The sequence below is a fragment of the Oryza brachyantha genome, chromosome 1, assembly GCF_000231095.2.
Source record: "Oryza brachyantha chromosome 1, ObraRS2, whole genome shotgun sequence".
Taxonomy (NCBI): Eukaryota; Viridiplantae; Streptophyta; class Magnoliopsida; order Poales; family Poaceae; genus Oryza; species Oryza brachyantha.
Genome location: NC_023163.2, coordinates 26,084,440 through 26,201,150, shown reverse-complemented (window position 1 = coordinate 26,201,150; position 116,711 = coordinate 26,084,440). Strand labels below are relative to the sequence as shown.

At 40.1% G+C, this 116,711-nt stretch overlaps 9 protein-coding genes, 1 non-coding gene and 2 pseudogenes across 15 annotated transcripts in view; 7 read left to right on the top strand and 5 right to left on the bottom strand.

The window, feature by feature from the left end:
- LOC121055556 (serine, glycine, tyrosine and glutamine-rich protein-like) overlaps positions 1 to 608 on the bottom strand; it is a 1,284-nt gene extending 676 nt beyond the window's left edge. Inside the window, exon 1 of the mRNA XM_040528296.1 lies at positions 1 to 608. This exon is cut by the window's left edge and continues 676 nt beyond it. Within this exon, the coding sequence (XP_040384230.1) occupies positions 1 to 230 (230 nt within the window). The 5' untranslated portion in view covers positions 231 to 608.
- Positions 609 to 15,535: 14,927 nt separating this feature from the next.
- LOC102718407 (calcium-dependent protein kinase 2) lies at positions 15,536 to 18,434 on the bottom strand. Of its 2 annotated transcripts, XM_006644812.3 has the most exons (8): positions 17,617 to 18,427; positions 17,381 to 17,524; positions 17,122 to 17,274; positions 16,875 to 16,990; positions 16,611 to 16,778; positions 16,405 to 16,532; positions 16,209 to 16,308; positions 15,538 to 16,124 (listed from the first exon to the last, which is right to left on the bottom strand). In XM_006644812.3, the coding sequence occupies exons 1-8, from the start codon at positions 18,269 to 18,271 to the stop codon at positions 16,032 to 16,034; spliced, it is 1,557 nt and encodes a 518-aa protein (XP_006644875.1). In that variant the 5' UTR covers positions 18,272 to 18,427; the 3' UTR covers positions 15,538 to 16,031. The 2 variants fall into 2 exon arrangements, with proteins under 2 accessions (XP_040381001.1, XP_006644875.1); XM_040525067.1 differs by having other exon boundaries at positions 15,536 to 16,124; positions 16,405 to 16,778; positions 17,617 to 18,434.
- Positions 18,435 to 30,259: 11,825 nt separating this feature from the next.
- LOC102718125 (transcription factor TGAL1) lies at positions 30,260 to 36,060 on the top strand. Of its 2 annotated transcripts, none has more exons than XM_040521723.1 (11): positions 30,260 to 30,837; positions 31,816 to 31,919; positions 32,143 to 32,216; positions 32,323 to 32,526; positions 32,601 to 32,675; positions 32,758 to 32,817; positions 33,132 to 33,209; positions 33,299 to 33,350; positions 33,651 to 33,922; positions 34,494 to 34,742; positions 35,594 to 36,060. In XM_040521723.1, the coding sequence occupies exons 1-11, from the start codon at positions 30,740 to 30,742 to the stop codon at positions 35,738 to 35,740; spliced, it is 1,413 nt and encodes a 470-aa protein (XP_040377657.1). In that variant the 5' UTR covers positions 30,260 to 30,739; the 3' UTR covers positions 35,741 to 36,060. The 2 variants fall into 2 exon arrangements, with proteins under 2 accessions (XP_040377657.1, XP_040377641.1); XM_040521707.1 differs by having other exon boundaries at positions 32,598 to 32,675.
- A 377-nt stretch (positions 36,061 to 36,437) lies between these two features.
- On the bottom strand, positions 36,438 to 40,788 carry LOC102717673 (dihydropyrimidinase). The gene is made up of 13 exons (XM_015832844.2): positions 40,702 to 40,788; positions 40,427 to 40,591; positions 39,697 to 39,751; positions 39,335 to 39,604; positions 38,871 to 39,082; positions 38,576 to 38,696; positions 38,188 to 38,275; positions 38,040 to 38,118; positions 37,750 to 37,837; positions 37,575 to 37,615; positions 37,391 to 37,443; positions 37,138 to 37,294; positions 36,438 to 37,057 (listed from the first exon to the last, which is right to left on the bottom strand). Exons 1-13 carry the CDS (start codon positions 40,786 to 40,788, stop codon positions 36,866 to 36,868), a joined length of 1,608 nt encoding a protein of 535 aa, XP_015688330.1. The 3' UTR covers positions 36,438 to 36,865.
- Positions 40,789 to 43,231: 2,443 nt separating this feature from the next.
- LOC102717399 lies at positions 43,232 to 46,679 on the top strand (annotated as a pseudogene).
- A 27,632-nt stretch (positions 46,680 to 74,311) lies between these two features.
- LOC121053352 lies at positions 74,312 to 74,435 on the top strand. The gene has a single exon (XR_005811035.1). It is a non-coding gene; the product is annotated as a U6atac minor spliceosomal RNA (small nuclear RNA).
- A 1,371-nt stretch (positions 74,436 to 75,806) lies between these two features.
- On the bottom strand, positions 75,807 to 77,391 carry LOC121055713 (annotated as a pseudogene). Its single transcript, XR_005812702.1, has 2 exons — positions 77,364 to 77,391; positions 75,807 to 77,039 (listed from the first exon to the last, which is right to left on the bottom strand). The product of XR_005812702.1 is annotated as a protein MIZU-KUSSEI 1-like (transcript).
- Positions 77,392 to 83,043: 5,652 nt separating this feature from the next.
- On the top strand, positions 83,044 to 87,030 carry LOC102717120 (F-box protein At2g26850-like). Of its 2 annotated transcripts, XM_040527663.1 has the most exons (6): positions 83,044 to 83,224; positions 83,300 to 84,508; positions 84,739 to 84,821; positions 85,151 to 85,329; positions 85,517 to 85,591; positions 86,377 to 87,030. In XM_040527663.1, exons 2-6 carry the CDS (start codon positions 83,777 to 83,779, stop codon positions 86,562 to 86,564), a joined length of 1,257 nt encoding a protein of 418 aa, XP_040383597.1. In that variant the 5' UTR covers positions 83,044 to 83,224; positions 83,300 to 83,776; the 3' UTR covers positions 86,565 to 87,030. The 2 variants fall into 2 exon arrangements, with proteins under 2 accessions (XP_040383597.1, XP_040383599.1); XM_040527665.1 differs by having other exon boundaries at positions 83,044 to 84,508; positions 84,742 to 84,821.
- A 3,605-nt stretch (positions 87,031 to 90,635) lies between these two features.
- Positions 90,636 to 94,581, top strand: LOC102717847 (rhomboid-like protein 20). Its single transcript, XM_006644810.3, has 8 exons — positions 90,636 to 90,835; positions 90,982 to 91,082; positions 91,461 to 91,601; positions 91,697 to 91,763; positions 92,723 to 92,874; positions 92,964 to 93,065; positions 93,450 to 93,575; positions 94,242 to 94,581. Exons 1-8 carry the CDS (start codon positions 90,811 to 90,813, stop codon positions 94,395 to 94,397), a joined length of 870 nt encoding a protein of 289 aa, XP_006644873.1. The 5' UTR covers positions 90,636 to 90,810; the 3' UTR covers positions 94,398 to 94,581.
- An 836-nt stretch (positions 94,582 to 95,417) lies between these two features.
- Positions 95,418 to 98,938, bottom strand: LOC102717568 (tubulin beta-4 chain). The gene is made up of 4 exons (XM_006644809.1): positions 98,858 to 98,938; positions 97,647 to 98,047; positions 96,691 to 96,960; positions 95,418 to 96,335 (listed from the first exon to the last, which is right to left on the bottom strand). Exons 2-4 carry the CDS (start codon positions 98,038 to 98,040, stop codon positions 95,653 to 95,655), a joined length of 1,347 nt encoding a protein of 448 aa, XP_006644872.1. The 5' UTR covers positions 98,041 to 98,047; positions 98,858 to 98,938; the 3' UTR covers positions 95,418 to 95,652.
- A 1,425-nt stretch (positions 98,939 to 100,363) lies between these two features.
- Positions 100,364 to 102,958, top strand: LOC102717295 (DNA-directed RNA polymerases II and IV subunit 5A). Its single transcript, XM_006644808.3, has 4 exons — positions 100,364 to 100,686; positions 101,397 to 101,576; positions 101,722 to 101,835; positions 102,600 to 102,958. Exons 1-4 carry the CDS (start codon positions 100,474 to 100,476, stop codon positions 102,723 to 102,725), a joined length of 633 nt encoding a protein of 210 aa, XP_006644871.1. The 5' UTR covers positions 100,364 to 100,473; the 3' UTR covers positions 102,726 to 102,958.
- A 4,594-nt stretch (positions 102,959 to 107,552) lies between these two features.
- On the top strand, positions 107,553 to 114,029 carry LOC102717018 (stomatal closure-related actin-binding protein 1-like). 2 transcript variants are annotated; one of them, XM_015843714.2, is made up of 13 exons: positions 107,553 to 107,910; positions 108,574 to 108,871; positions 109,281 to 109,409; positions 109,805 to 109,897; positions 110,142 to 110,282; positions 110,416 to 110,484; positions 110,801 to 110,884; positions 110,978 to 111,146; positions 111,332 to 111,448; positions 112,115 to 112,173; positions 112,443 to 112,577; positions 113,261 to 113,410; positions 113,597 to 114,029. In XM_015843714.2, the coding sequence occupies exons 1-13, from the start codon at positions 107,897 to 107,899 to the stop codon at positions 113,639 to 113,641; spliced, it is 1,503 nt and encodes a 500-aa protein (XP_015699200.1). In that variant the 5' UTR covers positions 107,553 to 107,896; the 3' UTR covers positions 113,642 to 114,029. The 2 variants fall into 2 exon arrangements, with proteins under 2 accessions (XP_015699200.1, XP_015699201.1); XM_015843715.2 differs by having other exon boundaries at positions 107,555 to 107,910; positions 108,570 to 108,871.
- Positions 114,030 to 116,711: the final 2,682 nt, after the last annotated feature.

Genomic DNA, 116,711 nt, shown 5'->3' with positions numbered 1-116,711 from the left:
GCGTTCCGGCCGGTGAGCTCCTGCACGAGGGCGCGGAACCCCGCGGCGCTGGTCTTCACCCTCATCGGGTTGGAGATGTACACCACCTTGATCGGCTTCTTCCCCGCCGCCGCCGCCGCTGCCCTCCCGCCTCCCCCCTTACCCCCACCCCCACCCCCCTTCCCCGACCCCGCACCGCCACCCCGCGTAGCAATGCCCCTGGACCCCTGCTGCCTCTGCTGGCGATCCATCACCCCCACCCCCTCCCCTCCTCCTCTACCACCAACGATCCGCCTCCCTCGAGCAGCAGCGCTCCAACAAGTGAGCAGCAGCAACGCAACGGCGGCAATCCGGAGGAGAGGGAGAGCGAGGGCTTCCGCTCCTACCCCCCGGCCTGGCCATGTAAGGACAAACCCACCCCCCAGGCCCCAGCAGCGCGCGGGGATCTTTCGCGAGCTCGGTGGTGGCTGTGGCTGTGGCTGTGGCCGATGCGCGCGAGCCGTCGTGGAGCAGTAACAACAACTCAGGGAGGGGAGCGAGCCACCTCACGGCACGGATGGATATGGCGTATCGGTGGGGGAGAAGAACGAGCGAAAGGAAGGGGGAGGAGGGGGGGAGGTGTCAGGAAGCGGGCTCCACCTCCACGGACGGTGGTGGTCCAGCTCCGATTGCATTAAACGCGCCAGAGGCGAGGGGAAGGAGAGGAGGGGAGGGGGGCCTACGTCACCGGTGGGTCCCGCCATGACGTCCCTAGGCGGAATTCTTTCTCACCGCCCGCCTCTATTTGCCCGCCTGCTCGTACGCCGCCGACGCCTGGGCCCCATCGACTCGACCCACGGACGGTGGGTGCTACCCGCGCTATATCCACGTGGATGGGGCGGGGCAAGTGTAGGCTTTGCGGGTGACCCACGGGGCTCGTGTGCTTTAAAATATGTCACGTCATCTCACTTTTGAGGGTGGGATTTTCTTTTTAAATACGGCTCGTTCTATTATTAGGAGACTTTCTTTTTACTCGCTCAATTCTGCAATATAAAAAATAACCAATTTTTCCTTATATGGCATAGGCCATGTTCGTTTGTGTGTGAGGTGAGTTAATTTACCCGTATGAAAACATAGTAATAAATTAGTATATAATTAATTAATTATTAATTATTAAAAAATAAAATAGATTAATATAATTTTTTGAAACAACTTTCATATAAAAATTTTTGTAAAGAATACACCGTTTAGCCGTTCGGGAAGCGTGCACACGGAAAACAAGGGAATAAGTTACCTTAGGGGTGAACGAACACGGCCGTATACATTACCTGGCATATTTTTCATCATCAAAATATCCAACCACATTATATGCATGCATCAATGCATCTAGTTAATCGAAAATGTAGTTATAATATTTTTTTGGTTCTTAGGTAAGTGGTGTTCGTGTTTTATATTATGGAACGGAGAAAGTATTTTGGTTTAATAAACCTTTCAATTCTTAGTTTTTTTCCTCAATAGAGCCTTAAATATTATCTAGCTTTTATTACGCATATTTAAGCATCACAAACAAAAGCGTAACATTACTTATTTTATTTTATGTTTCTATACTACCGGTTATATCACCGCAACACATATGATGGATGACTTTAGCTGTTCTTTGTATAGTTGTACAACTCAATTTTTTAAGCATGTATTTTCCTTTTACTTTTCTTAGATAATTTTTTAACAATATTTAATTTTACTCTTTTTTAATAACATGCTGTAATGCACACAAAATTAGCTGGTGTTCGTAAAAAATCGGGTTCAACATTTCCGTTGAATAGATCAGTTAATCTCGCTGTCTGTCGGGAGAGGCTGTGTTTCTAATCGGGCCTGTGAGAGGTGAAAACCGAAGGAGCTTCATGTGGGAGCGCGCGAAAAGTCTTCCTTTTTTTTTCTATTGAGATTTTTGGATGTGCTATTTTATTATCATTGAGAGTTAGTAAGTGTTAGTTATGGATTGCAAAGAGAAAAGTAGTCAATACCAAAAATATGATTGTAAATAAAAAAGAGATAATTTTAAGAATAAATTGTTGGGTAACCGTTAGCCGAATTAATTAACTACTGTAACTTATTACTTTCTAGCCTTGTCTAAATTTACCAGTTAATAAATATATATAACTATATGTGTCTAGATTTATTAATATCCATATGAATCTGGACAATACTAAGAAGTCTTATATCGTAAAACGGAGTGAGTAATTTTTTCAACTATATATAATTTTAATATTTGTAATAATATGCTGTAACGGGCCGGCGGCACGACGTGCACGAAAAGATCTGTATACAAGAAATTTTATACATATATATTTTTTTATAATTTATGTTTGCAAGTATAAGGTTCTATCCTTATACTATAAATTTTTATGTATAGAAAATTTATACATATAAACAAATTTGTAGCATATAAATTATCTAGTAGAAAAAATATCTACATAAAAATACCATCTTAAAATTTATATATATATAATTTATATATACAGTATATATAATATTTATAAATATAAAATTTATATATATATATATATATATATATATATATGAAGTGTTCGTATTGGCTAACAGACGGACCCACGTTCGTCTGTTAGCCTCTCCAGGAAGAGATCCTCCAGGAACCAACTGTTGTGGAGTTATTTTCTGGGTCCCGGGTAAGTTGTCTGTGGAGTAGAGAAATGGAATAACGGATTTAGGTAAGTTGACTCACGGTAAACTGATGTTTTTGGGCCGACAAGCATGCTAAATTGGTAGATTATAGCAATCATTAAAGTACTACTTTTTGAATTAGTGGAGTACTTTAGTTAGTACACCTGTAATCTGCACGTTAGTAAGATGTTAGGCTAATCCCGGAATTAGTATATCTTAGTTAACCCTCACTTAAAAATTATCATGCTTAATAGCCAAATTTATATTAAATTTGGAGTTGATTTTGGGATTTCTTATCATAGTTATTTTCTTGTCTTTACTTTTATATAGTTAGGACCATGTATATAAAGTTTATTCGTAAATTATTTTTTTATAAATATGTTATTTAATATTTTTTTTCTGAAAAGGCTAAACAATGAGGGTCGACGTATAGACGAATGTGCGGGTTTTGGATTAGTGGGTCACCTTGTTTATTACACTTGGAATCTTTCACATGTAGCAAGATGTTTAGGGTTGTTATTGGCGTCATTGATATGTTCATATTTGTCATATATGTAAAAAATAAATAAAATATGATGACTGAGTTACCAAATTAATGCTATGAATCTTAAAACTGCCACATATATAATTCTATAAATATGGTCATTCAATCGTCCTTAAAAATGATTTATTTATCATCTATGTTTATGCATAATGTATATCTCTTTTTTCAGCAGACATGTCCTCGGCTCAACTTGCTTCGAACATGTTCCGATAGATATTATGATGATAGAATAAAAAAGGCATTAATGCACAGGTTAGATCAGATTATAGTCCTTGCAGAGCTTTGGCAAACTTCAATATTATAATTGCCCACTTTGACTAATTGTTCTCTTTAGTGTACTCCTCTAATATAACCAGAATTTTAGTGTGACTATAGCGTATACTATGCGTTATGTTTATTTCATTCATCAAGCACTAGAATAAATCCTCGGATCTGGATCAGTGCTGCACTGTAGAGGATCTCAATTGCAAATCATCTCCTCTATGACAGCTCATTTGCAATGAACCAAGCAAAGCTGCGTTGCTATAGATGAGGAGAGATACGACGGATTGTATTGACGATCGTTACAAATATGTATATGCATCACATGATGTCACTCATATATGACGGTTCTATATAGGATCCGTTACAAATCATCACCAATGACTTGCCCTTTCTTTGGGACTACTCTATGCTAGAAATCATTACAGATGATTTGCCTCTTCATTGACCATGGCTTGTAATGGTTTGGCCAACCATTACATATGGGAGTTTGGAGCTGTCACTAATAGGAGGTTCTGTGCAAGTGAAGAGTTGGTTTGGTTTTGGGGGAAAATAAAGAGTCGCATTTAGATCCATAAGGATTAATTTCTACGAGTGTCATTTGTTCTGCAAATGGAGTATAAGAAAACAAAAGAACATTTTCTTTACAAGTTGTTGAGAGAATATGTAGCAAAATTTCTCTCCACTTTATTCAATACCAATATAATTATTATCTTCTTTATCTATTCTCCGTATATTTCTTTCTTTCTTTCTTTCACAAACTCTAATGTAATGTTTACTCATAAATAAATTTATTTTGAGACAAGCTAGAATGAGCAAAAATAATCTTAATGTATTTGTATTTTTTAGGACAGATGTAGTAAATACTTAGGATTCAAACGGATAAATTGTCCTAGTTAGCCATCTAAAATAGTGAAAATGTTAATCTTTCTCATCCATACAATGTGCCACATCATCGGGATACCAAGGATCGTTCGATGCAGCAAAAGATTGAGTATCTTTCGTTAAATCTCCACTTATATGTGGATTAGGGATTATGAATTTTTGTCACTCCTATGATCATAAAGATCATATTTCTATATATTATCTTTAAAAAAAATCCTTGGCAAGACTTAGTGAAGAATTACTCAATGTGTTTAAACCCTTCGAGTGGAAGCCTCGTGAATCTACATAATTCATGCGTTCAAGGAAGAAGAGGGTGAAAAATGATGAGAAATAAGTACACAATACTACAGAACCCCTCAACTATGATGGGCTACTTGGGACGGACTGTAATGCTTTGTCATAAATAGGCCTGACTTTGTCAGATCATAAAGGGTTCGTTGTAGATGAGGCCGAGCGGCTTACTCATCACAGGTGAGATCTTACCTATGACAGATTGTTCTCATCGATCGCTTGATATAGTTAAGACTAGGCCATCTCTGACAAGCTCACAAGCATGGCTTGTCACATATATCACGCTATTTGTGATGTGTGTAGTGGTTGACCTGTCACATGTGACTATGTGAGATCACATGCTTACGTGGGTCATAACTACCACCTGTCATAAGTAATGTTACGTCTAACATGTTTTAGTTATAACTCATCACAGATAATGTTTATCTCTAATGAGTTTCAGTTATGACCCATCATGAGTGAGTGAAATTTTAAATTTTAAAATGGTCTCAGATGGAGACAAAATTTTTAGATCTCGATAGTATATAAATATTTATAACTAGTAGTATTTTTATTTGAGATCATTTACAACACGGAATATGCATTACAAGTGATGAGATCTACTTTTTAAAAATAAAATTATGAATTTTTCAAATAACCTTCGATGGAGATATGCCCTATATTAAAGTTCTAGAACTCAAGTGGATCTACAACTTTATAATTGTCAATATTTTCATTTGAGATAGTTTACAACACTAAATATACATTATAATATTGATATCTATTTTAAAAAATGACTTTTGAATTTTTTAACGTTTCAGATGGAGCAATGCCCCATATCAAAATTGTAGAGATTGATGAGATCTACAACTTAATAATTAATCATCTTATCATTTGAATTCATATGGAATGTCAAATAGTTGGTACATGTTTCAAATAAGAATAGTCAAATAAATAGCAACAGGTATGTGAGTCAACATATGGTGATAGGTGAGATGGTTAAGAGTGTGTTGTCTTGAATTAGAATGTATTGAGTTTGAACCCATGTTGTCGCATATATTTCAATTCAACTAAAAAAATCATGGATTTGAGACACCTACATGGTGACCGTGGTTACTAAAATTCAACATATTGTTTCGATTATTTTTATGCATTTAAAATTTTAAAAACATAAAAATGTTACCAATGATAAACCTATGATGGGTTTTGGTTGTGGTACGTCAAAGCTAAGTCTTATCTCTGATGGGCCTTCACATGTCGTTGGTAAGTTAGAGCTATTAATGACCACTTATCTCTGACGATGACCTAACCCATCACACATGAGGAGTTGGACCTATTATAGGAGGCTTGTCCTGCTTAGTGGCACATCTTGTACTCCTACTCCTAGTCATCTTATATGTGGATGCTAAGTTAGATTATTTGTTTCCTCCATTGCGCTTCCCATCCCCTTCCCCGCAGCGACGGTCCACCCCTCCTCAATATCGGCACATCCTTACCCGTCGAATGTAGTCTAAATTGAGTAACAAAGTTGGCAAGTAGCTATAGTTGTTGCATTCACTAATCACACTATCACATCCATATTGTAGTACATCAGCTATTTTCTCGGAGCGAGTACAATAAGATGATATACTCAGGTTATAAAAATTAACACTACATCATATCTGTGCTTATGTTGAGGAGAAAAAAACATGCTACAGATTTAGAGTTTGTTGCAGTATCGTCTCCAACAAATTGCGTGAAATTAATGATGTGATAAGCTAACTATAGTACGAATTAACTATTTTATTTGCTACAGATGATATGTTAATTTTTAGAACCAATAGTTGGCTACGATATTAACGTTGCTCCTGTTAACATCGTGAAACGTCGACCGTAGTACTAACTATGTTGGTGCCCGTTTTAAAGCCAGCCAGACTTCATTTAAGTATATTGCTAATCTGTGTTGACATGATCAGCTCCTCTCGTCACTAACGCTGAAAGGTCCTGATCATCATATTGGATGCACCTTCCAAAGATAAGCTTTATTTTTACACTATTCAATGAAAAACTTGACGAATGGGTAAAACTCTTGTGCGTATGAAAGGACAGAAGGCTCATTCCGAATAAATCAGCAATTGATATTTTTTTTTCAAGTTTCAAATGAATCAATCTTGATGTACACTGTTATATTTGGCTGCAGATTGAAGCTTTTATGCACGCTTTTATCCCCTGCTGGAATTTTACAGTTCCATGTAGTACCCGCTGCTTGCAGAATGAGATGCTGAAACTGGTGATGCATAGTGGCATAGTTGATATCATCTACATTGTGAAAATTTGTGAGCATGGTTTAAGTGTATCATTGCTTCGCTTATACTCCCTCCACTCCATAATATGTAGGATAAGACACAACCATCACTAACCCAAAGACCAACAAAGAGTTATAGCTCCCTTCTCGTTTGGATTATCTAGATGTATGTATGCATGCATGTAACGTGGTTAGATATTTTGATTATAAAAAGTATGCTAGTTAATGCATAATTATATGCACGTCTTATTATGGGAGAAAGAAAAAAATGGTTATTCCTTATATCATGAAATGGATGGAGTAATAAGCACAAGTGAAACAACATATATATTAACAATTAAAAATAATAATTTATGGGTAAAACTTTTACATATATGTCCTAATCATTATAAAAGCAAATACTACAAAAATAAGTTATAATAAAAAAAAATCCAAATCAACTTTAAAACTAAGATACTATAAACTTCAAATTTTGATATATGCTTATGTGAAGTTGACAAAACAACGAGTCCCTGCCTACTTATTTGAACCGAGAGCTGCAAATTCTACGTTGCACCGGTTCTGCCTCACTATTACTATAGTATGCGTTAGTACTTTAATTAGGACAGTTTGCCAGCTGAAACCAAACGACTTATTTGTTAATGAAAATTTATGAATAAAACTTATATATAGAGAGAGTTAGTGATCTAAAAGTCAAGTCTAAAAAATAAACTATAGTAAAAAAAACCCTACAAAATCAACTCCAAATTCAAGAGTAAACATTTAAATTTTGGGTTATAAGCAAAAGTGAAAAGATGGGGTGGAAGTCTTATGATCGTTCTCTAGAGGGTACGGCACTATGGCTGCTTGATTTCCTGAGTTACAACATTTTGCAGGTTAATCTTCAATCATTGTAATTTTGCTGTTTGGTTTTTACAAGCGAAATATTAATGTAACTATTTCAACAGGCCATGTTGAAAAAATGTTTAGAACAGTAAGTAGTAATACAAACTTTGCACAAATTTCATTCGGCAATACAATATGAATGCATCTGAAATTACGTCAATATACCTTCATGCAGAGTTGCAGACTGTTATTCCCACCATTTTATAATATAAGGCATAACTATTTTTCCTATGTTAATATAAGATGTGCATGCAAGCATAAATTTGATTTATTTTAAAATTTTCATATACATGCACCTAAATAATTTAAACGAGGATATAGTTATAACTCTTTTATGGTCTATGGTCTTTGTGTTAATGATTGTTGTGATTTATATTATAGGAGGAGGAAGTACGAAGAAAGAAAACAATGTGTTGCTGAGTAATGGTAATGTTCAACCTTCACTTGGGGTTATTCACATTAAATTACATTCAGCTATTAGTAGTCTAAATAATGGCACCCGGACATCAAACTGCTATGGCATGAAGGTTGCCTGGCACAATAGAGGTTCACCGCTAAGTGGCTACAATCTGTGGACTTTATTCCCTTGTGTAAAGCAGGAACAGGAAAGCTAAAACAGAAAAAAAAAAAAAAAAAGCATGCAACACCTTCTCCAAGTTATGGGGATAACAATGCACTCAGACACTCACTACAGAAAAGCAACTTATTAAAAATTCATTAAGAGCAAGTTTAATAGTATAGCCAACTGCTCACTGTAAATCGTTTATAGTCAACTTAATAGCCAGTATATACAATAGTCACCTATAAACATATACTACACAATTAATATCTGGTTTCATCTATCATATACACATGTGTCTTGAAGTCTGTACTGCAGCTGGCTACAAATCTATAACCCGCTGTTTTTCTCTCCCCTCTCTTATCTTCAGTCCTCTTAAAATGTGTTTATAGCTGGTTTATAGTCTATTATTGTCTATGCTCTAAATAGGACAAACCCTGGGCCATTGTGTTGGAGTAGCTATTGGCATGTGTTTTTTTAAGAAAAAGGCCTAAGCCCAGCTTTTTCATTGAAGATTGAAAATAGGTTTGGAGGACCGGGATCAGACCGGATTACAATACAGAACAAAACAGAGAGAAGACTCACTTCTGCTCACAGAACTGCAGACAGCAGCTAACACATGACAGCTACTGGACCAAAAGACACCAGAAAAGAAAACAGCTACTAAAGCACACCTAAATAATTTTTCTTAAAAATATCACATCGTATCTTTAAATACCTAAATAAACTATTAAACATAGATAAAATCAAAAACTAATTGCATAGTTAAGGAAAAAATCGTGAAACAAATTTTTTGAGCCTAATTAGTGCATGATTAATTATAAGTGCTACAGTAAACCAACATGTGCTGATGACGGATTAATTAGGCTCAAAAGATCCGTCTCGCGGTTTCCAGGCGAGCCATGAAATTCGTTTTTTCATTTGTGCTCAAAAACTCCTTTCGACATTCATTCAAACGTTCGATGTGATCATAATTTTTTTTATTTTTGCAAACTAAACACACCGTAAGATGCCAGCAAAAACATAAGCCAATCCCTGCTCTATGATCGCGAAGCATTCTGCTAACTTGTTGCATTGCCTTAATCCATCGGTCCATTACTTCAGCCTCTCCCACCTTCAACTATTGGCATGTGTGGACCACATATTTCAAGGTGAACGAGAGATGTTACTAAAATTAGATCATATTTATTCGATTTCTACGTATTCCTACATTATTTTTAATGCTCAATATATATATTATTAGTGGCACAACAACCATGAAAATTTATTACATGTCACGTTGTGGTACCTTTAACGATTAAAAATTTATAACTTTTAAAATCTACATTTAGTTCCACCCTAAACAAATCTTAAACTAGTTTACAAACCACAATATATATTAACTTCCATTAAAATCTCTCCCATCATATATACCTCTATCTACCCTCTCACTTTCAACTACACATCATTTAATAAATAAATTATCGTTACAGATATTTTTTCTTTAGATTTAGGCCTTGTTTAGTTACCAAAATTTTTTTTCAAAAACATCACATCAAATTTTTAGACACCTAAATAAAACGTTAAACATAGATGAATCAAAAAACTAATTACACAGTTATGGAAGAAATCTTGAGACGAATCTTTTGAGCCTAATTAGCCCATGATTAGCCATAAGTGCTACAGTAACCAACATGTGCAAATGATGAATTAATTAGGCTCAAAAGATTCGTCTTGCGGTTTCTAGACTAGCCGTAAAATTCGTTTTTTCATTCGTGTCCGAAAACCCCTTCTAACGTCCGGTCAAATATTTAACGTGGCACTTTTCCCAAAAATTTTCTCAATCTAAACGCACCTTATTACTGGTTGTCTGAAAACTGAAACAATGGATCTTTTGCCTAGCTTTACTCTGTGCCGTTCCGTGGTAAAGCCTCCCGGGAGCCAGAAGGGTGTATCCACAAGATCACACACATGCCCGGTTCAGTTGCCAAAAATTCTTCGGAGAGAGATCCCATCGGTGGATTATATATTTAAAATATTAAACATATTCTGGTTTTAAAATAAATTTTAGATTTCACTTAGAAACCGTGGAACGAATTTTGAGTCTAATTAATCCGTTTGTTAGCCTATACTGGTTACCGTAGCACTTATGACTAATCATGTATGACTCAAAAGTTTTGTTTCATAATTTTCTCTATAACTATGTAATTAGTTTTAATTTTTTATTTAGGTTTCCAATAATTTAATGTGATGTTTCTATAAATATTTTTAAACTAAACATGGCCTTAAATGGAAAAGCTGCAAACGAACCGAAACCAGTAGTAGCAGCGAAACATGGCAACACAGCAGAGGGTGGGCATACCTCATCCGTGGGTCCCACCGTGACGTGATTTATCCTACAAAAGGAGAACAAATATAGGAGCAGCAAAATTCCTTTTTTCACCGCCCGCCCGCGCCTGCACGGCCGCGCGTCCGCCTGAGGCCACCGACGCCCGGGCCCCACCCGGCGACGCGCCGGCCAATCGCAGCGCTGGTGGCGCTCTCCCCCGGTAAAAAACACACACCTGAGGAGTGGCGAGTGCGAGGAGTGAGGGGAAAAAGAAAATTGTTGCTGTGTCAGGACCCACGTGCAGTGGCCCCACGCCTCGTAACAAGTGAGACAAACTGTGGGGCCCTGTATTTACACTTATTTTTGCTAAAAAGTATGGACCACACTTTCTTAAGGTCAGCAATGGACGGCTCTAGAGCTCGAACAATATTTATACAATTTCTCTGAACATTATTATTTTTTACGAGCGTTTTCTGTACACACTGGGTACCATTATTGATGGTACGAAAGGCCACAAAAGGTTATCACCTACCTTCCCTCTTTACGAGAAAAAGAAAGAGAAGATGGTTTATCGCTGGAGCTGAGCTGTCCGGATTATTCTAAAAGTTACATGATGTTATCGTTATTCTTGATGTTATTTTTGAAACTTAGATAATTAAGAATACGTATAAATATTAAAGATGTGGATTTTGATATAACGATTTTGATAGGATGGCTATAGATAACTTGGAATATGTGGTTTGTTGGTTCTCGCTGATATACAAAATTAGTAAAACGCACACCATTACATATTATATGCTAACATTATACTATCTGATTTATTATTTTTAGTCTTACTTATATGTAGCATACTATTATCATTAAAAATATATAATACACCCAAAAATTTAATTTCAAAGGGGTATAAAGTGACCAAATCTATTTCACATTGAGTATTTAGTTCGGAAAGGTGTTTCTCAAAGTGAATACATATGATATATACTTTCAATGGAGCTAGAAAGTAGCATTCTCTCCTGTCAACGTCCAAGTGGGCATGTGTAGCTATCGCCGATGTACACCTTATTATTACATGGAGAATACTCTGGTTATACCGTACTTATAACCGCATGTCCTATGTATAGCCATTAGCCATGGTCTCGTGTATATATGATTGTTCCTTTTTAACTATTATACTTCCCACATAGTCGGCTAAAAGTCAAATACTTCATCCGTATCAAAAAGATTCATTTCAAGCCTATCATGTACTCTCTCTATTTCATAACGTAAGATGTTTGATTTTTTTGGTTGCAATATTTGATCATTTGTCTTATTCAAAAAATTATGGAAATATTGTTTATTTTGCTTGTGACTTATTTTATTATCAAAAGAACTTTAAGCACGACTTATCATTTTATATTTGTACTAAATTTTTAAATAAAACGAGTGGTTAAACGTTGCAACAAAAAAATCAAACATCTTACGTTATGAAACGAAGGTAGTATAAATCAATATAAAGTCACCAGGAATAAAATATCTTTTAATTTTTAATATCTCAATATATTTATCCACTATTTTTTGAATTTAGTGTATTTGTTCATCAATTTACCAAACTCCAATGAAATAGTTGCTTAAAAATAATTTTTTGAAACGAATAATTAAAACTAAAAATAATGTTTTTGGGTAACGGAGATAATACTACTAGTCATTTTGATATGGTTGGGACTTGGGAGAAAAGTTCGTACGTTTGGTATAACTGTAATGCCTTTTGTTATATCCCTGCACGGACATAGAGAAAAAATTGAAGGGAGAAAAGTCTTCCTGCTGACTAGCATGGAATTTCCAATTGAAAGCTAGGTGAAAGGTTAATTTAGGAAATGACATGTGGTATTAGTGAGTGGCAGAGAATGCAGCGATGACTGTTTTGATGGAGAAAATTTTTAGAAAAGTATCACGTTAAATGTTTGACCTGATGTCGGAAAGTGTTTTCGGACACGAATGAAAAAACGAATTTCATGGCTAGCCTAGAAACCGCGAGACGAATCTTTTGAGCCTAATTAATCCGTCATTAGCACATGTTGGTTACTGTAGCATTTATGGTTAATCATAGAATAATTAGGCTCAAAAGATTCATCTCAAGATTTCTTTCGTAACTGTGTAATTAGTTTTTTGGTTCATCTATATTTAATGCTTTATTTAGGTGTCCAAAGATTCGATGTGATGTTTTGGAAAAAAAAAATTTGAGAACTAATCAAGGCCTTACTGTCGCTGTACCAAGATGACCCTGACAAGTTAATAGGTTCCATGTTTCGCGTAACAACGGCTTATAAACTAAAATTTAAATTTTAGAACTTAATTTTAGATTTGATTTTCTGGGTTTTTTCATCATAGTTTGTTTTACATATTTTGTTTCTGAGTCGCTATGGACACGTATATAAAAGTTTTACCTGTAAATTATTTTTCGTTTAAAAAACACATTTTCGCTTATTTCTTAAAAAAACGAAACGATGGGAGCAAATGAAGCCATCATAGCCTATGCTGTGGGTAATGATTTATAAATAATTTTTTATGTTGGTAGTTAGCAATTTAAGATTATGAAAAATAAACTACGATAAATAAAATTTCAAACAATCAACTCTAAAATTTAAATCTGTGTAACGACTTACGAGTTGAAAGTAAATAATCACAAAAAATATAATGATAGGAGTAGCCGAGTTGGTGTCGTCGTACAGATAAGTCGATTCCAATAAAGTTGATGGAATAGGGATGGATGAATGTGTCGTAGTTTCCATGGGCTATGTCGATGCGACTAATGAAGGATCTCTTGGCCGTTCGCAGCTCTCGACATTGACTTGAGCAGCACCTGAGGGCAGAGAGATTGCTCATACTAGACACTCATAATGTTAATCTTCGCACTATAAGATATCGTGTTAAGAAATTATCTTTTATAATATAATTTTTATATTTTATTATCATATAGCTCACTTGTCTCTCTCATGTGCAGTCTTGTTTTATGTGAAGACACTGAGTTTTAATCTAAAACCAGTTTCTTCATTTCTGTATCTCTATTCAATAAATAACCCGCTACATCAATAAAATATTTAGACATAATAATAAATATAAAAACTATCTTTGCTTCTGCATTGAGAGTGCCCTTATAATCGACCTACCATGGTCAGGTCTTAGCTTACATGCCGGACTATCCTATGACTGCTTCATGTCTAATTACGATCACCGTTCATAGGAGAAACTCTATGGTTATCATGGTAACTGTGATTTCTACAGAACCAAACCAGGTAAAATCATAGAAAAACCGAGATAATCGTGCTCCACCGGCTAGCAGGTTCAGAGGTCTCCATATTAAGATAAACCCTTATTACATTACTTGTCAAGAAAATATCAATCGAAATATGAGATAAAACCGGACAGGGAAAGAAAAGAACAATTAGAAATAAAGAAAACTAATAAAGATTCCATGCGTAATAAAGTTTAGAAAAATCTAAATATCGGATAATTTTAGAATTAAATTTGCTGCATAATTGATATTGAGGGGATAGTCCATTTATAAATTCAATTTGGACACATCTACAATTATGGTTAGAAAGAATTAGATTAGAAATGCAATTTTAGAATTAAAAATAAAGATAAATAATAAAATAGTCCATGTGTAAATACAATTTAGATATATCCAAATCTTAGATTAAAAAAGTTAAAATAATTTTGTGAAACCAAGAGTGTTTTGGATTAATTGTGATGGAAAATTGGCAAGTGTAAGAGAAGCATGTGTATTGGACTAATGAGGGTTAGGTCGTGAAATCTGTGCCCGCAAAATGATGGTTCGGATTGTTTGTGTGTAGGTGCTTGGGGTCAATCTTAGTCAACGACAGACCGGGATCAAACTCAGGGAGAGTTGTGTTCTAGCACGGTCGAAGGTGTTGGGTGACAAGGTGAGACACAGGCGCGTACGCAATGGACATGTATCATGCGGAAGTGCTGGAATTTGCGAAGGAAAATCGAAGAAGAGAAGGCAAGCGCGCGCACGAGAAATCGCGTACTCACGGGAGCGACATCGCTGGCATGCGGGCCCAACGAGGAAGGAAGACGTGCGCGCGTGAGTTGCATCAAGCTGGAGCACGGGATCCACCAGGACACATGGCGGATGGGGATTGGACTACCTTGGAGTGTGGCCAAGGAAGCCAGATCTTCTGTGGAGAAGACTGATGGGTGTGATTCTATGTGACCTCTTGATGTGGCCTAATCTAGAGCGTTTGATCTAGATTAAACGGTTGTGAGAACTTAGAGTAGCCGCCAAGTTTTAGGGGTATTTTGGTCTTTTTCCAATGGAGGGTTAGCCCTATAAATAAAGGTGCAATGGTTGCTTGATTTGGCAACTTTTTGATGGAAATGAAAATGTTTTGAGGGTGGTTTGTTACTCTAGTTTGTTTTGACTAGATAAGCTTGTGAACCAAGCTTCTTTGTAAACTTCGTTTCATGAAATAAAATTTGAAGTTTACTTGTGAAATAAAATTTTATTTACCGTATTTAAATTTTACGCTTTCCGCATTAAATTCCTTTCGATATTTCCTGCTCTGTTTTATTTTTGATATCTCCATTCCTATCCTCTTATTTTCACGGAGATATCTTTTTTGAAGTTCGAATTGAAATTTGTTCTTTTCGAGGATAATTAAACTATAGCTATATTCACCCCACTCTATAGCCTAATCCGATCTCACAAATTTAGGTTAAAAATTGGAAAAAAAAGAAGAGAAATAATTTATTTATGAATACAATTTTTTGAATTGTAAATTAAATATTATTAAAAAAAGAGTTTATGTACGAGTATAATTTAGGATACAGGTAAATAGGGTTTCATGTAAAAAGTAAACAAATATCTAGATAAAAACAATTAAACAATTAAAAAGTAATTATTATCTAGATAGGAGACCTATATTGATACGATGTTAACCGTACAGCATGCGTGGGCCACCATACTAGTTTTAGAAATAAACGAGACGAAAAAAAGTAGTGCCCAACTAGCGTGCGTGATCCTTTTTCCGAACATTTAGATTTTGCAATATCACATATGCTAATCTCTCATCTTACATCTAAGCATTCGCAGATAATCATTTGTCGCCGTCGTACACCAAGAGGCCGCTGACAAATCGAGTAAGAAGTGTGTATACCAACACTTCTGACACGAGTCTGGGTCAACACAAAAAAAAAAGCATCACACCCATTGTGTTCCCCCATCCGATTAATTCACCATTTGAGGTGCATGTAAATACATGCCATGGAAGTGCATTTCTCTGGATCGAGTGTTGCAACCTGCTGTGACAGATGGTTTAATTTTCGATGCCAAAACTGATCGGATCGAGCTACTCGCTGAGCATGTCGTCAAGCTGATCCTCCCCTCTCTCTCCTATAGCACAACGTCGCGTCGCTTCTTGGGGTTGGGCTCCGGGTTTCCCTTCCGCATCATAGCCACGAACTCGTTGTAGTCTATCTTTCCATCCTGCAAGTAAAATTCCAGCAAGTTTGTTAGCCCTGCATCGATTTCTGAAAGGGTTTGTAGCAGAGAAAAGTTCTGTGATTTTACGTTATCGGCATCGACTTCTGATATGATGTCTTTTATGTCTCTGCCATCGAGAAGGCCTTTCTCCCTCAGCGCTTGCTCGAGCTCTTCCTTTGAAATGCAGCTGCAAAGGTAAATACTTGCACAGATCAGAAACCAAGAAATTTGCTGTGTAGAGTAGTAGTTTTTTGCATCAGGTTTTTGGAGGATTCTCGGTTACCCGCTATTGTCCTTGTCAAAGTACTGAAACGCAGTGTAGAGATGCTCTTCTCTGTCCATTCTGTTCATGTGCATCGTCGCGGTGATGAACTCGTCGTAATCGATTATTCCATTCCCATCTGCATCGGCCTGAATTTGCAGCAAATATGCAGTAAGCATTACGCCACAAATTCCATACAAGAGGCCAAACCCCAAGTGCACACTTACAGCCTCCATTAGCTGCTGCACTTCAGCCTCCGTGAGCTTGGTCCCTTGCTTAGACAGCCCTCGGCGCAGCTCATCCACGGTAATGGTGCCGCTGTTGTCAGAGTCCATGCTCTTGAACATCTCCTTGAGCCCTCTGATCTCTTCCTCCGATAGGCATCCAGCAATGACCTTTTTTTTTCATGGATCGATTCAGTGAGAAACATGGTGCATTGTTCATAAACCAAAGGTGTGGTTGTTTGAATTGAAGTTAGAAATAATACAGACCCTGAGCGCTGCTTTCTTGAATTGGTTCATTGCCCTGAACTGCTTGAGCCTGCTCATGACAGCGTTATCAAGCGGCGTGTCAGGTGCTTCTCCATCTTCCTTGATCCACGGGTGATCTAACAACCAAAAAAAAGATAGCATCTTTGGTTTAAAATCGCAAACAATATGGCCAAATGCATAAGCCAATTGTTCCATACAAAATGAAATTACGCGAACTGCATGAGACGAGAAAGATCGAGGCACATACTGAGGACTTCGTAGGCAGAAATTCTCTTCTTGGGGTCGGAGATGAGCATCTTCCTGACAAGGTCCTTGGCACTAGCTGAAATGCGTGGCCATGGGTCACTGGTGAAGTCAACCTGCCCCCTCAGGATGGAATTGAAGATGCCATGCTCCGATTCTGCAACATCAGATCAAATTTATTTTTGTTTTCTCGCGGTCATCGTCGCCATTAATGTGGCAACGCGGGAGCTGAGACGGTGGAGGAAGATGATCGATCGACTTGCCAGCCCAGAAGGGAGGAACTCCGCAGAGGAGGATGTAGAGGATGACGCCGATGCTCCAGATGTCCGCCTCGGGGCCATAGCTCCGCTTCAGGACCTCCGGCGCGATGTAGTAGGCGCTGCCGACGATGTCCTTGAAAACCTCTCCTGCAACAATGGCGGCATGCAGGAGCAGTGAGTTTGCGGTTGGGTGATGATGATGCCATGGTTGTCGCTGTTCGTGTGGCGAGAGGAGTTGCCTTGCTTGAAGAAGACGGAGAGGCCGAAGTCGGTGGCCTTGAGCGGGGCGTCCTCGTCCTTGCTGAGGAGGAGGAAGTTCTCGGGCTTGAGGTCGCGGTGGATGACGCCGAGGGAGTGGCAGGTGTGGATGATCTCGACGATGGTGCGGAGCAGCGACGCGGCGGCGCGCTCGGTGTAGTGGCCCTTGGCGATGATCCTGTCGAAGAGCTCGCCGCCGGCGCAGAGCTCCATGACGAGGTGGACGGACTGCTTGTCCTCGTAGGCGCCTTTGAGCTCGACGATGTTGGGCTGGCCGGCGAGGTGGTACATGATCTGCACCTCGCGGCGCACGTCCTCGACGTCCTCCTTGGTGGACAGCTTCCGCTTGGCGATGGTCTTGCACGCGAACTTCTGCCCCGTGGCCTTGTGCGTGCACAGGGAGGTGACGCCGAACTGGCCCCGGCCGAGCTCCTTCCCGACGGTGTAGATGCTCCGCACGTCCTCCATGGGCCGGCCGAGCACGGGGCCGATGGGCGCCGGCGGCTTGTTCTGCGCCGGCGCCGAGGACGGCGACGCGCCGGCCTTCATGGACGCGCCCGTCCGGAGGGTCGAGGGGTCCGAGGAGGCGCCAAAGGCGGGCTCCGCATCCCTAGAGCCTGGACAGCAGTTGCCCATGGCGACGGCGACGGCGGCGGCGGCCTGGGGCCGGGCACGCGGCGCGGCCGGGGTTGCGGCAGCCTGCGGCGTCTGTGTGGTGGGGGGATGCGGAGCCGTAAGGGGTGGGAGGCGAGGCGGCCGAGGAGTTGTATAGGGAGGTGGATTCGTCTCGTCGGGTGGTGTACGGCCTCCAGCTTCGAGGAGCCATGGCTGCCCGCCCATGGCTCCATGGGGGTGGGGATGGGTTGGGAGGAAATGGCGGGAACCGAAGGTCTTCTCGCGTCTTCTTGCTCGTTTCTTTTTAGTGCTATTGTTTTTTTTATTTGACCTTATGCCGTTTTTTCGGTTTTGGAATTGCCTTTTTCATCGTGTTTGTTTTGGTATGAGCTATTCTGAGGTTGGCTTGTGGTAGGAGTAGCAACTAGATAAAAAGACATGAGTAAATTATGGCCAATCATTTTTTGTGAATAAAACTTTAGTCCTTCAATCAGTAGAGTGATTGCTTGACTTCTTCAGAGAAAAAACTGAACTTTATATTTCGGCCTCGAGAGATGAGAATGAATATGGAATCACATTCATGTCTTTGGTATTTTAATAAGTTATTTATTCTGTTTCAAAATATATATATTTATATTTTTAACATTATTTACAGTACTATTTATCACATCAACCACTTGTTATTCAAGAGTCTTTCTATTTTATCCCACCTACCCCTCCACCCACACCAATTCCTTATTTATTAAAGAGCATTATAGCATTTTATTCTCAATCTTAATATTTGCTTAACACCTAGAGATGCTTATATTTTGAGACAAATATAATAATAGATACAATATTTTCTTTTTTTTTGAATTTATTAGTTCAGAACAAGCTGTCAAATTTTTACCACGTAAATTGATTCCAGTTACAAGCAATTAAGAAACGAAGGTGGTGTGGTTACATAATAAATGAGAAGAAAAACCGAGGGGCCAAGAAAGAAGGTTAAAAACAAATGCAAAACAAGCATGGGACATCGATGGGGAGTGCAACAAGGGTTTTGGTGGGCCTTGTTGGTTGCCCATAGGCCTTCAAGCCGAAGCAGGAGGCGCACAGCCCACACCAGCGTATGGGCTGTGAAAACCAAGGAGCATTTGTATCTCTACTACTCATGGGCTCAAAGCAGCAGCTACTAGCGTACTTCGGTCGAACCATGATTATGGGCCTTACGGCTTAACTACTAAGGCCTATTCGGTTTGGAGGAATTAAACTGTCTTCTGTAAAATTCATGTGATCCTAAGAAGCCCTAAACCAAAGATATTCACAATGCAATTACTATATTAGTTTTCACATAATTAAATAAGTTGCCACATAGAATAGAAGATGACGTGACAGATGAGTAAATGGAAAAAGAAAAATAAACCATGTCTTACATGAAATAATTTTTTTGGGCGTAATACCCTATACATAATGAGAAAAGTAATATTAAATTGTATCTAAATTAGTAGTGTTATTATAGTTTCCGGATGAAACGAGTGATGAAAAAATCATGAGTAGTGTGCATAGAAATGGTCTAAGGCCCTGGCAAAAATTTTTGGCAGGAATGTAATATCGGACGTTTAATTGGATGTCGGAAGAAGTTTTCAGACACGAATGAAAAACAAATTTCACAGCTCGCCTGAAAACCGCGAGACGAATCTTTTGAGCCTAATTAAATCAACATTAGCATATATTGATTAGGGTAGCACTTATGGCTAATCATGGACTAATTAGTCTCAAAAAATTCGTCTCACGATTTCTCGCATGACTGTGCAATTAGTTTTTCGATTTATCTATGTTTAATACTTTATTTAAATGTTCAAAGATTTAATGTGATCTTTTTAACTAAACCACGCCTAACTAAACACGGTCCTTAATTAACAGCAGTGACAGGAACGGAACGAGCCAGCGAGGCCGAAGGGTGCCCCACTGCCCATTGTAGGCCTAGGCATAGGCATAGAAAGATCAAGATCGAGAGACCGAGATCTGAATTTTTCGGTCTCGTATTTTTTTAAGACCGATCGGGCTCGAATTTTAAAAGACCAAATTTTCTCTACAGACCGAAGACCGAGACCGAGACCAAGCCAAAAGGCCGAACGTCCAGGCCCAGCCCCATGCTTGGATCGTACTACTACTATCATTCCGGCCTAATCTTTCTTTCAATTTTCTTATTTTTTGATGAGGATTCCGGCGTAATCTAGTCGAGCAAGCGCGGCAGCAGAGGCGGCGGGGTGGGAGAAAAGGCCCGGCACGCTTACCAAGGCCCAGATCGCATCGCACGTGCGGACGCCCGCACGCGCGGTTGGGCACGGGCACGCCTGCGGCCAGCAACAGCAAACGTCCCCGTTTTGGGGCTCTCTCACGTACTCCCACGAGCACGTTGTATATTTATATGCTATGCATCAGTGTGTATTAGTTGTTGTAGCTATAATGATGAAAAAACAAAAGTGTGGGTAGTAAGTTGGACTCCACCATCACTAACTTGAGAGAGATAAAGGAGAGAAAACATTTGTTTATTCCTTATAACTAGGTAGTAAGCATATTAACTGGTATTAGCTACTTACTACTCTCACAGTACATACAATCTGATAGTAGTACTATTTTATTTTTTACTACCTACCTTATATCCACGTCGTGGATGTCCTTAGACGACGACACGATCTTTTAAGAAAACCACTATTTTCTTTCATCATATATATATATATATATATATATATATATATATATATATATATATATATATATATATATATATATATATATATATCCTACTACCAGATGTAGCTACTCCCTGCACGTCTATGATGAAAAATATTTTTATAACTGTTTCTGCTCATATCCAACAGAAAGTATAGACACTATTAAATCTTATGTGAATGATACAACTATCTTTATAGAGTTTGTACTTGGAAGAGATAAGAAATATGTATAGAGGTGTTTCTGCACCTTAAATGTGAAGGAAGTAGTTACACCTGATAGTAGGATAGAGATTTTCTATATATATATATATATATATACATATATTATACATACTTTGGTTACAATAAATTTTTATATTTATGTGCATATCACATAACTAAATACATTAAAAACTATTTATTGTTGAAGTTATACTACGACTGTTTCAAAATATTAAAATCTAGTATATCCAATACTATAAATCTATAAATTTAAATTTAGATATAGATCTATTCAAATTCATAATACTTCGTGACATTTCACTAGTTAGTAAGAGGTTGATGAGATGCGTACTGTGAGCTACTGTACCGATGTATCGATTACTCCTGTATTCCTGTGACATGCAAAGCCCTGTTACTGCGATCGATCGTGTTTTTACCTGCACTGCGTGTCAGCGAAGGCAGCACGGCCTTTAATTTTGAGTTCTCTTGCTCGATTGTGCCATGCATGGACGAAGCAACAATTCGTTCGCAGAACACGCCAGGGTTCAGTTCGGTTTTACTGCCAGCCAGGTGTGTGCCAAATCTTGTTATGGATTTCAGCAAATGGACCGAGCACATGCCATGATCTTGAGGTTTTAGTTTCTAAATTTTTTTTCCAAAAACATCACATCGAATTTTTTGACACTTAAATAAAGCATTAAACAAAGATAAACCAAAAAACTAATTGCACAGTTATGTAAGAAATCTTGAGACAAATCTTTTGAGCCTAATTAGTCCATGATTAGCCATAAGTGCTACAGTAACCAACATGTGCTAATGACGGATTAATTAGTCTCAAAAGATTCATCTCGCGGTTTCTAGGCTAGCCGTGAAATTCATTTTTTCATTCGTGTCCAAAAAACCATTCTGACATCCGGTCAAACATTTGACGTGACGCTTCTCTATAAAATTGTCTCAATCTAAACACTACCTGAGTTTCCTGCCCCCGACGAGACATGACATGATAAAAAAAACCACACAAGTACTATCAATGCCAAAAATAACAAGGAGCAAACATTTGATACGAAACGGTGGCTTCAAAAAAGGCAAATCCCCTGTTGCAGTTTGATTGCCAAAATAACACGGGCCAATTTTCTGTATGCGCCTGTAATTTTTTCTGATCCTTTCTACGTCTCTGAGATTTGCTCGATCTCTTATATAGCCCTAAGTTATTATTTGAATCCCTTACATACCCATTCCGTTAGTTGATCGTTAGTTTGACCGTTAATTATTGTAGAAATGACTTTGTGTCCTCGGTATATTGCTAAAAGCTAGAAATGTTTGATGTGTAAATTATTTGGGTTGTGAATAACAATAAGAGATAAATTACCAAAATTTTTTAAAAAAATAAAACATAATTTCATTAACAATTTAAAAATATTTATTTGAAACAAATCAAGCCTCCCATCAAATTTGAAAATTACTTTTCAACGAATATGCAGCGAAAAAAGTTTCATTTTAAAAAAACAAAGGAGACAATTATTTCATCCCAAACTAAAAAACATATTTAAAATTAATGTGTGGATTTAACCATATTTTTAAAAAATATTTTCTAAAAAATAAGTTATATTTTTTAAGTTTAGCATTAACTGATTATGTCCTTTTATTTTTTATAAGTTATTCTTTGCAGATGAAAATGTATAAGTAGGTAGCACATATGTATAGGAGGGGTAATATAGTCATTTTAAAAATATTTAACGGTCAACTAATGATCAACTAACGAAAATGGTATAGAGAGAATCAAAATAAAATCTCAAGGATATACAAGAGATGAGGTAACATTCAAGGGTACATAAGGGATTGAGAAAAGTTTTAGGGATATGTAAGGAATTTTTCCAAATAACATTTGAAATGGATGGGTTTCAGATAAAACCGCAACCGTTTATGCATTACTCACGTCTATATTCATACTCATTATCTGGGTAACATATGGGTAAACAATAATTACCCATTGAAATTTGGGCATACAGATAGTGTTACTCATTTTATCCATTTTATTCATACATATTTAGTATATGTATAAATTGAGAACTAAAATTTTGAAACCCATATTCACACTATAAAAATTTATTAAATCTGACTAAAATTTATTGGGATGATTAATTACATATAAGAGAAACTTTGATCCATTTCCATGTACGTGGCATATATATATTTTCATTTCTAGCTTTTAGCAATATACCGAGGACACAAAGTCATTTCTACAATAATTAACGGTGTAGCTACTTCCTTCATGTCTAAAGTGCAGAAATATTTTCATAACTGTTTCTGCTCCTATCCAACAGAAAGTACAGGCACTGTTAAATCTCATATGAATGATACAACTATATGTATAGAGTTTCTATTTTCTAACTGTTAGAGAAGAAAAAAATATGTATAAAAGTGTTTCTACACCTTAGACGTGAAGGGAGTAGCTATATATACCCATTAGGTTACACATACCGATTTAATATAGGTATGATAGTTAAAAATAGGTACGTATAAAATCTGTACCAATATTGGTTACCAATATCCTCACCAGTGATACGTTTAATTTCGGAGCCGCCACCATCAGTAGGGCTGCAGCGGCGGGGAGACCTTGGTACATACGGCTTCCGTTCCAAAATAAACGAATATTTAATTTTTTGGATAGAATTTTTGACTCTTCGTTTTATTTGAAATTTTTTTTATAATTAATATTTTTATTGCTACTACATGATAAAACATAGTACTTCACGTGTGAATAATTTTTTTTATTTTTTAATAAATTTTTTAAATAAAACAGATGGTAACCCATACATTCTTTTTTTTTTGGACGGAACAGTACCTGGGATGCTCCTGCTCTTGGGCAGAATCTCAAAGATAGTGCGATAGCGGCAGCTGTCACAAGCCAAAGCACGCAGCATCGCCGGATGCAATAGAAACAAGCAGGAAAGGATAGAGGGATAAGTACTTGGAGAAAGTAAGAAGAAAACAAGCCAATCTTTTTTATCTGCCTGGATCGATGCATCCTCTCGAGAAAAAAGACCGGGTCGACACCTCAAACTTCAAAGCGACGTCTTACCACTTCCCCAACCATTCGTGCGTGCAACAGGAGAACGCCAGCATCTGATCTGATGCAGCAGTGATCTCTTCTCCTCCACGTAGAGAACGACAACTCCAACATGGAAAATCACCAAAGTTTCAGAGAAAAAACTATGGCATTGCAAGCTTAGTCTGCGTTCCAAGGAGCGTGTGAGCTGAGCTACTCGGTAGCAAGCGAAAATGGGACGATCCATTAGCATATTATTAAATTAAGTATTAAAGAAATAACATATTAAGTATTAAATATTTTAGAACTAAAAATAGATTAATATATATTTTTAAGAAACTCCTTGTAAAGAACTTCCATGTCAAAGAACATGTCCAAGGTAAACGATGAAAAATAGCCGACGGTCCAAAACAACAATCCTTAAGGATTAGGGCACGAGCAATATATAAAGATGATATGGTCTATATAGGTGAGACTTACTATAGGTGGTATTAGTTATAACAAACTTTATCATACTTATGGATAGAATAAGAAATAAAATTGGTCCCAAATGAGAATAGAATATAGGAGCATTTATTTCTATGGGTAACCCATATGACTATAAACTACTTTAGTCATTGATGTTATAATAACCACCCCGTAATATATAAAGATAACTTATATAGAGTATTTATTGTATAATAACTACTTTAGTATATTGTGGATGTCCTTATGCCTTATTTTGTTTTGAGGAAAAACTAAGGTTTCAATACCTAAGAATTAATTTATATGAGAATTATTTGGTTGGTAGTAATGAAGTATATAAAACTTAAAGTAAGAGTATTTTTTACAATTATAAAGAGAAAGCATAGGAATTTTTTCATCTATTCAAATCCCTTCAAAAATTTCTATAGAGTGATATATGCATGTATTAATGTTTTCCATTTTTCCCAGTATTTTCCAAAATTCCTCCCATCCGAAACACGGCGATGGACGGACGGCCCACATGAACCCAGTCACGTTCCGAGATGGGGCCCACCGCCCGCGTGACGGTCATTTGGGCCCCACGGAATCTCATGATCGTGCCGCCAGATTGGACGGTCAGGATGGCCTCTATCGATAGCAGCCGGCATGCTTGCTTCGGTCGCACAGATGATCCTCTCTGAGACTGACACTCCTTTCCTGAGTCATCACCAGCTGGAGAAAACAAAGAGAGACAGACAGCACGAGCTCGAAAAGCTGGAGCTCTAGTTGGGAAAAAAAGTTTTAGAGCCTTTTGAAATAAACTTTTGAAAAAATTTCGTTGCAGTGGTGGTGTACTAGTACTGGTTGTTTATAGCAGATAATTAAAATGAAAATAAACCGAGGGTTCGTTTACTTCCCAAATTATTTTTAAAAAAATATCATATTGATTTTTAACACCTAAATATAGCATTAAATATAAATTTGAAAAAACAAATTACATAGTTAAGAAGAAATCGTAAGACAATCTTAAACATAGGTACTTTATAATTAACCATAAATACTACGGTAATCTATATTTGTTAATGATGAATTAACTAGGTTTAAAAGATTCGTTTTATAGTTTATAGATGAGTTATAAAATTTATTTTTTCATTCATCTTAAAATTACTTTTACGTCAAGCTTGACACTCCAGTATTTGGCCGTGACGGGAAAGCACGAGTATTATTAAGGATCGATAGAAAAACTGAAAATTGGCGGTGCTCCCGAGGAGGTTAGTTGAAGAGATAACGAGGGATTTAACAACTCCTCGGAAATGGTGTAGCGGGTGGTTGAGAATAATCAAAGCCAGGTGAAGAAAATTGAATCCAATGCTCCTGATCGTTTGTGCTGCAAACCTGCATCTCACTCGGCCTTGTTAGAGCAAAGCTAATGGTTGCGCGGATTACCGGTGAAATGGAGTTGCCACGTCATATTGAGTCAGCACTAAAACAGCCCGGTATAATGAGCAACATGCAAAGTAAGCATTTAGTAGATTATTTAATTAATTACCACCCGTTTGAGCACTCCAGTAAACACACACGCTCCTCGGGTAGGCTGCTTGTGGCAGCAACGAGTCGGCGACAAAATACTCGCCAACACCTCTCTCTCCTCCCTTCTCTCTTCCAGACTTTTATGACATGGACATCTATTTAGCCTGCTGACTAGGATCTATTATACTTGCTCTTATTGCAGCGCATTTGTAGCACATGCTACTCGCTGGAACGTAAGCAATTTTTGTTTTAATTTTTTAGTAAAATATAAATATTTTTGATATTATTTATAATATTGCTTGTCACATGAATCATTTTACATTGAATTTGTTACATTTTAGTCTAGTCTATCCTCCCACCTCCACTGGTTGCTTATTTATTAGAAGATGTTATAGTTATATTAGTCTATTAAACGACATACATATATTTATATGTTGGGATTAATACGGTACTATGCTACTCAACCTGTCCGAAAATAATGACTTATTTTGGGGAAAATACTAAAGGAATTTTAGAGGACTATATTTCTAGAAAAAGAACTATTAGGTGACCCTTTAAAACAAATGAATGGATTTTATATTTCTTTGAAATTCATACAAATTAGCTCAGCTCGTTGAAATTTAAGAGAAAAACTGGCACGGGGTTTTACCTCGTGGTTTCGTTTCTTTAACACGAAGTTACTGTTTTTTCTTGCACCATCCAAATAATAGTTTTGAAACATTCATATGTTTTAATTCAGAGTAAATTACGTTCACGGTACATGAACTTGCGAGGTAGGCATAAATAGATATAATAACTTGTAAATTGCTCACTTCAATACAATAACTTGGTTAGTTGATGTGAACCAAACCAAAATGATCCACACAAGCAAAATTACTCTAAATTAGTGCACACTAATGACATAGCATCATACACACACGACTGTGATTTGGAGATCTTATTTCGAATTCAAATAAAAAGAGAAATTAGATGTGCAAGAGTTTAATTTTCATGTCCAGGATAGAGAATTTATTTCATTTCTTCGGATAAATAATCTCTATATAACTCGTCTAATATGTTATAATTTTTATCCATATAATTAACTCCTAAAAAATATTTTAATTTTCATGCTCATGTTCAGACACTCTATATTATTGAAAGTGTATTTTTATGACTGGGCTTTTCTAATCTATATCTTGAAAACATAATTAATTGTTTTCTTTAGTTGGTCTATATCTCGAAAATACCATACTGTTAATAATAATAATACAATGTCAGTATAAATTTTTGATGTGTAACCATAATTACATATCATTATCTATTATATTAGATCAATTTTGCTTGTGTTGATTGTTTTGACTCAAGTTTGCATAAATTAGCTAAGTTATTGTATCGGAATAAACAATTTGCAAGTTATTGTATCTATTTGCACCCACCATACCGTGAATACAACTTACTCTTTAATTCAGGTAGAAATTCAATGGGCATGGAAATCTATTCGTGTTTTCATATTTTCACAATCGTGTATTTCAAATGAACTTGAAATCAATTCCTAGTATTCCAATGCAACAGAGTGGGGAGAAAGAAAGATCAAAATATTTCTTATTCCTACTAATACTAGTACTAAAACGATCACATTTATGGTTGGAGCAAACTTATTATACTACTCCATTCCAGTGCATAACGTATCGAACAAAAACTTTGATGTTTGATAGTATCTCTTAGAGAAAATTACAGTACAATACTACTATACCACCATACTGTAGTTAGTATTCTGCTGTAGTCGACAGCGCAAGAACGACACTGTGGTATTCTACTGGACTGTACAGTAGCGTCTGATATTTTGTATATGGGCCTGTATATCTGCTTTGAATACAGGAGAGTATATTGACGATGCAAATATTGATGTGTTTTGTTTGAGTACAGGAGAGCAGGGGTGTGATTGTTTATTTTTTTTATAAAAAAACCAAATGACATATTTATAAACGAAAAATAATTTAATAACAAAAACATTCTTATATATATAGATGTGTGTTTTTGGCGATATAAAAGCATATGCTAAAAAATAAAAAAATATCAAAATCAACTTAAACTGAAAATTCAAATTTTGTCTTACAAGAATAAGCAAATACGAACAAAAAATTAGGATGTAGGAGAGTAGAGTACAAGTCATAGCGCGCGCATATATATATATATATATATATATATATATATATATATATATATATATATATATATATATATATATATATATATATATATATAAAACCCTCATATCTACACAAAACGACAAACCTACGTTGGTATATGATTTATTGGTAAAACTTATATTTATATTTATATGTTAGTGATTTGTAAGTAAAATAATGAAAAATAAATCACGATAAAGAACAACGAGATCAACTTCTAAATTAACTTTAAAAATTCAAACTTTCACTATGGCTTATATATATGCTGAAGGGCAAAGGATGGAAATACTTTTTGTAGAAGTAGCAAGGTAAACATGTTTTTATTTTATTTCATGAATCACCATCGCCTCAAGTGAGATAATCCAAAGCAAGTTACCTGGATAATTATGTACAGGTAACTATACGGATGCGGTCCTTTTTATTACATAAACTCGTTGTACAAATTTTGTCAAAATCTCCATGCGTACGTGTTTGATGTCAAACTTTTAAGACTTAAAAAAATCAATGTGTGTGTATATATATGACTAATACACAAAGCTTTGAGTGATACGTAATAAACAGTGCATGACGCACCACATCCAAACTAAGCCTTACACCACCCACCAACAGAGCCACCACTACACCTTTACACGTTTCAGTTAAATTTTAACTTTTGAATTACTTGTGATATATTGAATGCATTAAATCATGTAGATATACTCGTTTCAGAAATTATAGTTTCCTAGGGTTTCAAAGGTTTTATAAAGAAACTAGTGATCAAAGTTACATTTAAATGACCATGGCAATATCTAAAAACAACATAATCTTGAAATCGACCGACACATTTTTTTCCGTAGCATTTGATTTGTAACCTAATATATTTGAATTTGTATTGGGAAGAAGCAAGGTGGAATGTGGGCTGCATGATTGCACCCACCACAAAACTTAAATTCCGTTGCCCATGATTATTATGACATGCGTATATGCTTCCAATATGATTTTAGTTAAGACCAGATCTCAGAGAGTTATCATTGTTCTATGGGTGTGTTATCATTGATTATTTGGTTGGGTTAGAGTGTGTTTGGTAAGTGGTCAAGATGAGATGAGATATGACCGTTTATATTTTTAGATACAGTGATCTAGTTTTATATTTAGTTGGAGGGATGAGATAATCAAATTTTTTGTTTGATTGGATGGATGAGATCATCAAATTTTTTGTTTGATTGGATGGATGCGATGAGCATATTACTAATAAATAATAATGTAAATTTAATCATCATAGATTTTATTGTAATTAGTACAAATAAACAACAAAATATATCTATGACCACTAATTAACACTAATTTAAACTAGTTAACCAATTAAGGACAAAATAGGCTAACTATCACTAAATAATCACTAATGATCAATATTAATAAATATGGATGAGCTTTTACGATCAATTTGACCGGATATACTTGTCCAATATTTTCATGGAATATTCTCTATCCAGCTTTGCCCACGAATCAAACGCATTAAAAACTAGACGACCATCTCATCTAGGATGTCCAGCCAACTAAGCACACTCTTAAGTTCTTTTAAGCAAAAAAATATAATTAGTGTATGTTTAATTAAACATTAATTATTACTTTGATCTTATAGAAAAACTTAAAAAAAGAACATAGCTTTTTGGCACATCAACGGCATGCAAATATATATGTGTATATTATTTCATTTAACTGAAAGTATATTTGAATTCATACTCGTTCAGAAAGTATATTTGAATTTATACTCGTTCAGAAACTAGTGACGTGCCTCACAGTAGCCCACGGCGGGTGAGGTGGCAGAGGATGGCTCCTCCCGCCTAGAGATTGGTATGGTCCAAACGTCACTCCTCCTCCTCCTCCTCCTCCTCCTCCTCCTGCTAATGGTGTTCGCAAAACCAAGAAATCATTATAAAATGTCCGGATTTCGAGGCACTGCTGCACAGCCAAGCTCAAGCCCAAGCCTTCCTCTCCTCCTCCTGCTGCTGCTGCTGGCTGCTCCTGCTAGTGAGGTGGTGGACTCCTTCCCCACTTCACCGTCTCCTCTTGTGTTGTGTCCGCTTCTCTCTCCCCCTTCGCCATCGGCGTCCTCCTCAACCCACCACCTCTCACAGCCTCATCATATTACGGGCGAACTGTGCAAAGATCCTATCTTTTTTTGTTTTCTGCAGCTTATTATCCTTTCGCGTTCTTGGTTTGCTACTGCTGCTGCCGCCGCCGCCGATTGGGGGGTGTTGCTGCGGCGGCGGCGCGTGCCTATCTTGCACAGAAGAGAATTAGTCCTTGCTTCTTGTTGAGCGAGTTGGTTGGTTGGCTGGCTGGCGGCATGAGGTGTGGGGAGTGAGTGCCATGGTGCGCGTTGATTGCTGTTGGTGAAATGGATAGCAGGCTAGGAGGAGCGGCGGCGGGGGCGGCGGCGGCGTCGGACGCGCGCGGCGGGATGTCAGCCGGCCTCGCGGCTCCTCACCACGCCATGTATGTGTAACCACACCGCCGCCGCCGCCTCCATTTCTTGGCGGTCGTTTCTTCTCCCATTTACCTTGCTCATTTTCTGCATGCTCTGTGCTGTCTTACTTGTCTTGCTTTTTTTTTTTGTTCTTCTTCTGAAAATGATCCCTGATTGCTGATTAGTTTGCTAATTGATCATGGACTCATGATACCACTGTGCACCGCATGGATCACGGATGATTGCCCATTCTGCTTTCCAGGGGGAAAAAGTTGACCGCTTTTCAGCTGATTAGCTCTTGTCGATGTGAGAGTAGAGACCTTTAGCTCAAGTGTTGTGATGATTAGAGAGTGGAGTAGCTTTACTACTCATAGTATAGGTTATTGGTTGCTGCTGTTCTGTTCTTGTTCTTATTATGCTTTTGGAGTGCATGGACTTAAGTAGCCATGCGGCCCATCACTGATCACTGGACCACCTATGTATATGTCCTGAACCGGGACGCTGGATAATCATCACTGGTGGTAGGCCCCAGAGCTCCAAAAGGTGAAAACAGGATATGCTAATTGGGCTTGATCATGCATAGTTGGGTTAAGGTTAACTCATAGTGAAGCATGGACCAATGATTATGTATGACACATTGTGGTGGGAAATGAACTTTCGCTGAACTATGCCGGATTTCTGTCGTAGTCTTCAAATTCTTAATCAACACATGCTGAAGAAACTATTTATGTATTGCTATGCGGCCTGAACAAAATTTGAGCCCTTGACTGTTACTACATACAAGTGGTTCCCTTTGATGGTTTGTCATGCACAAGCAAGTTTGCAACCAATGCAACTGAATGGTGTGGTGGTGTTCTTGTAGGAGAAGAAGTTGTAGGTTGCATATTGACTGTTGTTGAATGGACATCATGTGATGCTCATAGGGTGTACTTGACATGCAAATTTTGATTGCTGTGTAGACAATCTATTTTCTGTTCTGTATCTGATTGGCGTACAAAATTTTGCAGCCACACAAACGTGAACAACATGCAGCATACTCAAGTTACTGACTTTGGGGCGCTTGCTCAGTCTGCTGGATTCCGAATTGAAGATCTTGCCAATCTTAGTACAAGTATGTTGGCAATCAAATATGTGATACTCTTTTTTTTTACATATGCAGTTTTTTGTTGGTTTATGAATTTCAACTATGTGCCGTTTCTACTTTTCTACTATGGAGTTTCTACACAGTCCACACAGCTACAATGCCATACCATTAATGTCAACAAAAAATTGCCTAGACCTTTTTTGTTGACTGCCGTGGCTTGAACACTTATGCTTATTTTTCCTATTTTCAGATAGTTTGTTCAATCTGAAGTCAAATGCTCATACCATTATCAACGACCCCCTCCAATTTGGAAATTATGGAAAGGTAGGAAGGCTATGAATGGATAATTTATTGTGACAGATCTAATGGCCATTTATCAAGTGATTCTACCAACACCAGGAATTCATGCAGTTTCCCCTCCTGGTTGCAGTCTATTCCTCCGTCTAATATAACTACAACAGCAGCAGTAACAGTAGTTGACCCTCAGACACTGGTCCCAGAAATGGGAGCACAGCTGAATTTGGCAACTATAAGAACTGGTAATGTTGAGAATTGGGGAGAATCGACTATGGCTGATACAAGTCCAAGAACTGATACATCAACAGATCCAGACACTGATGAGAGGAATCAGATGGTAATAAGATACCTATCTTTTTGACCTTACTATTTAAAAATGATGACATGATTTACTGGCTACATGCTTAGCAGTTTGAACAAGGACAGCTAGCTGCCCCCACAGCTTCTGATTCTAGTGACAGGTCAAAGGATAAACTAGATCACAAGGTATGCTTATCACCACATAGTATGCTTTCCTGTCTTCATACATGCAATCCACCGTTACAAGTAAAGGTTTATTTCTAAACAGACACTTCGCCGCCTTGCCCAAAATCGTGAAGCAGCTAGAAAAAGCCGTTTAAGAAAGAAGGTGTGTTTGTATGATCTTGAAATGCTGTATCTGATATTGTTCTTGAAATTGAACTTCTACCAGATTACATATATATTTGCTTTCATCATGTCCAGTCTAACAAGCAACTTTCTTTAAGTGGCGCGTTACAGATTACTTTTACCTGAAGTTCCATTGGTAGCCAACATATTTATTTTCCATGAAAAGTTTGTCCTATACCACAATAATATTCGCAATCGTAGATTAGGTTAGCATTTTTTGGTCATGGTTTTAACCCTTTTTATCTGTTTATGTTCTTTTCCGCTTTGCATGGTTTCATCATTTATTTTCTGCAGGCATATATTCAAAACCTTGAGACTAGCAGATTAAAACTTACTCAGTTAGAGCAAGAGCTTCAGCGGGCTCGTCAACAGGTAGAAGCTTAGTATTTTTATTGCAGGATTTATCACAAGTTTCAAGAGATAAACATGTACTCGGTTTAATTGTCCAATGTGTGCTTCAGGGTATTTTTATATCGACAACGGGAGATCAGTCCCACTCAGTGAGTGGAAATGGTAATAGTATACTCCTATGACTTTTCTGTTTTTCAAAAATTGTTAGTGACTATAAGCAATGCTGTTCGTTGTGTTTTGCCATGTTTTCTCTGTTTCAAAAATTGTTAGTGACTATAAGCAATGCTGTCCGTTGTGTTTTGCCATGTTCCTTCTAATCGTCATCATGTTCCTTCTAATCGTCATTTTTCATGGGTATTATTAGGGATGAAGGAGACGGCCAAGTATGGCTACCTATCATAATACAGCTTATATTGCTAAATGCCTTTCTATGGTAGTTAACTGATGTTTGCTAATCTGTAGGAGCTTTGGCATTTGATATGGAGTATGCACGGTGGTTGGAGGAGCATAACAAGCATATAAATGAGTTAAGGGCTGCAGTTAATTCACATGCTAGTGACAATGATCTTCGGAGTATAGTTGATAATATTATGGCACACTATGATGAAATTTTCAAGCTCAAGGGTGTGGCAGCCAAAGCAGACGTTTTTCATGTGCTGTCGGGAATGTGGAAGACCCCTGCTGAGAGGTGCTTCATGTGGCTAGGTGGCTTTAGATCATCTGAGCTTCTTAAGGTAAGAATCTACCATTATTTTTGACGAAAAAAATAACATGATTATATTGCAGCATAATTTAATCCTTGATCTATCAGCTCTTTCTTGTTTACTCAGAGATTCCCACTTAATGGAAGTTTTTCTTAATTTGGAAGCATCACCCAGCGGTGAAATGCCAACCTGAATATACATTATTTCAGATCCATTATTTTGCTTAGGATCTGTTTGGAATATGATTTTTTTCCTTTCAATTTATGTGTGAAATAAACTGTTTCTTGTGAAATTTGTTAAGCTCTAAACAGGTCCTTTGTGTCTTTGTGACAAAAGTTCTTATGACTGCAGATTATTCAAACAAGTCAGTTCACCCTGAGGCCCCATAGGCCGATATACATGATTAAAGAAATGCCTTGATGACTTTTGACTGACTTGAAAGCTAGAAAAGCTCATGGCCTATATTTCTAATTAGATATCATACTTTAAAAAAAAATTCTACTGTGGAATTCACCAATCTAGTTATCCCTATCAACACAGCTCATAAGGAAGTCAAGATGACTTACATCTAGTTCTTTTTATACCAACATTTCTGCTGCAGTTATTGGCAGGACAATTAGAGCCTCTTACAGAACAGCAGCTTGCTGGCATAGCCAACCTGCAACAATCCTCCCAACAAGCTGAGGATGCTCTTTCTCAAGGGATGGAAGCGCTACAACAGTCGCTTGCAGAGACCCTAGCATCTGGATCTCTGGGCCCTGCAGGATCCTCTGGTAATGTTGCAAACTACATGGGACAAATGGCAATGGCTATGGGAAAACTTGGCACCCTAGAAAACTTCCTACGGCAGGTAACTTGTATTTGCTTAGCTTCTCTTTAACATGGTTTGTTTATTGAATATTGTTCAAGTTGGTTCTGTGCAATCTATTTAGCCTATGGTGTACTTAGACAATTAACTTGGAGAATCAACTTTGGGAGCAGCATGGTTTGTGTTACTCTGAAACGGAATGCCTACATCACCTTTGCACTTAATAGACTGTTGTAGTTGGTGCTAATATATACTCTCTCCTTCCTTAAATGTTTGACGCCGTTGACTTTTTTATATACGTTTGACTATTCATCTTATTCAAAAAATTTACATAATTATTAATTATTTTTATATCATTTTATTTATTGTTAAATATACTTTTATGCATATATATAGCTTTACATATTTGACAAAATTTTTTTAATAAGACGAATAATCAAACATTTATAAAAAAGTCAATGACGTAAAACATTTAGGGACGAAGATAGTACTACTTCGAAAGAAGCAAATGGTGGGGGTGAGTGGTGAATCTGCCACCATCCTACTCCCTAAATATTTTGAAGAAAGAAACAAGACAATTTGGGGGCCAAAGGGTCCAATTTTCGTTGAAACGTATATGTGAAATTAAGAGATGAGATATGAAGAAAATGATAGCAAAAATGGATTAATGACAATATTTGACATCAATACTCTTATTTTTCAAATTTCGTTGCAATGCATGGGCAGTATGCGTAAATAATAAACCCCTAAAGAAAGCTAGACATATTTCTGTGTTGACTAATACAGAAGGGAAACTAACATTAAAGGGGAATACCAAGAAAATAGATGGAGATGTGCATGCTTCTTGTGCAACTTGCAACTTTTGGTTAACTTTAACGTTGCCTTATCTGCAGGCTGATAATCTGCGGCTTCAAACTCTTCAGCAAATGCAACGCATATTAACCACTCGCCAGTCAGCAAGAGCTCTACTTGCCATAAGCGACTACTTCTCCCGGCTTCGTGCTCTGAGTTCTCTTTGGCTTGCCCGTCCAAGGGAATGAATTGGATTGATTCATAAGTAGGATATTGTTAGGTAATGTATCTCTAATGTTATATCAGATAGGAACTGAGGTATTCCCTACTTCCTAGATTCTTCAAAAATCAAAATGTTCATGTATTGGCGACAGACTGGGATCACTATCCTTTCATGTATGTCTTCAAGTGAATGTTCAATGCATATTGTAGTTTGTATATGACATCATATTATGAGTTGTTGGGCAAATTTGTATAACATTTTTTTTGGTTGAAAAGAGCTGGGTATGTAAATAGTTGCAGAATAATTTTAGAGCTTATCCAGTGATTATATTGGAGGGTACAACTTGGGAAAAAATGCAACCTGAGTGGTCAGAGGAAACGGATAAGCCGCGTTCCTCTTCCTGGGAATGTTGTCCCGTTCCTGGAACGCGGGACAATTCTTGTCCCCATTTCATAGACATTTTACAAATAGAAATGCTACCGTTGGAATGTACTCAGACCTGCATTTATGTGTATCAGATACCGTTTTGAAATGGTATACAGTTTTGTAGTCCCCCTCTTCCATAAAAGGTTTTCGTCCCCATCTCACGAAAACCTTTAGCAAACATACAACGTTTCTTGACCCCGTCAACCTAGAACGTTACCACCAACTTTTTCAAACATAACATATTAGTATGTAAGCATTGCATACATATTAAGTTAAGAACGTAATTGACACAACAATTTTGAGCCATACCAAAATTTATTATGAGCACATCCAGAACTTATATCTCACCATTTCAGAAGAAAGATAACGCTTTACATTCCCTACACCGATTGAGAAGCTACACTTATTTTCTGCTGTAAAAATATGATTTCAATCACGTCAAAAAAAAGTCGAAACAACCCTGTAAATCTTTGGTTCAGAAATGTGTTTAACTGCTTCCTATGGTTTGTCAAAAGGGAAAACTAAAAAAACAAGTTCTTTGTATCAGGTAATTTTACATTAATACCTATCAGAATTGCTACGAATAACGCGATCTGTATACACAAACACAAGGAGGTTACGCATGGAGTAGACGTCGTTCACCTTGAAGAAACTAGTTCGGTAGTTCGTCAACCGGATGGAATTGTGTTACCTTCCGGCAACGCATCAGCATAGTGCATCATCGTTACGCAGCAGCCTTGCCACGCTGTACAGGGGCACGAAGGGAAGCTCTGTAGGCAGCATCCGACTTCTCAATGCCATCAAAAAGGTAGCTGTAAGGCGGTGTCCTGACGTATCTTCCTGAACCGGGAACAACGTTCAGAATGCCATCCTCCCATACAACTCGTCCCCTTGAGATGGTGACTTCTACCATTCCCTACACCGATTCAGAACAGAAAAAACATGAGTTGAATTCAAGCTTTTTCGAATGCAGTTTGCTATTAATGAGGGACCAACCTTTCCTTTCCTGCCCTCGTACACATTTGTGTTGGACCTTGAATGGTGTGTGTGGGCACCCATGACAAAGCTCTTTTGGGGATTCAGGATGATGATATCAGCATCAGATCCTTCCAGAATTGCTCCTTTCCGAGGATATATGTTGAAAATCTTGGCACTGAAAAGATTTCAGTAATTTGATCATTACACTTTGTTGAATAGTGGGGAGCTTGTTATTGCAAATAAAAAAAAAGCTACTGAATTTCTTCAATACCATTCTGTGCTCGTCACTCTCACATAGTCACTGACAGAAATCTGCCCAGTCTCCTGCAAACATTTTAAGAATGTCAGAAAAAAAGATATACCAGAAACCAAGCCACTGGATTGCTGTCCGTTTATTTTTCTTTGAAAGCTTAGAAGATATTCCATTAAAAGCACCATTCAAAATATCGACTTACCACCATACTGTCCCAAATAATATGCATCCTTTCCTCAATACCTAGGTTCAAGCATTTAAGAGACAAATGTCTTAGCTGGTTTTAAGATATAATTTGTTTATACCAAATTATAACACTAACAATTCTTTTATCTACTTGATTGTCAGCACTAAAGTTCTCAAGCTCCAAGGATTACCATTAACTCCATTGGGGATCTTCCTGAAATCGTCAGAGCCGAAAGCTTTCTGTGTGGAGTTGAAGGTGCAATGATCAGTTCCTACAAGCTGCATACAAATGAAGAGTAGTTAGATCATTAGATATCAAAGTGAAGTTTCTCCTTCCCCCTAGTCGTTAAGGAAGTAAGGTACAAGTTTCTGTTAGCAAATAATGCGCCGTTAATATGTTGGACTTCCAAATTACTTTAGTAAATAAAGAAGAAATGTAACTTCACAGTGTCACACTCACGGTATTATGATAAGTCATCACCTGTAAAATTCCTGATGAAAGAGCAGCTTGAAGTGCTTTATTATGCCCTGCTTCTCGGATTGGAGGACTCATTACGTACCTAGAAGCATGATATGAGATAAATGAAACCATAATTGCACAAACATATTGTGGTTGTGTTTTTATTTACTTGGAAGCAATTGTGAAGTCCGGATCCCAAAGCCAAGAATCATCAAGTACTAGCCCAGAAACCACAGGTTCACCGATGACTCTCTGCCCTGCAAAGCATGAAGTTGTTTGTATCAACATAAGCGTTGTTTGTCAAGTGAGGGATCTTGCCAATTTATATCAATGAAGATATCTGGGACATGATCAATCCAATGTGGCTATTTAGTCCGCAGGACCAGCATATTATTTGAAGCCAGCCAGCCTACTTCTTGAATTCTGGTCTGACTGACACAAAGTGTATACAAGCCAATATGGTGCATCTTTCTAAGGACTTGTTTATTCATATACTAAATCTGGCTTGTTTGCATGCACAAGTAATTTGTTTCCAACTTAAAGGTAAGGTGGCTGACCTTCTCTTTTAGCCTTGGCAATCTCATCCATTGCATCAATACTCATCACATGAACAACGTACAATGGTGTATTGACAAACTTGGCTAATCGAATTGCCCGGGCAGTTGCTTCACCTTCCAACTGCAGAGAACGAGAAAACAGAAATTGACTTAAATATTGTATTCCCTACCTTCATCGAGAGAAGAAAGCACAAATATCATGGCTTGTCTAGCTCACCAAATTGACTTGAATATTGTATAACATATCAAGATAAAGAGGAATAAGAGTAAATGCGAAGGTTCAGCGTGAAATTACAACTGGAGGTCTTGAGAGAGCATGTCCTTCTGGACCAGTTATCCCAAGATCGATCATCCGTTGCTGTCCCTCAGCAACAGCGTCCCCATTCTCTGCATGAACCATAGCCAACGCACCAAGAGACTTGCATTTCTGTAAGCCTTGCAGTAGTAGATCATCTGTGACCATCAATGAACCTTTATACGCCATGAAGAACTTGAAAGAATTGATCCCTGAAATATTGGCAATTCAAATTCTAGACAAATTCAGGCATTTAGATTTTGATACAACCTAGTATTAATGCATCATGTTATGAGAGACATTGTGATTTGTGAATTAGAGGAAATTAGTAAGGTTGGTTCTAAAAAAGGACTAAAATTGATTGTCAGGTCAAAACTTAGGAGTTAATTCATGAAGCAGAATAAAATTCGTGTTTCTGATTCAGATTACTGACAGCACAAAAAGGAAACAAATTATGCACTGACCGTGTTCCCTAACCATCGATTCCATTTCCCTTGAAACATCGTCATTCCACTTTGTAATGGCCATATGAAATCCATAATCCATAGCAGATTTTCCTGCCTTCTGTTTGTAGGATTCCAAACCTGCGGTTAGGTTTCCATTCACTGGAATGACGAAGTCAATGTGCATCGTTGTCCCACCAGCCAATGCTGCAGCATGACCACTAAAGAAATCATCTATGGTTACAGTTCCCATGAACTCCATCTCCAGGTGTGTGTGAGGGTCAATTCCACCTATGAAATTTGCCAGCAGAATGATGAACCTGAAGAGCAAGTAATAACTGATTCCTAAATATTTATCGAAATTCAAAAACATAAGAATTTACCTGGCATGACATATTTTCCAGTTGCATCAATCACTTTGACATTATCATCACCAACCTAGATATGACATGAAAACAGGAGACTAATCAATAGCAAGGTTGGAATAACAAGAAAGGACATGGTTCGGTAAAAAGTTGATCTACTTTCCAGTATAGAATAAATTATATCTTCAATACTATCTTAGAGTTTCATGCTAAACTGTATGCAACTATTTCTAGGAACATGTGTCAATTTACCATAGTAATTTTTTTTACAATTTCCTGTATAGTAGATGCCTCCTTTAATATATTTTTTTTCAATTCTGGGGTGAAAGTAAATGATCTTAGATTTACCTGCAAAAACACAACTCCCCTATATTTATGGATCCCATCCACAGTTCCATAAAAATGCTGCTGGTTTAAGAAGGTTATCGTTCATCTCAAGAAAGAAGGAAACTATTCTTTTTTTCCAATCTACTGTTTACTGTCACTTCGGGTTGGTTTGGTGCAAAATTGACCGACAAATATTGGTTAGTTTCGGCATGGCCAATTTTGAAAATGGCAATCTTTTGTTAAGATAAGGCAGTTCCAAGTTCCAAGCATCCGGAGCCACTTGGCAACTTGGCATCGACGAACATGGCTACAGTCTACAGGTGCGTCGTGGTTGTTGCAGTCTACAGCAATCCGAATCCCAAGAGGAGCCAATCCGAATCTCCCCAACCCACAAGGCAAGGCGCAGAGATCAGCCACTCACCGGGATGCTCGGCCGGACGGCGACGATCACGCCGTCCTCGACGTACACGTCGGCCTCCTCCACCCGGTGCGCGTTCACCACCGTCCCGCCCTTGATCAGGATCCTCCTGCCGTCCCCTCCCCCGCCGCCGCATCCATCGCCTCCTCCTCCGGCGGCCGCGCAGAACTTCGACCCCCCCTCGCCCAAAGTTTCCAAACCCAATCACATCAGTCCAACAACGCCCACACGCGGGGCACCGATCGTCTGACAAAAGAAGCCGCGCGCGTGACACCCACCTCGTTTGCCGGGTGCGACGACGCGCCGGCGACGGCACCGAGCACGATCAGCAGCAGCAGCAGCAGGACGCGGCAGCGCATCGCCATGGCTCCTCCTCCTCCTCCGCCCGCCACTTCCTTTGGTTTGGATCCGCGGAGAGAAAGAAAACAACTTGTCCCGTTCGTTTGATCATCTTATCCAATCAGCAGCAGCGCCAGCGCGTGCGTCGTATGCGGGGAGGACTAGCTCACTACCGCACCAATTAAACAAACGCAAAAAAAGGAATCCTTGAGCTGGGTTAGTTGGAATCTCGCGCAGGCTCCTCGTCACCAATCTTCTTGCTTAGCTTGCTACTCCAGATTGCTAATCCGATCTGCACCATCAACAAGACGTCACCACTGTCACCAAGCGCCGTCAGAAGAACCGAGGCTGTATCTGTGACCTCGATGGAGCAAAACTCCTGCAACTGCAAGCTAGCTGCAAAAGTACGTGTTGTCTTTGACCATTGAGCTGCAAAGATCAGCCAAGTCAAGCTAATTCATGAGTTGTATTGACAGTCGTCTCGGTATCCTGGGAGGTTGCACTTGGTTTTTGGGTCTTCAGGACAAGCTCAATTAGACCATCTCCGATCACTGTGTATAAGTTATCTATAAGGTATGTTATATAATTTTTTTAATAAAGAAAAGATAAAAGTTATCTTTTAGCTAAGAGATATTCTATTGCATATTTTTCAATGTCATATGAGAATGATTTGTGGAACCATTTATAGTACTAACTTTTTACTAACAGATATATTATTAAAAAAATATTTTTTTAGTGTGCTTATAGATAGCTTGCTATATATATTATATATATTGTTCTTAAAGAAGATACGGAACATGTCAATGATCATCCCCAATGTTGTCAGGTCAGGAGAGATCCCAGAGTTCAAAGAGACGTATGCAGCAGCATCTCGGTTCGAAGAGGGCTCTGGCTCGAGAAAACACAAATGAGCAAATTGTTAGTTATTAACTGTATAACCATTAGAGCCCCCAAAGTCATCGTATTTCTGATGAATTTTATGTAAATTGTGTCAGAAAATTCACAAAACATATTTGATGTATTAAATGAGAGCAATTCCATGGTTCATATCAGGAGATACAAAGAAAAAAGTAATACCTCCTCACGCATTCTCAAGGACGGTAAAATTGCTCGTTAAATAACACATCTATAGTACACCGAGCAAAGGCAAGGTCTGTAGTAATTTGATCCCCACTTAATCTGTATGAATTGGGTTAGGTCCCTCACTAATCCTATAGTTTCAGGTGATGCATTTTGCAGCTTTTGCTGAACAGCGTGTTACAGTTTCCCCTTTCTCGAACTGTAGTTATTGCCTACAGTACATGTTTGTTTTTTGTTCCATGTTATTTGGGATGAAAAGGAATTAGCCAAGCTCAGTTGGTGGATTTATTTATTCTTAATTAAATTTATATAAAATCCTCATTAGTATTGTGCATTTTTATTGTTTAAATGAAGCCTCAATAAACAGGTATTACAGGCAATCGTTTAAAAAAAGCCAAAGGATATTTCTGTAAATACAAAATAATTTATAAGTAAAATTTTATATACATATTCTTAGCGATTAAAGAAAGACTCAAAAATAAAATATAACAAAAAATTTAAAATTAACTTAAAATTTAAATTTTAGTCTATATATAATTAGAAGCGAAAAGATAGAGCCTAATAACTTTAAAGTCCAATAAGTATGAACGTATGACCAAAACTTAACATCATCCACCAGTAAAAGAGCAGTTACGGGGTCCCCTAGTCAAAAAAGACTCTTCCCCTGTTTCCAGAGAATCAGTCTTATTTGTGTTTCCTTGTTTTTATTAGCAGTGGGCCCAGACGTCCAGTGAGCGGACGATCAAAAGTATAACCTTCTTTCTTATAACTTGATCACAAACTCTATATAAGAATGGTATAATTTATCAAAATTCAACACGCTTGCAAGGACCAGTTTACACGACCCATATTTTCGTTTATACTTATACTTATAAGCTAAAATTTAAATTTTTAATTTTAAAATTGAAATAGATTTTGAGATATTTTCGTCGAAGTTTATTTTCTAGGCTTGTCTATTAGACCGCTAAAAATACGTATATAAAAACCTTATTTATAAATTATTTTTGGTTTGTAAATACGATGTTTCACTTTTTCGGATAACGTAAGACCATGTGTACTGGACAAAACAAGATCACCATCACCTCAGCTGCATGGGAAAAAAATTCCAACGATGTATGGAAAGAGATTGCTTACCAGTTACCACGCAAAAGAGAGCGTTTACGAGTCATATCGTGTCTTCAATAGAGTGTTCTGCACTAGGCGCTACGGCACTAGCTAGCAGCTACTGATAGCCGGAACACTGAAATTGCGCGGAGAAGACCAACCTTCAGGTCAACGTCCTCAACAAACACTTCATTCAGACTTGCTTCGCCTTTTAGTTCTTGCAGTCTAACAAATGAAATAAACACAGATAGAGGGGAAAAGAGGGGAACACAAGAACGAACCACAATGGCAGCAGAAGCGATCCTGGGGGCCTTCATGCAGACCCTCTTTCAGAAATTGTCTGAAGCAACTCTTGATCACTTCAAATCATGGAGAGGCATACATGGCAAGCTCGAGAGGCTCTCTCACACACTGTCCCAGTTACAGGCTTTCCTTGATGATGCTGAGGCGAAGCAATTGACAGATGCATCTGTGAGGGGATGGTTAGCGAAGCTCAAGGACATCGCATATGACCTTGATGATCTGATGGACAGCTACTCAGCCAAAAGTATGTACATGAAGCAGAGGCAGGCGATATTCCCCACAAAGGCAAGTGTTCGTTCTTCCTCCTTCTTGAGTAGGAATCTGCACCAGCATAGGATAAAGCATAAGAGTAACATCATATTGGAGAGGTTAGATAACATTGCGAAAGAACGGGACACCATTGGGCTCCAGATGATATGTGAAATGAGAAGGTATGATACCTCAGAGCGTCCACAATCAAGTTCTCTTGTAGATAGTTCAACTGTATTCGGTAGGGAGAGGGACACAGAAGAAATGGTGAGGTTGGTGCTCTCTGAGAATGGACATAACTCTTGCAACTTTTGTGTCATTCCAGTTGTTGGCATGGGCGGGCTTGGTAAGACTACCCTTATGCAGATGGTGTACCATGATGACAGAATAAGAGAGCACTTTGACTTGAGGATCTGGGTCTATGTGTCTGAAAGTTTTGATGAGAGAAAGCTAACACAAGAAACTCTTGAGGCTGCTGATTATGACCAATCTATTGCTAGTACTAACATGAATATGCTACAGGAAACACTCTCCAGAGCATTGCGTGGTAAGAGGTACTTGCTTGTCTTGGATGATGTCTGGAATGAAGACCATGATAAATGGCTCAGCTATAGAGCAGCCTTAATTTCAGGAGGCTTAGGAAGCAAAATAGTGGTAACATCACGAAATGAGAATGTTGGCAGAATTATGGGAGGAATAGAACCCTACAAGTTACAGAAACTATCAGACGAATGATAGCTGGTCTGTATTAAGGAGCCATGCATTCAGGGATGGTGACTGCAGCGCACATCCAGAGTTGGAGGCGATAGGAAGGGAAATCGTGAAGAAACTGAAGGGATTGCCTCTTGCATCAAAGGCACTAGGCAGCCTCCTCTTTTGCAAAGCAGATGAAGAGGAGTGGAAGGACATACTAAGAAATGACATATGGGAGCTGCCAGCAGACAAAAATAACATATTGCCAGCCCTCCGACTAAGCTATAACCATCTACCACCACATCTTAAGCAGTGCTTTGCATTCTGTTCTGTATATCCTAAGGATTATGTGTTCAGGAGAGAGAAGCTGGTTAAGATCTGGTTAGCACTTGGTTTCATCAGGCAAGCTAGAAAGAAGAGACTGGAAGATACTGGAACCACATACTTTAGTGAGCTACTAAGCAGGTCCTTCTTCCAGCCATATGAGAAGAACTACGTGATGCATGCAATGCATGATCTTGCTAGGTCTATTTCCATGGAAGACTGGGACCAATTTGAGTATGGGAGAAGACATCAAAATGTCATTAAGATTCGTCATCTTTCATTTCCATGCAAGGATGTCAGGTGCATGCACTTCGATCAACTATATGGATTTACGAAGCTAAGGGCACTAACTATTGTCCATGCTTACAAGTCGAGGATGTCTCAATTGCTTCATGGTCTATTTATGAAACTTCAATTTCTTAGAGTGCTTGATATGCATGGAAGAGGTCTTAAAGAGACTATTGGGAATCTGAAACAACTTCGCTTCCTAGATCTCAGTAGCACTGAAATCAAAATGTTACCAGCATCAATTGTTAAGCTCTATAACATGCAAATACTGAAGTTGAGTGACTGCAATTCACTGAGGGAAGTTCCACAAGGCATCACTAGGCTCATTAATCTGCGCCACTTAGAGGCAAGTACAAAACTACTATCAAGGATACATGGAATTGGGAGTTTGGTATGCCTACAGGAATTAGAAGAATTTGTAGTCTGTAAGCGCCTAGGATACAATATAACAGAGCTAAATAACATGGATGAGTTGCAAGGACAACTTTCCATTCGCGGCCTCAGTAATGTACCCAATGGACAAGATGCAATTTGTGCAAAGTTGAAAACCAAAGAACATCTTCGAATTCTGCACCTTATATGGGATGAAAACTGTGAAAGCAATCTCTCAGAGCAGCAAGAAGTTCTAGAAGGTCTTCAACCACATCTCAACCTCAAGGAGTTAATGATTAAAGGGTTCCCTGGAGTGAGGTTCCCAAGCTGGTTGGCTACCTCATTTCTTCCCAAGCTGCAAACCGTTCACATATGCAACTGCAGATGCACTGCACTTCCAGCTTTAGGCCAGCTTCCCTTTTTAAAATATCTTGACATAGCAGGAGCAACTGAGGTGACGCAACTTGGCAGTGAATTCACAGGATTTGGACAAACAAAAGGTTTTCAAGCTCTAGAAGAGCTTCTCTTGGAAGATATGCGAAATCTGAGTGAGTGGGTTTTCGATGTTGCTGATCAATTGTTTCCACAGTTAACTGAACTTGGTCTCATCAAGTGCCCACTGTTGAAGAGGTTACCTCTTATTCCATCAACACTAAGAACACTAAGGATTCATGAATCAGGGCTTGAGTCACTACCAGAGCTTCAGAGTGATGCTTGTCCATCTTCACTAACATCTCTATACATCAATGATTGCCCAAATCTAACATCTCTACGTGTAGGTTTGCTTGCACACAGAGCAATAAATCTCAAAAATCTAACAATAGCCCATTGTGAAGGGCTTGTTTCCCTTCCAGAGGAGTGTTTCCGTCCATTTATATCACTTAGAAGCCTGCATATCTATGAGTGCCCTTATCTTGGGTCTTGGACAGCACTGGAGGGAGGCTTGCTTCCAACTTCAATTGAAGATATCCATCTAAACTCATGCTCTCCGTTAGCAATTGTGCTTCTAAATGGCCTAAGATACCTTCCTCATCTAAGACATTTTGAAATTTCTGATTGTCCTGATATCAATAGCTTTCCAGTGGAGGGTTTACCTCGCACACCTCAATTCCTGGAGATATCATGCTGTGATGACCTTCAATGCTTACCTCCTGATCTGCACACCATCTCCTCACTTGAAACACTACTGATTAGCAACTGTCATGGGGTTGAAAGCTTGCCAGAAGAAGGCCTGCCCATGGGGCTCAAGGAGCTTTACATCAAGCAATGTCCACTAATTAAGCAACAATGCCAGGAAGCTGCTCCCTGCCACCGGCGTCACCGTCGCGTCGCGGTAGTCATCGTCGCCGCCGTTGTTGCCGCAGTCGTCGCTGTCGCCATCATCGTTGTCATCGCAGTCGTCGTCGTCGCGGTAGTCGACATCACGTACGGGCTCACCGCCGAGGAGGCCAAGCTAGAAATCGGCGGCGAGGTGGCTACCTCACATGTGAAGCTAGCTAGCTAGCTACGGGATCAAATTGTGTTTACAATGGCAACGCGGAAGCTAGCTAGCTACAGGATCAAATTATGTTCACATTGGCAACGCGGAAGCTAGCTAGCTACGAGATCAAAGCAGAAAACGTCACGCTAGCGTACGTGGATCCCGTCAAAATGGGATCCCGTACTATAGCATTACACTTTTCATATTGGTGGGTTTTGAGTGCACGTCGCAGTTTGTTGTCATGCAGAGAGTGGAATTTTAAGTTACAATGTTTTCTTCGATAGCATCTGTAAAATTCAGTTGATTCATAGGCAATAAATAGTGGGCCTATAAGACCACCTCCAACAATAGAGAAGCATTCTAAAAGACAACTTCTTCAATAGTCTAGCTATTAGCAACTAGTTCATAATACAAATGACCCTATAAGTCATTCTCACTTGTCATTAAATATGTGTAAGGGACTCTCTATTAATTAAGAGATATCTTTTATCTCTTTTTTATTAAAAAATTGTATATCCATTAGAGTTTAGAGATGGCCTAAATAACGTGAACTGAACTATTGCTTAACAGATCGTCCAAATTTCGTTAAAGATAAAATTTACAAGTATAAGTGACAACAACGTCGAAATGTTGATAGGAACCGAAAAACATACAGATGTCATGGCGGCTTAGAAAGCAAAAACTGGGTTCAGCCGAAGACTACCCGTCCACGATGCAGTCTCCTTTTTGATATCCTTAAGGAGGCTCCCACTGGATGAGACTCGATACCACGTCTTTCTTTTATGCTTATGTGTATAAGTTAATATTTAAATTTTTATTATAAATTTAGAGTTGATTTTAAGGTTTTTTTATCAAACTTTATTTTTCAGCGTTGGTTTTTATATCACTAAGAACACACGTATAAAAGTTTATCTATAAATTATTTTTTATTTACAAATATATTTTTGGTGAAAAACCCAAACAATCACCCTCAAACACTCTTGCGTTCCTCTCCCTGCAAAGCCGTCTCACTATTCTCTCACTCCATTTGGCTAAGGGAGTCCTCTCCTTTCATTCCACTTCTTACTCATCATATGTCATTAGTTTTTTTACCGGTGCTCATGCTTATAAGCTAATATTTGAATCTAAAACTTAAATTTAGAGTTAATTTGGGGTATCGTATTTTGTTTTTTAGCATTTGCTTTTAAATAAATAAAATTATGTATATAAAAGTTTTATCCACCAGCTAATTTTTTTATCACCAATAGGCCATTTCACTTATGTTTATTTTAGGCAGAAAGTCGGTGCTTGAACGTATTTTTATTAGGAGAATTGCCAAAACCCTCTCCAAATACCATTCTTAGTTTGAAATCCCCCTATAAAATGATTTGTTACGAATACCCTTATCCTAATTTGATTTTTTTAGATTCCCCATATCTTAGCTTCTCGACCGTTCTTGTAGATTTTTTTGGCAGGTTCTATATGACTTTACATGTATTATAGTCAGCGTGGTTATGAAGCCTACTACATAAGTCAAGTACAACATGGTAGAAGTATAATATATTAAGATATAGTTAATTAAGTTGCACAAATTCATCTGTACATGTAACCTTAAATGCATCTTCTCTAAAGATATTGTATCATATCGAGCTTCATCTTTCCCACCTTAAATTTTTAGAAAGCTCAATAAGAAAAACACCACATCACATTCTCTGATGATTTCGATCAGAACTAGCTAGAATTATGACCCTGGCTCATCTTAACCTATTTGTATTTCTAAAAACTTAGATAAGGATCTCCGATCATAACACTACGTGAGCAGTTAAATCATGACAAACTATAAAGGGAGTAGTATATGCTTCACCCATCCTTGAGAATAGTAGCCAAAAGCTGCATGCTAGTAGCCCACCGATGCATGTGTGAGTCCCTACACATATGGACGTGACATGGACTTCTCCTTCCCCTGCCTCAAGCATTTTTCTGCTTCACTCCACTCTTCAGGCTCATATGTGTAGTGAGTGCATCACATGATTATATAACACAGAGTGGCGCTTCGGCTGACTTGGCTTAATTAGTGAACAACCAACCAACCAGCTAGCTTGTGAAATACTAGATCGTGATGGGATGTAGTGGGCCAGTTGCCAGGGGGTGATGGTCACATACAACTAGAACTGAATGGAAGACATCTTACACCATTCTCAATGTAAGTTTTATAGTAGTTTTAATCTCGTTAAATGGTAAGTTATATATGTAAAACAGTGATGTGCTATAAAAATTATGATTACAAAAGGTTTTATAGAGATAAAACATGGTGTACACAGTTACAGGCAGTGACGTAGCCAGGGGTGGTCCGGGTGGGCCCGTGACCACCCCCGGATTTCACTAATCGATTAATCATTATAAATTGCAGTATTTCACTAATCGTTAATCGTTAAGCCATGTTCGAATCAAAAAGCCAAGAGTTTAGACAAACCATATTTTCTGAATTTATTAGGTGACCGTGACTCATTTTCCTGTAAATGTTTATAGTGTTTCTTTCCTTTGTTCATTTCTTAGCAAATACACATGTACATTTATTCCAACAGCCAGTAAATTACAATTCTATATATTAATTAAACAAACAGAATTGTTGCATCCTACGAATTTCTTCAGTCTTCGTGCATGTTGAAAATTATGCATTTTTTATATTGTCATCATTTGAAAAAGTAATATTTATAATCGATGGATACCTATTTATTTAGAACTATATATGCAACTATAGAAATAGTAAGTCAGACAGCTCTAGCTCCGTGGCTGCCCAAGGATGCGAGTCACCCGTCGGTCACTACCTAACCTCTGGAGTCCCCTGTTTTGTATGTGATACCAACTTGTGTGGTAGGACTATCTAAGAAAAAATTCCTGGCTACGCCACTGGTTACAGGTATCTGAACTATAAAACTAGATTGAAATCTCCACCGAGTATAATTCGTTTTAGCTCCACACATTTAATCAACTTTTATCATTCACTTAGATGCAACATTTAAATAATATGTTAACCTATAAAACCGTAAATATTTTGTATTGAGTCATTCACTCAAATATGTTTGGATGATAAGGTATTATTGTAAACGACAAAATAAAAACTTGCGCTGAGGATGGCCTTATAAAGTGCCTATGAAAATTTAATTAATGATTTTATGATACATGTAACTGGTTTTACTTTTCTATATTTTAAAATTATCGTTTTAGATATGCTGAATTTACTCGATATTTGGATAAGATAGGGTTCTATAAAGCATTTGGACCGTAAAACCTATGGTTATGTGCAACAAATTAATTATAATATTTTTGGTTTCCTCTAACTTTAGTCATAAGTTCTATACTATAAGCACACAAGATTTCTTTGGTCTTGATGACAAGACTAAATATGACGATCAAATATGAAAAATATGGATGGAGTAGTGTTGTATGATAAGAGCAGTGTCTTAGTACTATTATTTTTATGAGCACGGAGGTCGCTCGATTATTGATGAATTTGGGTGTATGGAAAAGTACCTCCTGATTCAGTGTTCACCAACCAGCCAGCACTCGTGCTGTAATGAGAAGAGTTCTGGCTATTTTGTCACCAAGTGAAGGACGTCAAAAGGGACATTTTTTCCTGTAGACGGTTGGGCCTTCATATGCTGCACATGGGACACCACCATGGAATTTCATCAGATGATCCATCGTAGGACAATGCAATGTGGTCCCAAAATTTTCATGGTTTCTGTTTGGAATTTATGTAAAGAAAGAAATGGACTTATCTTCTATAGGATCATGTCCTCTGTTTGAAGATGGAAGGCTGTTGTAAAGACAGAATTAAATCTAAGCCCCATCTTTTTTCGATTATGTTTATCCTTATATGATAAAATTTAAATTTTTAACCTTAAATTTAGAGTAAATTTTGGTGATTTTTTTATAGTAATTTATTTTTCAATCTTAGCTTTTAGATTGATATGAACACATATATAAAAATTTTATTTATAAATATAGTATTTGTTTTTTCCCTGAATAAGCCAAACAATCACCCTCTTAGGCTTAGGGAATGAGATATCTATCTTTTACAATCATGGCTTGATACAATGTAACAATGATGTTTTGTAAATTTCCTACATATCTTTAAAATTTAAACATGGGAGCCTTCATCATTGTTGTTTGCTCAGAAAAAGAGGGACATATGTAGGACCGCTAGAATAGCCTGACGTTTACAAGCATCTCAAGCTTAGCTCGTCCTAGACTCGATTTAAACTCTAAATGAGCTAAGTCTAAGTCTAAGCTTGTTTAGGTAAACCTTTTACGTATGTATTCATATCCTTCTAAAAGAAAATACAGTAAACTAAACTAAAATAAAAATCCTAAAATTAACTTCAAAATTAAACTCTAAAATTCAAATTTTTGACATATGCTTACATGAAGTTGCTAAAATGATGTGACCCTTTATTATTTATTAAAATATAAATATACATTGGTATTTATTTACACAATAAATTAGCATACTTTAACAATATATACTTATCTTAGTCTTTTAGGGTGATTAACTATGAAATATTATCATTAAAAATATATGATTTCAACTTACGTACGGCCAAGCTCGAGCTCGAATTGAGCTTATTTAAAAACTCGGAGGTGGAATAGGCTCTAGTTGACAGCCCTGGGCATATGGCTGATACCGATATGGAGCAGCCCCAACCCCACTTCATCCCTTTGATTTATTTTTTTCAGATTATTTTAGCTAGATCGCTTCATTTTGGCATGAAGCTAAACCATTTATATATAGGGGTGGTAATGGGCTCAATTTTTCCTATACAAAATTTATGGGTTGGGGTCTAAAATAAGGTGGGTTGAAATTTTATAGGTTTTTAAGCTAAAAAAATAAAGAATTTGCTAGACCCAAAGGACTTGTCCTATTATCACCTCTATTTATGTCCTGCCAAACAAGTCTAAAATGACAGATATTTTGATTATAGCCCAAAATGCCAGCTAGCACCCGGAGCTTATTCCAGCCCTCGAAGGTCGCAAATTGTTGATTCCAGAGCTATATACATGGATTTGGTAGAATAAAAATTGTTATTTTCAAGTACTCATTTAATTTGTCCCTAAAAACAAATTATTATTATTATTGCTATTATTATTTTAGATAAAGGAAGAATGAAATATTATTTAGCATATGTCTTAAGTTATACGAAGCTTCTAGTTCTTTAAGACCAGAGACCTCCTAACAGCTAAATGTTCAAAACCTCTGCTCAATACCTCCTTAACAAGAATCTCCTGCTTATCACAAATATTATAAAAGTGTAGCGCTGTATAATTGAGAGAAAAATTCGAAATTTCGATCCGGATTTTATCTTCTTCTTCTGTTTTCAAAATTTCATATGGGAATTAGTGAATGCGTGATTGCTGTGGTCGATTACTTTTCAGTCCTTACGATGGGTGAAGATGAACTTCTGAAGGCATAAGACTTAGTGCCTGTTTGGTTCCAACCTATTTTTTTTAATTCCTGTCATATCGAATGTTTAGATATAATTACAAGTGTTAAATATAGACTATTAATAAAACTCGCTTCATACTCTGGACTATTTTATGAGACGAATCTATTGAGCCTAATTAGTCCATATTTAGCGAACGTGGTGCTACAGTAAACATTTGCTAATTATGGATTAATTAGGCTTAAAAAATTTGTCTAATGAAATAGCATTTATTTATGCAATTAGTTTTGTTATCGGTCTATATTTAATAATCCTAATTAACGTCTAAACATCCGATGTGACAAGGGACTAAAAAAATCTCTGGATCTAAATAGCCTCTTAGCCCTGTCATCAAAAGTCACAGATGTCCTTAAGGCACACAGTTGCGATCACTGTATATATGGAACATTGGAACAGAGTGATTTCGTCTCGGCTACACCTTTGCGGCATTGCGGGGGCGTGTGTCCTTCACACGTCCGTGCCAATCGCAGCGAACCGGCGTATTTTCATTCTTCTCTTTCTTTCGGTTGAATACTATTTTGATAAATTGCTTTGTGTGTCACTCGTTGTTACCTAAGTTTTACTTTGACAACCCTTATATCTATCTTTTTAATTTTTGACTAGATAATTTACCATGGTTACAATTAGTTTGGATGACCCTAGACAAATTTTTTTGACGTATCTAATATTTCTATTGGCAAATTTATGGACTTTGTATGAATCAATTCACCCGTGTATCGGAGCTGATATACTTGAGATCGTTGGTGTGTATTGAAAAAATTCTAACAATGATAATTGTATTTAGTCCAAAATAAAACTAAAATAATAAAGTGTAGTTATTAGTTTTTTTGTTACTCCAAAGTACTATGTATACTATTTTTATTGGTATCTTTCTTTTCTGCTTCCATTCATGATGTTAAAGCAAAACTGGTGGCTCTTCCACTTGCGTTGATGGGCATACACACCGACATAAACCGTCCATAGGCGGCGGGCATGGTTAGCCATCCATACTTGTTGCCGTTAATGGGGATGTCCGTGGGCGTTAGTTTAGCTCGAGAACATGAGCATAAGTCGCCTGACTACCACCCCTACATGCGGCTTGTGCAACTTTAGGGTCTTCTCACCCTCCTGCTCAACTTCCCAATGCATCTCGTTCCTACACAGATCGGTGTGATGACATCCATTTCCCCCTCCCTCGCTGCTCGCTCCAGCAATTTTATGCATCCTTTTATGCTTTTAATGTGAATCACATATTCATATGATATATATTTATATGTATATCTGAGCACGTTGGATCACTAATGTATTGTATCTTAAAAGTTCTCTTAAAGATAAGGTGCTGGAGCTCCTTTACATTACACTATTATAATGACAGGGGGCACCGGTGTAGATAAAATATAATCGTTTATTTATGTAGGTATTTATGACACGACAATATTGAAAACTACCTGCCTTGCCGTTGAACGAAATTAGTCTAGTTTTTTTTTTCTTAGCAAGTGCACGTAGGTGGTGAACTGGGGAGACAGGAAGCAACTCAAGAACAGAAACACGGGATTCACCTTGGAACAGTATGGAAGGATAGATGAGATGGAGTGTCACTGCCTATCCCGGGTAGGTAGAGATATGTGCGAGGAGGAATTTATTTGAGATTTGATTCTCCGTCCGACGGCGTCCGTTACTCCTGTAACGAGCGTCCAAATCAATCCGATTGAGTTCATGTAACAAGGAATCAAATCGAGACTGATTCTCCGTCCGTTACTCCTATAACGAGCGTCCAAATCAATCCGATTGAAATTCTTGACGGGAAGGGACACCAACGACCTCTACCCTCCCCTCCCTCCCTATCTATCCAAGAGACGGAAGGGCGTAGCCTTTTTCTTTTTGTTTTCTTTTATCTTTTTATGAAAGAGTTAAACAATGAAGATAGATGACAAGTGACTGATTAATTTGATCATGTCCCGTAGGAACACCGTTCGAATCGTTCATTCGTCAGGAGTTGTATATGAAACAGGTATCTTACAGAAATGAGTTATATATGAAATTCAAATATGTATGAGTAAAATATAAAAGTTGTATATAAAATCTAATCCTTATAAAATATAAAATATTACCTCCATCACATACTGGGGTGACTGTTTGACTTTTTTAAGAAAAAAATCCAAACAATATATTTGTAAATGAAAAATAATTTATGAATAAAATTTTTATATAGGTTTTCTGAGCAATCTAAAAACAAGGCTGAAAAATAAACTACAGTGAAACAAATCCAAAATCTACTCTAAATTTAAGATTAAAATTTAAATTTTAACTTATAAGAAAATAAGCAAAAGCCAACAAAATAGGGCTGACTATAGCTTAAATATGAATCTTAGAATTACACTTATTATTAGGTGCAGTTAGTAGAAAATAATATTTGTATATGAAATCAGACAATATTTCTTCGTAGTGTTATATTTAAAAATAATATTTTTGTATTATATATTAAATCTAACTCAACCTAAATTGTCTAGCTACATCCAAACTACACACGCTAGCTCCATCCAAACTGCACGCGACAATCCATTGGTTACACCAAAACGTAAATCATTTTTTAGATAGGTATAGTATGCACTAGAGGATACATCATTCATATTACAAGTTCGACTCCTGCACCGTATACAGTCTCACTAACCACACAACCGTCTTAGCATCATCGGTGGTGTCGGCACTACCATCATGAAAGGCCGATCAGCACCATCCTAAGAGCAGGCCGATCAAGTGCTAACGGCAGTGAATGCAGTGTCATGGTCAGCACAGAGCCATACATCAGCTCGAATGCCCATGAGCAAGCGTGCACTTGTGGTGAAAGGTTCATCAGCTTCAGCTCCAAATGCATCCCATCCACAGTAGTAGGGTGAATTTACATTGTCACATGTCCACATCGCTTTCGTGCTCGTGCGTACGTGTGCGTGCGTGAGGCGGCCACCTAGCTGGTTACTCCCTCCACCCATGTGCGCGTGAGGCGGCCACCTAGCTGGTTACTCCCTCCATCCATGTGCTAATGTTTAACGTGAACTAGCTAATGTCATAAAAAAAGCTTGGAGGGAGTATTTTATAGGGCCTCGGGGGTCTTAAAGGTCCTAGCTCCTAAGGTTGACAACATATATTGTGAGAAGAATTGAAGTGGGTCTTAAGCTTCGAGCCACCCACAAGAAAAATAAATATAAACATTGTTGTTCTCTCTCACATATCACTATTTAGGGTGTACTACTTTCTGACGGCAAAAGAGAATTAATGGGAAAAAGCTAAGACATAAGTAAAATATTCATTATATTGGTTAATGGGATGGTATCTCATTAGATGTGGTTCCAGATGGGCCCAGCTTAAGATCATCACCTCCACCCATATATGTACATTGTTGAGTCCCTACTACAACGTTTTGGTAGCTAGCTAGCTAGCCGTAGACCCGAGTACTATACGTCAGTAGATAATTTAATGCAAAAATGACCCGAGTACTATACGTCAGTAGATAATTTAATGCAAAAATTGAGGATAGTTTAGGGGTTGTTTGTGGTGTTTGGTACAATAGACTTATTTTAGCCTCATGTCACATTGGATGTTTAAACACTAATTTAAAGTATTAAATATGGACTAATAAAAAAACTAATTTCATGAATGAGTGATAATCCGCTACATGAATTTTTAAGCCAAATTAATCCATAATTAGAGCATGTTTACTATAGCATCACATAGACTAATCATGAATTAATTAGGCTCAATAGATTCGTCTTGCGAATTAGTCTAAGATTATGGATGTGTTTTATTAATAGTCTACGTTTACTATTTATAATAAACGTCCAAACATTTGATGGGACAAGGGACTAAAAATAAATCTCTTGTCCCAAACACCACCTTAATAGTAAAGCCAACTTAGCTATAAGCTCGAATTGGATTTTATACATATAATACATTGGCTATAAGGATAGATCAAATTTTTATTTCTTATCTCTCGTGTATACATTTAATGGTATTTTTTATAGAGTATGTACATAGCTAGCTTTTGCATGAGAGTTAGCATCACCTCTTTTTTCACACCATCTCCTCCATATCAGTTTATAGCCAACTTATAGCCTACTACATCTTAACAACATTATTGTTCTATGTTTTTTTCTCAATATAAGTTCCTTTTTGAGTAATCATTGCATCAAAGTTTATGAAAGCATGAAATAAATATAATAGAAGTATATAAAATGGAGAATAATTATATCAAGATTTGATAAAGTATATGGTTTTTTAGTTTTTTATTATTGTGTACGGGAAGGGTGAAAAATAAGGGTTTTTTTACCATTCTTGAAAAATACCTTGAGGTACCAATAATTTTAGTATAAATTTTTGGTACCATACTTTTTACATAAAAAAGGTGGTACGTAGAGATATTTTTTTAAGGATGATAAAAAAACTCGAAAAATAAAGTTATTATGAGAGAATTGAGTAGTATACTTGCTCGTATAGCTGCTATTCATCAACCGATTTATCCTTTTACTGTAAACCAACTAAATTAATTGTGACACAAGGCTCTGTTCTAATCCCATAATGAATTTTGGATTATCACAAACAGGCTTACCAATCTGGCTATCTCCTAAACAATATGCTTTGTATAAAAAAATTATATAATAATTCAAAATCTGAGTAAACTTTTAAGTTTGAATTATTGTATTGTATTAGTTAATCATTAGTTCGTACTCTCAAATAGATATTTTAAAACGGGACTATCCATCCACCCTTCCATCTTGGCTATAGAACACCGTGTCACCGTCAACTGCGATGCACCGACAACGTTGATAATAGAAAAGGATATCATTGTCATCACGCCACTACAACAGCATCTACGGAAGAAAGGAGAAAAGAATGCATCTGTATAGAATCTACCACGATGGTGTTTTTGTTTCTATTTATATTTATAAGTTAAATTTAAATTTTAAATTTAGAATAAATTTTAAGATTTTTTCCATGATAGCTTATTTTTTCCGTCTTGCCTTTTATATCTCTAAAACATATATATATAAAAGTTATATTCATAAATTATTTTTTATTTATAAATATATGATTTGGTCTTTTCGATGATCACTCATGTTATGTTACCCGCGCGGTGTCAGTCGATCGATTATGCTTGATGGAACTACTTACTACTCACACGTGAATTTAGTGTCGGTTGTGTTTCATTGAAGGCCGATCAGCCTCAACCGCTAACGCCAACAAAAGGTACCTCACGGTTTCATGTGGTGTAGGGTACACGAGATCATCAACTCCAACCGAACCTCGAGACACGATTGGATTGATGAAAAATTCAATGAAAAATTCATATGCATAAGAAGAGGTTGAATAAAAGCAGCCGATCTGGTGATTACACTTGTGAAGTAGATCGAGGAACCAGTTAAGCCACCACACGCCCACATCCATAGAAACTGGATCCTCTACCTTTAGAGACCAAATGCAGAGACACATAATACAATAGCTTTGGATATTTTTAACCGTCCGATCTATGAGGAACAAATAAGATCAATCGCTAATGTTTCACGCTGTAGCTCTATACACATTTTGCTATGCATATTTGCCTTTAGCCTCTAAAGACAAGACAGAGGATCTAGGTCTCGAGGCGAGAGGATCTAGATACCCGCGGTCATGAGGGCAAAAGGATATGTCTCTCTTTCTCTCTTGGTCTTGACTAGTCGGTTAGATAACACTAGAAGTAGAAGTGCATATTTTAGCCTGTCTCTCATATGATTTAACTGCAGTAGTTACAGTTTACCGACGTGATACACTTTGAAGTGGACAAGCAGATCTTACATTTTGCGCGCCTGCTTGACGTGTAGTTGTGGTTCATCCATTGATCTGTCTTATGGTTGGGGTTTCCTTAAGTGTCGCAAGCTCTGAGAGATAGACATGACAGGGTGAGACGCTGCAGCCCCAACTTGTCTTCCTCATGTATCCCATCCCCACGCAAGCATGGAGACTCCAACCTTCACAAAGCATAGATCATAGATGCATGTGGACTAGGGAGTAGTGATAGATGCAGGATATGAGAAGTTGAAATACCAGCCACATAGAGCTTGCTTTGAATGGATGGAAGTACTACTACTACTTATGGTATGGGAAAGTGTTTTCCTTTTTGTGAATTAATGTATGGAAAAAAGTTAAGGGGCAAATTAAAGAGCTAGCCCACAATGTTGATGGGTCCGGATCGTCTGCAGTAATATAAATATCTACCGGATGTAATATTGTTTTGGTACTGTTTAGACATGTAGTGATTAATGTACACTCTCATCTTTTTGCTTATGATTATGTTTATAAGCCAAAATTTGAATTTTCAACCTTAAACTTAGAGTTCATTTCGAGATTTTTTTTAATGTAGCTTATTTCCTAAGCTTTAGCTCATAAAACACTAATAACGTACATATATAAGTTTTATTCATAAATTATTTTATATTTATAAATTTGTCATTCCGTTTATTCCTCCTGTACACCAAAAGATGGGCACCTAATATAGCAATTAGTGTAGCAACCGATCTGAGCCTTTCGTTTTGATCCAACGGTAAAAGGATAAAAAAAATGCACCATACTATATCTCTCTCTTTAGTAGCTATGCTACTCCAGAGTGTTCCAATTCTATGTTGATAGATCTGGGCTTAACCTTCTCAACTTACTTGTGTTCGCTAAATTTGAGCATGCGTTAAATGACTTATTAACTATTAGAAACTAATTTATGAGTAAAGTTTTTTTAGTGATATAAAAGCAAAGTCAGGAAAATAACGATGAAAAAACTTCAAAACAACTTAAATTGAAATTTTAACTTATCTAACCATAAGTATAAACGAAAAATGCGGTATAGTTTATCTCCATGGACCATGGCCCTTCTTTTAGAACGTATTATCTGTTTGCACCTAGCAATTTTTGTGGATATTTTTTTCCTCGGTAATAGAGTACCTGCTTAAAATGTTATACTTAAAATGAGTAAAATAAGTTGCTGTCAAGAGCAAGGTTAATAGAAGAGCTAACTAGTGGTTCCAAAATTTTTTCATGTCATTAAAATCAATTACATAGCTAAATTATATAATAGTTACATACAAACATATACTATATCTTTAGTATACAGTCTACCTCTCATACGCACTTAGTGTCTAAAGCTTGTGCTGTATTAGGTTATAAATCTATAACCTATTTTTATCTTTTTCCTTTCCTCTTTCCATCACATAAAAATAAATATAACATGATAATTTTTAAAACTCGTGTCTCAATGCGCCGCACTCACGTCAGCGGATGCAACAAAGAGCAAAGGAGCACCATTAACCCTTTGAGCCCCGCTGTATCTAGTCAAGCTGGCCAGATATACCGCCATTACGCCATCGCTACGAGCACTGAGAGCATGCGCGGCACAAACTCGAAGCACCGACAGACCGACTGGTGAAGCATCCAGCTCGGTTTTGCGGATGTACATTGTACAACTACAGATCCCAGTGCATCCTATTCCTATCATGTCCCCGGACATTCGCGCGTGAAGCAGCGGAGCTGATTTGATCTGAGATGGCAGGCCGTCTATGCTGTCCGCTTTAACCGATGGAGGGGTCAGCCTTCGTCTTCGCTTAGGCCCTCCTCTTTTGGTTTTTTAACCGATAGAACCAAACGACATATTTTATAAATAAAAAGTACTTTATGGATAAGACTTTTATATACTTGTTTTGGATAATCTAAAAGTAAACTAGAAAATAAACTAAGATTAAAAAATATGAAATCAACTCCAAAATTAAATAAAAATTTAAATTTTGGTTTATAAGTATAAGCCGCATATGTTGCATATGCATGTTGATCATGCAAGGATGTGCGTCCGCGCTACGCCTTACCGATAGTAGCCTTACCGGCAATAGTAGAAACATTAATTCAGTGAATCATTATTCTCATCTTTTCACTTCTGCTCGTTTACAAGTTAAAATTTATATTTTTAATTTTAAATTTAGAATAGATTTTGGAGGTCTTTTCGTAGTTTATTTTCTAGCCTTACCTTTTAGATCTCTAATAACACGTATATAAAAATTTTATTCAAAATTATGTTTTATTTGCAAATATGTCATTTGACCTTTTCTCTTAATAAGCCAAACAATCACCCCAATACATATTAATTTGATCCAACTTACGGAATGAACATGAAAGTGATGCGTAAACTGATACTAACTCCATATTATATTAATGTATGATGTTTTAAGTTTGTTTTGTAATATGTGCTTTTGAATCGATACAATTGTGTATATAAAAATTTTATAAGTAAAACACATTTTATTTTATTTATAAATAAACCGATTAATTTTTTGTTTGGAGCTAGCTGTAAAATGTAGCTCGTTCTTCTCGTCAAGTTTTTTGACGAGGTATGATACGAGCTTGAATGCTACATGAGGTTCACCATCTCGCGGATGATCAACGAACCCACAATGTGGATCTTCCGAGATAGGCTAGCTAGCCTGGCATCTCTTCCACCACGGTCGGTGCATCCAGCACGTAGCGTGTCGAAGCCGATTGACGCGAGCCGGCTCTCTCGATCACTGACAGGCTCGCTTCGTCTACCTCGGTTCCTTGGAGCACGAACACGGCGTCATGCGCTCGCAGCCCGTCGCTGGAGGCGCCGAAACTAGGGCCGTTTCGCGGCGGCGTACCTCAGAAGAATCTGCCGTTCCCGTTGATGCCGCCGCCCGGCGAGCGTGCCAAAGTTCCTGTATCTCTCCAGCTCCGGATGCATCCCATCCCCACCCCCCCCCCGGGGTCCCGGCGAAAAAGAACTGCACCCACAGGGTTAGTATTACGAGCTTTTTAGCATTTTAAAAAATTTATCTTGAGGCGTAAAAATTTAAATACGTTGAGATACTATATATATCATCAGAACTTTACACTGAAATTTTAGCATCTTAGGGTATTTCTAGGAAAACAGAAAAAAAAAGCTATAATATTATATAGGCACGCAGCTGCGACGTGAGATAGGTAGGTCTAGCACTGTAGCTCATGCATGGTACGTTATCTGCGAATCGAAAGAAACCAATAGAGATGGTTCAATAGTATAGCACTCTAATTCATTTTTTAATTTAATAGTTAATTTATACAATAGCTAGCTATAAAATATATAGTAACATATCTCACATATCATACATATTGTGTTAAAAGTACGTGTTGCTTTATAGCTGACTATGATTTTATAACTCACGTAAATACTCTCCTTAAATTTTATAGCTAACCATGTCGATGGGGGTAATAAAAGTGGCTGATCTGTGCCGGGCGAAATGATTCGGCGTCAGAATTCAGTGACTCACTGTTTCACCTAACAAATATATGGCATCAGCGTATCTCCGCATTTAAATATATGATAGTGCTGAGTTTATTTGATTTCTTGTAACTTTAACCCCAATTTATTATTAAAATATAATAATAAAATCTAACATGATTGTATTATTGTAGAAATATTTGCAAAAGAAAATTCGACAAATTTGATATGTGTGTGTTCAAGCTAAAAGTAATTGTCGTATTTTCAAAATTTTAACCAAATAAAATCAAAATTGTTATACATTGAAATGTGAAGGGACAATTGCATAACTAGCCCTACTTTTGAGTTTAATTACAGATTTAGTCTCTTTTTTTCACTTTGCAGATTTAGCCCCGCTTTTTAAAATCGAAGCTCCCATTTAGCTCTACTCTTAATACCGTGAGTAGTGTAAATAGAAAAAAATAGAAAAAAAAAGAAAAAACAGGCGAAATGACAGCAATACCCCCTCTACTTTCTAACTCTATCTACCCTCTCCCCCTGTTAGAATGCACGCAGTTGAACGGCGGCGGCGCTCCGGCGGCGAGCGAGCAAGCGCGCGGCGGCAAGGGCGCGAGGTGGCCAAGGCGCACAGCAGGCCAGCGAGCGGCAGCCAAGGCGCACAGCAGCAGCCAGGGCGCGCGGCGGCGTGGCGGCCAGCGCGAGGGAACGGGGCGGCGGCAAGCAGGCTAGGGCGCGCGGCGCGACACGGCGGAGCATGTAGGATCGAACAAGATCAAACAAACCTACCAGAGGGGGGTGAATGGTAGGGAAAAACAAAACCCAAAAATCTTTCGCGGAATAAAGGATTACCTCTGTCGAAGAAATTGACGAAGACTTGCTACCTTAATCACGTCGCTCCTGTGTCGCTGCTACCTTGATCGTGCCGCTCATGTGCCGTCGAGCAGATCATCGAATCGCGCCACTCCTATGACGTCGATCGGATCGTCGGAATCCAAAAAATCACCAGTAGATGAAAGTCGAAAACGTAGATTGAATGATCTTGACTTTATTGCATCAACTGGTATTTACAAAGTGCACCAACAGCACTCCTATCAAAATCGTCGATCTAGAATCAACAACTAAGTCTCACAAAAGCACACCGGGGGCATACCCCTCGGTCTTTATTTATATCGAAAAGTCTATCACCAAATAGTAGTAGGATTCCTTATACTAATATGGCTCATCTCTTAGTTTTCCTAATTAAATCCAACATGCCAAAATCAGGCGTGCTACAGTAGTCCGACTGCTACAGTACCCGCCGCGCTACAGTAATCCGGGTCCGCTACAGTAATCCGATCCGGTTGCTACAGTGCCGCGCGCTACAGTAACGACGCTGCTGCAGTGTCCGAACCTGTAGCAAATTCCTTTTCTTTTCTCATCCAGTTTTGATCCGATTTACTTCCCGATTTTTTCGGCGCTTACACATACAACATGTGAAGCCCGTTACGATTCCATCCCACACGGTGTTGCTCCACCATGTGCCAACTCGTATTCAATATCGTCACCTGGCATCCTCGATCGTCCGGACCTCAGCTCCTCCCTGAGCCTAGTCACGATCCCACCGCCATTGACTGATATTGACTTCAAGTCACCTGCACAACTAGAGACAAACCAACCGTTTCCGAGCACAGATATCGCAACCTGACTCACATTAGTTACACACACTCGCACCAACACCTTAATTGTTTCCAAACCAAATTCAATTTATAAACCAAATGGCAAGCCAATTGTTCATCAGAAAATATTAATCATGCTTATGATCTTACAATCTCCCCCTTGATGAACACATTGGCAAACACTTCAAAATTTGTTTTGTTGTTTTTGTGTAGAAACTCCAAAAAGCATGCAATGCAAAAATCTCTCACTTTTGAAAAGAAAGAAAATCCTTTGAGTATGACAATTATGCACAAATTTTTTTTTGTTACCTTGTTCTCCCCCTTTTGACAATGAATTCATCAACGAGGGTTTTTTATTTTCATTTTTTCTCGGAGAGCTTTGCAATGTACCAATAGTAACTCAAGAACTTGTATTGCAATAACAAGGTAGAAAAAGTGACTAGCTAACTAACAAGCATGCACTAAAGTAAAACCACGAACTTGAGATATGGCAATTAAGATCAAGTCAACATTAAGAATTCATGATTTCAAAGAGTTATAATGCAACATCGGTACAAGCACATAGATTGAAAAATAAATACTGTACATATATACCCATTGTATTTATCACTCTTTCTCAAATTAGCTCTAGCACAAAATTACCAAGAGAATTTTTAACCTTTTTACTTGAGCCTTTTTGCTCAATTTTTTTTTCTCAATTATTCCGGGTACGTCCTTGTCGTCAAGACTGTCCAAGGATTCGGCACCCATTATTTTTGCTCACATCGAATACGTCCTTGTCGTCAAGACTGTCCAAGGATTCGGTATTCATTTTTTTCTCTCATAGATATTTTTTATTCTCTTGAGCAATTTAAAAAGCTATTGAGGAATAACAAATCAATAAAGCATATATATAAGCATTTAAAAACAACCCATATGCTCGCATCAATATTGCATATTTACTTAATTCAAGTATAGAATTTAAGTGTCATGCATCATCTCCCTTAAAAGCAATATCAAAAGCTCATGTATAAACCAAAAATGCAGACAAGCTAGATTACTAATCATATTCTCTAACAAGTATTGCAAACAAGTACTACAATATACTAAAGGCACGAAACAAAGCTCTTCCTTTGTTTTTCTTTTTCTTAAAACACACCATGCATTAATTAAAACATGTATGCAAAATCAAAAGAGGAAAATGCAACACGGAGCCAAAAACTCCCCCTTAATTGATGCCAAAAGGATGAATAACTCCCAATTCTCCCCGAAGAAAAGCAAATCGAGAAGAATCCAAAGGTTTCGTGAAAATATCAGCCAATTGCAATGTAGTATCAACAAATTTTAATTCCACATCTCCCTTTTCAACATGATCCCTCAAAAAGTGAAAACGAATATCAATGTGCTTAGTGCGTGAGTGTTGAACAGGATTCTTAGCAATATTAATAGCACTAGTATTATCACAAAAGAGAGGAACTTTCTCAAAAGTAAGACCATAATCTCTCAAGGTTGAAATAAGCCACAAAATTTGGGAGCAACAACTAGCAGCAGCAACATATTCAGATTCAGCAGTTGATTGAGCAACATTAGATTGTTTTCGAGAAGACCATGCAATCAATGAAGTACCAAGAAAATGGCATGTACCACTGGTACTCTTCCTATCAATTCTACAGCCTCCAAAATCCGCATCCGAATAACCACTCAAGCATATAGAAGATGAAGTAGAATACCAAATTCCAAATTCAAGAGTGTGTTGTAAGTACCTCATGATGCGTTTAACCGCTTGGTGATGTGAAGCTCTCGGAGAAGCTTGAAATCGAGCGCACAAACACACAGCAAATTGTATATCCGGTCTTGAAGCAGTGAGATAAAGCAATGATCCTATCATACTTCTGTATTCCTTTTGATCAACCGCTTCACCATCTTCATCAGGATCCAACACAGTAGCAGATCCTATAGGTGTAGTCATCGGCTTGCAATTGTCCATCTTGAAACGTCGTAAAAGATCCTTGGTGTATTTTGTTTGATGCACAAACGTACCTTGAGGTGTTTGTTTAATTTGCAATCCCAAAAAATAAGTCAACTCGCCCATCATACTCATTTCAAATTCCCTGTGCATCGTTTCAGCAAACTCCACAACCAAAGGGTGAGATAAACAACCAAAGATGATATCATCCACATAAATCTGAACGAACAGTTGATCATCACCATGCTTAAGAACAAAGAGAGTTTTATCAATTTTTCCCATTATAAAACCTTTAGCAACTAAAAAGTTTTTAAGCCTATCATACCATGCTCTAGGTGCTTGTTTCAAGCCATACAAGGCTTTAGACAAACGAAAAACATGGTTGGGAAAATCAGGATTTTCAAAACCAGGTGGTTGTTTCACATAAACTTTCTCCTGTATATAGCCATTTAGAAAAGCACTTTTAACATCCATTTGAAATAATTTAAAACCTTTTGAAGCAGCAAAAGCCAACAAAAGTCTAATTGCTTCAATTCTAGCAACAGGAGCAAAAGTTTCATCATAATCCAACCCTTCCATTTGAGTAAAACCCTGAGCCACAAGTCTAGCCTTGTTTCTAACAATTAAACCATCCTGATTTTGTTTATTTTTGAAAACCCATTTAGTTCCAATAATATTATGACCAACAGGAGGTTCAACTAAGTACCAAACTTTATTTCTTTCAAAATTCTCAAGTTCTTCATGCATGGCATTAATCCACGATTCATCAGTTAAGGCATGAGTAACATCTTTGGGCTCAAAATTAGCAACAAAAGCAGAGTTCACATGAAAATCACGAGTGATTACCTTCGACCTTGTAGTACGTTCATCCAAGTTACCTATTATTTGTTCCGGAGGATGTCGTCGTTGAATATGAAGTGGAGCAGTGGCTTCAGATGAATTTTCATGTTCTGTACCCTGTTCTAACGAACTAGAGGTTTCTGGAGGTCCACCACCATCCGCACCTGAAGCACATGTGGAAGATCCTCCGGGCCTGTTTGACCGCTCTTCTGCCTGCGGTCTGACTGACATTGTGCCACCGGTCTGACCAGCTGACAATTCGTCGTCGTCCTCGTCATCACTTTCCTCCACAAATATATCCTCCCCCTGAACCTGTGATATTGTACCTGAAATTTCGGGTCTAGTACCTGGACTAGCCTCATCAAAAGTGACTTCACAAGTCTCAACAATTTTGTTAGTTTCTAAAACAAGTACACGGTAACCTCGAGAATGGGCAGCATATCCTAACATAAGTCCATCACGAGAGCGTGATTCAAATTTATCTAAAAACCCAGACTTTAACACAAAGCACTTACACCCAAAAACACGTAAATGAGAAATCTTAGGTGTATGTCCAAAACGAAGCTCATAAGAAGTCTTTCTAAGTTTTGATCTCAAGAAAACACGATTGGAAATATAGCATGCAGTATTAACCGCTTCAGCCCAAAATTTCCTAGGTGTACTGTACTCATCAAGCATAGTCCTAGCCATCTCAACCAAAGAACGATTTTTTCTTTCAACCACACCATTTTGTTGAGGAACCCGGGGAGACGAAAATTGATGTTCAAGACCTTTTTCATTGCAAAACCTCTCAAAAGAAGCGTTTTTAAACTCTCCACCATTATCGCTTCGGATGGTTCTTAAAGATCCAGGAAGTTGAATGGCCAACCGAAGATACAAACTTTTAAAGTGTTCAAAAGCCTCATCTTTGGTAACCATAAAGAAAACCCAAGAATAACGAGAGAAATCGTCAACTATAACCAACACATACCACTTTCCTCCAACAGATTGCACTCTAGCCGGACCGACAGTGTCCATGTGTAAGAGCTGTCCTGGTGCATCCGTCATCACAGAAAATGTAGGAGTATGCGAGCATACAACCATTTTAGCATGACGACATGGCGAGCAAACCAAATCAACATCTTTTTTAAGTTTAGGCAAACCACGAATAAGATCTGAACCACTAATCCTAGTTAGATGATCAAAGCCAATATGTCCAAGTCTGCGATGCCAGAACATCACATCTTTAGAAAACTTTGCAACAAGACATATAACTTCAGAAGAAATACTACTTTCAAAATCAGCTTTAAAAACTCTTCCATATCGAGAAATATTAAGCACAACATCTCCAGAAAAATCAAAAATTTTACTTCCACTTTTCTTAAACAGAACATCAAAATTCTCATCCAAAATTTGAGAAACGGAGAGCAAATTGTACTTTAGATTTTCAACCAAAGCGACATCATTCAATGTAAATTTGTCACTTACCTTGACAGATCCAGTTGCAGTGATCGTACTAGTAGAAGCATCACCGAAGATGATTGAATCCTTCCTTGATGCCCTCATGAGAGAGGAGAACCAACTTTTATCACCGGTCATATGTCGCGAACAACCGGAGTCCACAATCCACACGTTCTCCTTCCTCGCCAAAAATGCCTATGCATAAGCAGATGCCGAAGTCTCAGTACTGGGGTTAGATAATAAACATTTAGGAATCCAGTACTGAGACACACGACCAGATCTAACAGGAACATAACCAGTAGAAAATTCAATATGTTTCCTTTTAGAAAAATGCTCCCAAGGCTGGTTTAACTGCTTAGGAACCTGCGGTCTGACCAAAGCTTTACCACCGTTCTGACGGGGGTTATAACACCGGTTTGACTGCTGGTACTGCTGCAGTCTAACCGCCTGTCTCGAGGTAAAAGCCAAATTTTGCCATCTTTGTTTTGCAAAAGCAATTTTCCGTTCCTTTTTCTGCTTTCTAGCAAGTCTAAAACAGAAACCAACAATATGGCCATCTTTGCCACAAAAGGAACATGTATACTTATCACGATGAGTTGAAGCACAAGTTGATATAGCAGGTTTAGCATTAACAACCGATGTAGTACTAAAGACAGGTTTGGCATTTACAACAGATTTAGTGTTAAAAGCAGGTTTAGCATTCACAACATGTTTAGCACTCACAACTTTTGATGAAGAAGCACTCAAGGAAGACATGATGCCAGCAGATTTAAATACAGTGGTCTTAGGTTCAGGTTCAGTCAAAATTTCACCATTCTGAACAATACTTAAAACAGTAGGAGGATGTCTAGAAAAGTGAACATGAGGATCAAAACCTAAACCACGATTGTGTGTGCTAACTTTAGATTGATCAAGAATCATGTTGAGGTTCCTTTTTCCATCAGAAAATCTTTGCAAAGAACTTTTTAAATAAGAAACCTCTTGAGTTAAACTAGCACAATTTTTGCAAGAAATCACTTCATCTCTTTTAACAACTTCCTCCATTTGTTTAACACACTCCAAAGCATGTTTAAGTTTCATCTCATTAGCAGGACATGTCAAGCAAGGTTTAGCACTAGATTGCTTGATTCTTTTAGAGCTAATCAAGTTAAACATAGAACTAGCAAACACAGCAACTCGACATTTGTTTAAAGCTCTCTTAGCCAAGAACAATTCATCAACCAATCTAGTATTCATTGTAAAGCTAAGAGCAAGACAGGATTCAAGTTTTCTAGATTTCTTGGTTACAGCATCAAGTTTTTTGCAATTATTCTGATTAACTTCTCTTACAGTATTCACTTCAGCAAATAAAACATCACACGATTTGCATTCATCATCATTAGAAGCAAGAGATTTTAATTTACTATTTTCAATATTAAGAGAATCAATAGTAACTTCTTGTTGACTAATTTTTTTCTCAAATTTAGAAATCTTGTAACCAAGTCTAGCAATCACTTCTTGAAAATATTCAACACTAGAAGGACCAGTTACCTCGTTGTCATCGTCAGAATCTTCAAAACTTTTAGCCATGAGACAAACACCAGCAATGTTCATACTCTTGTCTTCTTCTTCATCATCTTCAAACTCAACGTCACTGTTTTCTTGAACAGCTGCAAAAGCTTCATCCAACGCCTTTTGATAATACTTCTTCATCTTCATATTCTTGATTTGTTTCTTATTCTGCTTGGCATCTTTAGATGCATCTTGAGGTTTAGCTTCTTCCTGTTTACCTCTTCCAAGCTTGGGGCACTGAGAACGGATGTGATTCGGTTGACCACATCCAAAGCATCGAATTGGTCCTCCTCTTCTCCTGATCCTGATATTACTCACAGCTCGAGAAATTCTGTTAGCGGCCAAAACCAAGTCCTCCTCACTGATCTCTTCCAGTTGATCATCGGACAAGGCGGTAAAAGCAGCAAAGGCTGCCAAAGAAATAGACTCAGAAGAAGATCCAGATGAGGATATTAAAGCAGTAGATTTCAAATCAGTCCTTTTTGAAAGAATATTCATCTCATATGTTTTCAATTTAGTATAAAGAATATCCAAAGTTAAAGCATTCATATCAACAGACTCTTGAATTGAAGTAACTTTAACATCCCAAACTTTCATATCAAGGCCATTCATAAAGTGACGAGCAATCTCAGATTGAGAATAGTTAACATCATAAGAAGCATCAACAGATCTAAGATCACTCAAGATTTTATTGAAACGAGCCAAATAGTCATCCAAGGATTCTCCAAGTTTCATCTCAAATTTTATGTACTCCTTTTTGAAAACATCCTTTCGCAACTCTTTGATATTTGAAGTTCCAGTATGAAAATCATTTAAAGCTTTCCAAATCTTATTAGCAGTTGCAAGATGCGAAACACGATCAAAATCGGAGCGAGAAATCCCATTCAGAATAATATTGCGCGCTTTGCAATTATTTTCAAATTCTAATTTTAGAGCCGGAGTATCAATGCGTTCAGGAATCTCATAAGGTTGATTAACTTTAAGCCAAATATCATAACCCTGAGATGTAATATAAGATTCCATCTTTTTCTTCCAATAGTCAAAATCAGATCCATTAAATATGTGAGGTTTGTTTGAAAACTTTTCAGCCATGGCAAACAAATCTAAAGATCGGTGAAGATCAAATAGAAAACGAGGCTCTGATACCACTTGTAGGATCGAACAAGATCAAACAAACCTACCAAATGGGGGGTGAATGGTAGGGAAAAACAAAACCCAAAAATCTTTCGCGGAATAAAGGATTACCTCTGTCGAAGAAATTGACGAAGACTTGCTACCTTAATCACGTCGCTCCTGTGTCGCTGCTACCTTGATCGTGCCGCTCATGTGCCGTCGAGCAGATCATCGAATCGCGCCACTCCTATGACGTCGATCGGATCGTCGGAATCCAAAAAATCACCAGTAGATGAAAGTCGAAAACGTAGATTGAATGATCTTGACTTTATTGCATCAACTGGTATTTACAAAGTGCACCAACAGCACTCCTATCAAAATCGTCGATCTAGAATCAACAACTAAGTCTCACAAAAGCACACCGGGGGCATACCCCTCGGTCTCTATTTATATCGAAAAGTCTATCACCAAATAGTAGTAGGATTCCTTATACTAATATGGCTCATCTCTTAGTTTTCCTAATTAAATCCAACATGCCAAAATCAGGCGTGCTACAGTAGTCCGACTGCTACAGTACCCGCCGCGCTACAGTAATCCGGGTCCGCTACAGTAATCCGATCCGGTTGCTACAGTGCCACGCGCTACAGTAACGACGCTGCTGCAGTGTCCAAACCTGTAGCAAATTCCTTTTCTTTTCTCATCCAGTTTTGATCCGATTTACTTCCCGATTTTTTCGGCGCTTACACATACAACATGTGAAGCCCGTTACGATTCCATCCCACACGGTGTTGCTCCACCATGTGCCAACTCGTATTCAATATCGTCACCTGGCATCCTCGATCGTCCGGACCTCAGCTCCTCCCTGAGCCTAGTCACGATCCCACCGCCATTGACCGATATTGACTTCAAGTCACCTGCACAACTAGAGACAAACCAACCGTTTCCGAGCACAGATATCGCAACCTGACTCACATTAGTTACACACACTCGCACCAACACCTTAATTGTTTCCAAACCAAATTCAATTTATAAACCAAATGGCAAGCCAATTGTTCATCAGAAAATATTAATCATGCTTATGATCTTACAGAGCAGCGGGACGACCCGCTGTCCTCCGTTGCCGCTGACGTCGAGGCCCACTTCCAGGCGCACTGGTCCGCCCTCGACGCCGTCGCCCGCCAGGACCCCGCCCAGGCCGTTTCCGCCGGAGACTGGCGCTCGCCCCTCGAGGTGTTCTTTCGGAGCTCATCGCCGTCGCTGGAGGTTACTAGGCGGCGCTCTTCCTCGAGGCGCTCTCGCGCTTCGTGCTCTCCATGCACAACCCCCGAGGTGCTCCGCCGCTTCGATCAGGCGATCAGTGCTCATTTCATTTCATAATTCCTTGTTGCTAATGTTCTTCTTTCCCTTTTCTTTCTGTTAAGTAAATCTTGGTTTTCTTGGAGAAATGGATAGTAATGGTGGTCCATGTAAAATTTGTTGGAGATAATGTTACGGCTTACAAGTTGCTATTCATAATACGCGAGCGACAGCTAGCCAGCCATTTTTAAAAAAATTGCATTGTTTAAAATTTTGAAATTTTTAGGCAATATGAGTCAAAATTTTGTAAAAAAGACAAACTAAACTATGTCAATTTTGTTTACCACAAAATTTTAAAAATTTGTTCAAATTTTAATCGAATGTATTTTAAATTTTAGTCAAATTTATCAAACTTGACTCAAATATGTTAAATACAAATTAAATATTACAAATATTTATTGAAGTAGACATATATAGACACATATGTAAAAACATGGCCAAATATGTAAATAATACTAATAAAATAGGGTCAAATGTGCAAGGGTAAAAACATCCATTTTTTCTTCACTTAACCGCGTTAACCTAACTTAACGGAGTAGGGTCAAACGTGAGCTTCATTTTTGAAAAAGGGACTAAATATGCAAAGTGAAAAAAACAGAGCTAAATGTGCAAGACTCTAAAGTAGGATCAGTTATGCAATTGCCCCAAATATAAATATACTACATAGTAATAAGCTTTCTAGTTTTCCTGTTTATAGTAGGGTTTTCTTACACATGGTTACCACATCAATTGAGTTTACTGCTGGGGTACAATAACAGTAAGTACATGTTGACCTATCAAATTAAAAGTAAAAATAATATTTTTTGGTGTACGTGGTAATTATGTTTTTGAGCCAAACTGTCGTCGCAATGTTTACCGTCAGCGTGTGGTATATAAGTCATAGACCTGTACCAAACAGCCTGGAAAAACCCATATCAGAGTGGCCAAGTCCTATATTTATGTTTATAAATTAATTCAAGAAACACTCGTGGTAGCAACTCAAAAGTTTGATTTCACCTCGTGTATTTATGACAAGACGAAGTACAAACGACAATGCACCTATAAAAAAATTCATCTCTACGCTTCTCTCTAGTTGTCCTTTTGGATCAGCGCACAAATCTAGTTGTATCACTTGAGTATGAAACATCATGATTTAATTTGTTGTTGTTTGAACTTTAACAACTGCATTGTCTTAAATGAACCGTAATGTATCATGTAGAATAATAATTCTGTCCATAATCAACACACATACAACGAAATTGTACACACATCTCCAACTGATAGCAATATGTTTCACGATTGGGCTACCGTGACGGATCCATATTCCAGGGGTGCGCACGCCTTGTCAGTTTGTCTTCGGCTTAACAATTCTCGGTGACTCCCATTCCTCCGCCACACGGGCCACGGTCAAGATATCTCTCATTCTCTCACGGCGAATTTCTCGCATGGTCGCCATGGTGAATCCAACGCACTCGCCGTGCTCCTCACAGGTGGTGGATGAATTCTTCTCTGTAATATATTCCCATGTTGTGCAGGAGCGAGCCTAGGAGGACGTACATTTGCGGGATTGTTTGGTTGTTGACTAAATTTATCGCATCATACTTGTGTACTGTGGCATGCTACGTAAATTTCTTTTACCACATGCTTGTGACAAGATTTAGCATAAAATTTTATATATATTGTGTGGGTCTAAATACTGGCAAAGGACGTGTTCGCAAGTGCCGATTGAGGCTAATTTTTCCGTTGTTTTCTACGTACACGCTTCCCGAACTATTTTTTAAAAGAATATGAAAATTATTTAAAAAATTGATTATCTATTTTTTAAGTTTGCAATAACTAATACTTAATTAACCATACGCTAATAGTTTTATTGTTGTGTGTGCAGTAATTAGCCCATCTGCAATTTGCAGTTGCGAACGAGTCCAAAACTAGGCATATCATACTGAAGATAATCATCCAGATACAAAGTTGATACTAAAATATAGCATGACTAGCAGGGGCGGATCCAGCATGGGGGTTGCAGGGGCTCCAGCCCCCTACACGCTGGATCCCCCTTAGAAAATAGAAGAGAGAAGGGGAAGAAGAGGGAAGGAAGAAGAAGATAATCAGTCCTCCAACCTTCAAATCCTGTATCTGCCCTTGATGAATTAGTTGGACTAGTTTTTGGCAGGCAATTAACCAAACAGACCTTCCAGCATGGTCGGTGAGTCGAGTACTTAGTAAGAGCAAGTTTTATAGTCGAGCACTTAGTAAGAGCACCTTATAGAGGGCGGAAATTGGCTAAATACAAAATGAGCTGGTCCGCCTTTGTCGGTCGTCCCTCCCGGCCGGAGGTCCGTTTGCCACGTTAGCATTCTACCCTCCTAGAGGTCGGGAAGAGGTTAGTTCCGTGAATTTTTAAATGCAAAATTAAATTTGTAAATTATTTAATAAATAAAATCAAAAAAAATCTTTGGTTTGGGCCATGCGATCGCGTGGGATGAAAGCGGGTGAAACTGGGCTGGAAGTGAGTAAGCAGGCCGAGTATATGGATGAGGCCTGTGTAAGGAGGGGGCTGCCGACAAAGGATTTGCCTAATTCAGCTGGGGTAAAATTATTGTGTTTGAGAAAATCCAGTATCAACAAAGCTAATCAGGACTTGACGACGTTCTCTCTAGCTTAGTATCTAGAGGAGAAAAGGAGGGAGAAATTAGTTCGTTGCTGCTATTTTTTCTTCAGCTTTTAATTTGTACTACGAACTGATGATGAATAGCGAAAGCTATTAGCGAGTACAGGGTTTCCAACTAGTAATCTACTATAGTATATAGTGAGATATCAACATCACCATGTTTCAACCAACCAACTTTTTTAGTTGTGTGTCACTGCGACTAATAAGAGAACAACAAGTTGCGCACTTTTCGCCCAGGTTAATGGTAGTCATTGTACTGCGCTGCACTCGCTTGGGACATGAGGTGGCTTTTCTAATCTTTAGTCCCACCTCGCCAATTTGACGAGAAGTCTGCTTCTTTATAACGCTCAGTGGGCTGCGTCAAGCCGTGTTCGTAGAAAGGAGAGACGGTTGGCATCTCCCCTGACAGGGACGGGAACAGCCTTCGGGCTTTCCTCCAGCACATTACGGTTAAGGCTACCCGCTTCGGCGGATCTTACCCAAATTTTTCTCAATTTCTGCTGTTACAAATCTTTAAGTTGACATCTAACTTTCAGAGCAAATTCTCTGAATGTCATTTTTTAACTACCTTAGTCAAATCCTTTGCTAGATAATTAATTGACTAAATTTCAGAAATGCAGATTATCCGACTGTTTTTTTACTGGCTTATTCAAATTTTTTTTCTCAATTTCTGCTGTTACAAATCTTTAAGTTGACATCTAACCTTCAGAGCAAATTCTCTGAATGTCATTTTTTAACTACCTTATTCAAATCCTTTGCTAGATAATTAATTGACTAAATTTCAGAAATGCATATTCTCCGACTGTATTTTTTACTGGCTTATTCAAATCTTTTGCAATAGGGCTACGTTATTTTCGAAGGTAAAGACGGAAGATTATTTTATTTCTATTATAGATATTTAATGGTATAAATGATAAAATTAACTACTACGAAGTTAAACATTTATTTTAGAATATAGATGTTAGAACTTCTATACAGAACATCATAAACGTTCGAGAATCGTGCACGTAAAAACTAAAGAAAAAATTAGGTCGGACAAACGCAGCCTAGACTATGTGATTAATTAACTGCTAAGTTTCAGAAGTACTTCAAGGATGCAAACGGTCTGAATGTATTTTTTTTAGATTTTTGCTATTTTGTTACTATCAAATGTGGGTTCCAAATTTGGGTTTCGCTAAAACATTATTATCCAATGACCCTTCTCTTTTTTTTATTTTTTGCCATTTCTCTAATGCTACAATTTTGGATTGGATTTTTCTTTTTCTCATTCGACCTGGGATAATTTTGCCCCTGTGACATAATCATCAAAAAAAATTTTAAAAAACAGAAATTCAATGCAAAGTTGCAGGAAATAGAGAAAATGGTAAAAAAAAAGATAAGAGGTGTTATTTGATAATAGCATTTTAGCGAAACCCAAATTCGAAATGTCATAACAGACGAAATCCACCTTTGATAACGGCAGAATGAAAAGCAAAAATCTCTTTTTTTTTTTACTAGCTTAGTGCATGCTCAGTTTCACAAATACAGAAACTATGAATGAGGTAAATGTAACAAAAACGTAAGTCCTATCATGATTTCATTTGTTCCAACAAAAAAAGACTTTTAACAATGATCGATGTAGGCACAAATTAATAGGGAAAAATCAGATTAATTGAGTGCCCATTTTGGAAATGAAGATTCTCTGGTGTATTTTTGTGCTAGCTGATTGCCTCAGTTTCAGGAGTGCAGATTCTATAAATATGGAACAAAATTACAAGTCCTAACATGATTTCATTTGTTCTAACAGGGAAAAAAAAGAGACAACTTTAAACCATGATCGATGTAGACACAAATTAAAGAAAGGAAGCAGAAATCGGTCTGCAGATGGGAGTGCCGCATCTAGTTTTGACCCGCCAAGTCAAGAACTGCAGCGTTGTGTGAGCTACGCTATTTTGTCATCTGCAAAATCACACCGACTCTAAAACCAGAAGGGAGAGAACTAACAGATTTCTCATATTCTAATGAAGAAGATGCTGAGCTCCGGCCCGTTGTTGCCGTCAGGGTTAAGCATGTAGAGCGACTCGGAGTCGCGGGACCCCACGACGCGGTCGAAACGCGCGCGCATGTACGCGAGATCACCGGCGTCCTGCACCTCGGCGGCGTCGCCTCCCATGACGTCGGTCGGCAGAACGCCGGCACCGACCGACACGGTGCGCAGCAGCTGCATGACGGTGAGATCGCCCTCCGTGGGCTCCCGGCGCATGGCGTACCCGATCTTTCGCCCGTTGACATACGCCGTCCACAGCGGCTCGTCCAGCAGCCGCGTGCGGCCGATGCCGGCGCCGGCGCCCGGCGGTTTCTTCTCGCACTCGAGCGCCACGCGGAGGTGCTCGGCGCCCATCTCCTGCATGAACCTGCCGGTCTGCATGGCGAGCTCCAACAGCAGGATGGGGACGCTCCCGGGGGTCTCCTGCACCGCAAGGGTCACCCTCGCCTTGCGGTACCCGAACAGGGTCCCCGTCGTGCGCGACGCGCCGCTGATGTGGCCGTCGTGCGCCCGCGACGCGCCGCCGGGCGCCCGGATGACGCCGTGGAAGCGGCACGCCGGGGCCAGGATCGGGAGCGACCGGAACAGCGCGCGCACGGCGCGGATGGCGCGCAGGGAGCGCGCGGCGCCGCGGCGCTTCTTCTTGGACGGGGGCGCAGTGAGCGTGATCGCGGGGCGTGGCGTGCGCGGCGAGGGCGGCGGGGGCAGCTCGGGGGTCGCGCCGCCGCCGCCTGGAGTGCGGGGCGTCGGCGGCGGGCGCAGCGGCGACATCGGCGGTGAGGCCTGCGGCGTCGTGCTGTAGCGTAGCATGTCTGCTGTTGCCGCCCCCCGGCTAGCTTGACACGTTGACAGGGAGGAGCAGCGAAGCCGATGTTGTATGAAATCTGTGGTGTTTTTGAAGGGGAGAAGCCGAGATGATGAGGTGACAAGTCTCGGGTTTTTGAGACGGTGTGTCGGCGACTCGGCGTGTCCGCTAGCTTCAGGTTGGTTGGTGGAATGCACGTACGTGCAAGGTATGAGGCATGCACGTTGGAGTATACATTGTATTTCTCTTCGTGCTCTGGGTTTTCTTTGTTATGGAGTGCACTTCATTTTGTTTTTGTTGGTTCCATTTGAATTTTGGAGTATGGTTGGCATGTTTCAATTTCTTTAGATTTCTACTCCAAATGAAAGATTAAAAAAAAAAGAAAAAGGGTGCACACCAGTGAAAATACCAGGGACTAGAGGAGGCCTGAAGCGTGTGAGATTCTGGGCCAGCATGGCCTAGTTGATTTCAGACCCAATCAGGAGGATTTGGTTATGGGCTTTTCCCAATAGGCCCATAGAGGACGACTAGATTGTCTACCGGCTAGAAATGAGCTTTAGCCCAAGCTAAAATGCTGGACTCCATTACCTTTTGTTGTCTCTTTCAAAATCGTCATTGACCCGTTAATCTAACTGGGCGCATCTTTGAGATATGAACGGTTAAACCAGAAAACATCCTAACAGGGGAGGAGCTTCACGCTGGGGATTCCAATGATGCAATGTCTTCGTCCTATGCGCGTCAATAGGGAAGATATTAGTGGTCTCTCGTCGAGAAATATACTCCATGTAGTACGTATTTGACTTCGCATACTGAGCTGTTCTTATCAGCGACACTGTACTAATGCATGGTATATTTGGTAGGGCATACAGTTTTAGAGGTACTGATAACTGTATAACTGTATGATATATTTATTACGACATCAAGTATGGACAAACTTGGCTCAAATGATATCCTCATCCTTGTCGCCTTTCAGCTATGAGTCTTCACATTGACCTGCTACTCTATTAGCACTTGATCGATTCAACAGGAGGCAGCCCACAATATTGATTACGCCGCCTCACGTGACCGACCGCGCTGTGCTACATGACAATCGAGTCGCAGGAGCCCACAGCCGCAGGTGCCCATGCTGCTGCCGCCACCGCCCAGCTCCGCGTCGAGCCATGCGCTGCGCTGCGCAGCACCAGGTGAACTGATACAGATACATTCCATGCGATGCGCACTCCCTCCCGCTGGCCGCTGCTCCCAAACGGCCGGGCGCGTCGTCCCTGTTTAACCGGCTCCACGCATCACGCGCTGCCCCCGCGCGCGCAGCTGGCTCCCGCAAGTGCCCCGCGTCACCGAGCCGATCCGCGCGACCGGTGGACCGCACGAGCGCCCACCCACATCGCGTGCTCACGGGGGCCCTGGGCAAGTAAAAGTGGGCAAGCATACTGCATACCACTATCCCGAAACCGCCCGCGCACGCGCCGCGCCGGTGGCCGAGACGCGCGACAGTGGGCACCTCCGCCCGTGTGGGCAAGTGCGCCGGCGCCCCCATCCCGTCCCGTGCCTGGCCTCCGCGTCACCGTCCCCGTGCGCCGCTGTGTCGCCTTCTGTTCTGTCCCCTGTACTATGCCCCCCCCCCCCCCTCCTCGTGCCGCGTTCGCTATACCATAATCCACTCCTGATGCTGTACCTCGTCCCGTCACGCTAGTCGACACGCACGGCCCGCCGTAAGGCGTCCATCGCACTGCCGTTTTCGTCGTCGTCCATCGATCGTTCGGCCAGTGGGCAGTGGCACGTAATAGTGAATGGAGTCTATATTATAACCGATCGTGATTCTCGGGTCGTTTGTCAAGAGCAGCAAGCTATCTTAGCTCAATCATCGTCGGCATCAAGCCATCAACAAAACCCGCGGTGCACACAGGGTCCAGCAGAGGAGCTGGCGGATCGACCGGCGGTCGGCAGGTCCGTCGGTTCGGTTAACTACTGTAGCTTATTGCGCCGTATGGCTTGGTCGAGAGCAATGATATGCGGCGATTCCGATCACCGCACTTGTCGATGCACTATAAACAGCTCCGTCGAGCGCGTCGATGGGCCACGCCCAACAACACGCGTCCGTGAAAAGGACAGCACCGTTTTCCCTTATCCTGCCATATATCCACCGATCGTCTTGCCCGGGGGGGCACTGCACCTGACAAACTGTGCACCGTATTTGTCATCGATCGACGGCTTCCTAGTACACAACAAATTAAGCTGGCACATTTACGGGCGCCAGTACCGCATTGGCACTTGGCAGCATCTATCCAACCCAATCTTATCATCGAATTCTCAAATGGGGAATATGATATGCACCACTGCTGCTTAGAAGCCAAGGACACGAGCAAAAGGCTTGGAGTGCATGCATGTTCCCCTGTAGATCGCAGCTGCGCATGTCGGCTAGCTGTACCACCTTTCCTCAACATCACAGAACGTGATAAGGCCAATCACTACCGTAAAGTGTCAACCCCCATTCTGCCCTGGACATGACTCCAAAGCAGAGGACGAATCATGCAAGTTCCGTCGGTTTTCTTCTCTAAACCTGAAATATAATTTAGTCGCAAGCCCAAACTAGCCGCCAAAACCCAACCAGCCAATCACACAGCCGTGTTGTGCCCATGTCCACATCTGCAAACTTAGAGAGCTCAGGCTACACTTGCACAGTACACTATTATAGTGTAGAGCGGCCGGTAGTGACAGCCACATTGGCGACACGGGCAACATCAAACGGGAATAAGGAATAAGCCGAGAACAAACTGGATTCCAACTTAGGTGAGCAGAATTGGACTCGATCGAGCCCACCCGTCGATTTGACGTCGCAACACAGGGGCACGGCCGGCGTGCCGGGGTCCAGGGGCCCCGGGACTCATCGTGGTAATCTGCCTAATGCACCGCGTCCGCATCGGCGTATCACCACGCGACGTCGACGCACGCGCATGTACGCGCGCTCGCATTATTCCTCCCAGGGTTGCCCAAACAGCGGCAGCCCCTCGACCAAACGGAGACGTGGTAACCGCCAAAGCCGATATAAATTCAAATTTTAAATTTTTGAATTTAGAATGGCTGGTTACCGTGGCATCGTGATCAAAACCGCGTGTCAAGTTGTCAAAATCACAGATGGTATAAACCAAGGTAAAAAATTATTAAAAAATCTGAAATTTTTTTATAAAATTGTAGGAAACATAGGAAATTAGTAATTAACTATAATTATGACAACTATAATATATTTTTGGAAAAACATGATCAGGTGCTCTGGATGTTCTCTATGTTCCCACACAAAATCATGAGTTCTATCTGTCATAATGCATCTGCATTCATTTAACTAACAAATAAATCATATAACTTGTACTAAGAATCATGCGTATTTATCTTATATACATACCCCTAAAAATTATAAATGTTACCTAAATTAATTGACATAGATGTTTTCTAGAACTAACAAGTAATAGCTACGAATTTTATTTTCCAAAACAACCTAACTGCATAACATACAAATATATCCTACAAATCGATCTCATCGAAATTACCGTCTTCATATCAAATAATCATATAAATATATGTCTACAAACAATTTTTACCTAATAAACTATTATCAATTTTCTTTTTTCCTTTTTTTCACTAATAAATTTTTAACATTCATAAATATATCGAAACCAAGCCCCAACAGAGGCTGCCCGCCGCGGTAAGGTGGTTTCAGAAACCCTAATTCCTCATTTGATCGCTAGCCGTGTAAAAAATATTAAATAGAGAGAAATCGTACTACGTAATGTTATGCATCATCTATTGTCTCTCTCCTCTGTTAGCCGTCTCTTAGTTAGTTTTTTTTTTTTTTTTTTGCCCTAGCTAGGACGAGGTCGAGACGACAGCTTGAGACCGTGCACGTGCTACGCCTTAGCCGGTTAATTCGGCTCCGTCAACGTCGGTTAATGATGGTGGCGCCGCCGGCGGGCGGGGCGGCCATGGCGGTGCGTTGATTATGATGGGCGCGAGGCGATCGTGTTGAGATCGGCAAATCATTTATGGTTTATCATGGCGTTATGCTCATCTGGCGTCGTGATTCGGTCACGCCGATCCGGAACAGTGGTAACACTGTTGTGCACACTGTTTACATCACATGGCGTGGTGCTCGACCTGAAGTAATAAAGCTGCGTGTGACGCAGGCACCAACGATGATAGCTCGACAAAGCTAGCAGCTGTAAAACCAAGAGCCGTCGCCCCATGAAGCTTCCTTGCATTCCGTTCCAGGTTCCAGCATCAAAATGGATCCGCCGGATCGAACGGATCGGATCGTATACCAGCATCGAGTTTGTGCCCATGCCGGACTTCAGAAAGATAGGATCTGCACTTTCGGCAAGTCAGGATGATAAACGTTTTCACTTATCATTGGTTGCCCAGGCCTTTCAGTCATTTCTGAATCTGCCAAGCTAGCACGGCACCTCGTATGGTGTTTCTCTGAAGCCGCTCTCCCTATGAACCGAACCTTGTGGTGGCTGCGATGAAAGCCCCAAGCCGCCTCTTTTCCAGTTCGAACACGTGATTTGTTGCTAACAAAAGAGGCGGTGAGAGTAAACATTCTCTTTCGCTTTTCTACCACGATCAAAGGCACAAAGCGAAAAGACTCAGTAGCAACGTTCCTGCAGCTATCTTTGAGCATAAAAAATAAGTCTTCCAGGATCATTACATTCCCAACACGTGTAAAGACATGTTTTGGGTTAATAAATCGGAGCATGAACTAAACATGCAGGTGTCGCATAGCCGCCCGACGAAGACTAAACCGGATCAAATCATCCATAACTAAAAGGTGTTGTTTTAATTCATGGAGGATAATAAGGCGAGTAATAGCTGCGACCAGCACTGGCTGTTCTTTTTTTTATTTCTTTGGGAGATATAGTGACGTAATTATAAATAAAAAATAATTTCTGAATAAAAGCTTTATAAATGTGTTAGCAATATAGAAACCAAGGCTGAAAAATATAATATCATGAAACAAATCCTAAAATTTACTCTAAATATAAAAATTTTGATTTATAAGTATAAATAAAACTGAAAAGATTGGGTGTGTGTCAGTCTTGCACGGTCTCAGTTCAGTTAGGCCGGTCAATTTGAGTACACTTTGTTTGTGGCTGTTCGATGTCAGGCCAGTACTGTACTTCTCTAATTAGTCAACCACAAATCAGAAGAAAATCGCACCAGTACTTGTAATCCTCCTGTCCTATTCTTTTCTCGTTTCTCTCTCGAACCTAAAATAAGTGCAAATCTCTGTGCTCGTTCAGTTTCGATCGTATCTTGTAAAGAGAACAAAAGAGAGAATCCGTATTCTTGTATGCACCGTTCAGTTAGCATGAGAAAAAGTATGCCACAAATCGTGCATTGCATTGGTGCACAGCCCCTGCAAAAAAAAAAAAAGGAAAACAAAACAAAACAAAAAAACTCTGCAGTGGAAGCCTCTCGGCGAAGCGCACAATGAGCTATAGCAATCTAATGGTGGCTGGATTAGTTAACTTGCTCCTTTCCACAAAAGGCCACCCTGAGTAGATTAACCACAACATGACACCAAATCTTGCCCCCCCATCCATCCCGGCCAGAAGGGGAAATTAATATAGTCTTAAACAAAGCATCGTGTCGCTAGCTGCTGCGTGCGTGCGTGCGTATCTCATCCAACTTTTGACCGCTGCAGTGTTCAGCAGCAGCAGCCACAGGCACCAGCTGCGCCCAAAAAACGCGCCCGAAATGGTGTCGCGCTCGAGAGATCTGAGCAAACGAGGGAGAAGTTTTTGGAGTGTGCCGTGCTCGCGGCAGCAGCTGCAGCATCATCGCTTTGGTTTCTCCGTACTCGGATGCACACGGCCACGTTTAGGTTTGGCTGCTTAGGCTAACTACTCTCACCAGCCGACCTCGTGTCTTTCTGAAACGAACACGCAAGGTTACTTGTTTTTTAAGTACGCGAGGGTGCGAGATTTTGACGCTAAAGCCATTCCCAGTGAAAGACAACGAAACATATAATGAGCGAGCGTTGGCGGTTGCTTAGGTCCCAATAGAGATAAAATACTGATGGTTGGCTGGGTTGCTTACGTGTTTGCTGCAGCAGGAAAAAAATTTCGGTGGTTTGGTACAATGTGCTCGTCGAAGTTGGCAAGTAGAAACAGGTGGTTGTCTTCTCTTCACCCACCAACCGCCGTCTCCTCCGAAATCCGAACCTACAAAAGGAGGAGATCACCAGCATTTTCCTCCAAAAAAGCTTCTTGTTTACAGCATTAACCCACCGTTCGCCTTTTTTTTCCCCCTTCCGCTTCAACGAGGCATATCCACATAGTATATCTCGACCTAAACCCCACCAACCAAATCCTACACGAGGTAAACGAAGGGTTCAACGAACCACCACCAGCAGGCAGCTGCTGGAACATGTGTTCGCCATGGGCAAAGGCAAGAAGGTGATCACCACCAGTTCATGACACACCGTGCTGCGGTGCTGCTGTGCTCTTCTCACTTTCTCGGTATACTGGTAGACGACGACGACGCCTACCGGACTAGTGCTGCTCCTTTTGGGTGGGGCAGCGGTGGCTGGCTGGCGCCAAGAAAGTGGAGGGCGCTTGTGACCTGAAGAGCAGTGGCAGCGGCGAGCGACGCGAGGAGAGGAGAGGAGAGGAGGCGAGGCGGGGAGGCAGGAATCATTCGGCTGCAAAGCTGCCGTCGCCACCTCGTCGCCACTGTCCCCGCTTTCCGGGGCCGCGTGGGGCCGCGCCTATCCTGCCATCCCCGGCGCGCAGTCCACGCACGCAGCGCTGTCGTTGCACCACCACCACCTCCTCCACCACCACGGCACCACCACCACCACCGCGGGCGCAGCATCGCATCGCGCCGCACCAGTCCGCAACGCCCGGGCGCGCGCGGTCGTCCTCGGTAGCCAAGAAAGAAGGCGACTTTCTTCTTGGATTGGTGCTCGCTTTTCTGCTCTTTTTTTTTTTTGGTTTGCCTTCCCTGAGATGCTTCACCTGCTCCTTATATCCACCATCCCGGCCTTCACGCTGATGCTCGTCGCGCCCGCCGCCACGCACAAGCACTGCAAGCTCGTGCGGGAACTCGGCCTCGTCGCGCTGCTGCTCGTGCGCGAGCTGCTGCAACACTCCGCCTCCGCCGCGTGGTGTGGCAGAAAGAAGGAGAGGGAGCGGGAGCGAGAGCGCGTGGTGAGGATAATGCCGTCGAAGGCGAAGGCGGAGCCCGCATTGGCGGCGGGGGAGGGGGAGGGGACTGAGCCGAACGCCGCCGCGCTCCCTCTGCTCGACCTGCCGGAGCTGACTCTGGAGCGCGTCCTCGAGGAGCTGGAGCCGGCGTCGCTCGCAGCGATGGCGTGCGTGTGCGCCGCGCTCAGGGACCGCTGCTCCGCGGACAGCCTGTGGGGCCGCCACGTCGACCGGAAATGGGGGCGCGTGCTCGGCGCCGCCGCGCGCAAGGAGTGGGAGGCGGAGCTGACCGCGCAGAGGAACGCCGGCGCCCCGTCGCGGCCGGCGAGACGGAGGAGCCTCGCGGACTCGCTTGCCTGCGCGTGGCCCTTCTCGTGGATCAGCTGCCGCTGGCTCAAGGGAGACGCCGTCGCCGCCGAGCCCGCCCCCGCGCCATCGTCGCCCCCCTCGCCGCCGGCCGACACGGTGGCCGCCTGGTACCGCGCGGTGGAGTGTGGCGACTTCTGGTTCCCCGCACAGGTGTACAACCGCGAGGTAAAAAAAATAAATAATCCACTCGCTGTTTACCTGTAAAGGCTTTACTGTAACTTTTTCTTTTTCTTTTTTTTTTGGGAACTAATTATAAAGGCTTTATAATTAGTCCTAGTTAATTGAGGTTTTAACTCTTTTTGACAGTACTATTAATTATGGCTATCCTATCACTACATTTAGGTAGGAGAATCACGGTTCGTTTTTGTTTAATTACTTGAAGAATCTCTCTTTAGCAGGACGGGCATGTCGGGTTCGTGCTCTCGTGCTACGACGCCCACCTCCGCTATGACAGGCGTACTGACACATTCACGGCAAGGTACTTAAACCCGACATTGAATACTAAAGTGATCATGCTGCTATCAACTCACTGTCACGAACTCACGACACGATTGCACTGGCCTCAACCGAAAGCTAATAAATCCATGCACTGGAGTAGTTAGCAGAGCAGCCAGTGGTTATATGTTCGTTAATTGCTGCACATGTTAGACCAGCAATCGATGGCATGCCATGATTTGGAATTTATGAAGGCGATAATAAAGCCTTTCGGATTGATTTTCTTTTTTTAGCCAACATCGATTAAGATGGCTTTGATTTTTCTGAATACGATTGGTGATGGGGTACAGGCGGCTGTGACTGTTTCGACAGGTACCCGCCACACGGTCGTAAGCCGGCGAAGGAGGAGAGCGGCGTGCAGTGGAGCAGGATCCGTGCGCCGCCGGTGAGCACGCCGGCGCACGACCTCCACGCCTCCGGCTGCCTCGGCAACCTCCGCCCCGGAGACCACTTCGAGATCCAGTGGAGGAAGAACAAGGATTTTCCCTACGGTAATGGTTCGGAGTTCAGACTTTAGCATACCAAGATTGGTCACTGGAAATTGGCAAAAATATGCCATTGCACCAATGATCGATGATTAATAGTAGCATTGGATTAGCCGTTCTGATGATGGATGGATACGATGATTCTGTGGCATTATGTGGTGATGGATGTTTTTTTTTCTTTGATGGGCTACAGGCTGGTGGTATGGTGTCGTGGGTCACCAGGAGACGTGCAACGCCAACGATCATCTGTGTCGCTGCCATGAGGACGGTAAAGATCCCGTTTACTTTCTCCCGCCAATCTTTTGTTTACTTTCTTTTTATCTGATGTCGGCAGTGACACGTGCTGCCCGAGATAATAAAACAGTAGTAGCAAAAGAGAACAGGTTACCGTACGGGAAGGGCGTGGCTATCACAGTATCGATCTCCTTTTCTGCTCGTTGATATATTCTGATGATGATCGGGGGTGAAAGACGAGTGCATTATAATTTGCACACGTAATGAAGAAATTATATTCGCGGAACATATCGGAGACAGTAAAGATTCTTGGCCTCTTTCTTCTTTGGAGAAATTGGATCAAGATTCGCTGCCTACAAAGTCCAAACCGCAACTTGTTAGTAGTAGCTAGTACACTCTGGCTGTGTACATCCTCTTGGATGTAGAGGCCGGTTTAATTCATTATCTTAAAAAAAAAATAGTGGTACACTCTGGCTACAGTGTTATTCTCCTTTTGTTTACATTTGGATTGTTCGATGTAAATCTAGGGGTTCCAGATTTTACGTGGTATGGTTCACATTTAGCAGTCACTGTAGCAATAGAACTAACATCAAATCTTAGCGAAAACATGAATGGCCATGATTGCATGCAGTTCTAACTATGACTGCACTGAATCTCAGTTCATCTTGTGCCATTCATATCAAGAAGGCTTATATATCATATCATCCTAGTATTTGTGGCCATCATTGTCAGCTGATTACAAGTTCATGCATCTGTAATGTACCCGGTCTTGTGTGCTGCCGTGCTCTTCTGAGTCTCGTTCTGCTTTCTGGCATGCAGATATGGTTGTGCTGGAGTTCAAGCACTACGCGGCCGGCTCGCGGTGGAGGCAGACGACGGTGAGCAGGAAGGATCACAGGGAGAAAGGCGACGAGACGGACGGGTTCTACGGCGGCATCAGGAAACTCCAGACCAACGACGAGATCTCAACGTGGCGAAAATTCTGGCCGGTCGATGTCCTCAACTGATTGCGTCTGGTTTTCTTCGGTTTTTACACAAGATATATGCATCTGGGCAGAGGGCTGATCTGCCTGTCCGATGCATCCTGGTGGCGTTGGTGTTGTATAGCCCGTCGAGCTTCAGCGCTGCGTGACCCTGGCTGAACATTCTACTCTCCTGCTGCTGCTCTGCTCTTCCTGAACTTTTGGTTGCGAGACGAGACTGAGAATTGATGGAGAATTTGTTCCTCGCAGGCCGCAAGCTCCATTGGAAGCAGCAACTATAGGTTATTGATGATGATAATGTTGTACAGATTCACCTAGTTTCTTCTCTCTTTTTTTCCCCTTCTTTCCTTTCGTTTCGTCCTGTGATGCACTGCTGTTGCTGCTGGACTGAATCCCCAGTTGATATGTCGTGTAAGGTGTATGTATTCACAATTCACCTGTGAATTCACAGTATAATAAATCATGACCGGCCGGTTCAAGTTTTTCAGAAGGTGTTTGTGTCGTGTTTTAGTCAGGGACCTTACCTGGCGTGGCGTGGCGGCCGTCGGCCGGCTGCGTGGAAAGCGTGCCTCATTTTGCTGGAATTTCTCCATGGATCTGACGATCATGTGCCTAATTTCCGGCGAGGGGAGAATTTATGCCGACGAGTTCTGCTCATCTAACATGATGGATGCTGGGCAGAGTCGTGCCTAACTCTGACGTGACTAGAGGTGAAACGGGTCGGGTACGGTCGGATAGCATCCTCCCGTATTCTAACCCATATTTTCTTTTCGGGATCGGGTCGAATACGAATATTATCGAATACGAATACGAAGACGGATAATATTGGGCACAAATACAGAACGGATACGTGCTAAGACGGATAGGAGTGATCTCGGTTACAAATACTTATTCGGTATCAAATCAAAACAACAACTATATACATATATCACATATATAATAGCTATTCAACTATTCCATAAATCTTAAATACAACTATATCATAAAAGTAACAACTAGCATTAGCAAAGCTTGTAAGGAAATATAATTGATTCATTAAATTATATCATTAGTATGTTAGTATATATGAACAAGAAGTATAAATAAAGTTAATGTACATGTATATGGAACACTTAGAATAATGTTTTTTTGTTACTAGGCTTTAATTATATGTGAATGCAACATGGGCTTTTGGTGGGCTATAACTATCCGGGTCATATCCGGATATTTAACCGGGTAATACCCGTTTTTTTGCCGGGTAACCCGTATCCGTCGGATAACACGTTCCCGAACCCGTATTTGTATCCGAGAAAAAATACCCGAAACCGACCCAAAACCCGTATTATCTTCCAGATACCCGATTTGATGACCCGAATTTATCCTGAATTAATTCGGACGGGCGCTCGGACGGGTAATATCTGTCCCGTTTTTACCCCTAGACGTGACCACAGCATCTGGATCGACTTGGCAATTCCGCGACTGTTGGAAGTTGGAACGGAGAACTGCGTGGTGTCATGGTGATAAAAAATTTGAGGGGACGGCGGCGGAAACTGATATGACAGCAGCCCGTGAGGGCAGCAGCCAACCACCTGGAAGGAGCGACCAACCGGTGAAAAACACACGACGCCAAAGTGCCCAAATTCCAACCGTCAGCCTCGTCCTTTTGGGATGCTGTGTAATACACGATTCTCAGAACATAGCAATGTGAAAAAATTTATGATAAGAATTTAATATCAACCCAAATAATTTAGGTAGAGAAAGGAACACATAAAAACTGCGTGAACAACCGTATGAATCGAGCAAAAAAAAAAAACTGTAGAAATAATCAGGGTTCTATTTCCTTTTTTACTGTCCCTACCGTGGTAACGGCTAGCGCGGTTACCGTACGGTAACAGTGGATGCCAAAACATCACGATAAATTTAAAAATAAAAAATTTAAATTCAAAACCATACGATAATCGCGATTATCGCATAGTTTTGCGCGGTTACTGCGCGGTTTCACACGGTAACCGCGGCTAATTCTTGCCGAAACAGCGCATGATAACGGTGAAAACCATGCAAAACCGCGCGGTTTCGGCTTGTGAGACGTCAAATGCAAAAAAAACTTTAAAAAATCTAAAAGAAATACAAAAATAAGAAAATATTTTGTAACTATATTTGTGACATTTTGGATATGTTATAGGGAAAACAAGAAAATTTTGACATGACCTTTTCTAAATTCTTGACATTGCAACATTCAAACATACATCGTCATATCATCGTTCATCAAATAATTCACATCAATAACGAGTAACAACAATTTTATTTTAATTGTTGCGCCATAAATATACCCACTACCAACTGTTACAAACAAAACTATTATATATGTACTAACATATACATATAATTTTATATCCATTATTGTATATTTATATTTCAACATTATGTACAAGGTGTGTCTAGTGCAAATTAATAATGACTCAACAACAAAATATTATTAACCATCTTCTTACGAAACATTATTTGCAATAGGCTATTTTTTAATTTTCTTTCCTCTGAAATTTTCGGTTATGATTTTTAATTACGCCGAAAATACAACTTTTTCATGAATTCCTTTGACAAAACTATAATATATATCAACCTATACAACATATATTTTTCCATTAAATTTCCTCAAAAATTTTAAATTCTCCTCAAATTTAAACTTAAAACCGTAGTACATACCGTACCGCGCCTCCGCGGTGGGGGCTCGGTTACCGTGGTAACGGAAACCCTGGGAATAACCGTATGGATCGAACACATGAAAAACTTATGAATTATAAGAGATAGATACATAGGAAATTTTTCAAGAGGTACGATCTCGTGGTAAAAATACTCCAAAACATAAAGGATCCTTTTTATAGAAATATAATCCTTCAAAAATTCTTTGTTCCAAATAAGCCATGAGCTTCTTTTAGTTGTTTTTAAGTATAAGTAAAGTCACTTATTAATGATTAAAATAGTTTAAGTGTAAACCTTTTATATAAGTGTTCTTTAAAAACAAAAGCTAAAAAATAAAATAAAAAACCATAAAATCAAATTTTAGTTTGTAACTCTAAGCATGTGTGAAAAGATTAGGTCACATGACTGTCTAGTTTCTACGGCATACCGCTTTGTCGGCTTATGCTTGGTTCTTTGAGGAACTGAGGGAGAATCAATCCACTGCCTCTGCACTTTCACTGAATACACTTATGTTCAACATATGCCATATGCGCTAGTCCTAAGATTTACTGGGACATAGGTCGCGTTTAGAAAGGATGGGTATAAGTTAACTTATCCGGTGTAAAAACGTATTAATAGATTAATATATAATTAATTAATTAATAATTATTAAAAAATATAAAATAAATTAATATGATTTTTAAAACAACTTTTCTATAGGAATTTTTTTTCAAAAAAATACAAGGTTTAACAGTTTGTAAAGCGTGCGCTCGAAAAACAATATGGTTAAGTTATCTTATGGGCGGCGGGGGAGGGGGGAACGCGGCCATAAAAGGCAATGTAAAACCATCAGATCTCAGACCATGAAAAACAATTGTCAAACAATCCATCTCTAAAATTTTATTTGTAGGTCTCCAATGAGATTTTTAGGTGTAAGATATGTTTATGTTGTAATCGAGAACTAAAAATTAACTTCCACTAGTAAAAAGATCCACGTAAACTAAAACTACCATCACAAGCAAAAACGAAAACAATCTTCCTATGTCCCCATATGTCAGTACCTCACACTCTTGCACCGTTGCACGGTATATTGAAAGCAACACATGAATAAGTGGGCGTCATTAAATGTTATGTGCTATCGTTCCATGTTGTATGCTAGTTTTCTGTTTTCAAAAGGTTTTGGGCTTTTGCTAACTTTCCTCCGAATAGAAGTATATGCACCATGTCATTCCTTCATTCCTTAGGGAATCTACGGGATTAGAAAAACTCTAGCTCATTATTTAAAGGGCTATATACGAAATTTTTTTATAGGATTTGAATCTACGACACTCTTAACAAATTCCTTGATTCAAAGGGGTTTACTCGCAAAAGAAGAGAAGATTTTGCAGATATACAAACTGAACCGGAAAACCATGCGCTGGCCAGGTCGGAGTCAGGCTCGACCGAGTGATCGGCCGAGTCGGTCCAACCGACTTCGCCGCTGTGCGCTCCAGAAGCAGCTGCGCCGGCTTCGCTGCTCGCTGGCACGGCACCTGGCGCCCCCCACGCGCGCACCCAACCGGACCCGCTCGTCCTCCTCCTCCCGTCCATCGCGGCGGCGCGGCTGCCGGCGATGAGCGGCGGGCTCCCCGGATTCCGTACGTCTCCCGCCCCTCGCTTTGCCCCCCGAACAACCGAATCGAAGTCTGAATCGTTTCGGTTTCTCAACCGTTTGCAACTCCCAATCTTAGTCACTGGATCAACCGCGACCCGATTCGTTTTTCTTTTCCTTTATGCCTTGCAGACAATGCGCCGGTGTCGAGGGCCGTGGTGGTCGCCGCCGCGCTCTTCTCCGTCGCCTTCGGCTTCCGCGGCCGCTTCCTCGGCCTCGGGCTCTCCTACGAGGCAAGTCTCCCTGCCCCCCTATACCCAGTGGTTGTAACTAGATCCACGCTGCTCCCGCGAATGCCCTGCATGTGTGCGTGTGGAGGCAGCACTTTTTTTGTTGTGTTTTGGGATCATTGGGATCAGCAATTGCGAACCGCATGGCAAATTCAGCGTTGTGATGTTCACCTATTGACTTGTGTTTCGAATCATCTTAAAAGGGGGGGGGGGGGGGGGGGAAGGAGATGGTGTTTTGACGATGCATAGGTAGTAGAACTCTCGTTGGCCATGTCCAATTGGTTTAATTTCGGCTGCAGTGGGGGTTATGCTTATGGGGATATTGCGCAATGTTGCTAAAGAGAGCTGATTAGGTTCACCTCATCATCCCGTACAATGCAGAATGTTTATGGAAAGCTGCGGATATGGAAGCTGATCACCTCGTTGTTTGCTTTTTCGTCAACACCTGAGCTTATCTTTGGAGCAGCCTTGCTGTACTACTTTAGGGTGTTTGAACGGCAAATAGGTTCAAACAAGTATGCTGTAAGCGAATTTTGTGCTTAATATACCATGCGCTCATACATCATATTTACACGCTTCATTAGCTAATACTACTGATGAACTTATTTAACATGTAGGTCTTCATAGTCTTCTCCACAATGGTGTCTGTACTGCTTCAGATCCTTTCTTTGGCTTACCTGAAAGGTATGTGTTTCTCTTTGTCTTATTTCGCAACATATTGTCCTGTTAAATCCTGCTCAAATGATTGTCATTCTCCGTGATTTATTTGCTATAGATGTCTGCTTATTTAGCTTCACTTTTATTGATAATTCATTTGAAGTCTTATTTGCCACATATGTGCATATACAATTGGAAAGTGGTATTTTTGAGGATCCCAGATAAAAACATAAGGTGCAAATACATTTTATAATGTCAATAATTTTACAAACAAAACATTGCCACAAAATTAAAACCAATAAGAAAAAGTTATATTGAGTTTCTTGGGTTTATAGTCACTTTAAAGAGCACTATGGAAAACTGAAGATAAAAATTTAAGAGATTTTGGAGTTGGCAATGGATCACTTACACATAGCAAGGCAGTAGATTTTTTTACGCCCAGACATGGTTGCCTTTAACGTAATATTATGCGTGCAAAAGAAAAAAAAGATCTAAGTTTTGATTTACTGTTTGCCATATTTCTAGTATGGTGACAAGTGCTAGATTCCTTATATTTTCAAGGGACATACTGTTATTTTGGATTGTTCCTGTGTGCCTACCGCCTAGTATCAACAATGAGCTCCTTTTGTATTTATCCAAGCATTGATATTTTTAAGTTTCTTTTACAGCAGGACTAACTATCAATCTATATGTATCACGGATGCCATGTACTGAATAAAATTCCCGTGAAGGATGCTAGTTAATGAGAACAGCCAATACTAGGCTAGCTTGCAGAATGATTAGATTGAATTCTTCTATAATTTGCTAGCTGCTCTAACAAATCAATTGGTTGCTCAGTCTGCCTTTCTTTTGTATGTTTTTCTTTCATTTGTTTTTCTTATGTCCATGATTTTTGGACTTCCCTTTTCCTTTTGTGTTTCTCGATGACATGAATTTATGTATATGTATCATTTTTTTGTCTGACATGTTAATACCTCGGAGTGCAGATCCTTCTTTTAATCCATTAACATCTGGACCATATGGCCTCATATTTGCATCATACATACCATTCTTCTTTGACATTCCTATCACAACAAAGTTTCGCATATTTGGGCTGCACTTAAGTGATAAATCATTCATATATTTGGCAGGACTCCAGGTCAGTTCTAACTTCCATGATAACTTACATCCTTGTATTATCTCTTCCCAGTTCCTCTGCCATGTAGCTTATGCATCTTCTATTTTTAGCTCCTTTTCTCATCTGGATGGCGTTCTATTATACCTGGACTTTCTGGTATACTGGCTGGGCTTTTGTATCGTCTTAATATATTTGGCATCCGCAGGTTGAAGGTAATTACACTAACTTCTTTCCAGAACTGTAAATATTATTTCTAGTTTCTACATCATGTTGAAGTACCAATTAATAACCATGCTTTCCACATGCAATTATGTTTGCTAATCTAGTCTATATCCAACTTGCACAAAGAGGGCATCATACTTTTGTAGTTAGCCATGTGCACTTCATGTTTATATTTTTTCTTCTTGAGGTGGTAGATGGCCCATTTTTTCTTTTGACTGGGAAACTGTTTTTTTGCTATTCCTGTTTTTGTTGTTATGGCTTGTGATGTCAGTATTTATAATTATCTCATCTGTGGTTACTGGTTAGTGCGTATAATGGTATGTATAAACAAATACCAGCTGCTACATTTTAAAAGAAACTTTGAATCATTGCAGCTCCCAGATTCGACAACATCAATCTTCTCACGGTTATCATGGCCCTTCTTGAACAACTCTTATCAACGACTACCAGTTACAGAAAATGATGGAAACATTCCTTCTAACCAGACTCGTCAAACTGAGGCAAGTATTTATACACTGGATTTGTTACAGTAGCTCATGTACAGCATTATTTATGTTGATGTTACTGAGGGGAATTTTGTCGATAAATCATTCCTCTAGGATAAGTGAGGCTGGGAGTAGTGCAAAAAGTTGTAAAAGGAACACTCAATCAAAGGTGTTCTGTATTCTTGTTCCTTTTAGCATGTGTCTGATACAATAATATGATTTAGCTTATAAGCTAGATTATGCTGATAACTTCATAACTATGTTTAATATAATTTCCTTTAAATATGAACATCTTGAAACCAGCTTCACCTTGTTCAGCTGCCCTTGTAGCTAAAGATGTTAGCCCGTAACTCAACTGTAGTATCAAAACGTTCCAATAGAAAGAACAATCATTATGATGTTCATGCCGGTTGTTTGGGGATCAAAACACTGGCTCTGGCCTCCAAGGAATGCATCCTGGTGTTAATAAAAAGCACCTACAGCTACAAGGCGTCTTTTGCAGCCAAGAAATTTATTACTCGTCTGTTTTTTCCCCCAATTTCTTGGTAGAGCGCCTCATCAACAAGGCAAGATGGTTAATGGTTTTCCTTACTCTTAGGATTGAACATACTATATAATTGTGTATTCCCTGGTTTATGTGATCCTTCTATTGAAACTTCATGTTACTGTTATCTTGCCCAGGGCGTGCACCCAGCTACTGAAGATCCAATGGAATCTTCAATCGCCACACTTGTTTCCATGGGTTTCGATCGTGGCTCTGCAATTCAGGCTCTTGCACTGACAAATTATGATGTCAACCTGGCCTCAAACATTCTTCTCGAAGCACAATCTATGTAGAAACTATCCTCTGGAGCAAAAGATGTATGCTTTGTAATTAAAGGATGTGAATCATGTCATTCTTTTTCAGCTCCAGATTTTCGCAGGATATGTCACTACAGGTTATCATTGTGTATCACAGAAATTAGAAAGATGAAAGGAATAGATCTTATACTTGGTCATAGTTTCGACCTGCATTTCCAGATATCCAGCGTGTGCCTCCACGTCAAATCAGCATGATAAAACGGCATCTGTAAGCTTGCTAAGCGCCCAGCACTGCAGCACTTGATGAAGTGAATGACATCTAACTACACTGTAGCAGGTACGGAGCGCAAATTACCGATCCCAGCCAATTGATATTTCTTTTGGTTCCAAGTTGCCGAATCAGGATGGTAACTGCAATGGCTATTGCCAGGTTGGTTTTTACGTACCAATAACCTAGCAGGGTAGTTAAGTTCATGGTTGTGAGTAGGTTAAAAGACTAAGCACCTTATCTTTTCACTTTTGCTTTTATTTATAAGTCAAACTTTAAAATTTTAACCTTAAATTTAGAACTGATTTTAGGTTTTTTTATCGAAGTTTATTTTTCAGCCTTAACTTTTAGATCGCTAAAAATACATGTATAAAATTTTATTCATAAATTATTTTTTATTTATAAACATGAAAAAACCAAACCATCAACCTACCCAGGTTTAAATACTATATCAGTGGAATTATAGCTAATCTTGGTCACTTAGGCTACATTCTTTTTAAGCACATGAAGATGAAAACTATCTAATTTTATTATAGTTATTTAATGATATAAATAATATAACTAACTACCATAAAGCTAAAATTTTAATTTAAAAATATAAGAAACTTTTCAAATACATGTATGGAAAGTGTGCAGGCAAAATCCGAGAAAAAAAACTAGTAAAATCTGAAGAAGTAACCAGCGTTAGTATGATACCGTTATTGACAGACAAGCTGCCAAGTCTACCATTTATTCAATTAATTTTCCTTGTAACTATGATTTGCCAAAAAAAAAAAAGCACGAGTATCAACTCGGATGGGTACATCCACCAAAAATATCAACAATCGCATAACAAACGACCAGCATCAATCAATACCAAAAAAAGGGTTCCATGGCATAGTCGAAAATACAAAGCGAAGACGTGCAAGCGAAGACGTGCAAGAGGGGAGCGGTGGCGCGCGAGGCGGTAATACGGTGACAATGTAGACGAATATAATACCAAACACACCAAACTCTGCCCTAGAACCACCAACCAAAGCCACCTTACATGTCCTCGGCCTCCTGCTGCTCCTCGTCCTCCTCGTATTCGCCCTCCTCGTCGGCGGTGGCATCCTGGTACTGCTGGTACTCGGAGACAAGGTCGTTCATGTTGCTCTCTGCCTCGGTGAACTCCATCTCGTCCATGCCTTCGCCAGTGTACCAATGCAAGAAGGCCTTCCTCCTGAACATAGCCGTGAACTGCTCGCTCACCCTCCGGAACATCTCCTGGATGGATGTCGAGTTGCCGATGAAGGTCGATGCCATGGAGAGGCCTCTCGGTGGAATGTCACAGACGCTGGACTTCACGTTGTTGGGGATCCACTCGACGAAGTAGGACGAGTTCTTGTTCTGGACGTTGATCATCTGCTCGTCGACCTCCTTGGTGCTCATCTTTCCACGGAACATGGCGGAGGCAGTGAGGTAACGGCCATGGCGAGGATCAGCAGCGCACATCATGTTCTTGGCATCCCACATCTGCTGTGTAAGCTCAGGAACAGTAAGGGCACGGTACTGCTGGGAGCCACGGGATGTCAGCGGGGCGAACCCGACCATAAAGAAGTGGAGACGGGGGAAGGGGATGAGGTTCACTGCCAGCTTCCGGAGATCGGAGTTCAGCTGACCAGGGAACCTTAGGCAGCATGTGACTCCACTCATGGTAGCAGAAATCAAATGGTTCAGATCCCCAACTGCACAAAATAGCAAACATGTGGAAAAATGTCATACGGTGCAACCTTTAAAAAATATGCATGTATATATTGGGAACAAAAATATAACATGTCCATACAACAACAAAATCCCTAAAGACACCTACTGGAGTCAGTACCTTGTAAGTTCAGCATATAAATCCTGCTCTAAAAGTGCACGTTTTCGTAATTATATACACAGCAATCAGCAAGACTATGAATAAGTATAGTGTCAATTCAAGATTATATTGCATAATATGAGTATGTCTGAACATCCAAGGACATGAAAATCATGGTGATTACAAGCAACAGTATGCCATTTGTATCTACTAAAAAAAGAAGAGTTGAAGCAGCTTACAGCTAGGTGTGGTCAGCTTGAGAGTCCTGAAACAAATGTCATAGAGAGCCTCATTGTCAAGAACCATGCACTCATCAGCATTCTCAACCAATTGATGGACTGAGAGTGTAGCATTGTAAGGCTCAACCACAGTATCAGATACTTTTGGCGAGGGGAAAACTGAGAATGTCAGCATCATGCGGTCAGGGTACTCCTCCCTGATCTTTGATATCAGGAGTGTACCCATACCAGATCCAGTACCACCACCAAGAGAGTGACATACTTGGAATCCTGATTATAGAAACAGACGACTTTAGAGTTTAGAAATGATTGCAATAAAGAAAATTCAGTACAATTGTTGAGCAAAATGCATCACAAGAACAAATCTCTTAAACAGGGTTAATCATATAATTGTTGTTAATCACTAGATTATCTCATAAGAATATCTATGCTATGCTACAGGTCTATTATGCTAAACTTTTTGGTTGACCAAATAATTTGAACAGAATGCTGAATGTTCATCTCTGATGACATGGTGGAACTGCAAAATAGTGCTGATCATGTATTCATATGGCACACATGCTACCATCGACAAGCAGACTTCTGAATCCACAGCCATCTAAATACTAAGACGATTAATGTCATTGTACAATATAAATAAATAACTGCATATTTATATGATAAGAAAACATGTATGAATATTCAATTTGGGCACTAAGTTATTTTCAAGGATAAACAATGTCCTTTAAACTGATAAACAAATGTAGGTCATACAATATGTTTCATACTAACGAATAGATCACAGTACATCGGTATAGCATTACTCATATGGTATACTGTGGCGCTACTATGAATCATACTAGAGGTCTAGAGCATGTTAAAAGGGTGAATTTCAAGGAAGCATCTGCATCCTAACCAATTTCAAAGGAATTGATCTTGCAATTTTCAGAAATTCGGTTATCAATGAGCTTGATTACCTTGCAGGCAGTCGCAGTTCTCAGCCTCTTTTCTCACGACATCTAAAACAGAATCAATCAGCTCAGCACCCTCAGTGTAGTGTCCCTTGGCCCAGTTGTTACCAGCACCAGATTGCCCAAAGACAAAGTTGTCAGGTCGGAAGATCTGGCCATAGGGTCCAGTGCGGACACTGTCCATGGTGCCGGGCTCAAGGTCCATGAGAACAGCACGGGGCACAAAGCGACCGCACGAGGCCTCATTGTAGTACACATTGACACGCTCCAACTGCAGATCAGAACTGCCAGTGTACCGCCCGGTAGGGTCAATGCCATGCTCATCGCACACCACCTCCCAGAACTTGGCACCGATTTGGTTGCCACATTGCCCACCTTGGATGTGCAGGATCTCTCTCATCTTCGCCCTACAGATGGGAAGGGAACATCATTGGTGAATGGTGAGTGAATTACAGATGTTGAGCTTGCAGCAAGCAATGTTAAGGGCAACTTAAGAATTCAAAGTAAAAAAAGAGACTTGCACTGCTCAATGTTACACAGCAGACAGATCTAAGTCGTTCATGTTGTGCTACATAACAAATGCCACTGAATTCCTACACAGATCGAGTTGAGCTTGAGCATAGCCAGATCTGGAGTTTCATATGCTAAAATGGCTCAAAACCAAGTGTTTTCACAGTACAATCACCGATCGTCCGTCTAAATGCATCGTCATTCACACTAAACTCCTCAGAAATGGATCAGTATCCTGGCATATGATCTACATGCTAAAAGTACACTCGAAATGCCTCACAGTGAAGCAGAACTGTGGAAGTAGATTCTACATATCACAGCAAAAAATACCCTAAACTAGAAGCGCACTAGACGCGCGAGATAGAAATGCCATAAAAGCACTGAAATTCCACAGATCCAGTACGACACCTACCAACATTTTCACCGAACCAACCAAAATAAAGCTCGGGACTAAATCACGGACTACACAGTTGTACAGAGTAAGCAAATGAAACAAAATCCTGCGGATCCCATTTCATTACCGATTTCCCTCACCGAACACGCACGCTATACGATACATTCAAGAACAAAATCACAGTAGCAAAATTCGCACCAAACAACGGATCAGACCGCAAACCACACATCAAACCCAAACCCAAACCCAAACCCAAACCGGATCTGCAATCCTGCTAATGCATCACGAGAGAGGCCAAGAGATTTCGCCTTACGAGTTATGAGATGATCCAACCACGCGATCGGATCGGCGAGCGAGCGAGCGAGCGAGAGATCGAGGGGAGGAGGGGGTGGAGGCCGGGGAGAGCGAGGGCGAAGGGAGCGTGCGTTAAATAGCCGTAGGCGGCAGCGGCGGAGATCCGACGGCCCGCGTCATCTCCCCCGCAGCCCAAGCTCGGGGACCAACGGCCGAGATCTCTCCGCTCCGTTGCGTATTTTTCAAACCTCCCCCCACACCGTCGCTGGCCCGAACTGCCCTCGGATATTTCGCCTCGCTGGCCCCCGCCTGTCGGTCGCAACTGGCTGGCTTCCGCTGGCCCGACGGACCAACCGCGCGCGCGCCCCCCACCCACTGACAGGTGGGACACATCCCGGGGGCTACGTGGGCCACAGCTGCGTTGTTGGGGCTGGCCCACGTGGGCTTGGGGGGTTCAGATGCGGTGCGGCGTTGGAGTCATGATGGGGTCGGTCGGACACACACGAGCATTATTGGTGGGGGTGGTGCTGGTTGGTGCGAGGGCCAGTCCAAGGCGTCCACCTCACGGCTCGACGAGCGGAGCAGTGGGCGGGTGGGCCCGTGTAGACGGTGGATATAACGGACGGCCGGTTAATCCGCATGCACAGATTTTATATATAAGAATTTATATATCAGAATACATGTATGTATAGAGTTTCATCTTATATATTGATGAAATTTTGTGTATGTAAAATTATAAAAAAATAAATATATTTATAACATATAAAATACTTAGTAAAAATATTAACAGATATACACACTTTACGTATATAAAATAAAATGTCCGTGTGGGTTAACGTCCGTTGGCCTTTCCGCGCGCAGGATAGGGACAGGGACATGTGACCTCTCTCTCCCTCGCCCTCCCCTCCCGGGACCGCACGTGTGCGGCACGTGCGCCGGCGTCACCCTTCTATACGCTTCTGCTACTCTGTACAAACAGTACAAGCAGTGATGAGGAGGAATAGATCGGATCTATTCTAGTAGCAGCCGCACTTGTTGCTGCTACCTGTTACTTGCGCTCTACGCTGTACTACAGCCAGTGCGTTTCTCCGTTTCTTTCTGCCATGGACAGGATGTCGCTGTGGCGAATCATTTTTTTCTTTTTGTTTTGCCAGCTCGGCGTAGGTTGAGAGCTTCTTGAGATTCACATCGGCGGATCGATGTGCAGATAAGCTGAGACGTTACTGTTGGGTGACTGTTGCTTTGTTAGTGGTACAGTATATTATTGGTCCTGTTGCGCAACAAACTGTGGATCAGAGTGTGGCGCTGATCAGCTGATGGTTCCGATTGGGCGAACAAATCTATGATATTGCCTTTGCAGCTTGCTAGTAGTAAAAAGGCCGGCCCAGTTATTCACCTGGGCCGAACGGCCGTACAGGCCCACTTGGAAGCCCGCCAATAGCATTTCCCGCGTGCTACTGGGGCCCACGTGTCATACACCGCGGCGGCTTGCGGGGCATATCCGTACCCCCACTCCGCTCGCACGTGCCGTCGTCCCCCTCCACAGCTCTCCAGCTCGAGCTCGCAAGCAGGGAAAGCGAGGCCGGAGCGGGAGCAGGCGGAGGCGGAGACCACCGGAGAGCAGGACGGGGAGAGATGTCGGCGGGGCTGGTGACAGAGGAGGCGATGGTGGGGCGGCTGGTGCGGATCCGGCGGACGGTGATGCAGATGCTGCGGGACAGAGGGTACCTGGTGGTGGAGCACGAGCTGGCCATGGGCCGCCGCGACTTCCTCCGCAAGTTCGGCGAGTCCTTCCACCGCGAGGACCTCCTCATCAACAAGTACAAGAAGAACGATCCCTCCGACCAGGTCAGCACCCTCCTACCGCCGATCGATCGATCCGCCGCACCGCAAGGCAGGATCGGTCGAGCCAGCACGCTCTCTGTTTCTCTTTCTTGCTAGCTGTGCGGATCGATCGGATCTGTGTGTGATCACTTCACTGTGTTGATCGGCTAGGCTGCTGCGAGATGCGCATCGATTGCTTAGATTCGAATTGGTAGGTGGCTCGATCGATTGTTTTTTCTTCTTTGCTCGTGCTGGACCGGCTCGAGTTCGCACATCTGTAGTCAATCGAGCGTTGACCCCTTGTCGCAGACGAATTACTTGTGTGTCTGCACGCAGTTGCTGCTTGTAAAGCTTCCCTGCTACTCCTACTCAAGCTTGTCTGCTGCAGGCGCTGCCACTATCGATCTGACTATCCAGTGAGGAAGAGAAGTTTTGGTTGTTCTTAGTAGCGTCTTGTGAGGCTGCTCGAGGAGCGCCAAGTCACCGCAGCTAGCAATACCGATCGCTGCAATGCTAAATTACTTGCTGTTTTGTAAAATCAAAGATTGGTGCTTCGTGTTGGTAAAGTTGAACTGTCACCTGTATATATGCTCAGCGAAAGAGTTCCTGAACTCAAACCATAGACTGCAAATGAGGCCCAGTTCAGATAGTGGCATTGCGGAGTGTGTGCTAATTGCTACTCCCTCCATATTTCACTTATCACTTAATTAGTTTCCTTTTCTGTTCGGAATCAGATATACGTGTTCTTCCCTAACGATGACAAGGTGGGAATGAAGCACATAAAGAAGTACGTCGAAATGATGAAAGCTGAGAACGTCTCCAGAGCCGTGCTGGTTCTTCAACAGAACCTCACTCCGTTTGCAAGGTCATTTCTTCAGGAACTAGAGCCAAAGATCCACTTGGAAATTTTCCAGGTTAGCCCTGAACAAGAAGAAGCTATTGCCTCTTCAGTTCAACAAACCTTGTTCATTTTGCACCAATGAGCACTGTCACTTCACCTACATGATAATAGTGCCTCTACTCTGTCTTTTCTGTCCTGATAACTGAAGCAATGTTCAGGAAGCCGAATTGCTCATAAATATCAAGGAACATGTTCTCATTCCTGAACATCAAGTGCTTACCAATGAGGAAAAAAAGACTTTACTGGAGCGGTACACTCTAAAGGAAACTCAGGTATTGCTACTTGTGTACTTGCAAGTTTATACTCTGCTTTTGATGTCAGAGTAACCAATCATCTATGTTCTTTCCTAACGTAGAGGCAACATCAGAAAAAAAAAGGAGTTTTTCTTTTTGTAACTTCGGAAGTTTTGTTATATTTATTTGCAAAAAAACGATAGGTTTGACACCGACCATTTTATGTAGACAATTTTTGGACGTCTTGTTAATTTTCTGCTCCATTAACTACAGTAGTTTTACCCTAAGGCCAATGTATTTCCAGTGGATATTACGACATCTTTTAGATAAGGGAAGTGATGGATATTAATACATGATTAGATAGGCATACTTTAATCAATTTTTGTTTTGGAAAAATATTAAATTATATTTGCACTTATAAGAGTAATAAAGATTACTGTTTAGATGAGTGCAGTGCTTTTACTCTGTTCTATAGGAATTTGAAGCACTAGCAATTGGCAGGGATAAATACACATAGGAAAAACCACATAGCACTACATAGGCATAAATACAGATGAAGTTAGAAAAAAAGAGTTCTGTTTTATTAACATATTGATGTCCTCTTTCTACATTTCTTTCCTTAAATCTTGCTTGGTAACCAGTACATTCATTGGTCCATGGTCAATAATCCATATTCATTCACTCACCATATTTCCTTGGTTCTTTTAACTTGTTTAGCAATTGGCAGGGATAGCCATATGCACATGCTTAGTTGATTACTAGTATGTAACCTATCTCTCTTTTGAATGCGATGGACCAAATAGCTTCCAAGAATACAAATTACGGATCCTATTGCAAGGTACTATGGCCTTAGACGAGGACAGGTTGTGAAGATCATCAGGCCCAGCGAGACAGCCGGCAGATATGTTACATACCGCTATGTTGTATGATAGCACACAAGTGAGATGGAGAGCACCATAAAGCTGGTGATTTTTGCAGGTATACATACATGCCCATATGCCCGGGGATATCACATTGTTATGGAGCAGCCATGTTAATGATCCCATGGCTGTTATGTAAGTAAACTATTGTGAGTTAAGCATATGGAAATCCTCATGTTGTACTCTCGTGTCAACAACTGTATAAACATTACAGAATAAAAACACCAGTTTTCAGAGGTTCAGAGCAATACAAGTTTCTGCCGTCCTCTTTATGGGCTATCATCTTGACGCATTTAATCTATAAGTTTTTGTGCATAAGGAGGCTGTTAATGAGTAGCATAAAGGCATTCACTTAGGTCTAAATGATGATTAAGGAGGCTGAGACACCATAGTTTAGAACAATATGGTTTAAGTGCTTGATGATTACTTTAGCTCTGGAATTTTCAGTATTTTAGATAACATGAAATCGGCTCAGTGCTGGCTCCGTTACAAACTGTACTTGTACAGGCATCTTTACTTGTTTGTGGACTTGTGGGTCATGTTTAGTATCAACACCTACATCATCCGATGGATCATAAGCATCACCTGATGTCAATAACTAGACCTTTTGCCCTTCGTAGAATGGAAGCGTTGATTGTCTATCATCTAATCTTCCTCATGAATGCGTGGTTTGTGATTAAAGCAGACAAATCTATACGCCAAGACCGTTGGATCGCCTCCTACTGGCCCTCATCTTTTGTCTTTTTGTCTAAAAAAACCAAATAACATATTTATAAACAAAAAATAATTTATAAATATAACTTTTATATACGTGTTCTAAATAATCTAAAAGCAAAGGCTGAAAAATAAAGTACAATGAATAAACCCTAAAATCAATTCTAAATTTAAATTTAGAAATATAAATTTTGGCTTACAACAAAAACAAAAAAAAGATAATACTGCTTACGGATTATAGGCTTGTAACTGAACTTGCAAAAACGGCATCCAATAGCATCAATTAATCAATATCATCTTCATCACACATTTATGGGTTCGATTTCATTTTCATAGTTTGGTATATCCGAAATCTGAATTACCTGTTTCATATTCAACTTACCATAGCATCATATATGTCTACCCTAAGTCAAGAACCGCGACAAGACATGAAACACCCTCCGGCATGGAGCTACCACTTATAGTCAATGCTGGACGGACAACTGAGGTGTTGTTTAGACGGGGCTAAAGTCCCATGTCACATCGGATATTTGAACACTAATTTGAAATATTAAACATAGACTAATAAAAAAATTAATTTCATAAATGAGTGGTAATCAGCGAGACGAATTTTTTAAGCATAATTAATCCATAATTAGAACATGTTTACTGTAGCATCACATAGGCTAATCATTGATTAATTAGGCTCAGTAGATTTATCTCGCGAATTAGTCCAAGATTATGGATGGATTTTATTAATAGTCTACGTTTACTATTTATAATAAGCGTCTAAACATTCGATACGACAAAGGACTAAAAATAAGTCCCTTGTCCCAAACACCACTTGAATTCCAGTAGAGACAACCACATGGACCATTTCTTCCTAACCGTCTAACAGACAGTAGTAGCAGCTAAGAACAACTTTCACAGTACTATAGTCTACAACGTTTTTTCCCCCTCAAGACTAGAGTACTACACAGTAAGATTGTACCGGCAATTGCAGCATCCTTAATGATCATTCGGTGGATCCAACAGTAGGCATCATTGGCCACCGACCCAAGCTTTAACATAAGGAATGGAAAAGTGAAATGAAAGGAGAAGAAAAGGGAGCATAATTAAAGATGGAGAATATAGATTTATATTAGCATAGTGTCCTGAGTTTCCCAAGTGGAATCCGAGATGGTGGAGACCGGATTCGCATAGAATTAACAAGTCAGAACGCACCCAGAAGAAGGCACATAAATTGATTCCCAGAGGCATAAAATCAACAGAGAATTGACCACTGGAGTCGTGCTCTCGGTTTCGTCGTAATCCTCTCTTCAATTCAGCATCCTGGATCAATAATTCGTTGCAACTGCACCGCAACCAACACTTCTTTATATTTTTTCCCTTTTTTTGATGAGCACATAGTCCTTGGCCCAAGCTTGCGACGCTGACAAGCCAACACGCACACATGCTGGCGCGCCGTTGTCCGTTAGTTAGAGAGAAGATGGTCATCGGCCATCAGGAGGCACGCTTGGATACGCAGATGATTGGCTCAAATCACGCTGTCTCGCATCTGTGTCCGCGACCGTGATACCAGAACAGAAACGAACGAACAAACTTTCTTTTGGCTTAAAATTATTATAATATAGATTATTAAGTTTGATTATTATAAACTAGATTGTTATAATCTGTAGTAGAATAAGTTATGAGTTGTTTCTTTTCTAAATTATTATAGCCTAGATTATTAGGTTTGTAAGTCTAAAAAGAAAGTGATGTGACATTGTGGGTAATTTTTCACCCAATAAGTTAGAAAAAGCTCACCTAAATGAGCTTAACAGATTATAATAAACTGGACCCTAGATTATAATAAGCTACTTCAATAAATTGTCTGTTTCTTCCAGCTTACTCCTAATAATATGGATTATAATAATTCCAAGCTAAAAGAAACAAGGCCTATGGATAAAAAAAAAGCACCAAATAATATATAAATAAGATTTTTATGTAGTTGTTTTTACCGATTTAAAAGCAAATACTAAAAAATAAATCATGATAAAAAACAATAAAATAAACTATAAATTTAAAAATTTAAGATCGAAAACTTAGAATTTAGCTTACATGCATAAACGGAAAAAACGAGGACACACAACGTCGACAACCCGACGAGTCGTACTAGAACACTAAGGGGATGAGATAATTACTATTTTAGCCACGAAAACGACTTCGCTAGAATGGCCATGGAACTGTTGGCTTCACTAAAATGGCTTCGTATCCGTGATTTTACGTGAGAATGACCATTCGAATTATCTTTATTTACTAAAAATTAAAGTCAACTAGTCAAAACAACTTGTGACCAAAATAAAGATAAATCGAAGTTGAAACCAGAAACTCAGGGCTCCATCGTTTCACAGTTGCAACTGCTTATAAGCTAAAATTTGAATTTTAGAACTTAATTTAGAACTTGGTTTTGTGGTTTTTTTCATCATGGTTATTTTACACATTTTGTTTTTAAGTCGCTATGGATACGTATATAATAATTATAGCTGTAAATTATTTTTTATTTGTAAAAACGTGTTTTCACTTATTCTTATAAAAGCGAAACAATGAGAGCCTCATTTCACATGTTTTGCTGAAGACTCGCTGAAGACCGGTCGCTCTTTCTCTGTCTCTCTCGTGCACATGCGACGAACAGGAGACGCTGCTCTCATGCCTAGCGCCGCCGGCCAACTCCCCCGCCGCCCCACGCCTTGGCCGCTCGAGGCCGACCCCCTCGCGCTGTCGCGGCGCACGTCGCCAGCGCCGCCCGGGCCCGATCGGCGACCTGGGCGCGCCTCGCCACCGCCGGCCGACGCCGACGGCCTCGCGCAGCCTCGCCGGCCGACCCCGGCCCTGCCCGAGCTGCCACCTGGGCGCGCCCCTCCCGCGGCCAGCGCCGATGGCAGGCGTCCTCCCGACGCCGCCGCGCCATGCTCCCCGGCCGACGCCGATCTGTGCAGCAGGCAGTGGATCGACGGCCTGAGGCCGCTGCAGCCAGCCCTGCCCGTCGAGAGGAATTTTGCTATTTAGGCCACGAAACCGAGGGGCTTCGCTCAAATGGCCTTCGAACCAATGGTTTCTTTAAAATGATCTCGTATCCGATTCATCTCCGCTAAAATGGTTATCTAGAATTTTCGAAATTACAGAAAAGAAATGTCAACCGGTTAACCAATTTTCGGACGAATATACCCATGAGAAATCAATAGAGGCCAGACCATCTCTCTTTGTTCTCCCGTGCGTACGTGCGTGCTTGCTCTCTTCCTTTCCGTGCTGTGTGAGAGAGAGGCGGCGGCATGGCCGGCGGCGATGGCGCGCTGCCGGCACCGAGCTCCTCGGCCGGTGACCCTCCTCCGGTGACCGCTCCCCTCCCCCCACGTCGCCCAGCCTGCCCCAGCCGAGCTCTCTGTCGGTCGCCGCCGATCTAGGGGCTGGCGGGCCGACGAAATGGATGTGTACAGTTTGCTCTCTTCAATTGTACAGCTCAACACGACGCGGAGGGCGTAGCCGGCGGCACACCGTCGCCGCCGGCGAGGACCATCGGCCCGCCAGCCCCTAGATCGGCGATGGCCGGCGACGATGCCGTGCTGAGGCGGGCTGGGTGACGGGGGAGTGGTCGCGGAGCAGGGTCGCCGGAGCGGGCAGCTCGGTGCCAGTGGGGCGCCATCGCCGCCGGCCATGCCGCCGCCTCTCTCTCGCACAGCACAGGAAGGAAGAGAGCAAGCATGCACGCACACACGGAAGAACGAAGAGAGATGGCTCAGCCTCTATTGATATCTCAGGGGTATTTTCGTTCGAAAATTGGTTGACTGGTTGACATTTTTTTCTTTGATTTCGAAAATTCCAGATGGTCATTTTAGTGGAGAGGAGCCGGATACGAGATCATTTTAAAGAAGCACATAATTTGGGGGCCATTTGAGTAAAGTCATTCGGTTTCGTGGCCTAAATAGCAAATTTCTCGTCCGTCGACTCCCCTAGCAGTGAGCCAGTGACTCCCCTTTCGTTCCTTTATAATTTGGTAAATATCGATGCATAATTTATTGCGATTGCATAATGTACGACGAATTTAGGTGTGACTTAGCGTGAAATTAAAAAAAAAAAGAAAAAGCAAATGTCTCCAGCTACACGGCTCTTCGCTTTGCTTTACTCTCATCAACTTTTTTTTCCCCTCTTCTTCTCCATTCCAAAACCACCTTGCTTGGTCTCCTCCGTCGTCACCTCCTCGCCGGGAGCAGCACCCTTCATCCACCGGCGACCGCCCGCCCGCCCGCCGCCTCGAAGCCAAGGAAGTTCACTCGTGCACCTCCCTCTTCGCCGGTTCCCTCCGGTTGACTGCACTTGGGCGTTGGCGTGCAGTGGGGATCCACCGGGAGACCTGCGGTGATTCCCTTTCGTTAGTAAGGAAGCCCTACGCTGTTTGAATTGTTGTTCTTCCGGGAGTCTGAGTTGTTTACTGGCGGGTTTCTTCGTCTATGCGAGCAATCCAGTAAGTTGTGGTTGGATCTGTGCACTGCTAAGCCGAGACACAAATTTTTGGTGTACGTGAATCTATTGCACTCAATTGAATCCCTGTGTGCCAGTTTAGACTGCCACCTCTGATATGAGAAGGATTCAGTTGTCGTTAGTTTGAATTGATGTTTACACTATGGTTTTTTGCCGTTGTCGGTTCAAATTTCAGTCAAGAGGTTGTTGCTTTATCTAGTCCAGAATTTTGTCCTTAGAACTTCCGATTGCAAAGTTTTCTCTTTTTGGTTCGAAATTAATTTCTCTACCTGGTTATGACGAAAACTTTCAGCCTAGTTTGTAGGACGTGCTCTGAAATCGGAAGTAACGTCAACATGAATCGAAAAGATTAAAGATTAAGGATTTTACATAGCAATGCCTCATGAACTAATTTGATTGCATAGAGAATATTTCATCAGCTCATATGTGCCACTACTGGCCTTATTTGGTTTGGAGGAATTTTAACCCAAAGGAATAGGAAAAGTGGAGGAATAGGAATAGGATTTTTTCCTGTACTTCATTTCTTCAAACTGAATGTACACTTTCCTCTAACACTTCGAAATCAAAATAATTTGTTTTTCTTCCAAACCGAACAAGCCCATACCTCTGCCAAGTACTAACAATAAATATTCCTGGTCAAAGTTAGGATCGGTGTACCTCAAATGACTAGGGTGATCCATGATTCTGGAGAAAGCATACAGAAGGAGGCACTTGCTATGGTATCCTCTGATGTCAACTTCCCCAAAGGCCATTTCCCAGACTACAAGATTGGGCCAAACAACCAAATCATAGATCCAGAGGAGACACAAGAGGCTGTGCCTTTAAAGGAGATTGTTGCGAAGGAAACGGCTCAGCTGCTAGAGCAGCGAAGGCGGCTTTCGGTGCGTGACCTGAAGGAAAAGTTTGAGAAGGGTCTATCTGGTGCATCAAAGCTGTCTGAAGAGGTATGTCACTCAGTTTTGTACCCCACTTTGCCTTTATTTAGTTAGATATGTATTTAGCAGTTTAATCTACATCCAAAATTCGTGACTGTCTGCAACAATTTTCACTGTATACATCAAGTGTCAATCAATATATCCTCTTAATATTGTATACAGAGTGACACAGACGAACTAGATACAGAAAAATATTGATTTTCATTGAATCGTAGTAATGGACAGAATCAATCTATGTTCAGTATTATCTTTCAGTAATCAAATCAAGACTTTTCTTTCAGTCCCATCATAATAGCACCATTTTCTGAAATTGCTCTCCTTAAGTTGCTTCCGCCAGTGAAATAAAGTTTTATTACTAAGGTTTATCAAGTAGCTTCTTTTGTAATGAAAATTTCATATTGGCACTTATTGTTTCCAGGCTAAGCGCCGAGAAGCAGCTTCATTGGACAGGCAGGTTCTTCTGAAGAAGCTCAGAGATGTTTTAGATACTCTGAAAGGCCGTGTAGCTGGTCGAAATAGAGACGATGCAGATGAAGCTATTTCACTGGTTAAACTCTCACTTGACTTTCTTAAACCGTCTTCATTTGTTGTTAATTAAACCTAAAAGAGCCAAGTTGATTATTCCTAAATGATCGCTTTTGTGGAGAAGCATTATGTATGTGAACTCTGATAACATTTATTTTGAAGTACCTGAAAATCTTGCCAGCACTAGTTCATTGCAGTTATCTGTGTTTACACTGTAAGCATTATATTGGGCCTTTCAAATGACCTAAATTTGAAAGTATCTTAATGCAAAAAATTTCTCAAGGGAGGTTAATTTTTCAATAATGATCATGGAAGTTGCTCATTCTCTTCCAGTTGTGTGGAATTGTAATAGTTTTGTCCTTTTCAATATTACTTTAATTTGGAAAATATGATGTATGATGAGTTGTGCACTATCAGGTGGAAGCATTAGCAGTCCAGCTGACCCAAAGAGAAGGGGAGTTAATATATGAAAAGGCTGAAGTAAAAAAGTTAGCTAGCTTCCTCAAGCAGGTATTGACAGTTCTTAATGATGTAATTAGCTATTTGGGACCTGATTAAATTGTGTAATGTACCGAACCTAGAAGCCTGAAATCCAATATGACATGTCCAACATTGTAAATGATAAACAATATTCTTTTCCTCATTAAAGGATGGATACTATATATTTCTTAAATTGTTAGTGTGTGTATCAAGTTAAAAGGTGTTTACATTGTTTGGTTAAGTAATAATGCTATTGTTCTCATCTGTGTCTTAGGCTACTGAAGATGCCCGAAAGGTGGCTGAGGAGGAAAGGGCTCTTGCATTAGCGGAAATTGAAAAGGCCAGAGCTGCAATTGCGAAAGTTGAGAAAGGATTGCAGGAGCATGATGCAGCATCAAGTAGCAGGGAGAAGGAGGTGATTTCTTAAACTTGTTCTTATGTGTAAATTTCATGCAGACTGCTTCTTGTGACAAGTGAGTATTGTATGATTGTATTTTTGTGCTTTGAATTGCTGCCACATTTACTGTATCCCTTTTTTCCATGATCAGGAGATAGAGGGACTCAAGAAAGAGGTCCGTGAGGCTAGAAGAATAAAAATGCTACACCAGCCAAGCAAGGTTTGTTTGTCACCATCAATTCTTCTGTTTTATTTATGGAATTGCAGTTGGGGTGTGCTTCTCTGGATCTAATACTTATTAACCATTTTCTTTTCTCCACTAATGGAGACTGTCTTCCTCACTGTCTTAAATTCTATAGAATATTCATGCCCTTTCAAAGAGTATATTCTCTCTTGATTTTTAGCAAGGTGGTACACTTTTTTTAAATCTCCAGTGTTCGTTCGTTCATAAAGCTAGTAATGAAATGTAGCAGTTCCTGGTGATTTGCCCATATTCATATGCCCTAATTTATAATGGCCATGGAAAAAAATCATAGGTAATGGACATGGAATTTGAACTTAAGGCACTGCGAACTCTGATTGCAGAGAAAAATCAGCTTTACAATCAGCTAATGAAAGAGGTAATCCTTTGGCATGGTTTGTATTATTTGTGTTTTTATTATTCAAGTGTTGTTGACTTGTATCGCTAATTTTCTTTTCCTTTTAATATCCAGCTTGCAATGATCAAGAGGCTAGAAGAAGATGGCTCTGACCTCTTTGAACTTGAAGGTTCTGATACCCTGGGATCACAGTTTTGTATTATCCCTCGATTTGATGACATCACAAGCTGCCCAATTCAGTGGTATCGTGTAATTTCTGGAGGCAATAGAAACCTTATATTAGGTATGTTATCAGATCAACTTTACATGAGGCTAGTGGTTTCTCTTAACTCCATTTTGATGTCATTCATTGCAAAGCAATCATTACAGCAATCAATGTTTCATGATGCAGTCATGTAAAAAACTGTACATCGTTTTTTTTTCTCACTTATTCCCATATGCTAAAGATGTTGAGATCACTTTCTGCAGGAGCAACAAAACCTACATATGCTCCAGAACCATTTGATGTTGGTCGATTGTTACAGACAGATATACTTTTGAATTCGGAGAAGGTTACTATACAGACAATGGGTCCTATAAATCCTGGTTAGACCTTCCCACTGCCCTCTGAACATTTCTAAATTGTGATCCTTTTTTTATTTGATAGATTGATATGTACAGTTGTGTTTCTTCCATAAGTACTTAAAGTGTCCATTTCTCTTGCCATATCAACTTTAGTTTTTTTTCACATTTCTTTGTGTTTATACGTTCTTGAAATTTGTTTCAAACTGGAAATTAAAATAGTGCTAAACTTAATATCATAATATGGAATATCTATTTTTCATCTTTGGTATAATACTATGATTGTTGAGCTGTGTAAGTAATGCATGGTTTATCTTATCATATCATATGATTAGCTGCATGGTGTGTTCGAACATATGGCACAGACTTTCTCAGGGAAAAGGCCCACTCTTATACTGTTCTTTTATCACTCCGCCACAACAATAGAAGAGCAGCAAGACATGCAATTTTCCCTCCGTTTGCAAATACATGCCATTCTAGCATTCAAATTATGTTCCTAAATACATCATTATACAGTTTTCAGATGACCTTTACCATTTCTCCGACATATATTTACCATTTCTCCGTCATATACCCCCTTAACCTATTTCAAAAAGCAATGTGATATCATATATATTAAGGAATTGAGGGAATACAAGCTTGTTGTGTCACCAAAGTTCCATAGCTAACTTTGACATACTTTTTGAACAGCTGCAGGACTGGAACGCTATGTGGACTCTCTAATGAAAAGAACAGATGTGGAGTTCAATGTATGGATTCTTCTCCTCTATCTGATACTAACTACTTTTTAAGACCTTTTAAGAAGCCACCTCTGTAATTTTGCCAAATCCATAACCATCATATTCTGTTTGAATGTGGGAGATCTTGGCACAATGTCCAAACTCAAAACAGACCCCCCATAACACTGAAGTGAAAGTGGAGCCTGAGCTTGACTGTAATTGACATGAATATCGTCAAGCTTTGAATTTGATGTTTGTGTTGAGAAATCAATGTGGTTTGCTTCTGTGTTTCCTTGTAGGTGGTTGTCACCCAAATGAATGGGAATGATTACTCATCAAACTCTGTCCATGCATTTCATATCGGAAAAATGAGAATAAAGCTTCGGAAAGGATGGTCTACAAAAGCAAGAGAGTCGTACTCGACCACAATGAAGGTAAATCTGTGCACAGTATGTGTGTTATTGAAATACTGTCCATTTCTCAACTACACTCTGCTTTTTGAAGTATTGTTTGATGTCGTACCATAGTCATGCTTAAAATTTCTCTAGACTTTTTCTTGTTTGTTCTAGAAGAATATTGGCTTCCCCATAGAGCTTCCAATCGTATTTTTAAAACAAGTGAGGGTTCCATATCTCATGGTTGTTATTGGGGTAAGGACCCTAAGGCCTTATCAAGGTCCCCTGGATCAGGTGGCTTAATGGAGCAAGCTGTTACCTTAAGGGCATCAAATATAGACCAAGACATCAAGGCGTCCATGGACAAACGAACAAATCGGTTTTGCAATGTTGTTGAGTGTTTTTACACATTTGGAGATGCCAGCTATCACTGAAGAAATTAGAAATTAGAAACTTTCAGGAACAAGAACGCAAATAACAGTAGAAAAGAAGTGGGCACAAGTTATTGAAGAGTTCTCAGGGATCTTTTTTTTCTAATGGTGCATTTCCATCATTCTGTATTCATTGAATATGCACAGATTTTTTACCGTGCATAAATACACAGGATTTTATTATACTTTCTGAAGCTGATAGAGAACAGAAACATTCTGGTCCAAGCATTTAAGTCTACATTCTAAGATTAATTTTTTGATAACCTTTTGTTTTCCATTGTTAATCTCCAGTTGTGCGGGAGCCGTGGTGGGGGTAATGCTGCAGCTACGGCAGTTTTCTGGCAGGCAAGGAAAGGCCTGTCCTACACCTTAGCTTTTGAAACTGACAGGGATAGGAACGCAGCAATTATGCTTGCACGAAAATTTGCTGCAAATTGCAATGTGAGTACTTCTGTTTTGAAAATTTGCCTTCTGTTTTTAATGCCAATGTGGTCAAGTATCAGTTTCATTCACATGATGTTAGGAAGCTAGTTATTTACACTTTTTTTTAGAAAATGGAATGAACCGGCCTCTACATCCAAAGCAGACGTACGCAACCAAATTTACACTTGCGTTTACTCAATGCAGATATCGCTCACTGGTCCAGGTGATGAACTGCATGCTAGTAGCTGATGAAAAGTGTTCACGGTGTAACAGCAGGACATATACACGTAGGTTGTGAATTGTTTTCTGGTCTGTTTGTATTTGAGAGTAGAGGTTGTACCCGAGGCTTTCTCCTTTCAACATACATTTTCAAGGCATTGTTTTTATTTGCCTGCCAGCAGCTGTTTGTGGTGTTCATCAAACATGCTGTGCAAAATGGTGATTATTCTTGAGTATCGTATCTGTAAGACTGTAACGTTTGAAAAGTGAACTTGATCTTAGTGTAGTTTGCTTAGAAGAAGCTTCCCTCAAGTAATCAAGAAATGTACATATAACCACTTCCATCTATGATGTGTGACTGGTCGCATGAAGATATTGTTGGCCGTGTTCTATTTGAGGGAGCAACTATTATTTTATCTGTCAAGTGATTTATGTACGGGGTTTTACTGGTAGCTCTCATGGACTTCTTTTATGTGTTTATGAGTGTATCCCTTGGAGGCTTCATCCTCACCTCATGAAAACCTTCTGCCCTGTAGAGCTAATTGATGTGAGTGGGGTCTAATCTTTCAGTGAGTTGGATAACTATGATTTGAGAAAAGAAGTTGTCGACCCGACTACAACCGTATTAGATGTTGTTATGTTACGTTTTAGCGATCGATACACCTCTCCTAGGATTGTTGATATTGTCGATGCAGATCAACTCTATTTCTGTAAACAATCGAGAACAAGCAAGAACAAGATAAAGCAATCTAAATTGCAAATAGGAATTAAGTCTCAAGATAAACGATACAACTAATTAATAAGGTGAGGTTTCGAACATGTAACCAGGAATCCTAGTCGGATGCGTAATTACATAAAAGTAGCAATGACTAAACTTTCAATTAATCAAAACCCAAATAACTATTTATAGAAGTAGGAGGACGTCCAGTGGTCTCTACACTAGGTGAGGGTGCACCTCACTTGGGCCCCTCTTAAGCCAAACACAAGTTACAAACGCATTGATCTAATATAGGTGACGCAACACTTTTTTTTTTGCGATTACTATCAAACGAGATGGAATTTGGATATAAGGCTGGATCCGTTGAAAAGAGGGCTCCAATATCTTTCCATCAAGTACTCACGGAGCCAAAACGGAACTTGTATGTAAATTTGACGATCGTTTGAAGACAGCAATATAGCGGATCACCGAATCAGATTCCAACACTTGAGCATCTTGGTCGTGAAATGGGCAATAGTTGTATCCGTAGTAAATGTGGTCACATCAGCTAATGTACTTGACATCCTGATAAATCCCTTGGTAAAATCGTCCTTAATTTCCAGTCTGACCCTTTTATCCTGTTCACCCGTATCATCAGTAATGAATCGCCTGTATTATGATATACTGATTCCTCCCCGGAGACGTTTATCCACTGCCATTAGTCACATGCAAGTCAATTGAAGTCTTGGAGGTATCTTCAATCCAAAGCTGTCGCTACTGGCCCTTTGTCAGTGTACGAATTTGGACCACATATTCACATGCCTCTCAAACTCTCAGCAGTTCTGTAGTAGAGTATACTTGCGCTGTGTATGCATACAATGGAGTGGTACTTTCCCATGGGTGTAAATGATGAATTCCTTAGTTCCGTCAGAGATTGCCTCTAGCTCAAAGTGTTTTCTCTCTCTTTTTTTTTTAATTTGATCCATGCCACTGTAAATTTGTAATTTTTAAAAAATACCATTACTATTTACGATATCGGCTAGGTGCCACTATAATTTTGCAAAATTAAATCCATATCATTACCGTCACATTTTTCATCTTCATATAGACCAAAATACCTCTAGACGTGGGACCCAGTTCCATCTTCTTCCTTCTCCTCCCCCTCTCCTCTCCTCACTGTCTCTCTCCGGTCGCCGCCGTCGTTGAGGTGGGCACGGAAGCCATGGATGGTCGTCGCACAACGCCAGAGGGTGCAAGCCGAGAAGCGCCGCCGAGCTTCTGCGCGGTGCTCGCCACGACGGCGGTGTGGAACTTCACCTCTGACAGCAGCGCGTGCGCCTACCACTGCTAAAATGACCACGACTCGTCGTCGGCGTTGAAGATCCCATCGCCGAGCGCGTGCACGTGTGGGTGATGGAGTTCTTGCGCGCGGCGGGCATGTCGCACATCGTTGAGGGGCCGCCGGGAGCTGGTCCGTTCGTCGGCACCCGGTCCGCCCGCCGCCGCCGCATCCTAAACCTGCAGAACAACAGTAAGAAGCAAGAAGCAAGCAACAAGAAGAAGCAAGCAGGAAAAGGATGCAAGGCAAACAACAACACATTCACCAGAGCGCAGAGGACGACCAGGCGGTGGAGAGGTGCCACCTACCTGCCCCATGGCCAACAGCGCTCGCCCCTTACTGTGCCGCCCGCCGACGGAGAGTAAGAACTAGAGGAGAGGAAGAAAAAGAAAGGAGAACGGAGAAAGTGACGGAAAAAATGACGGCGATGGTATGGCTTCAATTTTATAAAATTACAATGGCACATAGCCGATATCGTGAATATTAATGATATTTTTTTAATACGAAGAATTTGCAGTGGCATTTATCAAATTAACCTTTTTTTTTGGGAGATGCTTTCTTAGGGCCCCTTTGAATCACATAAATAAAAAAACGGAGGAATATGAAAAACATAGTATTCTGATAGAAATATAGGTGTAAAACAGATAATTACAAAATACAGAAAAAACGTAGGAATGACTGTTTGATTGAATCACAGGAAAAACACAGGAATTTGAGGAGAAAAGGATTTTTTCCATGAGATTCAACTTCTTGTTAAATTTTCTTCTAAATTTGTATAGCAAGATGTATTCCATAGGAATTTCATAGGATTTCGTAGGGTATATTCCTTTGATTTAAAAAATATATCATACGAAAAACACAGGAATTTGAGCAGAGATATAGACTCAAAGAATTTTTTCCATGAGATTCAACCTCTTGTTAAATTTTCTTCTGAACTTGTATAGCAAGATGTATTCCATAGAAATTTTATAGGATTTCGTATGGTATATTCCTTTGATTCAAAGGGCTTTGTAAGAAAAATTCCTATAAAAATAAAATCCTATAAAATTCCTACGAAATTGCTT

Excerpts from the sequence above, each read along its gene's own strand:
- LOC102717120 (XM_040527663.1), top strand. The coding sequence starts at position 83,777 with ATGCTTCACCTGCTCCTTATATCCACCATCCCGGCCTTCACGCTGATG. Across the intron at positions 85,330-85,516 it reads GAACAAGGATTTTCCCTACG|GCTGGTGGTATGGTGTCGTG; the intron begins GTAATGGTTCGG and ends GATGGGCTACAG. Across the intron at positions 85,592-86,376 it reads GTGTCGCTGCCATGAGGACG|ATATGGTTGTGCTGGAGTTC; the intron begins GTAAAGATCCCG and ends TCTGGCATGCAG.
- LOC102717673 (XM_015832844.2), bottom strand. The coding sequence starts at position 40,788 with ATGGCGATGCGCTGCCGCGTCCTGCTGCTGCTGCTGCTGATCGTGCTC. Across the intron at positions 38,697-38,870 it reads CTCTCTCAAGACCTCCAGTT|TTGGAAGGTGAAGCAACTGC; the intron begins GTAATTTCACGC and ends CGTTCTCTGCAG. Across the intron at positions 38,276-38,575 it reads TGCCAAGGCTAAAAGAGAAG|GGCAGAGAGTCATCGGTGAA; the intron begins GTCAGCCACCTT and ends CATGCTTTGCAG.
- LOC102717295 (XM_006644808.3), top strand. The coding sequence starts at position 100,474 with ATGTCGGCGGGGCTGGTGACAGAGGAGGCGATGGTGGGGCGGCTGGTG. Across the intron at positions 100,687-101,396 it reads AGAACGATCCCTCCGACCAG|ATATACGTGTTCTTCCCTAA; the intron begins GTCAGCACCCTC and ends GTTCGGAATCAG. Across the intron at positions 101,836-102,599 it reads ACACTCTAAAGGAAACTCAG|CTTCCAAGAATACAAATTAC; the intron begins GTATTGCTACTT and ends TGGACCAAATAG.
- LOC102717018 (XM_015843714.2), top strand. Across the intron at positions 109,410-109,804 it reads CAGATGAAGCTATTTCACTG|GTGGAAGCATTAGCAGTCCA; the intron begins GTTAAACTCTCA and ends GTGCACTATCAG. Across the intron at positions 110,885-110,977 it reads ACAATCAGCTAATGAAAGAG|CTTGCAATGATCAAGAGGCT; the intron begins GTAATCCTTTGG and ends TTTAATATCCAG.
- LOC102717568 (XM_006644809.1), bottom strand. The coding sequence starts at position 98,040 with ATGAGAGAGATCCTGCACATCCAAGGTGGGCAATGTGGCAACCAAATC. Across the intron at positions 96,961-97,646 it reads GAACTGCGACTGCCTGCAAG|GATTCCAAGTATGTCACTCT; the intron begins GTAATCAAGCTC and ends TTCTATAATCAG. Across the intron at positions 96,336-96,690 it reads CAAGCTGACCACACCTAGCT|TTGGGGATCTGAACCATTTG; the intron begins GTAAGCTGCTTC and ends TATTTTGTGCAG.
- LOC102718407 (XM_040525067.1), bottom strand. The coding sequence starts at position 18,271 with ATGGGCAACTGCTGTCCAGGCTCTAGGGATGCGGAGCCCGCCTTTGGC. Across the intron at positions 17,525-17,616 it reads CTCCGTCTTCTTCAAGCAAG|GAGAGGTTTTCAAGGACATC; the intron begins GCAACTCCTCTC and ends CCATTGTTGCAG. Across the intron at positions 17,275-17,380 it reads AGTTCCTCCCTTCTGGGCTG|AATCGGAGCATGGCATCTTC; the intron begins GCAAGTCGATCG and ends CTGATGTTGCAG.
- LOC102718125 (XM_040521707.1), top strand. The coding sequence starts at position 30,740 with ATGGATAGCAGGCTAGGAGGAGCGGCGGCGGGGGCGGCGGCGGCGTCG. Across the intron at positions 31,920-32,142 it reads TCTTGCCAATCTTAGTACAA|ATAGTTTGTTCAATCTGAAG; the intron begins GTATGTTGGCAA and ends TCCTATTTTCAG. Across the intron at positions 32,217-32,322 it reads AATTTGGAAATTATGGAAAG|TCTATTCCTCCGTCTAATAT; the intron begins GTAGGAAGGCTA and ends TCCTGGTTGCAG.
- LOC102717847 (XM_006644810.3), top strand. The coding sequence starts at position 90,811 with ATGAGCGGCGGGCTCCCCGGATTCC. Across the intron at positions 91,083-91,460 it reads GCCTCGGGCTCTCCTACGAG|AATGTTTATGGAAAGCTGCG; the intron begins GCAAGTCTCCCT and ends CGTACAATGCAG. Across the intron at positions 93,066-93,449 it reads TTGGCATCCGCAGGTTGAAG|CTCCCAGATTCGACAACATC; the intron begins GTAATTACACTA and ends GAATCATTGCAG.